Source organism: Pteronotus mesoamericanus, unplaced genomic scaffold, assembly GCF_021234165.1.
Source record: "Pteronotus mesoamericanus isolate MK-2021 breed Mesoamerican mustached bat unplaced genomic scaffold, CSHL_Meso_final contig_24, whole genome shotgun sequence".
Taxonomy (NCBI): domain Eukaryota; kingdom Metazoa; phylum Chordata; class Mammalia; order Chiroptera; family Mormoopidae; genus Pteronotus; species Pteronotus mesoamericanus.
This window is the reverse complement of record NW_026555100.1, coordinates 12,844,202-12,988,380: the sequence shown is the minus strand read 5'-3', so window position 1 is coordinate 12,988,380 and position 144,179 is coordinate 12,844,202.

Sequence of the window (144,179 nt, the reverse complement as noted above, 5' to 3'; positions counted from 1 at the left end):
TCACTGATTTGGCCCCTAGAGTAAGGGACATAAAGGAAAGAATAAACAAATGGGACTTCATCAAAATAAGAAGCTTCTGCATGGCTAAAGAAAACATCAGCAAAATGAAAAGGGAGCCAACCATATGGGAAAATACATTTGCCAATGATACCTTGGATAGGGTTTGATCTCCAAAATAAATAAAGAACTCACACAACTCCACTCCAGAAGGATAAATAATCCAACTAAAAAATGGGCAAAAGATCTGAACAGACACTTCTCCAAGGAGGACATACACAGGGCCCAGAGACATATGAAAGAATCATTAGCCTTCAGAGTAATGCAAATTAAAACCACAGTGAGATACTACTTCACACCAGTCAGAATGGCCATCATAAACAAACAAAAAAAAAAACAAGTGCTGGGGAGGTTGTGGAGAAAAGGGAACCCTAGTCCACGGTTGGTGGGAATGTAGACTGGTGCAGCCACTGTGTAAAACAGTTTGGAATTTCCTCAAAAAGCTAAAAATGGAACTGCCTTTTCACCCAGCATTTCCACTGCTGGGATTACACCCTGAGAATCTGAAAATGCCAATTCAAAATAACCTATGAACCCCAATGTTAATAACAGCACAATTTACAATTGCCAAGTGCAGGAAACAACCTAAGTGCCCATCAATAAATGAGTGGATCAAAAAATCATGTTGTATTTACACATTGGAATACTACGCAGCAGAAAGAAAGAAAGAGCTACTACCCTTCGCGACAGCATGGATGGAACTGGAGACCAATATTTTATTTTATTTTTTAATTAAATTTTAATTTATTTTTTCAAACACATTTGTCTCTGCCTACCCCTCACCACTTTCCCTTGCCTCCTTCCTCCTTCCCTCCCTCAGCTCTTCCCTTTTGGTTTTGTCCATGAGTCCTTGCTATATGTTCCTTGACTTTCCCCTTCCCTTCCTTTTCCCCGCCCCCCTCCCCTCCTTCCCTCTTGTCTCTGTTGATTTCTTTTCCTTTCAGTGTTGCTGGTCATATTTTCCTTGCATCTTTGTATTGTTGGTTAGGTTCCGCTTATAGGTGAGATCATATGGTATTTGTCTTTCGCCCTCTGGCTTATTTCACTTAGCATAATGCTCTCGAGTTCCATCCATGCTGTCGCGAAGTGTAGTAGTTCTTTTTTTCTTTCTGCTGCGTAGTATTCCATTGTGTAACTGTACCATAATTTTTGATCCAATCATCTGCTGATGGGCATTTAGGTTGCTTCCAACACTTGGCTATTGTACATTGTGCTGCTATGAACATTGGGGTGCATAGGATCTTTTGTATTGGCATTTTGGTGTTCTTAGTGTATAGTCCCAGCAGGGGAATCACTGGATCAAAAGGCAGTTCCATTTTCAGCTTTCTGAGGAAATTCCACACTGCTTTCCACAGTGGCTGCACCAGTCTGCATTCCCACCAACAATGGACTGGGGATCCCTTTTCTCCACAGCCTTGACAGCACCTGTTGTTTGTTGATCTGTTTATGATGGCCATTCTGACCGGTGTGAGGTGGTACCTCATGGTGGTTTTGATCTGCATTTCTCTGATGGCTAGTGATGCTGAGCATCCTTTCAAATGCCTCTGGGCCCTCTGTATCTCCTCCTTGGAAAAGCGTCTGCCCAGGTCCTTTGCCAGTTTTTTGATTGGATCGTTTGTCTTCTTGGAGTGGAGTCGAGTGAGTTCTTTATATATCTTGGAGTTCAAACCTCTATCTGCTGTATCATTAGCGAATATATTTTCCCATAGGGTTGGATCCCTTTTCATTTTGCTGATGTTTTCTTTAGCCGTGCAGAAGCTTCTTATTTTGATGAGGTCCCACTTGTTTATTCTTTCCATTATGTCCCTTGCTTTAGGAGACATATCAGTGAAAAAATTGCTGCATGGGATATCTGAGTTTCCTGCCAATGTTCTCCTCTAGGACTTTTGTGGTGTTGCGACTTATAGTTAAGTCTTTTATCCATCTTGAGTTTATTTTTATGTATGGTGTCAGCTGATGATCCAATTTCAATTTTTTGCATGTAACCGTCCAGCTCTGCCAACACCATTTGTTGAAGAGGCTATTATTGCTCCATTTTATGCTTCTGCCCCCTTTGTCAAATATTAGATGTCCATAGAGACCTGGGCTTATTTTTGGGCTTTCTATTCTGCTCCACTGGTCTATGGATCTGTTCTTGTGCCAGTACAAGATTGTTTTGAGTATAGTGGCTTTGTAGTAGAGTTTGATGTCCGGTACTGTGATCCCTCCTACTTTGTTTTTCTTTCTCAAAATTGCTGAGGCTATTTGGGGTCGTTTATGGTTCCATATACATTTCTGAAATGTCTGTTCTATTTCTGTGAAATATTTCATTGGTATCTTAATAGGGATTGCGTTGAATCTATAAATTGCTTTGGATAGTATGGACATTTTGAGGATATTAATTCTTCCAATCCATGAGCACGGTGTATGCTTCCATTTATTTGTGTCTTCCTTAATTTTTTTTTTCAATGTTGTATAGTTTTCTGTGTACAGGTCTTTTATGTCTTTGGTTAAATTTATGCCTAGGTACCTTATTTTTCTTCTTGCTATATCGAATGGTATTTTTTTTTCTGATTTCTTCTTCTTCTATTGTATTGCTGGTGTACAAAAATGCCTTTGATTTCTGAATGTTGACTTTGTGTCCTGCTGTTTTGCCAAATTCACTTATTAGGTTGATGAGTTTTTTGGTAGAGTCTACAGGGTTCTCTATGTACACTATCATGTCATCTGCAAATAATGATAGTTTGACTTCCTCCTTTCCTATTTGGATGCCTTTTATCTCTTTCTCTTGTCTGACTGCTGTGGCTAGGACTTCCAATATGATGTTGAAAAGAAGCAGTGAGAGCGGGCATCCTTGTCATGTTCCCGATCTTAGTGGGAAAGCTTTCAGTTTTTGCCCATTGAGTATGATATTGGCTGTAGGTTTTTCATATATGGCTTTTATTACGTTGAGGAATGCCCCATTTATTCCCATTTTGCTGAGTGTTTTGATCATAAATGGGTGCTGTACCTTATCGAATGCTCTTTCTGCATCTATCGAGATGATCATGTGATTTTTGTCTTTCCTTTTATTCATATGATGTATCGCATTTACTGATTTGCATATATTGAACCATCCCTGTATGCCTGGGATGAATCCCACTTGATCGTGGTGGATAATCTTTTTAATGTATTGCTGGATGTGGTTTGCCAATATTTTGTGGAGGATTTTAGCATCTATGTTCATCAGAGAAATTGGCCTGTAGTTTTCTTTCTTTGTAGGGTCTTTATCTGGTTTTGGGATCAGGGTGTTGCTGGCCTCATAGAAAGAGTCTGGGAGTCTTCCCTCCTCTTGGATTTTTAGGAATAGTCTGAGAAGGACAGGGATTAGCTCTTCCTTAAATGTTTTGTAAAATTCTCCTGGGAAACCGTCTGGCCCTGGGCTTTTGTGTGCCGGGAGTTTCTTGATGACTGCTTCAATTTCCCCAGCAGTTATCGGTCTGCGCAAGCTTTCTGTTTCTTCCTCCTTCAGTGTTGGAAGATTATACTTTTCTAAAAATTTGTCCATTTCATCAAGATTTTCAATATCTTGGCATATAATTGTTCATAATAGTTTCTGATGATCATTTGTATTTTTGTGGTATCAGTTGTTATTTCTCCTCTTGCATTTCTGATATTATTAATTTGGGTCCTCTCCCTTTTTTTCTTGATGAGTCTGCTTAAAGGCTTGTCAATTTTATTTATCTTTTCAAAGAACCAGCTTCTGGATTGGTTGATCCTCTGAATTGTTCTTTTCGTCTCTATGTCATTCAGTTCTGCTCTAATCTTGACTATTTCTTTCCTTCTACGTGCTCTGGGATTTATTTGTTGTTGTTTCTCCTGTTCTTGAAGTTGTAGTGTTAGGTCTTCTATTTGAGATATTTCTATCTTTTTAAGGTAAGCCTGTATTGCTATGAACTTCCCTCTCAGGACTGCCTTTGCTGTGTCCCATAGGTTTTGGACTGTTGTCTGTTCACTTTTATTTGTTTCCAGAAATTTTTGATTTCTTCTCTTATCTTGTTATTGACCCATTCATTGTTTAATAGTGTACTGTTCAGTCTCTATGAGTTTCCAAGTTTTTGAAGTTTCTCTTTGAGGTTGATTTCCAGTTTCAAGCCCTTGTGGTCTGAGAAAAAGTGTGGTATTATTTCAATTTTCCTGAATTTGCTGAGGCTTGCTTTGTGTCCTATCATGTGGTCTATCTTTGAAAAACTGTGATGAGCATTTGAAAAGAATGTGTATTTTTCTTCTTTGGGATGTAAGGTTCTGTAAATGTCAGTTAAGTCTCTTTGATTCAGTGTGTCATTCAGTGCCACAATATGTTTATTAGTGTTTTGTTTGGAAGATCTGTCCATTTTTGACAGTGGGGTGTTGAAATCCCCTACTATCAGTGTGTTGCTGTCTATATCTTTTTTGAAGTCATCCGACAATTTCCTTATAAACTTGGGGGTTCCTATATTGGGAGCATATAAGTTTACAATGTTGATGTCTTCTTGATAGATTCTTCCTTTAAGTATTATAAAGTGCCCCTCTGGGTCTCTTTTTATGGCCTTTGTTTTGAAATCTATTTTGTCTGATATAAGTATTGCACCCCCTGCTTTCTTCTCTTGCCCATTTGCTTGGAATGTTTTTTTCCATCCCTTTACTTTCAATCTGTGTAGGTCTCTTGTTCTGAGGTGGGTCTCTTGTAGGCATCATATGTGTGGGTCATGTTTTCTTATCCATTCAGCTACCCTGTGTCTTTTGATTGGGGCATTTAGTCCATTCACATTGAGAGTTATTACTGATAGAAACTTACTCACCTTTTCTCTTTGTATCTGTGTTCTTCTCTCTCTCATTCTTTTCCTTCATCTGCTTAAGCCAGTCCCCTTAGCATATCTTGGTGTGCTGGTTTTGTAGAGATGTATTCTTTTAGCCTTCTTTTGTCTGGGAAACTCCATATTTCCCCTTCTATTTTAATGGAGAGCCTCGCTGGGTAGAGCAGCCTTGGCTGTAGGCCCTTGCTTTTCATGGCTTGGAATATTTGTTGCCATTCCCTTCTGGCTTGGAGTGTTTCTGTTGAGAAGTCAGCTCCTAGGTGTATCGGGGCCCCCTTGTGTGTTACTTTCTCCTTCTCCCTTGCTGCCTTGAGGATTCTCTCTTTGTCTTTGACATTTGCCATTTTAATGATGATGTGTCTTGGAGTGGACCTCTTTGAGTCCCTCTTGAGTGGGGTCCTCTGTGCCTCTGGGATCCATCAGAGCCTTTCTCTCCTCAAATTAGGGAAATTTTCCATCATTACTTTTTCGAGGAGGTTCTCTATCCCTTGCTCCTCTTCTTCTCCTTCTGGTATCCCTATTATACGGATATTATTACGTTTCAGGTTGTCCTGCATTTCCCTAAATGCCTCTTCATTCTTTTTGAGTCGTTTTTCCTTTTCTTGTTCTTTCTGGGAGCTTCTTTCTACCTTGTTCTCCATCTCACTGATTCGATCTCGGCTTCATCCAGCCTGCTTTGGCTTCCTTCTACTGTGTTCTTCAATTCAGAAATGGTATTCTTCATATCCTCTTGTGTCTTCTTGATAGTTTCTATGTCCTTTTCCAGGTTGATATAGTTTGCTCTAAGATCCTCATAGTTTCTCTGTAGTTTCTCATAGTTCTCTTTGAGCTGGCTGAGCTCATTGAGCTTCCTTAGAACCATTGTTTTGAATTCAGTATCTGATAGTTCCCTTGCCTCTATTTCATTTAGCTCTCTCTGTGGGGAGTCCCCTTTTCCACTCATTTGGGGGGGACTTCTTTTTCTTCCCTTTTTTATGAGAGTCTGTTAAGTATTTTTGTCCTTTTCTTTCTGGGCCTGCCTCTAATGATGTCAGTTGTTGACCCTATATGACCTTGGGTTGTTTGTTTGACCCTTCCAGGAGTCTAATGCCTGTGTCTGACTCCTGCTTGGGGCAGCTCTGTGACCCCTTAGGTCAAGACTGGGCTATTTTTTGGGATCTCTCTGCCCTCTCACGCTAGCTCTTTGAGCGCGCTTATGGCGCGGCAGGGTCCCCCGCCTGCCTGGGCTCGCATGTGCTTGCCCCAGACCAGGGGGCTTATTCGCGACCTCGCATATTCATCTGGCCCCCCTGGCTGGGGAGCTCCCCGGCACTGGTCAGTTTAGGGTCTTCTATTGTGTGTTTTCCCCACTTTTGGCCCTTTGGGTGCATTGCTTGCCCTTGCCAAATGGAGACTAGGGAAATGGGAGGAAGTCAGCTCCAGGACTCTCAAGTTAATCCTGTCTCCGGTCTCTCCTCCAGGGACTCTGGGCAGCTCTGTGACCCCCTCGGTGGGGATCTACTAATTTTGTGGGCCACTCCACAATGGCGAGCGTTCGGGTCAGTTTACTCCTGCCCTTGCCACTCTGTTTACTCCCTCGCAGGCTGTTCGGTGCCAATCTGTGGGAGGCCTTGTCGGCTGGTGCAAGCGTTCGCCAGCCCGCGCGGGTCACACACACGCTCGCCAACCCTTGCTGGTCACTTGGCGCAAGTGTGCGCGCCTGCACTGGGTGTCTGGAGACCATTATGCTATGAGAAATAAGCCAGGGATTGGAAGACAAATACCATATGATCTCACCGGTAAGTGGAAACTAATCAATAAAACAAACAAGCAAGAAAAATGTAACCAGGAACATTAAAAGAAAAAAGGAACTGGCACTAGTGAGAGGGGAGGAGGGAGGTGGGTAACAGGGAAAAGAAGGGGAAGAGTCAAATCAAGAACATGTATAAAGGACCCATGGACAAAGCTAAAGTGGGGAAGGTTTGAAGGTGGGAGATGGGGGGTGGGTGTGGCAGGGGAAAGTGATGGCCGGAAAATGGAGACAAATGTACTTGAACAATAAAAAACAATTAAAAAAAGTTTTTCTCTGTGAAAGCAATTTAAACATTTCAGATAAACTTTTCATTTATATATTAAAATGTATTTTTGTATGAGAAATCATATATGTATAATTTTATACATTATTTTAAAGTAACATATCATTAGTATTTTATAATTGCTAAATATTTCCACGATATAGTATTTAAAAAATTGAATAATATTTCATCATATCAATGTCTTATGATTTATTTAGTTATCTCTCTATTAACAATTTGAGGTCTTGTATATAAATACGATTTCAGTTTTTAGACATGGGCCGAGGAGTAGAAGCAGTGAAGGTAACTACATGAAGAACGTTGTAGAAATAAGGCTGTCCAGAGAATATTTAAGAAACAATTAATAGAAATGTTTGGGCAGCAAGTAGGTATATGAAAGCTTTGTAGCAATTTCAGCAGCTGGGTTGGGGCAGATTTGAGTGAACTGTAAAGGTGTGTTAAAATGTCCGGAGCCCGGGGAGGCACTGCAGGTCTGCGTATTGCCCTGAGCCAGGATCAGAGCAGTGCTTCAGGGGAATTCTCCTGCAAGGAGAGTGTGGGAGTGCACTGGAGAGGGAGGATAGTGAGGGGGAAGAGAAAGGACAGCTGGCTATTTTAACACTGAAAGCAAGATACTGAGGGCTGGAACCCGGGTGATTATTGTAGGACGGGGAAGGAGGAGATGTTGGGGAGAGGAGATTTTGAGCATTTGCTGTAGAGTTCTTTGTTTAATGCAAATTAAATACATTTGGGGGATACTTAGCATGTATATTACCAGCCATTTTCTTTCTGAGTGCTGCTAAAACTAGTAAGTGCAATATAATGACACTGCTAAAATAAAACTGGTTTTCCTTTAATAATGCTGCAGTCTCATTATACAAAATAAGCCAATGTAGAGTGGCAATTCCAAAAGTTTAGAATGAACTGCTAAAGAGTTACTTTATTTTTTTTACATTTCAGAGGCTGTTTTTAATAGACTTAGGTTTTTTTAAAAAAAATGTATCTAGTATTTTTTTATACATAAATAATAGATCAGTGTCTGCAGTTGATATTTTTCTAGGTCTGTTTTCCTGTCTAATGACTACCTGATGATTTTAGGCATGTGGTAACTTAAATTGCTTTTAAGAGGGTTAACAACTTTAAATGTTCTTTTTCTATTTGTGTTGATAATAACGCTAAAACTATTGTTTATAGAAAAATCATTTAGAGAAGGAAGGAAGCATAATATTGTACAAAGAGGACTGGAGGGAGATTCGAGACTGTTATGTTTTAGGCTAAGCCGGCCATCATTCAGCCTTAAGCAGGGCACAAAACCTACATGCCCTTGGTTTCTATATTTCTAAAGCTACTTCTACTACCAGTTCAGAACCACAACTGTTACTATTGTTGCTACATAAGTACCATAGGACTATCACCACTGTATACCTGCTCAGTCTCTTACTACTACTGCTAGTGATGTTCATCTGCTCTTTTGCCCGGGAGCAGGGGTAGGTAGGGGAGCGTAGAAACACTCCTCTGAGGGGATTTATGTGTGTAAATTACTTTCAACCCACATGAGATAGATAAAACTATTTTTGTTTTACCAAGGTGGAGACTGGGGTACAGGGAGATTAAGTAACTAGCTCAAGATAAATGGTGATTCTCAAAGTTAAACTCAGATCTGTCCACACTGCCTCTGTGAAGCTAGAGGAGAAGTAGGTTGGACCAGATCTGCTACTGAGGCACTGAGATTTAAAACCTATGACTTCCAGGGCAGAGGAGTAGAAACCCTATTTTCTTTTTATACTGCCAGTTGGAGAAAGACAACCTTATCTTCTTTATGGTCTTTGGGCTGCAGGCAATGTTACTAGTTTTTATACTAAGTCTTTGAATCTTTTTAATCAAATTCTGCACATTTTACGTTTCTCTTCCCTAGCAAATTTAAAGATTAATGTGACAATTTTGGCCTTACAAATACTAATAAATCACCAAAATTATGATCTTATATCCTTCCTCTGGTGCTTTTTTTAACATAAGTGGTCTCTTAACTTGTGTGCCAGGCTAAACTGTTATTTCCTGAAAGTGGGCATTGTATTTGTCCTGATTCCTACTTTATTCCTCAATAAATATTTGCTGAATAAACAACTTAATGAATGACAGAACATAAACTCTCTAACAGATAATTTTATTAAGATATTTTGTTAAACCTAAATGATTTTCTGGTCAAGCTCTTGTTCCCTATGTAGAGCTGAAGTACATTGAAATTTGTTATGACTCTTTTACAGAAATGGACTTAAAATAGTGTTAGGCAAATTTACATTGCACAAAATTGAAAAGAAATTTAGCCTGTGATCTTAAAGTTTTAAATACTACAACGTATCTGTAGATGTAGCTGTGGGGACATTTTTATGAGATAAGGAAAATTATGCAGTAAAATTAAAACGTTCTTTTAAAAAGTATTTTCTGTGTGTAAGAATAAGTATGGTTTTATAACTTAGATGATATTTCAAACTACCTTTAAAAAGTAAAATAAACAACTTTTCAAAGATTAAAGAGAAAAATTTGATTGAGAAGAGATAGACAACCCTCTAAGATCTGCTTACTTTCTCTTTTTTCTTACCCTGATTTTCCAACTCTTCTTTTCTTAAACCTAATTTATTAAAATTAACTATTCAGTTATAAATCATTGATAATTTATTTTTTCCAGTTTAGAGTTTAATTTAAAGTCATTCTTGATTTAATCCATGTTACTGCTTTAATAAATATATTTTATAAATAGTGAATAATGAAGCTAAAGTGCTAATGAGATTATCTCTGAACTTAAAATGACACAAGAAATTGAGGCAATTATTTAGGTACTTAGGTCTATAGAAAACACTAAGGGTCTTTGTAGGAATAGTTTAATTTTTAAAAATCTTGATTGGAATTTTGACTTAGGTAACTTCAGATAAAATAATGATATTTTAGATACAAGAGGTAAAATATTTTAATATATGTATATTTAATAAATGAGGAATTTGAGTTTGATTTAAAACATTAAATCTTAAAGGCATCTTTTATTGTCTTAAGATCAGCTTCCTTGGCTAATAAAGTCTTAGTGAACTAAGTTTCCTTCTGCTTTAGGTTTAGTTGAGATCACGGATGTGCTGCTGTTTACACAGAGATGCTCCTGTTCCTCTGAGAGACAGTGAGCACCTGCCAAGAGGACAGAGAGCAGCCCTGCTCTCCAAGGGGAAAGAGTAACTGACTTTCCCTCTGCCCTGCTCATGTCTATTTTTGTTTGTCTTTTGCCACATAACGTTAGCTGCTTGCCTCTTTGGTGGCTAACAACACCGACATGAAAGGTAGCTTTTTGCTCACAAGAGCAGGTGCACTAAACTCTACTGTGTATTTCAGAGGGATTCACAGAAGGAGAATAGTATATTGGATTAATGTCAATGTCATTTGAACATTTAAAAATTCCTTTTTCTTTTTTTCCATTTTTAAATGATTTTTAAGTTTTAATTACAGTCGACATACATTATTATATAGTTACAGGTGTACACCCCAGTGATTAGATGTTACATAACTTACTATGTGATCTTCCCAATAAATCTCACACTCATCTGACAGCACACATATTTGTTAGAGTATCATTGACTGTATTCCCTATGCTAGGCCTTACATCCCCATGACTATTCTGTGACAACCAATTTGTACTTCTTAACCCCATTACCTTTGTCACCTATCGTTTAACCCCCCTCCCATTTGGCAACCATCAAAATGTTCTCTGTATCTATGAGTCTGTTACTGTTATACTTATTCATTTATTTTGTTTTTTAGATTCAATTGTTGATATATATATATATATATTTATTTCATTGTTCACATTTCTTCCTCTTCTTCTTTTCTTCTTCTCCTCCTCCTCCTTCTCCTCCTTCTCTCTTCTTCCTTCTTCTTCATATCTTTTAACATTTGATGTATACTGGTTTGGTGGTGATGAACTCCTTTATCTTTGTCTTGTCTGAAAAGCTCTTTACCTATCCTTTGACTCTAAATGATAGCTTTCCTGCTAGAGTAATCTTGGATGTAAGTCCTTGCTTTTTATCACTTTGAATATTGCTCGACAATTCTTTCTGGCTTGTAAAGTTTCTGTTGAGAAATCAGCTGACAGTCTTATGTGAGCTTCCTTGTAGGTAACTAATTATTTTTTTCTTGCTGCTTTTAAGATTCTCTCTTTGTCTGTAACCTTTTGCATTTTAATTATGATGTGTCTTGGTGAGGCCTCTTTGGATTTATCTTCTTTGGGATTCTCTGTACTTCTTGATTTGTGTGTCTATTTCTTTCACCAAGCTAGGGAAGCTATCTGTCATTATTTTTTCAAATAGGTTTTCAATTTACTTATCTCTCTCTTCTCCTTCTGGCACCCTCGTGATAGGAATGTTGATACTCCTGAAATTGTCCCAGAGGCTCCTTTCATAATAGTAATTTTCTGGATCCTTTTTTTTCTTTCTGTTCTGATTGGGTGTTTTTTGCTTCCTTTTATTCCAAATCACTGACTTGAATCTCAGCTCCATCTACTGTACTGCTAGATTGTTCTTCATTTCATTTGGTATATTCTTCACTTATTACTGGTTCTTTTTTATGGTTTCTATGTCCTTTTTTATGCTGTTGAAATTCCTTAAACATCCTTATAACCAGTATTTTAAAGTCTATATCTAGTAGATTACTTACCTCCATTTTGTTTAGTTCTTTTTCTGGAGTTTTGTTCTCTTCTTTTATTTGGGACATGTGTCTTTATTTCTTCATTATTGCAGCCTCTCTGTGTTTGTTTTTATGTATATCCCAGGTTTGGTAGAGTGTCCTAATGTAATAGGTGTCCTGTAGGGTCCAGTGATACAGCCTCCCCATCACCCAAGCTGGATACTTGAAGTGCACCCCCCCATGGGCTGTGTACCCCCTTCTGTTGTAGTTGAGCCTTGATTGCTGTTGACACTTCAGTGGGAGGGATTTACACCAAGCCTGTGATCTTCAAGGACTGGCTGGAACCATTGACCTCTGACCACTGTGGAGGATCAGCTGTGCAAGGGTCCACAGAACAGGAGTTACTTCATTGGAGCTCTGGTACCCACTGAGTCTTCCCTTTCAGTGTATTGCTTGAGGAGGTGGTTGGGTCCTGATGCTTCAATGTGGTCTGAAGCTCTACATTGGGTGTGTTGATTCTGGGACCTCTTGAGAGCTGCAGGCCAAGGTCAGTTGCTGCCTGCAGTCTTCCTGGGCCCATCTGGCATGACCTACAAAGTGATCTGTAGATGGCTACTTTTTGTGCTGGGCTTAGAGGTGCCCACATGAGACCAAGCTATGAACCAAAGCTGGCTGCTTCTAGTTCTAGGCCTGGTGCCCCTTAACAAGAGGTATGAGGCACACTGAAGCCAGATATTGCTTGCTTGAGAGATTTTTAGGAAAACCTGAAGCATGAGCCAAGACAGCCCATTCATATGGAAAAGCCACTGGAAAATGCTTGGGTGGGCCTGAAAGTTGGTTGGGTTAGGGCCTCAGGAAATCACTGCATTAGTGCAGACAACATTAGCCATGTTGTTAGAAACTCAGATATGGTACCTGCCTGATGGCTCTGTGTAGAGAGGGCTTTTGCCAGCACTTTGGACCAGGAGAAAGCTGTCCCCAACCTCTCGCCCTGATGTCAGACAATTCAGTTCCTCTCCATGTGTCTCTGATGCCTTTCTAGCTGCTCCCCCAGTGCTGGAGCTCAGAGGGAGTGAGTCCAAGTGAGTCTGTTCATGTGTTATTTAAGAGGAACTGCCTGGGACTCCTGAAGCCCTCCTTCTCCCTCAGCTATTTACAGCTCAAATTTATGGGGAACTTCTCTTCCTGGCACTGGAACCCTCAAATGGGTCAGTGATGTGGGGTTGGGACCCATTGCTCTTCAGGGCACACCTTTGCAGCCAATGTATCCTTCCCAAATTTTATCCACCACATGTTGGTGTGGGACCTCCAGCCTGTTCCGCATCTCCACCCTCCTACCAGTCTTAGTTTGGCTTCTTCTTTAATTCTTTATTTGTAGAACTTCTCTTGAGCCAGATTCCAGGTGATTGTAAATGATGGTTCTTCTCTAGTTTAGTTGCAATTTTGATGTGATTGTGGGGAGAGGCGAGTACCATGTTTACTTATACTGCCATCTTGACCAGAAGTCAAAAATTCTTTTTTGGAGACTAAATTGATCTTCCTGATGTATGCATAAGGACAATCAATCATGCTATCCTGGCTGGTCACTCATTTTTGTTCTCTGAATCCACACCCATCATTTGCATTTGATTGTAGACAATGAAGAATCCTGTAGATTCTTATAGGCAAATTGGTTGAAATAACATAGACAGTGTTATTTCACAAGTTTCCAAGAGTAACACTTGGAAATCAAATTTGTGAGGATGAAGGACACAGGTGGCCTTCCATCTCACTTCTTTTTAGGATAGCCAATTAAAGTATACTAGGATGGTCTCATTATGTTTTGTCTGACTTGCTTAAAAAGTCTGAATATTAATTTATCATCTTATTTCTTTAATTTAAAGTCATGGACAGGATTGATGAATAAAACATTTCATTTAACTTTTCTGTTTATATCTCATGCCAGATCTGTCATCCATTTCTTACATTATTTTCTACAAGGCCACTGTGCTGGGTCTTTGTTTGCCTCTCCAGGTCCACAATCCAACTTTATCTACTCTGCTGTGTACCCTGTGTGAGCCTGATTTCTAAAAACTGCCTCAATGTGCTCTCTTGCTTCTAGATGGATTTGACAACAGGAAGCACAAGCATGAGAGTAAAGGGTGGGAGGAGAGTAGAGGTTATATATTATTTGTGTTTCAAAGACCAAGATTTAGATGTCACTGCTTTCCTGTACTGAAGATTACAACTTCTATCAGCCAGCCACCTCCATATGGATCTATCCAGGTACTGCTAACTACTGACTGTAGACTTGATGGAGGTGAAATCTGAGAAAAATTCACTAGTAGTTGTGCCAGGTGTAGGCTTATCATGGTGTGATGATCAATCAAAGCCAATCTTAGAGGATAATTACATTTTGGGACTCCTTATTAGAATGTTGGACTGGCCTGAGGAAGAGGGTCACTTTACTATAAGGACAATTTATGCAGGAGACTATGAACTACCCTGCATTAAGGGAAGACAGAGAACCAATTCTGGCCAAAATTCCTGTTGCTCTTGGCCACCGTGATTAGTTAAAGATGGGTTCATATTAGAGTATGCCAGTATGTGGCTCTTCTGGAACTATTTCCCACCACTTCGAAAATGTTTACTTTTGCCATTAAAGTTGTGTATGCATTTCTGGGGGCTGCAATAACAAATTACCACAAATTGGGTTGCTTTCCATTATAGAAAATCATCCTTTCACAGTTCTGGAAGCTAAGAAATCCAAAACCAGTTAGTCAGCAGAGCCATGTTCCTTCTGAAGGCTTTAGGAAAGAATCCTCCCTTCTTCCTAGCTTCTGGTAGCTTCTAGAAATATTTGATATCCTTTGGCTGATAGCTATATAATTCTAGTCTGTATGACTGTCTTCATATGGCCTTCTTCTCTAGGTATCTCTGTCTTTACTTTCCTTTTCTTATAAGGACACAAATTATATTTAGGGCCCACTCTAATCTAGTATGACTTCATCTTAACTAAACTAATTATATCCTGCAAAGACCCTATTTCAAAATATGTCACATTCTGAGATTCTAGATGGATATATGGGGTCTGTCTAGAAGGTAACCGGCCATGTAATATGAAAAATAGAGACATTTACTGAAGAAGATACAAAATACAGAAACATTGTACATAGGACAATGATGCCTCAGTCCTCTTCAAAGTAGGCACCTTGGCACCTCACACAGTTCTCCCAGTCACCATCAGCTGCCCTGTTGTATTTTCCTGAATCTCTTGATGGTCTGAAATCTCCTTTCTTTCACAGATGATTTTAGTTTTGGGAAAAGCCAGAAGTTGCAGTGCACCAATTCAGGGCTATAGTGGGGCTGAATCATCTGTGTGATTTGAAGTTTCACCAAAAACCTCTGCATGAGATGTGATGCAGAAGTGGGCACATTGTTGTGATGAAGCTGCCAATCACTAGTTGCCCATAGCTGTGGCCTCTGAATCATCCAAATAGTTTCCACAGAGGAATGTTAAAGCTTAACACAAAATTTGATGCAGATTCATTGCTCTACTCACTCAGTAATTTTGAATGTGATGGCCACACAGTATACGTGCTCATTCAGTAGTGTCTACTGCCCCCACTGACTAGTACAGTGAAGTCATCATTATTCACACATGTGCATTCCAGTCCACTCTCCTTGGCTGCCAGGTTACATAGATATCACAAAAACTGTTATTTTTATATTAGCAATGGCTTGGCTTTTTCCAGGCAGGTCTTGTATATTACCTGAGGACACCATTCAACCTAGTATAGGTTACTTCTCACAGGTAATCTGACCAGTAAGAGAGATGGGGGAGTAGAGAGAGAGAGAAAGAGAAAGAGAGAGAGCTTTGATGATACTATTTGTGCATCTGAATCCTGGTCACTAGATGTATAGAATCAGTTGCATAAGCCAATACATTGCTTTTTTCCTCAGATGACAGTGAGTTAGACTTTTCTCACATATATTTTTATTCCTACAATATAATTTCTAATCAGCAAAGTTATGCCAATAAAGAGTATGTTTGGAATACAGTATTTTTAAGTTTTGCTGGAACTATGGTTTGTGCCCTGGTGAGTCATGTAAAAGTCCTGTAATGAGGAAATGAAGGGAAGATTAGTGGGCTGCACCAGTTAGGGTAGGGCCCCATAATCACCATAACACAATTGTGCTCCATGACCAGACTAATGATGCCCAAATGATTCTAATGTACAGGCAGGATTTAGAGCCTGGAAAATTAAAAAAAAAAATCATGATGAAGATTTTTAACTTTGCCCCATAAACATGGTGCTGTCAAAAGAGATGCCATGAGAGTCAGAGGACTCTGTTCCAGTCATGGTGTTAAATTTATTGTTATCTGCATATCTGATTTAATTCTCACAGCAACAGGATAATTTAACATTCCCATTTTATAGATGTCACTGCTGAAGCTCAAATTCAAAAAAGTTAAGTAACTGGATGTCACATAGCTAAAAAGTGGCAGAACTGAGACATGAACATATGCCTTTTTGACAACCAGGCCTTAGGCTATAATTACTGTGTTACAGGTTTATTAAGATGAGAAAATGAGTATCTTAAAAAGGTGAATGTACTGGTGATATGCATGATGAATTAAAGGTGGATGGCATTTATCAGTAAGACTGGCGAGTTGGTATTTTTGTCATTATGCTTCTGATCTGCAAGCAATAAATCAAATTAGTGAACTGTTTATTTGATCTGTGGCTCAGCAATCAGTCAGGAAAAGCAAAAATGATTTAGTATTGTTGGATAAGATATGCATATTGTTTCTACTGTGCATATTCTGCAATGGGGGTATAGCCTGTGTGCTAAGTAGTTTAGCTCAATATATTCTGTGTAAACTTGTGGCATGTAGGTCATTTTTATACAAAAATATGTATATATACATAATGATAGAAAATCAATCATTGTAGCATAAGATATCAACCAGCAAATTTATTATCTTCATTATTACTTCTCAAGGTTATGTAGGCAAGTATTCTCTCATATTATAGTCTTTAGTAAATTACAATTTATTTGCAGTTTACAAGTGTATTTGAGTTTCTTGCATCTTTTTTTCATCACTAATCTATACTTGGCTGTGCTAATAATACCTTTAATATCCTAAAAATAATTTTTAATATGCTAAAAATAATTAATTTCTATGTTGTGGTTATACACCTGGATTGAGCTTTTAGGAGAATACCTGATTCAGTGAGAGTGTAAAGATGAGCAACTTTTTGTTTTAACCCACTTTTTTTAGAGTATATATTAGTGTCTTCACTAATGCTGTTAGTATTGGTAATAGAATTAATTAGAAGCCCAACTGCATATTATATATATTTTAATAAAATACTTAACTTCTATATTTGCAAATATGTACTGATATAAAAAACTACATTATACTTACAGTTCTCTTGCCTAATAGTGGTGGTATTAACATGCAAAACAATAAGTAAAAATTGTCAGCAGAAAACGAACATCAAAGAAAATCACTACATCATGTTTAAATATAGAGGGTAAATGGCCCAAGAGAAAAATAGCACTTCGTAATTGCATTTCTTTACTTTTCTACAGCCAGCCAGCCAGTCCTCTCCCTTCCTTGAGACTCCACATAAAGCATTTTTATTAGAGACAGTGATATTCAGTCAACCTAATGATGCTATCAGTTTGGCCAAATACCAAAATCAATGCCCTAGCTATTTGTCCAGCATCTGTGCTGCTGAAGGCAGTGCTTTCTGTTGACTCCATAAATTAAAGATCAGGTAGCACACGAGGAAGGCTGGAGAAGCTGATTCCCACAGAAGCAATGGTAGGTGTCTTTGCCCTTTTTTTGGTTCCCTCTTGTTGTAGTAGTAAAAGATTTCTGAAGAATCATTACTCATTTCCTTTGTGCCCTTAGAGAGTCAGGTCCATTTAGAGCAATTGCTTCAATGACCAAATGTGGTCATCTGCTAATAAATAAGTGGTAAGTGCATTCTAAATACCTCTTACATTGTGTCTTGGTATCTTTTAAAGAGTATCATCCAGAAGGTCAATGCTACTTCTTTTTTATGTTAGTTTCTGTGACAATGATCTCAGTGGATGTGATCAATGCTGGACAACACATAACACAATTTTATGAACATTTGTTTATTCCCTGTTGTATTCCTGGAGCCTATTTGTGTTATTTAATTTAATCCTTGCCATAACCATTGGTGTTAATTTATATATTATTTTTGAGTTGAGGTCATTGAAACTTAGAGAGCTAAGTCACTGGGCCAAGGCAATCAAACTAGTAAGTAGAGAAGGGGTAGTCAAACTGAGGTCTTTTTGGTTTCAAACCTGTGGTTTTCCTAGGGGACTGTGATGCACTTGATATATTGGTGTTACTTTTACTTATGTGTTGATACAAATTATGTTTACACTTTTCAGTGCTTAATAGTGAACAAAGGAACATGTATGTTCTGCCTCATGAAGGTAGTTGCTTGGGTATGAGAACCTAATACTGTTTCTATAGTTTCAGAACCACTGTGAAGTTGAAGGACAAATGAGTTATTTGGAAATGGTTAGCCATTTTCTCTTACTTTTTCTATCATTTGGATTCCTGGGAATAAATCCATTAAACTTTGAGCTCCTTATTGACAAAAATTGAATTTTATTTTTTGTTGTGTTCAGAGTCTAACACAGTGACAAGAACATTGAAAGAGTTCAATCAATACTTGTAAGTGAATAAATGAAAAACTCAGGGTTACTGGGCCTCTGGGCTTAGCGTACCTACACAGATTTACTTTGACTGTGAAGACCTGGCCTGATCATTGTGAAGGTGGAAAGGAAGGGTGTTATTGCATAACAATTACCCTAAACCATGTTATAGCTGATGGACTAACTCAGGCGAAACCAGTGACTTCCAGGAGAGTTGCTTAAGAAGAATTCTGCTACAATGGAATCACTGTTAATTGTAGATACTAATTTATCATTTCTGCTTTACATCTGTGGACAGCATAGGACAATGAATAAGACTTGAGTATTGAAAAAAATCTGTAGATGCATCTCTTGTTATATCACAGTATATAAATCACCATGATAGATTTTACTGTTCTGAACAAGGAAATTAATAATGCCAGAAGAATATATTCAGTATCAAAATTTCTACCTCGGGCAAAATAGAGTCCAGAATAATCTGTTCATTGCCCTGCCTCCTTTTAGTTCTTTAAATATGTTGAATCTGCTTCTAGACCTTTTTCAGTCCCTGAGTGATTATGGCTGTTAAGTAATAATGCATCATTAGTATGCTATAGTTAACTCTCTTGATGTGCTACTTGAGAGATCCGGGGAAGGGCAGGTCCATAAGTAAACTGGTTTTAATTATTAGAGGGAAAAGTATACTAGTAACCAGGTACTTCTGTTGACATCAACATGGATTTTTCTTTTTTAAAAAATTATAATTGGCATCCTTAATTTCAGGTCTTTTATTCAGTTCAACATTTAGCAATCCCCCAGCTATTTATGTGTATTCTCCTTGGACAAATCTTATATTTAATGTCATCCTGCATCTGTTTCCCAACCTCCCCTTCTCCCTTGGTGTTTTCCTTCTATGGCACAATAAATCCAGTCTGAATTCTCTCCATCCTTGGAAACAACCTGTCCTTCAGAAGCCAGATCTCCCCTTTGTGTCATGGTGTGGAAGTGTAAAATGACGCAAAGGAAAATGCTTCTCTCTGACATTCCTGACCAAGTATTTGTACTGTCATTTGTTCATATTTTAGATTCAAACTATACCAAAAAATGTTTATAGAAGAAAGAAAAATTTCCTATCATCTACTGATTTTATCTGAACAGAGAACAAAGAGAAATGAATTGTATAAAAGAAATTAAAGAACAATTGGAATTGCTAAGACCTGGAACAACCATAAAAGTCAAGTAAAACTTTCCTCTACTGAATACTATAGTACTAAAATCAAAACATTAAAATTACTTAAATACAAGAATACTTTTATTAAGTACCATTATATTTAATTCCTCTATTCCTATATTTTTAAGAACGTTTATTATGGCACAGCCTTGACACATATTTGCAAACATCTCAGGGTAGGGAAAACAAAGCTAGAGAAAGCAGGGGAGGGGAGGAAAATTGCTTTTGCAACATGCTTTTGCAAGGAATGCGTACATACTTTCCCCATCAATATCCAAATCTATTTTACAGCATGATTCTGAGGACAGCTTGTAATGTGAAGAAAGACTCCATTTGTTACTGTCACACTGAGTATCAGATATGGCTAAATTACTTGAAGATAATTTTAGCACCTTTTCCTCAAACACCTTAGCCAAGAAAATATTAATGAAAGTGCTTAGGGAAAAAAAGGCATTGTATGAATGAGAGATATTTTTTAAAAATGAGTATATATATTAATATGGAGGCTTTATTTTGTTCTTCATGCAAATGTTAATGAACTGTTTCATATTTTATGTGATAAACTCATCCTTATTGTAGCACTTAAAGTGACATCTTTATGGAAATTTTAGAAATGCTTAATTTCAGGATGCTGAGTATAATGTATACTATGCAAGTAGAACATTGGTCATTGTAAGCATACAAAATATATGTCAGTTGAAAGAATTTTCAAACGAGAAAATACACCTCAACTCCCATTCTGGCGGGTGAGAGAGTTTGTGTTTTAGCATTTTTCCCCAATGTTGTTTTTGCTACTTCTAAGAATTCTGTACTAGCAGTTGGGCAAGAAATCAAATGTCCTTTTTTTTTCTTTTAAATAATGATTTTAATTAAAGACATTTAAAAGGAGTGTCAAAAAAGGCAAGAGGAAGTATGTGTGAGGCAGTAGGATAGAGAGGGTAGATTATAGAGAGAGAAAAAAATATCTTCAGATACTCTTCCCTAGAATAAACACAGCGTTTAGTGATTCCATAGGGATCCCACTGAGAGAAGTGCTGGGCAGTGGGAGGATGAAGGGCCCCCGGTGATTTAACAGGGCTGCCTCTCACACTGAGCAGTAGGGCTAATTGACCAAGATGTAGCTCACATTTCCCCATATAACTTTTTTTTTTAAAGGTCAGTTGGGTACCAGAAACAAGCAGAGTAGGAGGCTGCCTACTCAAGGGAAAAGATAAGTTACTGCATTTTTTGGAGAGAGTTTAAGAAAAACTGCTCTTTTTGACCTGTTCTTTTTTAAGGCATAGAGAAAATAGTTTATTGATCTTTGACACATAACACCTTCTTTTACCAATCCAGGAGACGCTAGCTCTTTCAGCAAGTTCCAGAGCTACATCCCCATTGATTTAATTATTGCAATGTGGATAGGAAAAATTCTCCCCTCACTCACTTATTATGCAGGCTTTTCAGATTTTAGTTGTTGTTTTTAATTTATAAAGGCTTTGTTGAGGTTCTGCTATGTTCCTGGATCCACAGTGGTGAACTCTTCTGGGGCTTACAGTTCATTTTCTGTCTCTAGGAAACTTTTTTATTTTGTTTTCTGCTGTGCTGCCAATTTATCCAAGTCAGTCATACTCCTCATAAACCTCTCTTCCTCCTTTTTTCCCCAGATCATGTGTTTCTTGCTTTTCTCAAGCCTGTAGTTTTTCTTTGGTGTTTCCTTTAATTTCCAGCCACATATTGCTATGTGAGTGCCCTGGAGGTTCCTCAGCTCTGGGTGCCCAACTAACTGCTCCCCTATCTCCCTGCTTAAGTCATCAGCATCTAGGACAGCACTCAGCTTTCAGTGCTAACAGAAGGCTCTGATGGGCTCCAATACCAGTAGGGTCTTTACTCCTTCCTGAAAATTCCTCTACCTGACCTTGGTCAGCTTTTCCTCCCATTCTTCTTCCAACTCAGCTATTTTAAACTTAAACTTTCCTCATTTTCTTTACCACATTTCTCTTACTCTCTGTAGCCAACCTGTTCTGATTCATAGAGAAATGAAGCTAAAAAAGAAGGGAGAATCTTCCCTTTTTCAATCCAACAAATTAATCTCCATCTTCACTCTTAAATCTTTTTTCCTCCTCCTTGGAAGACGTGTCAATCTTCATGCTCAAGGCAAACTCTACGACCTGAGATTTTGGGTTCATCCCCAAGGGGTCTGCAGCCCCCTTTGGGAAATTTCTCCATCAATTTGCTCATTGCTTTTCATCAGCTTCATTGCATGGCTCTTTTCTTTTAGGAGAGAAATATGCTTGTTTCCCCAGTCTTGAAAAGTAATCACAACTTATTAATTCCCTATTCTTTATAGACATCTTCTAGAAAGAAGCCATCTTCTGGAAAGAAATACCTGCTCTTTTCACTTCTCATCTCCTGTCATGTTCATTTTCTACTGCAACCTGTTACCTCTCTGCACATTGCATGGACTCCATTGTTAACTACACAATAGTCTATCTACACAATAGTCTACCTACACAGTCCATGGACAGTGCTCTTGCCAAGGTTAGCTTCTAGCTGAGAAATTCATAAAAGACCTTCCAGTCTTTGTTTTCCTGGAGTAATTAGCCTTGTTAACAAGTCTTTTTTTAAGGCTACTATTTTGTGGACCTACTGAAATCCCTCATTTTATATTCTTTTCTTTTTATCCCTACATTTCTGTCCACGTTTTTTAACCCTCTTTCTTCTTTGCATGTTTGTCTTCTTTTCCTCTCCATCTCTGTTGATAGTTCTATTTTTTGGAACCTTTCCTATACTGTATTCTGTTTTTTACGTTCAAATAACAGCTTTGTTGCCAATTACAATGTTCACATCTCCAATGTGCTTATTCTCTGACCCCGGGCCCATATAGTGAGTTTCTTCTAAACCCCACCATTTGCTTATCTCACAAGCATCTAACTAAGCGTGTCAAAAATGAAATCTGTTTTCTACCACAAAACTGATTTTTTTTCTGGTTCAGTTAAGGATATTACCTGTTTGCCAAAGTCTCTATTGCTTCACTCTGTCTTTTATATCTCACATCTAATTGATCAATGAGTTCTGAAGGTTCTTCTTAAAAATTCTGAAATTTTTCTTCTTTATCCTCTATGGCATTATTGAACTAAATTCTCTTTATTAGGGATTACATATTTACTTAAACAGCCTTCTATGTCAGTGGATCTCAATCTTGCCTGTAAACTATAGTCAACTGGGGAGCTTTTAAAATCCCTGATGCCCTGACCACACCCCAGACCATTACATTAGGGTCCATGAGGATGGAGTTCAGGTGTTCCAATGTGCAGGAAAGTTCATCAATCACTATAGTAAACAGCTTGTGTGCACTGAATGCTAGGGATGTATGACTCATATGCTAGTGATGTGGTCAGAGTGATGTTAGCTTCTATAAGCCTGATCATGTTATTCATTTTCTTAATACCATTTAATGGCTTCCCACCACCTTCAGCTAAAAACTAAATTCTTTAGCATACCATTAGTATACGTTTTTCTCATTAAGGCATTTATTAATTTTAATAAATATTATTTGTATATGATAAATAATTCAAAAATTATAAAAGAATATACTTTAAAAAACACTTTCTTGCAACCCCCAAATCATTACTCTGCCTCCACAGGCAACCAACACTCCCACTGCCTTTTATGAAATATTTAATGTATTTTTTTTACATTTTCAAGTGAGAGGAATAGAACATGATAACACTGCTTTGCTTCATGTTATTTTCACTTAACAATATATCTGGGAGATCCACTTTTCTCAACATATATGAAGAAATGGATTAGATTTTAAAATATACATGCATAGTGTTCTATTATGTGCATGTCAAATAATCCATTTAGTGAAAACCTGACTCAAGTTGTTTCTAATATTTTGCTATTGCAACAGTTGCAACAAACATCCTTGCACATGTCACTTTGTGCATGTGCAACAAAGATGTGTGCATTTTATATTTTGATAAGAATTGTCAAATTATCTTCCTCTAAGGCTGTGCCTATTTAGATTTCTACCAACAGTAACTGTTCCCCACACCTTCTCCAACATGCAATGTTAATCAATTTTTTGATATTTGTCATTGTGTGTTTATCTCAATATGAAGGAGAATGAATATCTTTCGGAATGTTGAACTGTCCTTTGCATTTCTTTCTCTGTGAATGGTCTACTCATTACTTTCTTTGAGCTCTTTTCTGTTTTACAATTGTCTAAAACATTAACTAAAATCCTAGAAGAAAAGATTGTTAATTTGCTTTGAGAATGTGTGGTAGATGTGGGAGGGAAAATCTCAGTGTAAATTTACAAAGCTAACAAGGACAGATGGATTGAAGGAGATATATAGGCTTACCAGGCACCCAATCACAGGAGGCATTATTCTGTTAAGAGCCTTGAATGTCACAGATGGCAGAGAGAGAAGACATGGAGCACATTCTTTCTTTATTGAAGAGCTACTCTGACCTGTCAATACCACTCTGGAATGAATTCCTCCAGGAAGAACACACAGTCAAATTTTTATCTGAATACCAAAGAGGCCATGGTTGTTTGTTGAGTTAGGCTTTCTCTGACTGATTATGTATTAGCAGAAATCAAACGAAAATTTTAAGTAAGGGGGATTTTAGATAGAGAGTGCTATTGTTTCTGTGTTCCCATATAAAGTTTAGGTCTAGGGAAATAATATCAAAGTGGTTGAATTTTTTCCCTATGAATCTATAATAAAATGCAATTATATCAGTATTCCATTGAACTAATAATATGAATAGTTATGAAAATAAACTACATGATTTGTGAGAAAAGATTTTTTAAGCTTTCAGCAACATTATATTCTCATATTAACATAATAAGGGATATTTTTAAAACAAAATGAGACTAAATATTTTATCAAATTTCAATTGTTGCCATGTATGATAATATCCCTCTCTGTGGGCTAAACCTACATGAGTCAAGGAAGCTCCAAGGATAGATTTCTGAAATTTGATCACAAATAACTTTGTTTTTGTTTTTGTTTTTTGCCAAATTGCCTAAAATAAGAATGAGAAGTCTTAGCAGTTAGCATGAAGTGGGGGCTAAAAAGTTAAATTTGATGCCTTGGCCATCTATTCTGAGAATGAGATTGTAGAATTATTTACTGAGTTTTCAGTTGAAGTCATTACTTTTTCTCTCTTTAGGCTTAACTTGTTTTCCACTCAGTTTAACACTCTTCATAAATGACTACTTTACATTTTTCATGGAAAAAAGCACAGACCAGTAAGGTCATTGCACTACTGAAATGATCAGAAGTTTTCTTCATGGAGTTTTAGCCTCCATGTTACATAGGGCATAACATTTATTTTTTATTTCTTAAGTCAATTTTTTTATCTGGAAGACAATAAAATATGTCCATTATTGGCTATATTTGTTATTTTATTCCTCTTCCCTCTACTCTTAAATGTATGCCTATCTTGGTTTAGTTCAGTTTTCCTTTCACTCTGTCTACTTTATTCATTTCGCAGGGTCATAAAATTCTCTCATGCTACACCTCAGATGTGCAGAGAAATTGTAGTCCACCAGACTCCCATAAACTGGTTAGAGGGAAATTATATTTTAGTTATATCTGCTTTAAAATGTGTTTTGTTGAGACATACCTTTTCTAGAATCCATGTTTGCCTGAGGTGCAGACCTTCAGTTGCTTTCATTTTGCTTAAAAGTGTTAATAGTCTCCAAGGTATCATGTATTGTGAGAATAAAGAAAACTACCAGTCTTCTAAAATTCTGCACCCTTTACACCATATTTTACAAGATAATGATAGGGATGTGCCTCACGAGACCTCCTGATGGAGGGGTGGGGTCATGGTCCCAAGGTAGCTTGTCCCCTGGCCCTTGCTATGTCCTGCCCATTCTGTAATCGTTGACACACTGTGGCTCACTGGTTTTCACATCTGGACTTGCTGGCACTGTAGACTCCTCATTAGGCTATGAGGTGATACATCTTTTTCCCAAACTTCTTTTTCTTTTCTGAGAACATTTGAGAACGTCCCTGGATTCTTTGTGTGGTCTGCACAAAAGGTGTTTCTTTGAGACACCCCTCTTCTAGAACCCATGTTTGCCTGAGGTGCAGACCCTCAGTTGCTTTCATTTTGCTTAAAAGCTTGGAAATATTTTCTAAGACTGATACCACACAAAAATGGGGTCTAGCCTTCCTAGATACAAAAAGTGTCGATTACTCCATCCTCTAAGACACCTCACCAGTGTGCTGCAAAGGAGTGGGTCTTTTTTTAAATTTATTTTTTTATTTTTTAAGATTGTATTTATTTATTTCTGGAGAGAGGAAAGGAGGGAGAGAAACATCAATGTGTGGTTGCATTTTGCGCTCCCCCCTGCTGGGGACCTGGCCTGCAACCCAGGCATACGCCCTACAATGGGAATCTAACGGGCAACCCTTTGGTTCAGAGGCCAGTGCTCAATCCACTGAGCCGCACCAGCTAGGGCAGGAATGGGTCTTGAAAGGACAAAAAAAGCTCCTTTTAGGCCCTTTTTAACCAGAGCGTTCTCTCTCTCCTTAAGTCTGCCAGGCATAATTAACTGTTGTTTCTCTAAGCCTCTATTCTCAGGACTGGGAAGATTACGAAAGCATCTCCTGTGCTGGTGTTTTATAACTTATACAAACAGGATGTACCAGACCCAAAGGCCAAGACCCTGAACCCAAAGGTAGCAGTGAAACAAATGGAAGCCTGTACTCACAGCCTGAAAACTCTGGATTTACAACCGATTGCCATGACTACCCAGCTACAACCCTCTCCCCTTTTTAATCCAATAAAAACTTGTAGCCCCTACCCCTCAGGGCTGGGGCATTTCTCTGCACTGAGCCCTTTCCCTCTCCTGGGAAAGTAAAAAGAAAACTCTGCTCTCTGCATTTTCTTTCCTTTGAGCGTTCTTTCACAGCCCGTGTCACCGGCCACCTTCACAGGTCTGGGTCTCAGGCTCTCACTATTTTCAGGTCTTGTAGAGTTATGTTTCCTCATCGATTTTGGGGGTAATCTATTTCTCTTTCTTAAGAATCCACCTTCTCTTTCCCCAAATACACTTCTCTCTGCCTTCGTCATCCAGGGCATCTGGTAAAACCTTCTTAATGACTCCAATATGCAATCTGATTCTTTGACATTACTATGTTTATTAGGTCTCATATATAATTTGGGCAAAATAAAATTTTTACGATAATATTTCTCCCTCATTTCAACCTTTTTCTCAGATGTCATGGACATCCCTCCTCCCCTCCCAACTCTGAGTCCTGAATTGCTCATGCCAAACGCTAGGAAATTTTCTGTTTCTTTTTGTCCTCACTCTTCAACCCTGGGCTATATCCAGTATATCAGCAAGTACTGTTAGCTTTTCCTCTAAAGCTTAAATCTAATATACCCATTTCTCTTATCTTTTGTCTCAACTATTCTAATCACCTCCTTTCCCCTGACTGGCTTCCTCACAGTATCCAGAGTAGCATAAATCAGACCATGTCTCCCCCTTGCTTAAAATCCTTCAGGCTTATCATACTTAGGAGAAAATCCTGAATTTATTACTCTGGCCTACTTAGCACTCCTTGATGTCGTCCTTGCCTCCTTTTGTGTCTTTCATCTTAGGTCACTCAATCTCTGGTCCATTATGCTTCAAGTACTGAACTTCTCTCTGTTCCTTAAACACAGTAGTTTATTCCTGACCCAGGAATTTTACACTAGGGATCCCCACCTCCAGAAAGACTGTTCCCGACTCTTGGCAGGGAAGAGTTCCCTCCACCCTATTATTTAAATACCAGCTTGAATGACATTATCTCCTAAAGGACTTCTTCAATCACCTAAACCCATCTAGCCTCATGGTCCTTGGCTATGACTTTATTTATATTCTCTACATAATATTCAATATTATCTTATGTTCTCAGTACAGGTTTGCTTGGCTTTTCTTCCATCTCCCTCCATTTCATTCAAGAGCAGACCTTGGCTCATCCCAGGTACTAAAAAAGTATGTGTGAAAAGAGTAAATCAATGACTAGGTGAATATGGGTAGTCACAAAAGAGGGTTTTGTTCAAACAGTTTCTGCTTTGGCACCTATAATGTCCTTGAGGATAGGCCCTGATGACCTTTTGGGAGGAAAGGAAAAGAAAATCTGACACAAATTAATATCTGAATATATTTTCTGCCCATTGTGTCATAACTGTATTTAAATAAATGAAGACAAATGAAACTATATGACTTTCACATTCTTAAAACCAAGTAGACATAAGTAAATCCCTGAACATCTGTATTCTCATTTTTCTCATCTTTAAAACTTGAGTAATATATCCTGCCTCACAAAGGAATTTTGAGAAACAAATGAAATTATACATGTGAAAGTGCTTTATAAAGTATTTAAATAAAAGCTAACCTTTACGACACATTCCATTTATGTCCTTGCAAGAGTGGATCTTAATAGAGAAAGAATGTAGAAGCAGAGGACTTATTTTAAAGCACAACTTCACGTTAGGTTGGCCAACTACCTGGTTTGCCTGAAGTTTCCTTGGACATGGGCCTTTTTGTGTGGACAAGTAGGATGATGTATTCACATTCGTCACTGGGCTCTGCACCAGTCAAACCATTGTAAGGATCCATCATCAATTTCATGGCCCACTAGACACTAAGGAAAAGTCTGTGAATCCAGGCTGGATTGTGTGTGGAGACATGAGTCCAGAATCTTTGACAAGTAAGAAAGGATGGAGGACAGTCACACATCAGAGTGTGTTTGTAGAGAAAACTTAGGAAATAGGGCAACATAACTAGTTTTTAAAAATATTTAAAAATATGGCATCATACATAGTTTTAAAAAACATTTCAGTTATGCAAGATGAATAAGTTCTAGAGGTCTCCTGTACAATGTAGTGCCTAGAGTTAACAGTTCAGTACAGTACATCATTTTTTGAGGGTAGATCTCATGTTAGTTTTTTGTTTTTTGTTTTTTGTTTTTGTTTTTTTTTTACTTTTGATGATAGCTCCTTTGCAAGTGAGAAAGAGAAATCTTTTTAATTTCAAAGTCCATTTTTTAAAATTTTATTTTAATTTATTTTTTCAAATACACTTGTCTCTGCCAACCCCCCACCACTTTCCCTTGCCCCCTCCCTCCTTCCCTCCCTCAGCTCTTCCCCTTTGGTTTTGTCCATGAGTCCTTGCTGTTTGTTCCTTGACTTTCCCCTTCCCTTCCTTGTCCCCGCCCCCCACTTTCCCTCTTGTCTCTGTTGATAAAAACCAAAAAGGGCAAGCAAACAAACAAAGGGGAATGCTCGTGGTGACTATGTATGTGCCAGGCCCTCTACTAGGTAATGAAAGTACAAAAATGAGGAGAATGCAGTCCCTGGCTGACCACAACTCTAAATCCACCCAGTCTCCTCAATCCGTAAGGTACAGTTCTTTCTAGTTTTCCCCGCTTCCTTCCTAATCTCCAAATGTTTAAGTGCTCCAAAACATGATTCATGCAGCCACTTGTGTGGTGTATGTAAAGTGCTAATCTAATCCTTTCACTCCTCTGTTTAATTGTTTTAATTGCTATTAAATACTATTAAAATGGGGAGCCTAAACATGACCTAAATATCTCTAGCCCTTCGATGCCTTATCTTCTTGGCTGCCACACCACCTGCCCAGGGCTGTTTTTAATCACTCAGAGGGTGATCCAGTTCCTCGTGTGCCATTAACTGCAGTCCTTCCTCAGGGCCTTTGTACAGAGGCTGCTTCCTCTGCCAGCAGTGCTCTCTCCACTGCTTTCCTCCCTTGCTGGGCCTACTGACAACTCAATGGAATGTCAACTTAAATGTCACTGCCCATAGAATGGGGAGACCCTGGGGGAGCCTTCTCTTTATACATTCTTATATTAACTTGAGCTACTCCTATATAGTGCTTATTTTGATTGTAATTTAATAATTATTTGTGTAACTATTTAGTTAAAGCCCGCAACACAACTCTAAGCATCATAAAGCATCAACAATATCTGTCTTTATCTATTGCCATATGTTCCCATATCCCTAACTCTTAGTGTAAGTTTTAACACATATCAGGCAGTAAATATTTGTTAAATGAACAAATAAGTAAATGAATGAGAGTCAAAGAATAACTTCCAGGAACTCACACTATATTAGGGAAATCTTGTAAAATATTTACATGCAGGAATGCTAATATATACTATGTTATTTTGGTTATGTCCTACTAAGCCCCAGTGAGGCAGATAATGCAGGGATTATTATCTGCATTTGACAGAGAAGGGCACTGAGACCTCAACAGGTTGAAATAGTGAGGCCAGGGTCCCATGAAAACAAGAGCTAGAATTGAGATCTGATTTCAAAACATGTGCTTTTCTTTTTTTCTTTTTGCTTTATATTGTCTCTTTTAGGTGAAAGGAAAAAACAAACAAACAAGTGAACAAAGACCCTGGGCAACTCTTTAGTCTAGATGCATGTAAGGCAGTGAGTATGCTATAAATCTTCCCATCTCCTACACCAAATCATCTGAGAGCTGCTCTTCTAGATATAGCACCTGACGAGATGTGAGTGATCTGTGTTACTGGAGAGCTAGCTGCATGAGAGGTCGTGTGTGTGGCTGTGAATGAAATCTCAGTACCCCTGGTGCTGACAGCAGGCCTCCCTCCACGCAGTGTGTGTTAACTTAGCACAACTGGCCAATTATCAAATTCACTTGCAAATCTTTTGAAGAGAAATTACTCATGTTCAACCCACACTTCAGAGAGAGAGGAACAAAATCTTCAGAACAGGCTCAATAAACCTACATAATTTTTTTTTGCATTCATCAGAAGATTTTGATTATCAATCAGATTTGGGAATTCTTTTATTCACTCCTTTGATCATTATAATTCTGATACTTAAGCTTAGATACTAACTGAGAAAGGAGAAGTGATTTGTCTAGTTAAATAATGCAGCAAAGACCTCAAGTTCAGGTGTTCTGACTCCTAACAGCTGACATATTTATTTCATTATGACACACTCTTGTTTTTGAAAGAAATACTGTAGAAAAGATCATGAAGAAATTTTAATGAAGGTAGCTGAAAAGGGGTGTTACTTAAGTGAGTTAAAATGCTCAGTCAGGGCTTACCATGTGTTAGGAAGTTACTTTATGAACCCCCCAAAGCAGTGGTCTTCAAACTCCATTGTGGATAGGACTCCATTCGGGTCCCCCACTTGGAAATTCTGATTTAGTGGGGCCTTAGGAATGGGTACCTGTAAGGAGCCCCAGAGGAGGCTTTCACATCCTTAGGGAGGGCTTTGGTGAACCTTGCTCAAAATTGCCTTATGAAGCCACATGCTAAGAGATTCTGATTTAACTTGTCTGGGATGAGACCTACATAAGAGTATTTTGGTAAAGCTTTTTATATTATTCAAATATGAAACAAGGGCTTTAGAAGACAGATTAATTGTTGGAACCACAGGTATTAGCTTTACTTCCAGATTAAGGCAGCAGAGAAATTGAAGGAATTATGATTGCCTTTCTGCTTCCAAGGCATAAATAAAATTATAAGGTATTTTACAAAGATAACATAACACTCTGTGCTGACAATATGCTAACAGTAGTGTGCTTGATGATTAACATATAATCCGCTACTTGAGAGACTTTTTAATAAAACATAATTACGGAGCCACTTTCAAGAGGTGTGAAGAAGCAAGCCAGCACATGGGATTAAACGACTAAGACTAAGAAAAAGGAACAGTTTCCAAATCAGCAAGGTATATCCGTGTGATTTCTTTCATAAGAGTTATTAATTATACTGTTTATATTTTAATTGGGGAAAAAAACCAGAGATAGTATAATACTTCCTTTAAGTATTATAAAGTGTCCCTCTGGGTCCTTTTTTATGGCTTTTGTTTTGAAATCTATTTTGTCTGATATAAGTATTGCACCCCCTGCTTTCTTCTCTTGCCCATTTGCTTGGAATATTTTTTTCCATCCCTTTACTTTCAATCTGTGTAGGTCTTTTGTTCTGAGGTGGGTCTCTTGTAGGCAGCATATGTGTGGGTCTTGTTTTCTTATCCATTCGGCTATCCTGTGTCTTTTGATTGGGGGCATTTAGTCCATTTACATTGAGAGTTATTACTGATAGAAACCTATTCACTTTTTCTCTTTGTACCTCTGGTTTTCTCTTTCTCACTCTTTTCCTTCATCTTCTTAAACCAGTCTCTTTAGCATATCTTGTAGTGCTGGTTTGGTGGAGATGTATTCTTTTAGCCTTCTTTTGTCTGGGAAACTCCTTATTTCACCTTCTATTTTAATTGAAAGCCTTGCTGGGTAGAACAGCCTTGGTTGTAGGCCCTTGCTTTTCATTACCTGGAATATTTGTTGTCATTCCCTTCTGGCTTGCAGTGTTTCTGTTGAGAAGTCAGCTCCTAGGCGTATTGGGGCCCCCTTGTGTGTTACCTTCTCCTTCTCCCTTGCTGCCTTGAGGATTCTCTCTTTGTCTTTGACATTTGCCATTTTAATGATGATGTGTCTTGGAGTGGACCTTCTTGGGTCCCTCTTGAGTGGGGCCCTCTGTGCCTCCTGGATCCATGAGACTTTTTCTGTCCTCAAATTGGGGAAATTTTCCATCATTACTTTTTCAAAGAGGTCCTCTATCCCTTGCTTCTCTTCTTCTCTTTCTGGTATCTCTATTATGTGGATATTATTGCATTTCGGTTTGTCCTGCATTTCCCTAAATGCCTCTTCATTCTTTTTGAGTCGTTTTTCCATTTCTTGTTCTTTCTGGGAGCTTCTTTCTACCTTGTCCTCCATCTCACTGATTCGATCTCAGCTTCATCCAGCCTGCTTTGGATTCCTTCTACTGTGTTCTTCAATTCAGAAATGGTATTCTTCATACCCTCTTGTGTCTTCTTGATAGTTTCTATGTCCTTTTCCAGGCTGATATAGTTTGCTGTAAGATCCTGATAGTTTCTCTCCAGTTTCTCATAGTTATCTTTGAGCTGGCTGAGCTCATTGAGTTTCCTTAGTGCCATTGTTTTGAATTCAATATCTGATAGTTCCCTTGACTCTATCTCATTTAGCTCTCTCTGTGGGGATTCTCCTTTTCCACTCATTTGGGGGGAACTTCTTTTTCTTCCCATTTTTGTGATAGCCTATTATTTTTTTTTAATTTATTTTTGCTTCTGCTTCAGTTGATCTGTCTAGATTTCCTGACTTTGTGGATTAAACTATGGTAGTAGGTGGGTCTTTTTATTTATTTATTTATTTTTCTTTACTTTTCTTTCTGGGTCTGCCTCTGATGATGTCAGTTGTTGACCCTATCTGACCTTGGGTCGTTTGTTTGAGCCTTCCGGGAATCTACTGTCTGTGTCTGACTCCTGCTTTGGGCAGCTCTGTGACTCCTTCAGCCAGGGATCCACTATTTCTGTGGATCCCTCTGCACTCTCATGCTGGGCTCCTTGAGTGTGCTCCCTGGCCTGGCAGGATCCCCCGCCCGCCTGGGTGTGCCCATGGTCCGGCCTGGGCGCCCACACTTGCCCCAGCCTGGGGCAGCTTGTTCGCCTGACCTCGCGCACTGGTCTGCCGCCTGCGCCCAACAGGTGCCCGGGCACTGTTCAGTTTAGGGTCTTCTATTGTGTGTTTTCCCCGCTTTTGGCTCTTTGGGGGCGTGGGCTGCCTGCCCAAAATGGAGACTAGGGAAATGGGAGGAAGTCAGCTCCAGGACTCTCTGGTTAATCCTGTCTCCAGTCTCTACCCCAGGGTCTCTGGGCAGCTCTGTGACCCCTTCCTCTAGGGATCCACTATTTCTGTGGGCTGTAATTGTGAGCCTTCTGGCTCTCAGGCCCGCTTCTGCCTCTTTGGGGGCGTGGCCTGCCTGCCGAATAGGGACTACAGAATGGGGAGGGACTCTGCTCCGGGGATCTCAGATAATCCTCCAGTTCTTTCCCTAACCCCTCAGTCTCCAGTCTCTCCTCAAGGGTCTCTATGCAGCTGTGTGTTCCCTTTGGCCAGGGATACTCTATTTCTTCCAGCCAGTCTGCACTTAGCCCCCAGCCCACACACGCACAAGCTGTGTGCAGAGCACACAAAAGGCAGGTTAATTGATTCTCTTATGCCTGAGCGAGGTGGTAGCTGCAGAGTGGAAGGTGAGTTATGACCGGGGCTCCGCTGGCCACTGTCTCTATTCTACCTCCAAAGTTTTCCTTGCCAATCCCTTCTCAGGCACCAGCCTACTCCCCTGCTGCCTCTACCCAGAGACCAAGGAAGGCGACTGCCACTCTTAATTTTTGCGTTGGCCCTTTAAATGTCTCTTTGCATCCCCAGCCACCTGTCTCTGGCAGAGAGCACCACTAAGCTTTTTGGGGTTGCATTTTGTCTCTGCGTTTTCCTAGTTTCAGCTGCTATAGTCTAGAGGTCCCTGTTTATGGTTCAGACCCTGTTCTTCTCGGGGGGATCCAACTGACCGTTTCAATGTCCCTCTGGTGCTGGTGCCCCTGCACGCCCAGCCCACCCTCTCGAGCCTCCATCTCACTTCTCACGCGTTAGGATGTGTGAGAGTTGAATCCACTGTCCGCAGCACCAAGGCTCCTCTCCCTCTATCATTCCATTGTTTTCCAGGTGATTACTCCACTATTTAGTCGCAATTCCAGTTTGGTCTTGGGAGGAGGTCAGCATGACTCCCATTCACTCCTTCGCCATCTTTTTTTCTTCATTCATTTCTGATATTGGTAATTTGTGTCTTCTTTTTTTCCTATTAATGAGAAAAATCTTCAAAGCTTACACACACTCATCATTTTAGGTCCTTTACTTCATATAGATCTAAACTTCTAGGTGGTATACATCATTCTCCTTCAGTCTGAAAAACATCCCTGGTCTCCGGCAAAGGCGGGGGCAGAGTGGGCTAGAGACACCTGAGGAAAGACTGGAGAAGGAGGCTTTGGGAAGAGAAACGAGGGAGTAGCAGGCAGAATCTCAGTGCTGACTCGTCCCTCATGTGGCAGCAGCCATCTTGGTCAGACAGAGCCAATGCTGAATATTAATAGAGAAAACTGAGATTCACTTCTTGTTGTTCATTTAGTTTTAGTTAGAAAGAAATACATCTTTCCCAGAGTTACAAAGTAATTCCTTCAAAGATGTAATTCCTTCTAGAATTGGTGCCTTGCACTGATGACTGAAATTATAAGCATTTTTGAATGTCAAATATGAAATAGAAACTATGAAAAATGCAAAGTGAAGAAAGATAAGGCCATGATTTTCAAGGATTTTCAGAAATCTTAGAGCAATACCCTGCACACATGGAAAAATTAACAAGAGCACAGAAACCTAGAAATCAGGAGCACTGAAAGTTTAGTCTTAGAATCCTTATTTATTAGTTTCATGATCTTGGCCACGATTTCTTACCAAAATATAAAGAACACGGTAATACTTATTTTATATACATAAAATATTTTAAGTGAAGGGAGATATGTATCTGTGGACACCTTATAAGCTGTAGTATATTTAATCTAAATGTTTTCCTAAAGCACTAGTTGACAAAACAATATATAGTTTATTCCCATCTTAGAAATTTGTAATTTATATTAGTATATTAAAATACCTGAGATGTGCAACAGTGGAAAAACTTGTTCAACTTTGTTTAACTTGTTTCCAAAATCAATTCATTCTTTTCATATATGACAATATAGGGAAGTAGGTTTCTGCAGAACAAACTGGATCAGTTTACACTTAGAAATTTATAGGACCATGGCGATCTTATAAAGAAATATAAAATGTCTACAGAAAATGAGGAAGAGAGAATCTTGTAATTAAGATTGATTAGAAAAACGTTACAGACAATGTAGGCCTTGAAAGGTATTACATAATTATTTAATAGTATAATTATTTGTTGAGTAGTTACACATATTTATTGAGTAAATACAAATGGAGGAAGGTATTGGGCATTGTGGTGGTTACAGTGTTAATATTAATAAATTTTGTATCTAAAAGGTGAAATAAGGCATAACCATAATACAAAGTGGCACTTTAAAAAATTGAAATACAATGGGAAATAGCTTGTCAGAATTTTAGGAGCAAAGTTGCATGTATAAACAGGAAATACCTATTTAGTCATTAAATTGTTCTGATAATATTTACATCAAACTTATTACTTATTTTATTAATTTTTTTAGTTTGATCTTGTCCAAAGCATTCACGAAGACATTTGGTCCATGGTTAATAAAAATCCCACCCTTCTGCAAGATTGAAGCCCCAGCCCATGTGTCTAACTCCATGTGCCATTACATAGGTACACCAGGCTACTGAGGCAAGAAGGGTTAATTGGCAGTACAGCTACAACACAATTATTGCACCAATAAAACTCTATAGAATTTTTATACATTAATCCTATAAACCAAAAGTAGAAATTAACTTTAGGGGCTATTTGAACATAGGTATAATTTCTAAGTGTGGACATTGTTAACAGAATGAAATATCAAAGATCATTTGGCTTGGACCAAGTAAGTGTGCTCATAGTCTTTTTGGACAGGGCTAAATTTCAAAGAACTTTTGGCATGGACCAAATGTGTTCACAGGTATTTTAGACAAGACCAAATATTCTTTAATCTTAAATTATGTCAGAAGCAATATATTATGGTAATTGATTATACTGCAGAAGCATGCCCTATATATAAAGCACTTCCTTTTCCTCAGTCAGTATCAGATTTCATAAATGCCATAGGAAATATACATAGGGGATCTAGTTCATACATTTTCTGTTAGTGACTATTTAGATAGTAGAATGTTAGAACATCTTTCTACATTTTATGCTTTCTACAGAGAGCATACTCTTAAGATATGAGTATAATAATCAATTAAAGCTATATAAGATAAAAAACTGTAGTATAATATCAATTGTGGGCCTAGAAAATTATCTTAAGACAACTTTGGAACATATTATTTAGAAGCTGAAACAGACATTTAGTTCTGCATTTTATACTCAATTCACTCCTACAGCCTTTCTATATCTGTTTTTATCCTTAGTATGTCTAATTTTAGGTCTACTTCACAATAGATAATATAGAGGGAAGCACTTGCTGAAATCTTAAATATGACATAAATTATCATCATCATAACATCTTATGCTACTCATTTACAGAAATCTTTTAGTGGGAGATATATGATTCTTTCCATCTTTACCCCAACAAATATCTCTCCCCTTTTTAAAAGTTATATTTTATTGATTATGCTATTACAGTTGTACTGATTTTTTCCCTTTTCCCCCCTCGACCTTGCACCCCACAATCCCTCAGGCAAGCCCCTCACCGTTGTTCCTTGTGGCAGACAGTGAAGGCTGACATCAAAAGCCCGGTTAAGTGCTTGGTAAGACCACACTTGACCACGTATATCTGCAAGGCAGAGCAAGCTGGCAGCTGGCAGCAGCCCAAACTTGGGGAGGCGGGTGGGGAGTTGAGAAGGGAGTAGATAACTGCAAACTTCAGTTGAGGACAACTGTACCTTTTGCAGAGGAAAACTTTGTCACGCAGATAGCCTGGGAATGGAACAATCCGTGCCCACAGCGTTCCCCTAAGTCTGCTAAACGCCCTTGAGTTTTATCTAACCTACCCCTATAAAATAAATGACTGTGTCATTGTCATTGCCTCTCCATCAGAGGACTATGTCCCACCTGGCCCCAAATTTTCCTTAAACTGTGTTGTGTGGTGTTGTGTCATAGTGTGTCTTTCTCAATCTCCCACCGCCCCCACTCGGGGACCACCACTCCATGCAGGTAGTGGCAGTGCAAGTCCATGGCTCATGCATATAAGTTCTTTGCCTACTCCTTTCCTATGCTGTACTTTACATCCCTATGGTTATTCTGTAACTCTTAATTTATCCTTCTTAATCCCCTCGCCTCTTCACCCATTCCCCTACACCCCCTCCCATCAAAACACTCTCCATGTCCATACTCATGATTTTGTCTCTGTTCTCCTTGTTTGCTTAGTTTGTTTTTTAGATTAAATTGTTGATAGATATGTTTTTGTGCCATTTTATTTTTGATAGTTTTGATCTTCTTTTTCTTAAATAAGTCACTTTAAGAGTTCATATGATAATGGTTTGGTGATGATGAACTCCTTTAGTTTTTTCTTGTCTGGGAAGCTCTTTATCTGCCCTTCAATTCTAAATGATACTTTTGCTGAATAGAGCAATCTTGGCTATAGTTTCCTGCTTTTCATGACTTTGAATATTTCTTGCTAATCCCTTCAGGCCTGCAAAGTTTGTTTTGAGAAACCAGCTGACAGTCTTATGGAACTCCCCTGTAGGTAACTAACTGCTTTTCTCTTGCTGTTTTTAAGATTCTCTCTTTACATTTAATGTTTGGCATTTTAATTATGATGTGTCTCGGAGTGGGTCTCTTTGCATCCATGTTGTTTTGGACTCTTGTGCTTCTTGGACTTGCATGTCTATTTCTTTCACTGACTTAGGGAAGTTTTCTTTCATTATTTTTTCAAATAGATTTCCAATTTCTTGCTCTTTCTCTTTTTCTTCTGGCACCCCTATGTTGTGAATTTTGTACTTCTTAAAGTTGTCCTAGAGGCTTCTTGCAATATCCTCATTTTTGGGGATGATTTTCTTTTTGTTCTGATTGGTTGTTTTCATTTTTTCTTATGTTCCAAATCATTGAATTGCTTCTTGGCTTCATCCACTCTACAGCTGTTTCCCTGTCAAGCATTCTTTATGTCCATGTGTATTTTTCATTTCTGACTGGATCTTATTTATGCTGCCTACATTCTCACTAAGTTCTTTGAGCATCCCTAAAACCAGTATTTCGAACTCTGCACCTGATATATTGCTTATCTCCATTTCATTTAGCTCTTTTTCTGAGTTTTGATCTGTTATTTCATTTGGGCCATGTTTCTCTGGCAGCCTCCCTTTGTTTGTTTCTATGTATTAAGTAGAACTGCTTTGACTCTGTGTCTCAGTAGTGTGGCCTAATGTAGTAGGTGTCCTGTAAGGTCCAGTTATGCAGGCTCCCCTATCACCAAAGCTGGGTACTCGAGGTGCTCCTTCCTGTGGGCTGAGTACACTGTCCTCTTGTAGTTGAGTCTTGTTTGCTGTTGGCAGATCAATGGAAGGGATTTACCCAGGCCAGTCAACTGTAAGGATTGGTTGTGACCACTGACCACCAACCTCCTCTGTACGTGGAGGATCAGCTGTACAAGGGCAGAGTGGTGGTGCTCCAATGTGGTCTGTAGCTGTCCACTGGGTGCGCTGGCCCTGGGGTTTCCCAGGTGGTACAGGCCAACATCAGCACCCAGCTGTGTTTTGCCTGGGGCTACCCTGCCTGAGCTATAAAGCAATCTGCGATGTCTGCTACTTGTTTTTGGTTTCGAGATTCCTGGACAAAGCCAAGCTGTGAATCTAGGCTGCCTCCTGCTAGTGCAGGGACTGGGAGGATTGCTTGTCTGAGAGGATTTAGGAAGTTGTGAAACATGAGCCAAAACCAGCCATTCATATGGGAAAGCAGCTTGGGTGGGCCTGTAATTTGGGTGGGATGGAGTCTCTGGGTATCTTCAAGGCAGGTCAAATAGTGTTAGCCAGGTTGATGGAGTCTCAGATATGGTACCAGCCTGCCGACTCTGTGGCTCTGAGGGGTGGGGCGCTCAGAAAAGGGACAATGGCCTCTGCTCACCCCGATGCTAGACACTTCAGTCTCTCCCAGTATGCCACGGGTGCCCTTCAAGCTGCCATCCTGGTGCTGAAGCTCAGAGGGAGAGAGTCTGAGTAGGTGAGTCTGTGTGAGGGTTCTTTAAGAGGAACTGCTTGGGGCTCTGGAAGTTTCTTCCACCAACTCAATCCCTGCTTTTTTGCAGCCAGAAGATGTAGGGAATTATCTTCCTGGCACTGGAACCCTGGGCTGGCTGGCCTGATGTAGGATTGGGACTCCTCACTCCTAAGATATCGCTCCTAAATTTTTATCCACCACACATAGATGTGGGGCCCGCCCATTCCTTCCAGTTTGCACCCCTCCTACCAGTTTGGGTGGATGTGGTTTCTTTAATTCCATAGTTGTCAGACTTCCATTCAATTCAATTTCTGATGGTCCTTAGTGACAGTTATTCTATATCTTCGTTGTAACTTTGAGGTGGTTGTGTGAAGAGGCAAGCCACATCTGCCTTTACGGCCAACTTGACCAGAAGTCAAGTTGTCTATCTCTGTTTTCCCTTTAACATTCAAGTCATCGAGGAGCACAATGTTTATATATAAAGTGTCAACCAGACTGGTATCTATAATTCTGATGTTGTTCTGTTCTGAACTTAATGATCCCCTTACTGTGAAGGTATCTTAGCTCAGGCTGGTATAATAGAATACCATAGACTGGGTAACTTATAAAACACAGCAATTTTTTTCTTTTTCTGGAGGTTGGAAGTTCAAGAAGATCTGGGTGCCAGCATGGTTGAGCTCTGGTGAAAAACTCTTTCAGGTTGCTCATGGGTGTTTTCTCATTGTATCCTAATTTGGCAGAGAGAAGGTGAGTGATATCCCTTGGAGTATCTCTTTTAAAAGCACTAATCTCATTCATTAGGGCTCCACCCTCACGAACTAATTATCTCCCCATTTCCTAAAACCGTCACATTGGGGTTTAGGATTTCAGTGAATAGGGGGCACAAAAATTCAGTCTGTAACAGAAGGTTATTGAACAAATGAATGCAGGAGCTGTGGAGTCAGAACATCTGTGTCCCAATCACAGCTAATATGAGTGATGCAGATTAACAGTTTCACCTGACTAAATTTCTGGTCATCTACCCTCCAGCTCCAAGATATGCCCCTCTTATGCACTGGTCAAAGTGAAAAGTTAAACAGGATACAATAGAATCATCATTAAATTTAAAATTAAAATAGTGATAGTAATCTGTTTTCTACATTATTATGGTATTGTTTTTGCATTGTATTTGAAAGAGAAAGAGAAAGCTCCAAAGACTTCCATTTGGGTACCGGTATTGCAATAGCTCAATGCTAGCTATTATAATAGATGAATGCAAAATCTTACAGTTTTACTGTAAGTAATATTAAGTATTTATTCTCACTCATGTCACAGTCCGGAGTATTATGTAATGTATAAATATACACTTATACAATGGCATACTATACAGCAAAAAAATTATTTTTAAAAGACAGAGTCTAAAAAAGAGTGGAGTCACAAGGAAGAAAAAGTCCAGGTCCTGGGTCATTTATGGGGAAGCCATTTGACTAGTAATGCCCTGAATTGTGACATGAGTGAGAAGAAATAGAAAAAAAGAAGGAATTCCTGCCTTTTGTGACAGCATGGGTGGACCTGGAGATTGTTATTCTAAGTGAAATAAGTCAGTTAGTGAAAGACAGATACCATATGATCTCACTTATAAAAGGAATCTAATAAACAAAATAAACTAATGAGCAAAATAGAACCAGAGGCATAGAATCATGGAAAAGACTGGCAGCTGTCAGAGGGGAGAAAGGAGACAGGGACTGGCTGAAATAAGGTAATGGGCTTAGTCAAAGAACATATACAAAGGACCCATGGGCATAGACAATGGCGTGGGGAAAGACTATAGAAGTGGGGAGTGAAGGGGGTCTGGGTGGAGGCGGGCAAAGGGGAGAAAAATTGGGACAACTGTAATAACATAAAAAAATTAAAAATAAATAAAAATAATAACTTTTATTTTTAATTACAGTTGATATACAATATTATATTATTTCAGGTGTATTACCCGGTGATTGGACATTATATAACTTACTAAGTCATCACTCCAATAAAGCTAGTATCCATCTGATAGTGTGCATAATTATTATATTATTGATTATATTCCCTATGCTACACTTTACAGCCCCATGACTATTGTGTAATTAACTCATCTGTGCTTCTTAATCCTGTGACCTTTCTCACACATCCCCTCACCTCTGGAAGCAACCAGTACTCTCTCTGTTAGACTCTTTTCTGATAGTTCACATTTGGGGAAAGAAGAAAGATGGAAGGAAGGAAGGAAGGAAGGACGAAGGAAGAGAGGGAAGAAAAAGAAAGAAAGAAAGGAGAGGGTTGTGCCAAAGGTTTTTATGTCTCAGGACTTAAAATGGAATACTTATATTTTCTTGGCCAGAACTGAGTCCCATGGCCAAATTGCCTTCAAAATAGTATAGACCAACAACATACTCAGGAATTACATGAAACTCAAACTAAAAAATTACCTAGGAAAAGTTTGGAGTTCCCTGAGGGGTTTTGGAAAGATTAACAAGCCAAGTTTCCATTTGCTGATTCCCGTAAGTTTTGACTGGCATTAATGTATTAGCACTGAGTCAGGCCATATTGAACAATACCTGAACTATTTGGGTCTGGGTTTTTCCCTTTCCAAAGTACAAAGGAATCTTCTAAAGTAGTTTTAGATCCATTTGGGAAATATAGAACAAAGATTCGGCATCTGTCCACATTTTGAGCATGTCTCTGATTGTTCAAGATTCTACAACCTATCTGTCATTTAAGGGATTCAGATCAAAGACTTTGATGAAGGCCTACTGTGGTGGCTCCTACCGCCCAAATCTGGTATATGAGAACTTACCCTTCTATTTCAGTCCCAGGGACCCTATGGCCAGTCTGACTCAAAGATGCCTATGGATCAGATAATTTCATTTTGCATGTTGCCCCTGTTGCTTGCTTATTGTAGTAATCGTGCTCATTCTGTCTCTGGCAATGAAGTGCATCTTCTTGATCTCTGATATCTTTGGATCTCCTTATTCCCAATGAAGCCAAGAAGCTATTCAAAAGTCACCATTTCGCTACAATATTTCTGGCCCACAAAGGGCCACCGCATAATTTTTTAAAAGGTACTGGAAGTGGTTTTCTTTGGCAGAGAGTGGGTGACTGGAAGGGTACAAGATAGGGATTTCTGAGGTGCTGGAATGTTTTGTTTTTTGTCCTGGGTAGTGATTATGTAGACATGTCCCATTTGTGTTCACCTAGTACTGAGTCACCAGATAAAGTTGCGGTTGGAAGGGTGAGCGAGGCTCAGGTGAGGTGGCTCTCTGCAGGTGAGGCATGTCCTAAAGTAGATGATACCTGGGAATTCATTACTGACCACAGACCTGCAGTTGAGCACTAAGGTCTTTTTAAAAAAGAACATTTGCTTGAATATAGCATGACATACACATTTCTGTATCCATCTAGCAGTATATTTTAGATTACTTTGAAAAACTTTAAAATTTCAAGTAATATGAGACTCACAGAAAGTTGCAAAAATAGTACAAACAACTTTTAGGGACTCTTGCTCACCTTCCCTAATGTTAACCTTTGATAACTCCTATATAATGATCTCCACTAGGAAATTAACATGGAAAAAAATACTATTAACTAATCTATAGACCTTTTTCAAATTTTGCCCTTTACTCATTTCCTTTCTGTGGACAGAATCTTATATAGGATCCTACATTGCACTTACTTGTCATGAATTATACTTTATTTTGTACATATACATTCATCTGTGTGAGATCCTTAAAAGCAAATAACCCGAACATAATATCCTAAATACATAGCAAAGTGTTTGGTGATATAGTTATGAGGTTAATAATTGTAGAATGAATAAACTCTGTAAGCTTTTCAGGGGCACGTCATTATTTAACCCTAATTCCTAGTACTATACCCTTAGCTGGTATTCATATTGTTTGTTTAGTAATTTGTTTAGCAATGAATGAAAATGAAACATATAAATTGGGTACTTCTCATGGCACAAAAGATACAAATTCAGCAGCAAAATATACAGTTCCTTTTTGTCATTTAAAAAATGTTACATTTGAAATGAGAAGAGACTACAGTTACAAAAGAAGATAAAGCAAAGCATTGGGAATACCTTGGGAAGATGGTTTTGAATCTCATTTTGAAATGTGTGTTTGCCATGAGTTAATAGAGAAGAGAAGGAGGTGATTTTTGCAGAGGATGGTGATGTATAAAGCCACTGAAGTATAAGACTGGCACATGGGCACAAAATATGGTAGGGCAGAAAGCAGGATATTTCTTTTTTGAAATCAATAGGCAGAGATAATTTATTAAAGACATTTATCTATGTTCTGAGTACTAAATAATTAGAGCTTTTTAGTGATAAATTTCTTTTTGAACTTGATTGGAATTTGCATGATAGAAGCTTGTTTCATTTATTCATTCATACTTTGAATGGATAAAAAGTCCCAAATCATATAAACCTAATCGCTCACTGGTAGATGAAAGTGGATTTAGAAATAATAATTCAGAGTAAAATATGGATTTTCTTCTTAATCATATTGCTACTATAACAAAATGTACAATTAATTTTAAAATCTAGAGTCTAAAGCACAATTTTCTTGGTTAATTAGTTTAAGAGAGATCTATTAATTGCATTCTTTATTTGTTAAATTTTAGCACTTTCCAGTTATTGATTATAGGATATATTCATAATGCCAGTTATTTTTGGTAGACACATTTGTCAGTTGCTTTCTTTATTTTACCAAGTGCATGGTAATGTTTTTATTTTCACATTGTGTACAGAATTTCTTACCTGGCTACGTACATACTTTTCTGATACCTCTCAAAATTTTGGATTTTTTTTCTAAATGTCTGTTTTTCCTAGAGTGTGATGGCTCTAAATGGAGTGAGATTTTATATTAAGCCTGGTGTTATCTTAGGTGAAAGGGATCAGCTCACAGAGTAGCAGGGAGCTGAGTACTTAATGTAGTTACTTTCCTTCTTCTGAGACTTTAATTCTCCTTCAAATGATTAGTTGAGACAGCAGTGGCCAAAGACTAACTGGCATAATATTCAGTGTTTTATTCTTCCCTTTGAGTTTGATAGCCAAAAGCACAGCTAATAAAAACAACCAGATAATATATTAGAACGTTTGTCACATTTAAAATATTAGATTAATATTTATTTTAATAATGAAAACAAAAAAATAATGAAAATATTTTTGGTACTAGAAACACTTTTGAAATGCATGTTTTTTGAACTGGTGATATTTATGAAGAGAATTTAGGTGCATATGCATTATTACAGTTGTCATTGCTTGCATTAAACTATTTTCAAGCATGCTTGATGTGGAAAAAATGTTTAATCACAAGCATCAGTTGTGTGGTGTGTTAACTTGACCTTCCATATTTGGTCTGCTGACACCGTAAAGCCTATGAACCAAACTCCTCATTTTCTCTTCCAAAACTGGCTCCCCCCATTCTACATTCTTTATCTCTTTGAATGGCATCATAATCTGTGCAGTTGTTCAGGTTAAACCCAGAGTGCTGGTTATTTCCTTGTTGGGACACACTAGATGACTGACATACTAACTTGTGTCCATTACAGTCATATAACACACGGCAATGTTTTGGCCAATGATGGATCACGTATATGGCTGTAGTCCCATCAGATGATAATGGAGCTAGAAAAGTCCTAACTCCGAGTGATGTTGTCATTGTTATAATGCCTTAGCGCAATTGATAGCTCACATGTTCGTAAGCAAACCTACTGTGCTGCCAATTGCGTAAGAGTATAGCACATACAATTATATACAGTATATAATACCTGGTAATGATAATAAAGTATCATGTTTCTGATTTATGTACTTACCATTCTACACTTATCATTATTTTAGAGTACTTTTTCAACTTATAAAAAAAAGTTTGATATAAATGAGTATGTGCCATATTATTCCAGCAGTAGCTCATACATCTCATGTTAACTATACCTCTTGATTGTATCATTTTCTCTCCTGCTTGATTTAATTTCATATTGTTTTTTTCATCATGGCCCTTAACTGTATAACATATTCACTGCTAATGCTGCCAGTAAGAGGCCACATTGAGTGATTAACCTGGATATTAAATTAAAAGGGATTAAGGACTATGAAGGTAGAAAATTGGTGATGGTTATTGTTTGTAGTTCAGGCATGTCCCATTCCACCATAGTTACTAAAATTCTGAAGAACAAGAACAAAGTGATGGAAGCTGTTAAAAGATCTGCTTCATTGCAGGTAACTAGACTACCAAAGATTTAAGAAAGGCTTATATGACTACATGAGATATGAAGAAACTTCTAATTATCTGGATTGAAGACCAAACACAGAAGCACCATGAGGTTAATGGCTAACACAAAAAGTTTCTTTACCATGTTGAAAGAAAGAGCTGGACCCAACTGTGATGTTGAATTTACTACTAGCTCTAGCTGGTTTAAACAATTCAAGAATCATTATTTATTACATAAGAAAGTGTGTGATGGACCTCCAAGTTCTGATGTGAAGGCAACTGAAGCATTTTTGGAAACTCTAGATTGGGTGAGGAGAAAATTACTTGCTAGAGTGAATATTCAATAGAGATGAAACCCCCCTATTCTGGAAACAGATACCTGAAAAGCCATTCATCCATAAGGAGGCCAAGTCAACACTGGTTTTCAAGGCTGTTAAAGGCATGATATCAGTCTTGCTTGGGGGCAATGTTGCAGGCTACAGATTGAAATCTTTTATGTACGGGTACAGAGAAAACCTTAGGCCCTTCAAGTGTAACAGCAAGCACATACTGCCAGTATATAAAGGGAATAAGAAGTCATGGATGGCCTAGCTCCTCTTCCAAAATGATCTGTTGAGTTGCTATGTCAGTGAAATGGAGAAGTACTATTAGGAAAATAACATACTTTTCAAGATTTTGCTTATTGTTGATCATTTTCCTGAACATCCTCCTTTTATTGGTGAGCTTAATCCCAACCTCAAAGGGATGTTTCTCCCTCCAAATATTACCTCTTTCAATGGATTCAGGAGTTACAGAAGTTTTTGAGGCCTACTATGTGAGGAGGTATTTTGTCCAGGCTATTGCTGCAACTGAGAAAGACACTGAGATCACACTGACGCAATCCTGGAAGGATTACACCATCTATGATGGCATCAAGAACCTGGCTTGGGCTTGGGGTCATGTCTCCAAGTGTATAAATAGCATGTGGAAGAAGACACTCAGAGATTTGTCCATGACCTCAAAGGCTTTGCCACGGATAAAGAGGTTGCAAGAAGCAACAAGGCTGTGGTTGAGATGGCAGACAACTTTAATATAGGTGCGGATGAGGATGTCATTGCAGAACTCATGGAGGTGGTTCCTGAGGAACTAACAAGCAAGGAGTTGTTGGAACTGAAACAGGAAGGCATAGCTGTTGAAGAGGCAAGAGAAATGGAAACAGCAGGAGAAGAAATAAAAAAAACCACCAGGAAAATTCACAGGAAAGAGGTTAGCAGTGGCTTTGGCAAACCTCAACAAGGTCCTTAGAGGTTTGAATACTTGGACCTCCAACACAGAAATATTTTATTAATAGAGAGGAATTCTCATGGTGCAGTATCTTCTTAGAAGGAAATCTAAAATGAAAAAAAGAAAGAAGCCAAGCAAACTACCATAGACATATTTTTGTAAAGAGTGACTGATACCTCCTCAAGAAGAGCCTCAGACAGATCCTTCAGGAGGTGTCCCAGAAGAAGACATTACCACCATAGGGTATGACAGCTCCTGACGGCCTTCTATGGAACAAGATGTAGAGATAGAAGACAGTGATATTGACGATATTGTCCATGTGTAGGCCTAGGTTAAAATATGTGTTCATGCCCTAGTTTTGAACAAAAATGTTTAAAAATAAAGAATGAAAAATGAAGAAAAATAAAAAACCTGATAGAATAAGAATATAAACAATTTTTGTCCAGCTACGCAATGTGTTTATATTATTGTTATTGCAAGAAAGTCAGTGTTAAGAAAATTAAAAAGTTTATAAAATAAAAATGGTATAGTAAGCTGAGGTTACTTTATTGTTGGAAAAAACATTTAAAAATAAGTTTAGTATAGCTTCAATTTACATTATTTATAATGTCTACAGTAGCACATAGTAAAGTCCTAGTCTTTCACCTCAGTCACCATTCATTCACTGACACCCTGAGCAACTGTCAGTCCTGCAAGCTTCGTTCACGGTAAGGGTCCTGTATAGGTCTATCATTTTTTATACTTTATATCATATTCTTCCTATACTTTTTCTATGTTTGAATACATTTAGATACACAAATACTTAACATTGTGTTGCAATTGCCTACAGTATTCAGTAATGTACTGCAAGGTATAGCAATAGGTGTATAGTAGGCTATACCATCATAGTTTGTGTTAAGTACACTCCATGATGTTCAAACAATGATGAACACATTTTTCAGAATGTATCCTTGTCAGTAAGTGACACATGACTGTATAGCAGTGATTTTCAACTGGTGCGCTGCAAGAATTTTTAAAACATGCGATATCTGACTGTTTAGTCAGGGGCAATGACCTCTTTTCTCTTAGATTGTCAAGTAAAAAATGACAAGAGCCAACACAACATTAGCCATCCAGTGCAAATGAATCAAAATTATATCTATTTTTGTCATATCAGCAAAAAATATATTTTTGTGGACTGCAGAATTTTAGTAATTAGTTTATGTGTGCCATAAGATGAAAAAGGTTGAAAGTTGCTGCTGTCTAGCAATGATCATTCTTCATTTTAATGCTTAAGAGTTTTCTAGAGAAGACTGTGTGTCTGTCTCTTGATGCCAGGCCTTAGATCATTGTCTGGCACAAAATAGACAATAAATGTCTGAGGAATAAGTACAGGATTAAATGAATGAGTGATTCCTTTCTGTCTCTTATATCTAATTATCCTCCAAGGTCTATTGATTTCATTTTTAGAACATAGGCAGACCTTGGAGATATTGCAGGTTTGGTTCCAGGCCACCACTATAAAGTAAATATCTCAATAAACCAAGTTGCACTTTTTTTTTTTTTTTTTGGTTTCCCAGTGCATATAAAAGTTATGTTTACACTGTACTGTAGTCTATTAAGTGTGAAATAGCTTTATGTCTAAAGAGTATATGCATACCTTAATTAAAAATACCTTACTGCTAAAAAATGTTAAGCTTAAATGCTAAAAATGAAATCTGTGCTTTCAGTGCATTATAATCTTTTTGTTGAAGGGTTTTGCTTTGATGTTGATAGCTTTTGATTGATGAAGGTAGGTTTTGAAAAATGTTGTGGTAGCTGTAGCAATTTCTTAAACTAAGACATAAGACAACAATGAAGTTTACTGCATTGATTGACTTCTCCTTTCCTGAACAAGTTCTCCGTAGCATGTGATGATTTTTGATATCATTTCACCCCCAGGAGAACTTCTTTCAAAGTTAGAGTCAATCCTCTCAAAAACTGGCCCGCTGCTATATCAACTAAGTTTATGTGATATTCTAAATCCTTTGCTGCTTACCTTGCACTTTTATGTTATCAAGACAGCTTCTCTCCTTAAACCTCATGAACCAACCTCTGTGTGTGTCAAACTTTAATTCTGCAGCTTCTTTACCTCTCTTAGCCATCATAGAATTGAAGAGAGTTAGGGCCTTGCTCTAGATTAGGTATTAGCTTAAGGGAATGTTGTGGCTGATTTTATTTCTATCTAGACTATTAAAACTTTCTCCATATCATCAATAAGGCTGTTTTACTTACCATACATCTGTTCACTAGAGTAGAATGTTTGAAAATATTTTTTATTTTTTAGTAATAGGGGTGACATAATTATAAATTTATATAGGTTTCAAGTATACAAATTTAAGGTACATAATCTGTATATTTTATTTTTAATTTCCTCCAAGAACTTTCCTAGGACTGCCAGGCTCTCTCTCTGGCTTTCTCTTGGGCTCTCAGGCTTTCTTGGACTCTTCTTCCTTGAGGATGACTGGGTGATCATGCTGTAGCTTCTGCATTTACCAATGGATAAGGGTAAATAGCTTAAATCGCCCTACTCAGGGAAATAGATAGCTGAATCGAATTAGCACTATTTGTACTCACCACACCCAAAGACAGATGAAAGACCTGGAAGACTCATGGCCCTCAACAGCAGCTAGCTGAACAATGGACTGGTTGATGTCCTGTTGACAACACATTCTTCCCTAAAGTTGATGAGAATCAAGCCTTGGATCCAGCACACATGGATAACGAGCACCACCTGAGGAGGACACATATCCTGCTGCTGTGGTTGACGCTGAAAAGGAAAATTGGATCTGCACTCCTGAAGGAGATTTGAAGTTCCTCTTCTGGAAAAGGACTGTGACCACCAAAACCGGGTCTCTTCAACCAGCAAAAATGGCCACCCCATCTTCATCCCCAAAAAGTCCACTGCCATAGTGAAACTGGAAAAGTTGGCATTTGTGCTGTCTGTCACTACCAGAGCCAATAAGTAGAAGCAAAGATTGGATCTTTATTGGCACTTCATTCACATGCTGGAATTTTGAGAAGATGGTGGGTTATGTACCCTCAAAAACCATCTTAACATCTCATCTCAAGCTAACCTTCTTATAAGCAGAAGAAAGAAAAGACCCTATAAAGACAATAATGAGAAGGTGGCTGACTACAAACCAGAGAGTCCTCACTAGAAACCAACCATGCTAGAACCTGATCTCAGACTTTCAGCCTCAAGAACCATAAGAAAATAAATTTCTGTTCTTTCAGCCGCCCCCCCACCCCCACCCAAATAACTTTTATTTTGCATTCACAACTTGGCTAACTGGTGCAAGAGACCTAGCTTTGGCTTAATCTCAGCTTTTGACATACGTTCCTCATTAAGCTTAATCATTTCTAGCTTTTGATTTAAATGAAGAGATGTGTAACTCTTCCTTTCCCTTGAACACTTAGAGCAAATTGTATGGTTATTAATTGGCCCAAGTTTAATATTTTTGTGTTTCAGTGAATAAGAAGGCCAAAGGAAAGGGAGTGAGATGAGAGATGGGGGAATGGCCAGTCAGTCAGTGGAGCATTCAGAACATAAAAAACATTTATCGATTAAGTTTGTCATCTTATGTGTACATGGTTCATGGTGCTCCCAAACAATTACCATAGTAACATCAAATATCACTGGTCAGAGATCACCATACATATATAATTATAAAAAAAGTTTTAAATATTGTGAGAATTACCAAAAGGTGACACAGAGACACCAATTGAGGAAATGGTGCTGATAAACTTGCTTGATGCAAGGTTGCCACAGATGTTTAATTTATTAAAGACACAGTATCTGTGAGGCACAATTAAACAAAGTACAATAAAACAAGATATGCCTGTACCTCTCTTATCTATGACAACTTCTTCATTCACAGGCCACAAAAATACCCTATGTCTTGATAAGCAATCACTTAGACATTTGCATAAGACTTCTTATCTTATTTGGTCTCTCACCCACCCCCTCCTTATCACATTTTTCATATTGCTATCAAAGCACTCTTCTTAAGAGACCTCTCTGAATTTGCCATTTCCTTGCCCAGATACTTTCCCTGGCCCTAATGTACGCAGGACAAGACGTGTGCCTCTCTGATATTTTTAGCATGTTATCCAAAATCCTCTAGATCCAGGTTTTTTTCTTCTCCTTCTCCTTGTTATTCTTATTTTACTCTTTCCACTCATGCACATGATATTCCACCTAAACCAGAAATTATTATTAATTTATTTATTTCTTGCTTTTAGCTCTTTCGTTTACCTGGGATATCTTCTTCACTTTTATCTCTACGTGCTACAAGACAATTTAGCCCAGATTATATATTGTTTCTTGTATGATTAAGCATTTTAAAAGACTGTCTCAGAGAAAATTAATTTCTCACCACTCTGTTATCTTATTGGACTTTGTCCACAATTCTTTTATTTTGCTTTGTATTATCATTGTCTCATTATTGAATTGTGAGTTCACAATATTGAATTGTGAACTATATGAATTGTCTCACTATTAAGACATAAACATTTTAAAGCAGGGTAATGACTTGCTCTTCTGTGACACTCGTAGAGCTCTAAACATGGTTTCGAAGAGAGCAGATACTTAGAGATGTTTGCTGACTGAATCTGCAATATATGTAACAATCCATTTTTCTTCCATATATTTTCCTAATATACTGGACAAAAAGGACAATGTCTATAATGTAGAGTATTATTTAAAATACCCAATTTCCAATTGTTTGCACTGTAAAAGGAAGTATACATTTGCAAGTTAGGTAAAATAAATAAAAAGTTAATTATATCAAATAGTCAGAAAACAGGATCATTTCACAGAGAGGTAAATTTTGATCCTGGTTTGGAAGAATATATTAAATATAACTTAGAAAAGAGGGATACATAGAAGGAACATAGGCTCTGGAGAAATCTGTATTTAAGGAGTATGTCTTAATTTTTGTTATGTAAGCTTAAGCCATGTTTAACCTTAGGTTCCATTCTTAATCTATAAAATGGAGATAATAACACTCACTCTGCTTACATTACAAGATGTTTTTTGATGTTTAAATGAGGTAGTGAATTTGATAGTATTTTGCAAACTCTAAATTTGAGTACATGTGGAACTTATTATTATTTTAAAAATTGTCATCAGTTTAAAAATTGTCATCATCTATGAGAGAATCAATAAATTAACATTTAAGAACAAGTACGGTTTTTCCATCTTTCTTTTTTTTGAAAGGGAAACCAAGTGCTTTTATTTTTATTTTTAATTACATTTTATTGACTTTGCTATTACAGTTGGCCCAATTATTCCCCCTTTATCCCCTCCATCCAATACTCCCCTTTCCCTCTGGCAACCCCTGCCCTTAATTCATGTCCATGGGTCAGTGTGTCATGCATATAAGTTCTTTGGCTACTCCATTTCCTATACTGTTCTTAACATCCATCTGTCTATTTTGTACCTACCAAATTGGACTTCTTAATTGCTGCACTTTTCCCCAGTTCTCTGCTTCCACCTCCCAACTGATAACTGTCCAAATGATCTCTGTATGATTCTGTTTCTCTTCTGCTTGTTTGCTTAGTTTGCTTTTAGATTCAATTGTTGATATTTGTGATTCTATTGCCATTTTAATGTGCATAGTTCTGAGCCCTCCCCCACACAGGGCCACAGAACAGTGACATTCTATCTGAGATTCCATCCACCTGGTTCGCACAGGTTGCCCCACCCTGGCGATTACCTCAGGCTTTGCCCCATCTAACTTACGGGTGCATTTTTCAGAATAGGCCAAACTACTTAGACAGGGAGTCAAAGCAGCTCTACTTAATATATAGAAACAAACACAGGGAAGCTGCTAAAATGATGAGACAAAGAAATATGGCCCAAATAAAAGAACAGAACAAAACTCCAGAAAAAGAACTAAATAACATGGAGATAAGCAATCTATCAGATGCAGAGTTCAAAACACTGGTCATTAGGGTGCTGAAGGAACTCATTGGGTACTTTAGCAGTAAAAAAGACCCGCACAGAAATGAGGGTTACACTAAGTGAAATAAAGAAAAATTTACGGGGAATCAACAGTGGAGTGGATGATGTCGAGAATCAAATCAATGATTTGGAGCATATGGAAGAAATAAACAGTCAGAACAGCAAGAAGAAAAAAGAATTTAAAAAATGAGGATAGGGTAAGGAGTCTCTGCTACAGTTTCAAGTATGGATTTTCTTGTAAATAAGAAATACAACATTATCTTTTGATATCCTATTCTTGATTTTATAACATTTCAAGTTGTTAATACAATTTTCTCTTTTATTTTGGAGTATAGCAGATGAAACTTCAGATAATTGGTGTGACTGTTCTGTCAACCTAAGTTTTTGATATTCATTATCATTCAATCTTATTATTGCAAAACCTACAGGATCCTTTCCTACTTTCCTATCAGTCAAGCAGAGGGCTTAAGGACTTTGAGGACTGACTAGAGAATGATAATTTTGGTAGGAAAAAAATTGATCTGAAAGAGATTTAATTGCCCCCTACAAGATTATCTAATTATGAAAAGATGAACTTACTATACTTTTCTACACCTATTTTTCACTATTATATTTTGTATTCCATTGACTGAAATATAGAAGTTACTTAAATACTTGTTGTATGCATGTATAAATGTATGAATGCAATAACTGATTGACTTGTATAGTAATGTTAAGCTAAAAATGCTAGTGTAACTCTCAAACTTAGCTGAATGTTTCCAAAATATTAAGGAGATCAGATGCTATACCATTTTTATATATAGCCATATATATATATGGAACTATGGTGTAAGGGGCAGGAAAAAACCTTAGAAAATGTTAATCACAAAACTTAGAAGACTGTCTTAACTGAGTTGGCAATTAAAAGTAGAGTTATAAAAAAGCAAAGCAGATTGATACTGATCAGGAAAGACCTGAGTACAGAGGCATATTATCATCAGGTTTATGTCCATGAGTGGTTACATCAGTCGCTCATTCTCCAGGCTTGTGTCTGAGATTATTAATGTCACGGGGACCTGTAGAGCATAGCTTTAGATCAGACATTGTGTTCAGTTCTTTATTATTATCATATTTTTCTATATATTGCCTTCATTCCTACTCTGGAGTCCTTGTAGAATTTTCTTTTATCGTTTTATATGATAAATTTGCTCAGTTGCTGAGCCAGTTATAAAACATTTACCAAGTCTTTTTCCACTAGTGGAGACATTTCTAATGCTTTATTGATCATATGGTAGAACTATTGATTTATGTTAATAATAAAGACCTAAATAATACTGTCTTACTTTTCTGAGAACTTACTATGTACTAGACACTTCTTTAAATATTTTTACATACTACTTTTAATCTTTGTAACTACTCTATGATTAGGTACTATCAGAATTCAATTTTACAGACAAGGAAAATAAGACAAAGAGAGATTAATAATCTTTCCAAAGTTCTCAGAGCTAGAAAGTGTTGAAGCTGAGCATTAATCTTGGGTAGCCTGGTTTAGCACCACTGTGCTTAATCACTATTATAACTATATTTATAACACACACTTCAAAGAATATAGATCATATGCTCTTAAGACTTAAGAAGTTTAAGATGAGGACCATAATTAAATCAACAAAAATTTCCAAATGGAGTGGACTAGAAAAGAGAATGAAATTGGTAAATTGAAGAGTTTTCTAAAATAAGAAATGTGAGAAACTACATACATTTATTTTCAAACTTATGTTAAATATCTACCATGTTTTAAGCTTTGTCCTTGGACCTGGGGTCATATTCTTAACAGTGGGTGAATTGTGTAAATGTAGTTATTTATTAAAATATATGCTATATTTTTAAAAGTGTTAATCTACATAAACAATACTCCTGAGAACTCAAGTTGTTTACACACTGTGCAGTTCTTATTAGAAGACACAGAATTTCTGGAGGGTGGCCATAAAATTATGCCACTCACATATCCTTTACAGCAGCCCACTGTGAGGAGCACCGTTGGCTAACAGTCTCCAGCATTCACTCCAAGGATGTGATTCCATTAGGCCTCTCCAAGCTGAGCACTGAGCATGGTATAGGTGCTAGAGCCCAGCCACTCCTGCTCTACTTTTGACTTTTCCAAAAGACAACCTATTCTTGGTAACTCCCTTTCAGCTTAGCTGATACTTCCTCTGAACTGCATTGCCTTCTGAAGCTTTCATGCCTAGTTTTTTCCTTTCTCCTTTAGAGATTTTAGACTTTCACGCAGGCCTGGATCTCTCCCTACTTTTTTCTGCCTCACCTCCTATCTCTTTTATCTTTCATAGCCATGTCCCTCAATGAATACCTGAGACTTCTGATCCTATCATGGCGTCTATTTCTCAATAGCAATATATGCATTACATAGTATATGTAAAAGATCATGAAATTTCTTGTAAAAAACACTTTCTACATTCATCTAGTATGTCGTCAGTTCAGCGCAGTTTCTGGGGTGTGGCAATGTTCACAGCCCTGTGAATTCACTGTGCTTGCAATATCATGAGTGAGATGGTGATTACTGTATGTAAGAAATAAAAAAGGAAGTCTATTCACAGGGAACACATTACATTTTTTTAAAACTTTAAAAATTAGAAAGCTGTGAATAAAAATGTGTGTGTATTCTGTGAGGAGAGACAGTGAGAGAATCAAGATGTTGAAAAATAAAATCATGGCATCACTTTTAAGTAGAATGTGCTTAAAAAGACTGAGAGAAATCATAATAAAGTTAGAAAATCCACTAAAAATATAAATCAGCCTTTTGGTGGTAGTTCTAGAGCAAGAACAGAGAAATATGAGGGGAAATATTTATAGAAATAAATCAAAGGACTCTTACTCTCTTTATGACAGACAAGTGACACATGCCAACACTCCCATGGAGAATAACTATAAAAGCTGGATACAAGTTTTAAAAATTAAGTAAAATAAGAACATCTGTTTGAATATATCAGAGAAGTAGCAGAATAGAAGAAATTCTATCAGATACCTATAGGAGCTCTTATATACAGTTTGGTTCATTTTGGTAAAAATAAAAGATAGTTTATTCTATTCAAATTTATACTCTTAATATTGAACCACAAATAAAATGATCATTTGCTATTAAGTGTTTGATTTGTGATGGAGTGTAACTGAGATGAAGTTGGAAACTTAATTTGCACAAGTGTCTGCCTGGGACTTATATTCAGATGAAACAAACAAACAAACAAACAATGCTGTCTATGTATACTCAGAAGAAAGGCCTTTGCTCATATTAAAAGTTATTTGGTGATGAATGATGGGACAAAATCTGAACACTGTATGTATGTATGCATGTATGTATGTATATATTTATAATAATGTTTCAAAAACATTGTTAAGATAAAATAGTGGTGCCAATTTTGGATTGTGGGTACATTTTCTAAGGTCTCAGAAATACATTCTAACAAGGATTTAAAAAAAGAATATATCCTTTTTTTCTTTTAAATAAATAGTACTTTTACTGAAACTGACTCTTTCTGTCTCCAAGCCAAAGCAATTTGAAACAGTCTGTTTGATAAGTGTCTTCAGTTCGAAGAACCCAATTTCCTGGTTTTTCTGGCTTTCGATGAAAGAAAAAAGTCTGAAAAAAAAGGATGATATATTTATAAAATAGAATAAAAGTAACAAAGAAAAGTTGGATCAATTACTGCAGAGGGTATTATCAAACTTTCTAAAGAAAAATTCTTCATAATTAGTTTTTCAACATTGATATATATACTTTGCAATTTATCTTCTTTCTCTCAAGAGCATATGCTCTATTATCAAATGTGTCATGAATTTATATATTGAAGATAATTCATTTTATTAATCTGAGCTAAATATAGTCACGTTTTCAAATTTTGCTCTCAAGATCTAATCTGCTCATACTAATAACAGGTCATGTTTTTCCCTTTTGTATCTATGCCAGGTCAGAAGTTCAGAAATGTTCAAGAATCAAGGAACTTTACTCAGTCTGTCTCTATATCTATGTATCTATCTATCTAAAATTTAGGTTTTGATATGAATAATATTAAGAAGTACCATAAGCTTTCAAAGAGAGAAAGTGATGTTTTCCACAGTGGATATTAGTTATAACTAGGTGTCTTATTTTGGAAAACACAGTGTAACCAATGTGATTATGAATATACATTTATAAAAGACAGAATTTATTTCCTAAACTAGTCTTTCTAAAAGTTTCTCAGGGCAGAGGTTATTTAATTTTATTTAATTATTTCTTAGATATTTTTTCAGTTCATTGGTGCAGCCATTTGAAATAACAGGTATGAAATGTCTACTATTTACTAGAGTTTTAGTTTTATAATATGACAGAAATTAAAATAATCATAAAATGTGTACCATAAAAATCTATCAACCTGATAGGAGGTTGGCAAGAATTCTAGTTATTAGTATGGCACTTTCTTTGAAATATAAAATTGCCCATCCTAAGAGTGCATTCTCTTCTTTTTCTTGTTTTAAAATTAAATTTATTGAGTTGACATTGGGTAATAAGATTATATAGTTTTCAAGTGTAGATTTCTACGATACATGATCTGTATACTGCATTGTGTGCCCACCACCCAAAGTCAATTCATCTTCTCTTACCATGTATTTGGTTCCCTTTACCCTTTATTACCTCCCGCCCCTTCCCTCTGGTAACCACCATAGTGTTGTTTGTGGCTATGAGTTTCAGTTTTATATGACACAAATGAGTGGTATCATATCGTTCTTAGCTTTTTCTGACTTATTTCACTTGGCATAATATTCTCAAAGTTCATCCATGTTGCTGCAAATGGCAGTATTTCATCTTTTCTCATGAATGACTAGTATTCCATAGTACATATAGTATATATGTACCACGTCTTCTTTATCCAGTCATCCATCTAAGGATGATTCCTTGGTTGTTTCCATGTCTTGGCCACCATGAATAGTGCTGCAATGAACATAAGGGTACATATATCTTTGTGAATAAATGTGTTCAAGTTTTTCAGATAGATGCCCAGAGGAGGGATTGCAGGGTCATATGATAACTCTATTCTTAATTTTTTGAGGAACCACCATACTGTTTTCCATACTGGCTATACCAGTTTACTTGCCTACCAGCAGGGAATGAGAGTTTCAAATAACCTCTCTAACACTTATTACTACTTTCTTTTTCTTTACTGATTTCTTTCTTTTTCGTAGACTTTGATTTCTATTTTAATAAGTATGTAAAAATATAGCATCTTAATTATGGCAGATAAATATGTTTTTTCCCCCTAATTTTATAAATTCCTAAAGGAAGTACTTTCTGGAATAATCAATCTTCTGAGCAGCTAAATAGAAACTCCCTAGTTCATGGAACTGTCAACTCAATTGAAACCTGGTAAAACAAAGAAATATTAAAAGTGTTGTCTTCCATCATTGTCAGGGATGTGCTGTCCATAAGAATAATCTTTAGCTGTAAGGCTATAGGCCTGGCACTCTTTTCTATGAAAATAGAAATTTGAAAATATACCAGTTCTACAGAAGTGAGTTTATTTAGATGAATAATTTTTGCAATTTAGATACAGTTATTTAATGATGCGTGGTTTGTAAAATTGAAAACACTTTAAATTCTGTAGTTACAACTTATTCACCCTGTTGAAAATAGATTCCTACTGGGATAGTTATTAAGTTATTGTCTTTTAGCTCCAAACATGCTTTTTATATGCTTTGTGATGCTGTGACTGGGGCTCTGAAAACTATTATTTCTCTTTTGGGAGAAACTATTAAATTATGCCAGTAGGGTGCACCAGAGAGAGACCAGAAGGCAGGAGGTGAGGGAAGAAACTGCTTCTTCTAGTTTGATTTTTTTTCATTGGAGTCACACAAGTAAAGGCCCTTCATATGAACAACAGCAGTTGGTCCCAATATTTATTTTTTTTCCCCCTGCCAAATCTAGAATCAGCCTATCATAACTTTCGGAAGTACCAGCAGCAGCCTGGCAGTGAGCTCATGAGGTGGCTGAGCTCCAGATCCAGACCCTCATTTCCACACTTGTCACTTCTGATAACCCGATTCCTCCTTCGTTCTCCAATCCTTAGGAGGATGGGGCTGCTTTCTGTAGTTCCCATCTATGTGTTGCCTCAGGGTTCCTTTTACTTTTATATCTTTTTAGCAACTGTTAAAAATTTTTATGCTTTTCTCTGCATAATACACATTGCATATTTGCATTAGTTGTTATATATATTATTTGTTCATATAGCTAGTAGTTTTTTTCCTGACTGTACCCTGATGGATATACCTGCCAGTATATACTGAATGAACAAGTGGACTTTATATATATATACTTTTATTGTATAAGTGTTTTGACTTCAAGTTTTCACTTAGGATGTAGAGAGCTAGAACGGTCATTGTTTCCAGATTGCAAAAATAACAAGAACTCAGAACAGTTGGAAAATTCACAAATTTTTGAACCTATCAAGAGCTGAAGTCACAAAACACCAATTAACCTATAATCTAAAGATAAACAATTGCCTCGATGAAGGGATGGGATAAAAGCTCTTTTTTAAAAAAAATCGTATTTTTTCCCATTACTTTTTAGTCCCCTTTTACCTTCCTCTCCCCTGCAATCACCACACTGTCTATTGTTCATGTTCATCAGAGTCCTTGTTCCTTTTTGCTCAATCCCTCCGTCCCCAAACCTCCCTACCTCACTAGCTGTCATCTTCTCTCCATTCTCTCCAGTCTCTCTCTGTTTTGCTTCTTCAGTTTGTTCATTAGATTCCACATATGAGTGAAATCATATGGTATTTGCCTTTCTCTGACTGGCTTATTTCACATAGTATAATGTTCTCCAGGTCCACCTATACTGTTGCAAAGAACAAAATTTTCTTCATTTTTTTATGGCCAAATAGTTTTCCATTGTGTAAATGTCCCATAGTTGTTATGTCCCGTCATCTATTGATGGACACTTGGGCTCCTTCCATACCTTGGCAGTTGTAAATAACACTGCAATGAATATAGGGGTGCTTGTGTTCTTTTGAATTAGTGTTTTGGATTCCTTCAGATATATTCCCAGAAGTGGGATAGCTGGGTCAAAAGGCAGATCCATTTTTAATTTTTTGAGGTATCTCCATATTGCTTTCCACAGTGGCTTCACCAATCTGCATTCCCAACAACAGTGCAGAAGAGTACCCCTTTCTTCACATCCTCACCAGCACTTGCTATTTGTTGATTTATTGATGATACCATTCTGACAGGTGTGAGATAATATCTCACTGTGGTTTTTATTTGCATTTCTCTGATGATTAGTGACATTGAGCATCTTTTCACATGTGTATCTGCCATAGTTATGTTTCTTTGGAGAATTGTCTGTATAGGTCCTTTGCCCATTTTTTAATTGGGCTTTTTTTTTTGGTGTTGAGTTTTGTAAGTTCTTTATAAATTTTGGATATTTACCCCTTATCAGATGTACTGATGAATATGTTCTCCCATTCTGTGGGTTGTCTTCTTATATTGTTGTTATTTACCTTTGTTGTACAAAACCTTTTTAGTTTGATTGTAGTCTCCTCCCCTTTTTTTCCTTTGGTTTCCCTTGCCTTGGGAGATATTTCCAACAAAATATTGCTACGGGCAATGTCCGAGATTTTGCTGCCTATATTTTCTTCTAGGATTTTTATTGTTTTGGGTCACATATTTAAGTCTTTAATCTGTTTTGAATTTATTCTTGTATCTGGTGTAAGAATGTGGTCTAGGAATAAACCTAACCCAGGATGTAAAAGACCTGTACTGGGAAAATATAACACACTGAAGAAAGAAATTGAAGAAGATACAGTGGAAGCACATACTATGTTCATGGGTAGGAAGAATTAACATCATTAAAATGTCCGTGCTACCCAAAACAATCTATAAATTCAATGAAATTCCTATCAAGATTTCAATGACATATTTCATAGAACTAGAACAAATATTTCAAAAATTCACATGGAACCACAAAAGGTCCTGCATAGCAATAGCAATCCTGAGAAAGAAGAACAAAGTCAGAGGAATCATAGTACCTAATATGAAACTATATTAAAAGGTCATAGTAATTAAAACAGCATGGTACTGGCATAAAAATAGACACCTAGATCAATGGAACAGAATAGAGAGTTCAGAAATAAACTTACCTTTATAAAGTCACCTTTAAACTCATCTTTATAAAATAAACCTTTATTGTCAATATTCAACAGATGAAGCAAGCACATACAATGGGCTAACGATAGTTTATTCCATTAGTGGTGTTGGGAAACATGGGACAGTTATGTGCAGAAAAAAGAGATCAAAACTCTTATCTTGGCATATCCACTAGACAATTGTTAGGGTTGAGCTAAAATGCTTAACAAGTACAGAAGGCCAAGTGTTAAGTATCACGATAATATAGTAACTCTGGAGACCATAGACATGAGGAGATTTTACACTCACTCCCAGCATGTTACTCATGTAAATCATTGGTTCCTCAAAATAGAAGATTTAGAGCAAAGTAAAGAAGTGAGAATGTGGATCTAGCTCCTGGAGCAGGCCTGAGGGAAGAGTTAACACCACTGTGGAAAAGGCTCAAAGGCCCATCTGGATCATTCTTTGCTATCTTCCCTAGAAACAAAAGTCCTAAAAAACTTCTGGGACAAAGGAAACAAACACTGTTATTGTTAGGACAGTTGTGAAAACCTTTTTCAGCTAGGAAAAATTAACATAAAAAGGCCCTCTACCAATAATAAGATGTAATTCCTCATTCTCTGCCCACAAAACCTGAGTAGGATCTTACTGTAAATTGAAGGGTGTTTTGCCCTAATTCATGGACTGTGCAAGAATGAACTGCTGTTGGGTTTGATGGGTTGTGGTGTGATGTACTGCAGGCAATTAAATGCAATTTACAATGCTTAATGAAAATCTTCTTTTAGTAAAAAAAAAAATCCCTTTATCATTGAGAGAACACGGATGCATGCTCGGCTTAGAGCTACAGTTAGTGGTTGAACAGGATTACTGAGACGCCTCACCTCTGAGACAGGAACACAGTACCTAAGACCCAGATTTAATTAAAACCGAAGAGCATGCCCTCAGCAGAATCCCACCAATTAGCCTGACAAAGAAGTAATGAATTGTAAGTAGCAGAAGCATATTGCTGGGGAAAAGGCAAGAGCATGGATGAGGATTCTCTGTGGGGATCAGAACAAAAGAAAGGCCTAAAGTTGGGGGAGCAGCTGTACATTAGGTATATTCTCTGCTGAATCATCCCTTACCCTAAACACAATCCCAAATCTGACATCACTCATAACAAGATTGAATTATCTACCCACACTAAAGACTTAGCAGAAAGACTGAGAGATGTGCTCAATTCCAGACATAGTACTTTTTATCTCAGTTTCCATTATTGCATATGTCTAGCTGTCAACAAAATAATTACAAAGTATAGAAAGAAGGAAGAAAAAACTTAGAGACAAAACAATCAATAGAACCATATTCAAATATGAAAGGATGTTAAAACAGATAGAGAATTTAAAATAAACATGATAGATATTTAAGTGCTTTAATAGAAAAAATGGGCAGTGTGTATAATCAGATTAGAAGATTAACTGAACAAAAGATATAGGAGTTATAATAAGAAAGAATTAAATAGAAATGATAAAAATGAAAAACATTAATGGAGATGAAGAAAGCCTTCAACTGGCTTATTAATAAACTCAACATGGGGAAAAAAGAATCAATGAACTCAAAACTATGTCAAAAGAAATTACTCAACTGAAATGAAAAGGGGTAACTAAGTAAAAACAATAAACCAGAACAGAACATTCAAGAACTATGTAACAAAATCAAACATATGAGTTATTAGAATTCCAGAAGGAAAACTGGGCAGAATAAACATTTCAAAAAGTAATGGTAAAGAATTTTCTAAAATTAATGACAATTATCCAACCACAGGTATAAGATTTATTTTTTCTTATTTGTAATTGCTCTAAAAGATAACTGGTTATGTAAAACAAAAATTGTGGCTATGTATTGTGTTTTCACAATGTATGTAAAAGTAAATTGTATAACAACAATAGCATAAGGTATGGGAGGAAGTAATTAGTATACTTGGTATTAGACTGCTAGAAAGTCGTTATGCTACACATGATATGTTACAATATTATTTGAAGGAAGAATCTGATCATTGAAGATGTATATTGTAAAAACTAGGCAACCACTAAAATGAAATAAGCCAAAATTGGAGATAAAAGGAAATTACAAAATGTACTCAACTCAAAAAAGAGAGAGAGAAAAAAGAAACAAAGTATACTAGGATGTTGTATTAGTTAGGGTTCTCCAGGGAAACAGAACCAATAGGAGATATCTCTATCTCCCTAGGTTTAGAGAGATTTGTTTTAAGGAATAGACTCAGAATTACGGAAGCTAGCAAGTCCACAATCTGCAGGGTAAACCAGCAGATTTGGGATCAAGGGAAGAGCCAATTTTGCATTTTAAGTGTGAAGGCTGCCTGCTAGCAGAAGTACTTCTTGCTTGAGGGAGGTTAATCGTTGTGCTATTCAGGCCTTCTACTAATTGGATGTGAGGCCCATCAACATTATAGAGGGCAATCTGTCTTAATGCAATCCCACTGATTTAAATGGGAATCTCATCTAAAAAATGCCCTCACAAAAATATCCAGAATAATATTTGACAAAATATGGGGGTGCTCTGCCCCAAACAAGTTGACTCATAAAATTAAACATTATAAGTAGCAAAGATTTCTAAGTTATAAAACAAGCAGCATGATACACTAAAGCAAAAAAAAAAAAAAAAAAAAAAGATAAATGGATTTCATAAAAATTTACAACTTGTGCTCATTAAAATAAACTAATAGTATAAGACAAGCCATAGCTTGAGAGAAAATATTCCCAAACTATATATCTAAGTAAGGAATTGTAGCTGGAACTCTCAAAATTAATAGTACAAGAACAAATATCTCAATTTTTTAAAAAAGTGAGATGAGAGTATTTATGCAGACACTTCAGTGAAGAAGATAAATAGTTGGTAAATAAGAATATATCAAAGTTAGTAATTGGATAAATAAAAATTAAAGTTATAGTAACACTGAATATTTATTAGAATGGCTTAAAAAAAATCTTCCTTTACCAGGTAACAATAAGAATGTGGAGCAATTGGAATTATAATTTGGTGGTTGGAAAGAAAAATAGGGCAGTCACTCTGGAGAAGTTTGGCCGTTTCCTATGAAATTAAATATACATTTACCTACGTTGGAGTAAAGCCATTTGTAGGTGTATACCCAAGTGAAATTAGATTGATGTTGACACAAAAAACATGTAGTTGAATATTGTAGTGATTTTATTCATAAAGGCCAAAGGTTGGAAGCAACCCCAAAGTTCCTTAACTATGGAATGTATAAACAAACTGTGGTATATTTACACATCGAAATACTAATATTCAACTGAAAACAAATGGACTACAAATGCATATAATAATGTGGATGAAGTGAAGTTATTCTTAGTGCAATAAACTTGAATAAAAGTGCTGCATAGTATATGCTTCTGTTTACATGACATTCTTGCAAAGGCAACAATAAGGGGCAAAACAAAAATTGCTAGTTTTTCGGTGCTAGGGATGGGGAGGAGTTTACTTCAAAGGGGCATAAGAGAATTCTGGGGGTAATGAAACTGTTATTTACCTTGATTGTAGTGGTGTATACATGACTGCATATGTTTGTCAAAACTGGATTTTACTGTATGTAAATTATACCTTAAAAATAAAAATAAATTTTTGTGTACTTTTTATGGTAGTGTCATTTTCAATGTGGTCCTTTTAGAATGGAGGTTATATAAAATCAAAGTATAAATTTCATGATTAAAATATGTAACTTTGTTAAGATTTTTAAAGTTCTGGAAACATATTTTTGCCTTCATTTACTCCACATACAACCACATTCACTGGAGAATCATGATGTAGGAACGTCAAGTACTTGTAAAGTTTTGGGAACAAGTTCTAGAGTTTTGATTATATAGCTGAATAAAGATTATATTATGAACTATATTTTACCTAAAAGGTTGGCCTTCAAAATAAATAATCTTTTAGGCTAAAACTTTTATCATATTGCTATTTGTTTTAAACTTATTTGAAAAATGGAAAATGTGGATGTTGAAAAAGAAATCTATTTTCTGAAAAGTATTTCCATTCATTCTGAAATAGCAGTTCAGCATTTATATTTGACAGTTTTATTTATCAATATACTGTGACATGGGGTAAAAATGATGAGGAATACAAAGACTTTTCTGTCATGAATGGGACTTGTTATTTTTTATTATTAAGTTACTCTTATTGTTATGTTCCCTTTATGAAAATGTAATGAAATGAGAGAATCTGTAATTTTTAAATGTTGTAGTAAGGCAAAGGTTACTGGTTTAACAGAGAGTGTCTTAAATGCCATTGGCCTCCTTGTTTCTTTTTGTGCAGTATCAGTACATTATTAATTAATTATTTGTTTCTTCTGTCTCACTATAATATAAGCATCATTAAGAGAGGCTCTTGTTTCTTTTTTCCATCACAATATGTTGGCACAGTGCCTAACATATTTTATTTTATTTATTTTTTAAAAATATTTTTATTTAATCTTTATTTTAAATACACAAAAAACAATTTCTGTTTTCTTTTTTAGATTAATGGAGAAAATTTATGATTACATTTTATCTTCATAAATGGATTATTAGTTACATATTCTTGAGATTACAATATACATTTTTAACTTAGCCAAAATTTAAATTACTCCAATTGACAAATAGTATAAGGCAATTCAGTGGCATATTTTCATTTTCTGTTCTTTTACATTATTGCTATATTTTTATTTTATTTTATTATTATAATATTGTATATTTTAATTTTATGTTAAAAAACTCTTGTATTATTATATTTTAAAGTCAATTATATTTTCAATTATTATAAACAAGAATAGAATACTTTTATTACTGTCATTTTTATCATTTCTGGTCCTCTTCATTTCTTTAATTCATCCAAATTTCCAAATCTGGCATTATATTTTTATTATTGTCTGAAAAACTTTTTTTATCATTTATTGTATTTCAAGTCTGGTAACAATGAATTTTCTGTTTTTGTTGATCTTTCATTATTCGAAGACATTTTTTATGAAGTATGGAATTCTGGTTGACTTTTTTCCCCCAGTACTTTAAGAATACTGCTAAATTGTTTTGTGGCTTAAATATTTTGTGACAGGAAATCTGCAGTTTCTTTGTTTCTCTATATGCAGTATATCTTTTTTCTCAGTCTTTCTTAAAGGTTAAACTTTTTGTTTTTTAACAATTTTGTTTTGATGTATCTAGGTCTTGTTTGTTCTTTTACAGTTTATTCTGTTTAAGGGTCCTTTGAACTTCTTTGATCTATGATTTGTTATCTTTTATTAATTTTTCTTAATTCTTAGCCATGGTCTCTTCAAATATGTCTGTAGCCCAGTTCTCTCTCATCCTCTGGGATACCAATAAAACATATCTTAGGCTATTTGATATTGTCCTCCTGCTCTTCAGCCTACCTTTCTTCTCTCTCTCTCTTTTTTCTCTTCCCTCCCTTCCTCCATCCCTCCCTCAGTCCCTCCCTCCGCCCCTCCTTCCCTCCCTCCCTCCCTCCCTTCCTTCCTTCCTTCCTCCCTCTTTTTGTGCTTCAGTTCAGGTAATTCTAGTTTACATATCTTCACTAATTTTGTTCTCAGCTGAGTCCACTGTGGTAATATGTACATTGAGGAGTTTCTTCATTGCTGATACTGTATATAGAAATTTCTATTTCTAGCATTATTATTTAGTCTTTTTAGTAGTTTCCATCTCTCTCTTGATATTGCCCATCTACTTATGCATGTCTCCTACCTTTTCCATTAGAGCCATTAGCATATTAATTATAGATTATTTTGAAATCTTTAACTGATAGTTTCACCATCTGGGTAATCTCTGAAACAGGTTGTGTCAACTGCATTACATCTTGTATAAAAATTTTCTGTCCTCTTGCTTTTATGTGTCTTGCAATTTTATATTGAATGCCAGTCACCAGCTATTAAAAAATAGTAAAGACTAGTGTCTATAGTATTTATACCCAGACATGCGTATGCAGCTTTGTTTTTAAGTCCGTCTCAGAAGTTGAGTCAATCTACTCAGTAGCTGTCCTGGGCTTTGGTTTAATCACAGTTGGTATGTACAGTCTATGTACCACAGACTTCAAATTCCTCCAGTGGTTGGATATTGAGTCTTCTATTTCGTATGAGTCCTGGTATGATGGATGATTCTCATTATTGTTTTTCAAACTTCACCTTTCAGCATGCATTCTCCAGAGACAGGGTCTCTATCTATACTTTTGCGCCTTTCTGTGTAATAGTGGGTACTGCTGTTTGATACTTCGTTCTAAGTTCGTGGTGGTGTCAGAATGAGGGCTGCCAGTTCTCCTCATCCACCCTCAGTGTGTGGAAATGCTGAGCACCTGGGCTTTGTGTTTGAGCCCTGCTCAAAGTTTTTCCTAATCTATCCTATGGTATTTACTGTTCTTTTATATTATTTCTATTTTAGAGTGGCTGTGATTAAAAAACTGTGATGAAGCACATGAGACATAAGGTTGGTGAGAAAAGCAGGGCTTTTGTCATCCATGGTAAAGGGTTTGTTTAATACATAGGGACGTAAGAGAAGTAGAAGCATTTAACAAGAGTCAGGTCTTTGTAATTTGATAGAGTCCCATTTGTTAATTTTTTCCTTTATATCCATTGCCATAGGAGATGTATCAGCAAAAGTGTTGCTATGAGAAAAGCTAAGATTTTACTGCCTTTGTTTTCTTCCAGTATTTCTATGGTTCTGTGGCTTACAGTTAAGTCTTTAATCCATTTTGAGTTTATTTGGTGTAAGAAGGTGGTCTAGTTTCATTTTTTTGCATGTACCTGTCCAATTTTCCCAACACCATTTATTAAAGAGACTGCCTGTACTCCATTATATACTCTTGTTTCCTGTGTCAAATATTAACTGACCATATAGGTGTGGATTTATTTCTGGGCTCTCTGTTCTGTTTTATTAATCTATATCCCTGTTTTTATGCCAGTACCAGGCTGTTTTGATTACAATGATCCTGTAGTATAGTTTGATATCAGGCATCGTGATCCTTCAACTTTATTCTTCTTTCTCAAGATTGCTGAGGCTATTCAGGATCTTTTTTTGTTCCATATAAACTAAAAAGCTTCTGCACCACAAAATAAAACATCAACAAAATGAAAAGGGATTCCACCTTATGTGAGAACATTTTTGCCAATGATACATCTAATAAGGGGTTATTTTCCAAAATATACACTACAACAACAGGAAGGCAAGCAATACAATTAAAAATGTACAAAGGACTTGAACAGACGCTTCTCAAAAGAGAACATACAGGTGGCCAATAGATATTAAAAAAATGCTCAATATCACTAATCATCAGAGAGTTGTAGATTAAAACCACAATGAGGTATCACCTCACACCTGCCAGAATGGCGACCACCAATAAATCCACAACAAGAAATTTTGGAGAGGATATGGAGAAAAGGGAACCCTAGTGCGCTCTTTGTGAAAATGCATGTTGGTGCAGCCACTGTGGAAAACAGAATGGAGTTTTCTCAAAAAACTAAAAATGCGACTGCCTTTTGACCCAGTGATCCCACTTCTGGGAAAATATCCTAAGAATCCCGAAACACCAATTTGAAAGAATATATGGACCCCTCTGCTCATTGCAGCATTATCTATAATAGCCAAGATCTGAAAATAGCCCAAGTGCCCATCAGTAGATGAGTGGTTCAAAAAACTGTGGTACATTTGCACAATGGAACACTGCATGGCCATAGAAAGAAGAAAGCTTTCCTTTTGCAATAACACTGATGGACCTGGGGGTTACTTTGCTAAGTGAAATAAGCCAGTCAGAGAAAAACATATACCATATGATCTCAGTTATATGTGGAACAAAATAAACTGATGAACAAAATAGAAACAGAGGCATGGATGCATGGAACATACTGACAGCTGTCAGAGGGTTGGGAGAAGGAGAGACTGGATGAAAGAAGGTGAAGGGATTAGCCAAAGAACCTGTAGGCATAACTCATAGACACAAACAACAGAGTGGGGATGGCCACAGGGAAGGGGCGGGGGCTGGGTGGAGGTGGGCAGAGGTGGGGTGAAATGGGGATATCTGTAGTAACATCAATAAAAATAAAGAAAAGAAAAAATAGCTAAACTAAAAAAGTCAACAGAAAAGGAAGCATTTTATTTAGAATATAAATGTAAATGTTAAGAGAGTTGGCAAAAAAAAAAGAGTCAGATCTTTGAAGGACTCGTGAATTTAAATAATATTTAAGAATCTTGCCTACTTTTGAAGCATTAATATTTTATTTTCTCATAAAATATTTTTTAAAAATATCAACCGAACAACATGTTTCAAGGAGAGAAGTATTAATTTAGTGGCATGCAACCCCTTCTGCACTTCTGAAAGCAAAAGAATCCCAGGAGAAATCTCTAGGTTTGAGAGAATTTTTAAGATTGTGGGTGGCTGTAGCCCTTAGAGAGTCATGCATGGGAAGTATTTGTGAGCCATGGCATTCGAGAGACAACATAAAGGAGGGGTGGATAAATTATTCCAACTCTCAGAGAGAATTATTTGATTATATTAAAGTAAGAATGGCTATTCCTTTAATTTGGCCTCCCGATTGTTGGCTGTATCTACATGTGGGCCTTGGTATGTGTGATTTATGTTCTCACATTCCTTGTCCTTCCTCATTCTTTGAACTAAAAGCATGCCTGGCTTAATTCAAGGCATAGAGACAAAACCTTGGAATTCCATTATCATAAGTATTGGCTTCTCTGCCATAGATATATGTTTAAATTATTGTTATAGAAAAATATCACCTGAGAACTTACTAATTTAAAAATTGTTTATTTTTTCTTAAGATTTTACATTCTGGAACTCAGGGAGGCTCTTCTTCCCTATGTGACATTGGCTGGCTGAGATCACTCAATCACCTGCATTTGCCTTGTGGCTATACTGAACAGTGTAATAAAGCTTTACTGACATGTTTGGCTGCTCACTTTTTCTTTGCTTGGGCTCTCTTTTTATCTGTTCTCTCCTCATTCAGTATCACAACACAATCGTCTTTACAGCACGATGGTTGGCTTCTCTAGAGAGACAGTGAACCTGCCAGGTCTCTTACAGGCTAGGCCTGGAAGTAGCACTGTATCACTTCTGCTCTAGTCTACTAATAAAATTAAATTACAAGGGCAACCCTGATCCCAAGGGAGGGAAAGTAGACTCTGCTCTTTGATGGGTAGAACAGTATGTGTGTCAGTGAGGGAAGGGTTTTATGACAGCCATCTTTTAAGGCTGTATGCTAGAAAGTAAAAGTGATTCTAGTGACAAAAATAAAATTGGCTTATCCCACTGGTGAGAGGGTCCTTGGAAGAACCTCAGTCATTGCTTCCCAAATTGCTTCAAGAAACATTCTAGAGTTATCCTTAATGGAATAAGGGGTGATGAAAGGAATCGACAAGCTTCAAGTGTGGCAGAAAACTAGACACTGTTATATTCAGTAGTTTTGTGTAGAATGCAATCATATTGGGACCAGTCAGCAGTCCAAGAATTCTCAGAGGCCTATTTCTAAGTAATTTATAACCTTTTGTGATGATTAGTTTTATGTGCCAACTTGGCTAGGCTAAGGGGTTGCCACATAGCTGTAAAACTTTATTTCTGGATGTGTCTGTAAGGGTGTTTCTTGAAGAGATTAGTATTTGAATTGGTAGACTAATAAGTCAGATAGCCCTCCCCAAGGTGGATGGGCATCATTCAATCCATTGTGGGCCTGAAGAGAAAAAAAAAAGACTAAATTCACTCTTTCAATTTAAACTGGGATGTCCATCTTCTGCCAGTGGACATTAATGGTCCTGGTTCTTGCGCCTTTGAAGTCAGACTGAGCCACAGCACACGCTTCACTGGTTCTCCTGCTTGCAGACAGATCATGGGAGTCCTGAGCCTCCATAATTTCGTGAGCCAATATCTACATTCTGTCTCTCTTTTTCCACCCCCCCCCCCCATATTCTATTGGTTCTGTTTCTCTGGAGAAACCTGACAAATACTCCTACTTGCCAACAACTCTTCTTTTAATAAGAATATTTGAAAGTTCTTATGCTATTGTATGGGCTTTTAAGTCTACCCTGGACATTAGATTGCAGTTTAACACTTACATTTGATTATTCTCTACTTAAGTTTTATACATCCCTTGTATATGTTGCCGCACCTGACATATTAGAAAATGTGAGATGAAACAATACCCAAATGCTGATTTATGCTATGTGGCTTGGCCTATTAACATATGTGGCAGAGTGGATCATAATCTAGGTATGTCTTATTTTATGGTTGGTTGTTTTTCCACTGTATCCAAAACAGATGCTAACTGTTTGCTCTCGGATAGATATAGACCACTGCGATAATGTTGCTAGGTAATGTGATAGATGTTTCAGGAAGAATTCTTGAAAATAGAGATGCATGTAAATTGGAGTATATGGTGATGCTGGTAGGACATGCAATTTTACATACAATAGGACTAAAATTAAAATATATGGGGAGCTTTAAGAGCAGCTTTTGAATTCAAGAAACTAAGTGTAATATCACTCATAAGATAATTATTCCTTAAACCTGTTAAATGACTTTTAGTGATTGCTTAGGCTATGACAATAAATCTCCAGATTATACTGGGAATAACATAAAAATTCTCTTGTTTCATTTAATTTCATTAGAATTTAAGACTCACATATAAATTTAATCAAATAAGTTCAAATCGTACCTTCAGTAGAAAAAATAATTGGGTAAAACGGTATGTGAGTTGGTGGGTTTTGACACTTTAAAAGAACATATAATTATGCTTGTCTGAGAATTGAGTACATGACCTAACAGATGTCCTTTGTGATTATTCATGTTTTTCCTTTGTTAAGAGTCTGTTCCACATTTAACAGTGCCTTGAGCATAATAGATGCTCATTAAATGTCTGTGATGTGATTATTTAGGAAGAAGAATATCAATTTCTTTCATACAGCATGTTCTATAAAAAAAAAATGAGGTGATCACAACTCCAGGTGCAAGATTACATAAGTCCATTGGAAAATAACCATTTCATGTCAGGGAAATTTTTTAGAATTACTTTCAAGGTAACTTCACAATAACTGTTAGAAGAAATTTTGCAAAACATTTTTTCACACTTTTTCAGTCATTTAACCAAAGGTAACCTGTTGGCTGACTGTCTTGGCATTTGGCTGAGGTTGGAAAGGTGGGATAGAGGAAGGGTGGTGAGAGAAAGGATGTTGGAAATAATTGAGAAATTATCTTAGAATTCTAGGATTCTATAATTCTAAAATATTTAAAATAAAACAAAACTATTAACTGGTGCCTCATCTGAGTGTTATCAATACCGGCTGACTATATTTTATTTGTTTGCATTTTAAAATAAAATATTTTAAATTAACGTTCAATGTGTTAAGCTTATGTTTTTAGTTACCATACTGAATTATTTTTAAAGGTTTGATGTTGGATTTAAATTTAAGAGCAATGCATGTGTCATTGTATATTACTTTTAAAATTGAGGCATAATTGAATTTGATGTGGAAAAGAGACGATGACTTTTGTTTTCTAGCTAACATCTAGTTGATTGCATATAGGTGTTTTCCAAAACAGCTTTTCTTTTCCTAAAATTGCAGGAGGTGGGGAAGTAAGGTTTGTCATATTTTATCTAGAAATACTAGAAGAAGGAAATTGGTTGATCTATGAAAAAATGTTTGTCACTAGATTGTTTTATTAAAATGCCATTTCAGAGATCAGATTTTTTATTTTAATTCCTGTTTTAACCCACATATATATGCAAGTGAAAAGAATATGGAACCTTTTCTCTTACTGTTTTCTAACATCTAAATGCAAACTGTTATTTAAGTCCATCCACGTTTCTTTTTCAGTTGCCTTAATCTTTCATGAAATTTAAATGGAAAAGTCTCATCTTGCATAGTATAGTGTGAGTTTGCAGTATTCAAAGTTAATTCATATTTCAAAAATTTCTATACATAAGCCTGTGCCTGAATTTTTCATAGAAAGTTCACTTTTAAAAAGTAAAGAGTGGACTTAATTTAACCACCAGATATGGTTAGGAAACAGATTTACATGCAGGAGACATACTATTAAAAGGACTCCGATTTTTCTATCTCATTCCTGGAAATAGCAGCATGCAATATAAGTCAGGAGGCATTGAATTTATAAACAGCATTGAGAAAGACGCAGAGAGTATGCTGGGATATTTCTTTGGACATAATCGGGCCACCCTAACCTGATGGTGTCACTGTATGGGGACCAGGACAGAAGTGGGTCTGCCCTGGCACTGTTTGTAATATGTGGGTTCTTGATTTCGTGCAGGAATGATTTCGCGGTACAAGTCCAGGTGATTTAATTTAAGAGTACATTTATTAAAACTGGCTACAGTGAAACAATGGAAGGACTTCAGATAGAAGAGGCGAGATTATAGGAACAGGGGTGAGCCTAGGGGTGGCTGCCTTGGCCCGTTAGAAAGAGTCACAGAGGCAGAGGAAATGGGCTCTATGGACTCAGAAAACAAGTTACAGAGGCAAAAGGAAGGCCCATGGAGGCAGGTTCCAAGCATTAGCCTGGGGCAAGTTGCTGCTGCTCACTGCTTCCCTTGTCGTAAGTCTCCTGGGAATATTTAGAGCTTAGGAGAAAGCAAGCGAAGAGACATGCCTGAGGAAGTAAGTGGGGAAAAGGGCAGCTGTGCTCAAGGGTCCTTTGTCTTGAGGGTTTACATCTCTTTTCCACAGACATGAATTTTGGGGGAGGTCTCAGGGGAGGGTCTAAATAGAATATCCATCAGCTTTCCAGGTGTGGCCTTTAATATGCTGATGCATCAAAGTGAGGATATAGAAGGGTCAGGGTCATTGTCTGATAAGTATGACCTTCAAAGACTGTCAGCAGAAAAGGACCAGGACTGAGGTGAATCTGCCCCCACAAAGTCTGGAAAGTGTAAACCATTTGCTCCTAAGTGTCCTTGGTTGAGGAAGATAAGATCTTGTGATTCAATAGCTGGTTATAAATTGCTTGGCTAACTATCTATCTCAGTTTCCACATTTCACTTTCCAAGGAATTTCCCTAGATTCTTACTAACCTGCCTCAAGGACAGAAAGGATATTATTACAACTAGACACCGATCAGCTCATCTCTCCTGACTTAGCTGTCCCCAAAACTGCACTCTCAAAGCATATTTTCAATGTGATTTGCAAGCTAGTCCTCTGGGAATTAATATGGTGCCCATAATTTTCCTGCTCTTTTTGACCAGGATAACTATCTATGTAATCTTAAAACAGTTGCCTATGCTGGCAGCTGGAGACCACTGGTTTCTGGTTTCTGGTTGCTAATGCCTAATGCAGTGTATGCTGATACACAGGCCGAGGGTGTGGCATGGTGCCTTTCAGTATTCAAAGCAGCAACGCTGACCAGTGCTGAGAGTTTTTTCTTTTATTGCTGAAGTCATAGGTGGTTGATACTGCTGTCACTTAGGCTTTTCAAATTCTCAATTTACTTGATTTGGACATGCTCTTTTTATCACAGGCCCCTTGCCTGAAGACTCAGGCACGAGTCTATGCAGGCTGCATGCGGGGACGGACTAAATGAAAGACTGTGTTCAATGTCTCCCCTCTCTTTGACACAGGGCAGTTTTATTTTGCATCAGCTTTTACATTTTTATCTCCTTTCCCATGGATAAACAATTTTTTTTAAAGTGAAGAACTTGGTACCTTATGAATAGTGAACACTTAAAATCCCTATCTTCAGTCTTTTGGAAATAACAAGACATCAATTTTAGTGAGAAATTAAGCATAAATTTTAATTATTGCCATACTAATGATGCATATTAAAGACAACACTTTAAAAATAATTTTACATTTTTTTTAGTATTTTACATTGGGGAAAACATTGGGTAAAATAGAAGAAAATAGCACTGCACTGTGTCAAGTGTATTAATCTTTTGGCCCAGAGTCATTTTATGTTCTGAGGTGGTAAAAAGCTTTAGTGCAATGCTTTCTCTTGAGGCATGAATAAACAGTGTCTATTGCTAAAGCAGACATAATCTCACTAGCCATGTCATACGTTTGGTAAGAGATACAAAAAGGAAGGTGTATTAGAGCTCTTCAGAGAAGCAGACCATTAATATGTACATATGTGTAAAATAAGAAATCAGTTTACATGATTACAAAGGCTGAGAACTCCCAAGATCAGCAGTTGGCAAGCTCGAGACCCAGCAGAGCCAGTGGTATGTTTCAGTCTGAGTCTGAAGGCCTGAGAACCAGGACAGCTGAGGGTGTAAGTTCCAGTCCAGGGCAGAAGACCAATTTCCCAGCTCAGTCTGTCAATATATGTATTCCATTCATATTACTTCCCTTATTTTATGCTCAACAGTAAACCTACTGGTTATAATTCATCTAACCAAGTAAATGTTTGTTGAAGTTATTGAAGTGATATTGGTTAATAAAATTACATAGATTTCAGGTGTATAATTCTATAATCCATCACCTGTAATTTTGCCTAAATGTTAGAAAGTCACTGATGAGGCCAACTTAGAACATTCTAGACTCGAGCAATTAATTACTCCATTAAAATACTTTTAAAATTGCATCTTTATTTTAGTTAGTAATAATCACTCATCTGGCTTGATTATCCTTGGAAATTTAAGAGCAAATATGTGGAAATCATAGCCTTACTTTTAGAAATGTTTCTATTAGTTTTTGCAGAAAGTACTATCTAAACTAGAAGGTTGGTTTTCCAGCTACTAAATCTGTATACTTTCTATTCCATTGTGTTGTTATACATCATCCTGACAAGTTCTGTGGAAAAAGAGAGTCTGAAGACTTCCTTTAGAGACACCAAATTATAGGATCTAAATAGAGTCAGCTTTGCTCAAGGAAGGTTTTTCTTTGTCTAAATTTTTTATTACTTTGTATCCTTTAATCTTAATACAGCCACTCTCTTCTCTTTTTCCTTCTCCATTCCTCTTCTCTGGCACATAATACATCCTCCATTTCATGGTGTGTTCATGGGACCACAACTCTAATACCTGTTTCAATATTGATTGTGACAATTCCTATTCCTAAATATCTCAGGTAAGGATAATTCCTGTCACAAATAGATTATTGGCAGGAAAAAGACCATCCAGTCCAGCTAGTAAAGTGGGTTTTGTCATAAGAATACAAGGAGAATTCACAGGAATTTTCAGATGGCAACTTCCATGAAATAGGACTCACTGGAAATGGAATTTAGGCAGATGGTCTTTTCCTCATGTTTTCTCTGTTCCTCCAATCTTTGTTCTTTAATGACCGTCTTCCTTTCTGTGCATTTAGAAGATAACATGAGCTCTGAAGCTATCAGATGAAATCACGTAAAAATACTGTTTTTAATGTAAAAAAAAATGAAGTTTTGGCACTACCATAGAATTCAACCCAATATAATACCTAAAATTAAAATCCCTGACTATGTGATCTTGAACAACTAGTGTCTTGGTTTCTGTAAATTGGCTTAATAATAGAAACTAATTTGGTTGCTTTGTAGATTACATCAACTAATATATTTCAGGTAGTTAGGACAGTTTCTGCAAACGTGTTGGCACTATGTAATGTTTCCTCTCATTACAGCTTTTACTATATTTCTCTTATGCTCTCATGGCTGACCTTGCACATGAATTTCGACTGATCAGGGCTTTCACTCCATTTTATGGTATTTTTTCTCCTGTCTGCTACTACAACTGGACTCCCCACAATATCTATTTTCTTTACTTGGAAAGCCTATGGATTTGCTGACCTGAGGTCATTAACCATCACTTTTACCACTTACCACCAAGAACTGAGGTGAAATAGAAGTGGTAACATGAGTTATACAGTACCAGTAATGGTCACCTAGATAATAGGTTACAGTTGGGCACTTTCTCTATTCAGTAAAATATATATTTCAAAAGCAATCAAGCATGATATCAAAAACAAATAAAAGACCTCAGAAACAATGGAGAACAGCTCTCAGTTGGTTGGAGCATTGGCCTGTAGACGGAAAGGCTGTGGGGTCAATTCCCAGTCAGGGCACATACCTAGGTTGCAGGTTGGATCTACGTCAGGGCGTCCTCAAGAAGGCAACCAATCAATGTTTCTCACTGACCTCAATGTTTTTCTCTCACTCTTCCTTCCTCTCTCTCTAAAGCAATGAAAAAAAAATCTCAAGTAAGGATACAAAAAAAAAAAAAAAAGAAAAAGAAAAACAATGGAGGAGAGCAAACAATGATAAGATGTCTCTAACATATAGAACAACAAAACTCTATAACTGAGGTTTGTATATCCAGTAAAAATATACCCCCAAAGTAAAGGAAAAACCAGCGTATTTACAGATAACTGAAAGATAAATTTTGTTGAGAAAATTTGTGTTCGGGACATGAATTTAAATTAATAATAAAAATTTTTACTAGATGATTTTATTCCTAAATTCTATTAAACATTTAATGGTGAAATAATATCAAAATTGCATAACTCCTTCAGAAAACAAAGGAAGAAACTTTCCTTAACACATATATTAGACTACCATAACCCTAATTTCAAAACTCTGATACCATAACTCTGATGTAAAAAAAAAAAATGGTGACAATAAACATTTGAAAAATACAGACATATAGGGGCAAACATCCCTAACAACAACAACAACAAAATAATAAATTAATTTCACTAACATATAGAAGGATAATATATCCTTCAAGTGTTCAATATGTTCAAATGGAATCTATCTCAGAAACCATGGTTAATTAATAACTAGAAAACTTTCAATGCAATTGAACACATTTGCAGGAAAAAAGGAAAATAATTTGACATTTCAATGGATGGAGAAAACTCAGTACCAATATCAATTTATGATATACATTTCAGGAATATAAGAATAGAAGAGAATATCCTAAACCTTTTAAAGACTTATGCAAAAATCACATTTATTAAATGCTAAGATAGTAAACTCCACCCCCCCAATATCAGAAATAACACAAAAATATCTTTTCTCATCTCTTATATTCAACATTGTTCTGGGGCTCCTAGTAATAAACCAGAATGGTAAGACAAGAAAAAGAAAGGAATGGCATAAATATTTAAAAGTCATTATTTATAGATAGTATGATTGTATATGTAAAAAGTCCTAAAGAATCTATGAAAGATTCTAAAGCTACTAAGTGATGCTAGGAAGATCACAGAGTACCAGGTATGTAGTGCTTTATATCCTAACAAATAAAAAATTAATAACATCTTTACAAAAGTATTAAAAAATAATAAAATTAACAAAGCTATACTCATAATGGCAAAATATTTCCCTTTTCTGTATTTAGTATCTATAATAAAAATAGTCTTATAAATCAGGAAAAATAAAAACACCCAAACAAAAAATGAGCAAATGACATGAATACACATTTAAACAGAAGAAAATGTAAATTATAAAACATATGAAGACATCTTCAATCTCTCCAGTAATCAAATTGATGGCAATTTAAACCATAGTGAAATACTGATTTTCAACTTTCAGAAGTCAACATTGAGCATGCATATTTTAATTACACATTTAAAAAAATGTTTTATGTCACATAATGTTAAAGATACAAAAAAAATTGTTGCCACCTGAAACCATTTTGAATTGAAAGTAATTTAAAAGCTTTCCTGATCTCTCTTATCTGGACTATTAATTTTGTGAAATCACATGGTATTTTTTCACTCTAGTGCTAATTTAATGAAAATGAAAATGAGCAGTAGTGTCCATTCTCCAATCTCATCACATACCAAATATGTATATATTATTTATCCTACAGATATTTTTAGAAATAATTTATATGGGGCACACATTGAGGATTGAGGCATCAAGGCACAGCTGTGGCTGTCCAGAAAATCATAGTAATGAAAACTGTCTGGCATGAGACTTCCATGGTTGGTGCCGCTCTTTTTTATAGGCAACAAATCAAGCCAAATGTAAGCCTGAGAGACAAAGTAAAGATAGTGCCTTTTAGAAAGCAGCTGCAGTTGTCAAGAATTATGTTCGCTTTCTTCCCCTGTGATGTTTTACTTAATTTTCAAAATATCTGTGAATTACAGAGATTAATATCCTATTTTACAAGTCATGGAATTGAACATTGGAGAAGAAAAATGACTTACTCAATGTTGTTTAGTGACCAAGGGGGAGACTCTCAAATCAATTCAGGTTTTAACATTCTCCTAGTAAGGAGTAAATAATTCAGTAACTCCAAAGATATATTTAGCAAGAACTAAATACAAAAATACAGTCACTGAGAATTGCAGTATCTTATAAAAAAGACAACTATATTATACATGTACATGAAATACGTATGTCAAAATTTCCCATGCCTTAATAGCTGCTAGGAATGGGCAATATTCAAGAATCAATCATCAAACTGTGTTTAGAATCTCAAGATCTTTTTCAACTTTCTGTGAAAAATTTCTTTCTACCAATTTCTTCTTGTTGAGGTTTTTGCCTAAGGGCCTGATAACTTAGGTTCATTGAGGTTCTATCAGTCTGAGAGTAGATAGTTACCTGAATAGCAAATAGAGACAAGAGTCCAATCTCCCATCCCAACCTGCCATGGGGCTTTTTAGCTGCCATATAAGTCAGATGATTAACATACAAATCCTGGAAATGCATGGGTCTTTTTCTAGTGCCTCCTGCTAGCTGATTTCTGTTGTATATGCATAATGAAAAGTTACAATATGTTGTTATAAATGTAATGATCTTGTATTCTAGATGACTAACATTGAAATGGACAAATTTATGTTCTATTTTGGATGTTGTGTTTGTAAATTAAAGAACACTGATATTACGAAATTGAAGAGCTCTAATATTATTAGTGCATTTAAATTATGGAAAAAGTAAAATGATTCCAGTTGGATAACAGTTGACCATTATATAATCACAGTTTAATTATATCATGACTTTCGTGTGGAACACTTGGCTATCAGCACAAGAAGGCAAAGGTCAACCCTTGAATAGTTTCTGCTCTTTCTCAATATATTTTTGAGTTTTATAACTAATGGATAGAACCTATGAAATATGGGAAATAAGAGCTCTGAATGACAAATTAGGAGACCTATATTATAATATATTTTGTGTCTAGCTAGTTTGATTTTAGATAGTTCACTTGATTATTTGTCTTCAGTTTTCTCAGTTACAAAAGTCTGTATAACAACCTTTACTCTCCTTACCTTTAAAATATTATCTCCAGCAAGTCTCTCTAGCCTTCAGTCACATAGAAATATTTTTGGCTCCAAGAAAATCTCAAACTTCTTCTTGCCTAACGTCTCTTCACACCTTGTTTATGTGTATGTTTAAAATGTTTTTCCATGAATTCTTTCCATTATTAGTCCCTTCTTTCATAATTTCTGATTAAGTATAATTCCCTCAAATTGATCTTGTGATAAACTCATCTATGTAGGTCTGTTTCTTCCACCCTGTCCCTAGAATTCTTTATTAGAAGACTTTGCAAGATGTTTCTCTCTCTCTCTTTCTTTCTCTCTTCTCTCTCTATGTATATGCGTGTGTGTGTGTATTTATATTTATATATATTTATTCCATTAGTAAGTTTCTCTGCCAAATAAATTAATTTCAAAAGGGACAGAATCTAGGGTCTAATGTGTGTTGGTGCACCTATTCTGCTCCATCTAGAATTTCTTTCTATGGAGCAATGGCTTCAGAGGGTCCGTTCTGGCAATGTGAATCAGAATTCAAGTTCAAGCCTGCTGGTGTGACATCTTTGCCCACCATTTGACTCTTATCCCCAGAGCTGGTACCACTTGTGCTAAAATTGCATGACCATGAATACTAATTTTTTTCTACATAGTATATTTTTACTATAATTTAGGGGTCAAAGTAAACAAAGGGTATTTGGACATTTGAATTTAAGCTATATAATTTGCTCCTTTTATTTGAACTTCAAAAGTACTATTTGGTTATTCTATTACCATTATAATAAGAAACTAAATGTACTTTATTTTTACTTGTAGTTTATTTTTATTTTTAAATTAGTTTATTTTTAATTAGTTTCCTTGTAGTTTATTTTTAATTAGGTTACTTGTTTATACATGTATTTATTTTTACTAGTTTTACTGCCAATAATAAACCCTGATTCTTATTTGCCTTCAATACAATACTTTGCCTTTGTGATCAATATCTAAACTACCACTCATCACTAGAAAGTATTTGCTGAATGAATACCTGAGTGAAAGAATATTGCAAGATTCTTTCTATCATCCAATTTTAACTTTAATTCTATTTTTTCTATGTGTTTGTGTTTTATTTACCAATCAATAGTTATAAAAAAAGAAATGAGAAATACTTCTTAATAATCACACCAGGAATACTTATCTTCTTAATTGCCTGGGTTTTACATTAATAAAACTGGAACATTTTAACCTAGCAGGTTTATTAGTATTCATTAACTCATCTATTCCCATTGAACTGTAGGATATTTTTTCATTAATTTAAGATTATAAGACCTGATATGACCTGATAATTTGCCCTCCAGTAACTAAAACACCTTGGGTAAGTTACTTTTTCCTCAAAGCTTCATTTCCATTATTTGTAACATATGGTATCAAACCTTTCACTTCATGACTATTTTGAGGATCCAATAAAAAAGCACAGGTGCAGAAACCTAACATGTAGTGTCACATTCACTATTTTAGTTTTATATTTTCTAATTTTCTTCTATTTCATAAACAATGTTTTTTAAAATCTGTTTAGACTTCCCCCATGAAATTTATTTTCATTCCTAGTAAACCATCTTTAAATATTACTTTTTTCTTATTTTCTCCATCTCTGGTATATTTAACTATGTTTATACTTTAGCAGAGACCAGATTATGTAATGTTATGTAAAACAGAGCTTTAAAATCATTTGTATGTTGTTTCTTTTTCTCTGGATAACTTCATCATCCAAATGATACTAAAATGGAATACATTGTTTCCCTCCAACATGTTTGGTGTATGTTGTTTTTGTGCATAGATTGGCGGGGGGAACTAGCAGGATGGAAATAAGTAAACAATAGAGCAAATGCTGGCTGCAGAACTACTTTGAGAGAGCTAATGAATCAGGAACAATGTACACTTTAAAATAGAATCTCCCATGTTCTCATTCCTAGTGAAGAACTTCTTGACAAGCTAACCCACTCATGACAGTCTTCATATTAATCTAACTCTACTTCATTCAATACATTTGACCTACAAAAAAAACAAAAGACTAATGAATCATAAATGAGGCTTATTCTGTATCAGCTATTTGTTTAGTATTCCTAATACTAATCCAGTTGGTTATAAAATTAATTCTACTACTCATCACAATACCACCCTGTATTTTTTAATGTGTGAAACAATTTTATACTTTTTTTAAAAAAGCATCCTTTTATTCTCCAAACTGATGAAATAAATCACGAAAGTGTTCTTTTTAACAACCTACTGCATTTCTTCATGTTTATGTAGGTAGTTATTTTTAGGATGCAAAAAAAGGTACAAACTTAAAAGATCAGTAGCTCAAGAAATAATATCTTCCATTGTGCACAAAGTAAAACCAAATAAGGGCTGAAAATGAAGGAATTGTTTACCTTTAATTCTGAAAATTTCAGTTTTTTAAATAAATATAATATCAATAGTAGATTCTATTACAAACCTGTTTTTCTCAAGTAGCTTGGAAAATAGAAGCTAATTTTCACAATTACAATGATGCTATTTTTTAGCGAAGCCATGACATTCCTGCTAATGCTAATAGAAATTGTAACTGGGGCAGCAGAACTTTGTATTTACATGTATGAGAGTTGCAAGTGAATTTTTAGACTAATTTTAGGAAAAACACATTAAATTTATTTGAGATCCACAATATGTAATCTTTATGTAAAATGATTTATCTGCTTAGAACCAATCTAATGTTCATACTCTGTAATACTTAATTTACAACTTAAAACTCGTTTTTTAAAAATGATTCTGTAGCTACCTACAAGAAACAGTAATCATTTTATTCCCTTCTGGGATGATTATTTAATTTGTTTTTATAAACGGTTGATATTTTCACCATACACACTTAACATAATGTAAGTTATTTTTATTTTTCTTTCAACATTTGTGCATGTCTAAGAAATAGGGAATTTGTAAAACTGGTTCAGATAAAAATAGTGTGCACTTATTAAAAGTAATGAGGATTTTTTTAGATATAAAGGGAGTGATGTTGAATTTACTTTAAGCTAATACTTTAAATTTATTCAGGTTAACCATATTCAGTCAACAGAAATGAAGTTATCTGGCTGCAAACTTAGTTACTCTGATGCACTGGAGGGTAAGGTCAAGTTCCACTAGTATATACTTTTAAAAACACATTTGAGTAAATAATTCCATTAAAGCACTTGCAATTATTTTTTAAAAACTGTTTTATTATGAATTGGATATGACAAAGGAAATGCTCTTAAGATATTTGGAAAGGCACGAAGGGTTATAATTTTAATTAAAGAGTAATATTTAGCATTGTACACAGACAATTTTTAGAATGGCATTGTGATTGGAAATAAATTAATGTGCTGAATGTGAGTCAGTGATTGGGTTGTCAGGATAACTCTCTAGACCGAAAAAAAAAAATCATCCAATACTGTGACATATAGAAACCCAATGATTGCTTTTTACATCCTAGAAATAATGTCTAAGGATTGGAAGTTAAATTTGTAGGTAACCAAACTATTCTCATAATTAGGACATAATTTAGAATGAAAAGGCATATCTTTAAGTTTCAGGCATATCTTCACTTTTTTATCTTAAAGTATTAGATTTCATTATTTAAATCAAGGGTAAAATAATTCACTTATATGAATAAGTGTTTTTATTTTTGATATCCAAGCGTAAATGGAGAAACAGTTTTCCTTAAGGACAAAATTCCTACAACCTATTAATCTACAAAGCAGTAAAGGACAAAGTTGAAATTTTATGTGTGTTCAAACATACATACATGTATGTATTTATGTACATGTATATAACATGTGTATATATACATATATTTAAAGTAGGATCTCCATTTTTAATGTCAAAATAGTTATTCAAAGGAATCAAGAATTACACAATGAACACTTGAATTTATTTCATTTCCCTTGGGAAATAGATTATTACTAGCTAGGGTCATTAAAACCGGTTCTATGTCTATTTCCAAAATTTTTCATAATCCCAAACAGAAACTCTATCACAACTAAGCAATAACTCCCCATGCCCACTTCCCCCTAACCCCTGGCCAACTCTATCTTCTGTTTCTATAAATTTGCATATTCTATATTTTTCATGTAAGTAAAACTATACAGTATTTGTATTTTTTGTCTGACGTATTTCACTTAGTATGATATTTTCAAGGTTTATCCATAATGTGTCACATATGAGGGCTCTATTTGTTTTAATGACATAACATTCCATTGTATGTACATATCATTAGATTTTGTTTATCCATTTATTGTTGATGGGCTCGACTTGTTTCCACCTTTTGGCTATTGTCAGTAATGCTGCAATGAACATTGACATATAAATATCTATTTAGCCCCTGCTTTCAATCCTTTTCAGTATGTACCCAGAAGTGGAATTGATGAGTTACAGGGTAATTTTATGTTTAGCTTTCTGAAGAATCGCCAAACTGTTTTCCACAGCAGTTGCACCATTTTATATTCTCATCAACTTCAAGAGCTCCTCCCAACTGGGGGAGCAGTTGAGGAAAGGATTAAGTACAAACCAAAACTTTCTTACCATTTACAAGTGGTCTTTTTCTTCATCCCTGCACACTAGGTTGCTGTAAGCCTTTGACTGTTGAACGGTCTGGCAAAGCTGGTGTTGACAGTTCCTGTTTGCTTATTCAATTTTTCTCTGGTGAAACAAGACCTGGGAGCTGCCTACTGCACCATTTTGCTGATGGTGGGCAAACTCTCAACTTCCTTCTTTAGCTTGAGACATGTTCGACTCTCTTTCTTCATCCAGGATGAATTCATTACTCTGCTTTCTCTGTTTCCTTGCTATACATATCTTTTACATATCTTCATGTTATATATTGATGCTTTAGCATGTATTGAAATTCCTTTTAAGATTACAGACTCCTTGGGGCCAAGGATTATCATTTACTCTTATTTCCTACCCTATTTGATGTTTGTTCAATTGAATTAGAATATAGTTCTCAGAAATAAAATCATATATAAATTAAAATATTTGAGGACCAATAGGAGTCATCTTAGACTAAAATAATTCTTTTTGGCTAGTTCCTGAAGTGTAATCCAAGGGGATGATAATTATTTAAAATTAGTGAAATCATGTTTTAGGTGTGATTTTAAGCATTAATTAGTAACTGCTAAGAAGAGACAGCTTGGTTGTTATGGAAAGAGAACTGAGTTTGCTGTTTGGAAACCCAGTTCTACTTTTGTCTCTGGTTGTTTGTCTTCTTGTATGTTTTGTTTTATTTGTTTGGATTTACCTCAACATTAATAAGTTGTGGTAGAAATCTCTTGGTTACATAGCATAAAAAGATATTTGAGAAAAATAAGAATTATTTCAAAAATTCTATGAAAACATAAACAACCTATACATCTTATAGATTTCTAAAGATCACAGGCAAACTTGTACTTAAAAAGCACCTATGTAGTGTGTCAGACATACATAGAAAAATCGTCTTTTCAATGATCAGGGATCTTTTTTTAAAGTTAGTAGATTTTATTTTCACTTACTGTTCATTTCTGCCAAATTTCTCTTTATCACAGAAATACTCAATAATTATTTCTATCACTTGCTGTGATATTAGCCCTGGAAGTAGAGGTTCCAGGAAACTAGAAATCAGTCGATTGACTCCTCTAGGTCCTGTAGATTTCCCACAGTGGTGCTAAAGACAGACTTCAAAACTGATGTGACAAACCAGCAAACAAGCAAACACACTGTGGCCTGTGCCTTTTTTGTAGAATCCCCGGTAGCCATGAAGAAAATCTGTAATATTTTTTCTCACCAAAAGATTCTGTTGGTTACCATAACTTCCACATACCTTACTCAGTGTATAAGATATGCTTTATTATAAAAATATGACAATTAATATGTCACTATCTTGGGGTAGAATTCCCTCATTTGCTAATTGGGAGGCTAGTTATGTCATTTACATGCTCCAATTTATATTCAATGTACATAATTATCGTTTTAGCTTGTTACTTTTCTGTATTATTTTTTGTTATATCTCAAATTTCACAGAGACTTTCAATGAGAAAGTTTATACAAAATTACTCTGTTATCTATACTAATAGACTGATAAATCTATTATTTATTTTAAGAGGTTCAAAGTACAGCAAACACAAGAAACTCAATTTGAAGCAGACATAGCCACCTCTAGATTCACTGTAAAGCAGTAGTGAACTTGAGTCAGGGATACATGTATGTCTTATTTGGTCTTCATAATGTTTAAACATTTGGAGATTTTGCATACATTTTGATGATTTCTACATCAAAAAAGAAGAGGGCAACTTTGAGCTTATATTCTCATGTGGCAAAAAATCACTGGAGCTAAGGAGCAACTGCTTTTTGGTGTAACTCTCACTAATTCCCCACAGTTTGCCTCATTCTCTTCTGAGGTTCACTCATAGGCACTCCAGCATGTGTCCAGTCCTCCAGAATTCTAGGCTTGCAAACCTTATTTTAAGGGCAAGAACTCAATTGGAGTAATACAACAGGCATCTTGTAGGATTTCATTTCCTTCTTTTATGTGAAATAGAAAAAAAGATATTTTAAAACTACCTTTTTATTATTTATGCTGGTGCTTAAAAAAATTGTATAGTGTTATATGCCTATTGAATGAATAACAAAATACAGAAATATTTTCTGTTGCCACTGCGTGTGTGTGTCTGTATGTGGGTGCACAGTCCTGCTTTAAAGGTTGAAAGATAAAAACAAATAAAATCCTAATGTGATAGGAACATATCAGTCTAAATCCAATGATGAAATTTTTAAGGCAGGAATTCAGTATTTGCTCACAAATTCCTGTTACTAAGATACAGAGAACTATATTGCAGAAGATACTTCATTTGAGAAAGATGATGAGTCTTATTGTATAACTGAAATTAATTTCTTTTTGTTCAATTTATCTTCTTAAAGTGGTTATAAATTTGCTTACAGCTATCAAGATCCTGGTGGTTGCTGGCTTTCAACAGATAAGCTGTTTTTGAAATAGTTATTTTCCAATAATGTTATTGAAGTTGAGCATATTTTAGTTCTCCTACTCTCTTAATATTCTTTTAAATTAAAGATGTGTTTTTTCCTTTTAAAAATTTATATTGAATAGGCCATGAATATGGAATCTGAATCTTAACTCTTTGATACTTTTGAAGTGTTCCCTAGAGCAATCAGAAATATCATGCAAAATTTGTCAAAGGTAATCAGCTATTAATGAACTTATATACATTTGAGACATGCATGTTCATATTGATATTTCAGGACAATATTTGATAATAAATAGAATTCACATATTAATTTCTTATTTTTATATATTTATATAGTCTAAATATTAAAAATTATTCATAGCTTAAGTACACATAAGATTATTCTCCCAAGCATAAGTGCAGAGTACAAAATATTTTCTAAGAAATATGTATTGGACCTACAATTTTTTTTCTTTTTTAGAAGGCAGACTCCATAAGCACAGGAGCTATACCTTTCTTCTTTATCAATTTTTCCCTAAAGCCTAAGACATAGTATTTGCTTAATAAGTACTTATAAATATTTCTTAATGTGCCTGGAGATGAATAAGTATATTGCATGTTTCATAAACTGAAAATGCTTCTGTAATGCTTTCTTTTTATTTTCTCTATAATTAAAAATCATTTATTACATGAACATTATATGTTTGTTGTTCAAAAATTAGATAATACATATGCACAAAAATCAAATAAACCATTAACTCACGAATGTGTGTTAATGTTTTGGTGACTAAATCTGTAATAACAAAATCATGTATAGGGACTCGGAAATATTTTTTATACCATGTAATTAATATCAATCATGTCAGTTAATATTCATCTACATAGATAGTAAATTTGAGGTTCATAGAATTCCTTTTATTCCTGTTTTATCAGATATTTAAACAACCCTTATTGTACAAAGAATATATTATTTAATTTTAAGAAAATAATACAAATGACCAATTCTGGCTATGGTACAATAGCTTGTATAAGACCAATATCTCTGCTGAGAACAACTGGAAAGGGGATACAAAATGAAGGTGAATAAGAGAGGACACCGTTGGTGTGATGGCATCAGAGAACTGATGAGACAGCTGTGTTTTGAGTGGTCAGATCAAAGAGAAAAGGATGTACACTGAGATTAAGATTGCCTCATTAAACAAACAAAAATATTGGATGCCCCACTACATTAGAGCTTCAGATAAATAATGAACAATTCTTAAGGTAAGCATGTCCCAAATGTTGCAGGAATTTTGAGTTTTACCTGGCAATCCCAAATGAGGCAAAGCTAACGTTCTGAATGTGATCATTCTCTCAGGGCATTTGTCAATTCATAGCAAAACACAGAAGGCTGAGATTATGGACAGAGGCAAGAAGCTAAGAAGCAGAAAAGCCAGAAGAGCATTAGATAATATCACAGGGCCTAGAGAATGAAATATTCATATTTAGAATTGCTAAAGGATCCAAGATACAAAAGCCAAGATTTTGGAGAAAAGGCAGGTGCAGAGAGAACTCAACGTTTTTCTTTCTACATATTTGCTGATTTAGAAAAGCAGAGAAAGAGACTATAAAGTCAAACAGAGAGAGAATGAAAAGCAGAACATAATTTAATGCACTCTCAGGGAGCTTAGAAGACAAATATTGAAAGACAGGAATGCCAAGTCCTTTAGACTCATCTGGGAACCTCGGAGAGTTACACAGAATTGGAGCGAATCAGGCTGCTGCTGAGAGTAAAACATACCCACCCTCACTTCAGTTCAGTCCCTGATAACATTGGAAGGACTTTCTCTTCGGCTTCTCGGAGGGTGGGATAAACCTTCTATGGGGAAACGCGGCATTCCTCCAAATATCTACATTATTTCAAGTGAAACATTTAAATTTGGTAAAAATTCACCAGACATACCCCTCCCCCCCAAAAAATAAAGGCACCAAGAGAAAACAAAACAGAGAATGGAAATAGATCAGCAAAATATCTAGATATTAAAGTTTTTAGATTCAAATTTTAAAGTAACTGTAACTAATATATTCAATAGAATAAATAACATGATTGATAGTTTTATCAGAGAACTGAATTCCAAAAAAGGAACAAAATGAAAATTCTGGAGCAGAAAAAAGCAATAATTACACATAAACATTCAATAGATAAATTTATTGAGCTGGGGCATAGATCAGTAGAATGCATATTGAAAAGGAAGAAAGGGCATATACTCAAATATTAAGAATAAACCTAGTAAGTAATGTAAAAACACTCTACAAAAATAAGAAATACCTTTGGCTTAATTTAAAGATAGTCCAAATAAATGGAGATACGGGCCATGTTTTTGGAACAAATAACCTAATATTGTGAAGGTGATTCTCCTCAAAGTGTACTATAAATTTAATGAGATTCTACTTAAAACCCCTGACAGTTACTGCTGTGTGTGTATGGAAGTTGATAGGCTGATTCTCTAATTTATATAGAAATGCAAATAGCAAATAATAATCAAAACAGTCCTGAAGAAGAAGAACAAATATAGAGAATTTACACTACTACATATCAAGAATTATAATACAGCTCTGTAATTAACATAGTGTAATAGTTGAAGCACTAGAACAGAATAAAACTCGCAGAAACAATATCTATCTGCATTTATATCTATATCTGTATCTATTGCTATATCTATCATCTATCTATCTATCTATCTATCTTTCTATCTATCTATCATCTATCTACCTACTCACCCTTGAGTTTTAAAAAGATGTCACAGAAATGCAATGGGAGAGAATAGTTTTTTCAATAGGTGCTTCCGGGTCAGGTGGATTGTCCTATAGAAAAGTAAATATATCTCAGTCTCCATCTCACACCAATTTCAGATGGGTTGAGATCTTAATATAAAAGGGATTGCAAAAAGCTTTCAGAAGAATACATGGAAAATAACTTCAGTGTAGGCAAAGACTTCCTAAATAAGACATAAAAAAGCAGAATATATGCCTGTATTTGATCCAGCAATTGTACTCCTAAGTTTATATCTAAAAAAATGAATACATGTTACTAATCAATATCTACTGTTCATAGCAGCACTATTTATAATAACCTGAAACTGGAAAAAAAAACACATATGTTTATCAGCAGTAGAGTAGGTGAATGTATTTTATCATAATCACATAACTGAATATTATAGAGAAGGAAATTTCATGAAATATTTGTGAAACAATACAGAAAAGTGTCTTTTGTATGATTCCATATATGAGATTTAAACTAAGAGATAGGTATAGAAGCAGTGACCATGGTTAACATTTGCGTGGAGAAATGATTGGGAAAAAGTATGCAATTGGGGATTCTGGTTAGTGGAAATCATCTGTTTCTAACCTGTTTATGTTTAAATGAACCATGCAAATAAGAATATACAAGGGGATATATGGCAAGTATTCTTTTGTAATGGCTATATAGGTTTGGATAATTGAAAAGACTCACAAGACTCTATTGAGCTCACTCAGGGAAGGCAAAAATACAATAGGGTAGGAGGGGATAAGTGTATGCCAGTATTAGGGCTCCACAAGACTCTGGGTGCAGTTTCCCAGGTTCATTTCTTAGTCACAAGTGATGCATTTTGCCTTCAGATTATGAAACTCCGAGATGTGTGTGAATAACCTTGGATGCAGGAATGCTTAGGCCAAGTCAGGGTGTTTAAGCAGTTACACCAGATGTAAGTCATCAATAAACAAGCTGGTCCTTGTATTTACTGGGGAGTTTCAAATTTAAATTGTCCTCATAAATCATTAGCCCACACATTCTTGGACAAGAATCAGTACCACAATTCCAGGTGTCCCTGGAGGTAACCACAAAGCTTTCCCAGTCCAGCAGTGAGATTAATTTTGTCTTATATCTCTGAAAACTAAAACCCAGGTCAAGAAAGCACTTTTCAAAAACAACATGGCGGGTCCTCAAAAAAAATTAAACATTGAATTACTACATGATCCAGAAATTGCACTTCTGAGTGTACATCCTAAGGAATTTAAAACAAGGATTTGAACAGATATTTATGAACCAGTGTTCACAGCAAAATAATTTACAATAACTAAAAGGTGGGAGCAACCTGTGTCCATTGACAGATTAATGAGTCAGCAAAGAGAGATATATATACATACAAGGAAAATTTCTTCAAGTCTTTAAAATAATATAATCATGATACAGGATACAACATGGATGAACTCCTTACAGACATTATCTTTAGTGAAACAAGCCAGACACAAAGGACAAAAATGTATGACTCCACTTCCATGAGGTTCATAGATGCACAGAGACAGAAAGCGGAGGGGTGGTTACCCAGGGATGGGGAAGGGAGCACGGGGAGTTTTTGTTTAATGGGTAGAGTTTTAGCTGGGAATGATAAGCTCTCGAAGTGAATAGTGGTGATGGCCTTACAATAGTATGAATAATTTAATGGTACTGAACTGTATGCTTAAAAATGGTTAAAATGATCAATTTTGTTATATATATTTTACCCAAAAAAAGGAAATAGCACTTTGCCAGTCATCCTAGAAGCCCTTTTATGTGTTGTGACCCAATTGTAAATGCTTGTCCTCCCTCCAAATTAACCCTAATCCTGACATTTACAATAATCAATAACTTAACATTTCTTGATGCTTTATCAATAAAGTATGCATTCCCCAGATTCTACTTTAGTCTTGACTGTTTTTTAAGAATCAATATCTATTCTTTTTCAATCTATAATTCTTTATTTTCCTTATGATGCGTTTGGTGAAGAACTGAGGGCATTTGACCTATAGAATTTCATCATCTGATTTTTTTCTGTTTGAGTAATTATGACTCAATTTATCAAGTTTTTCTGCTAGGAACTTGATAGAGACAGAACTGTATTATTAGCAATATTATGATAAAAATCACCACAAATTGGCAAATAACTTTTTCATTAAGAGAAACTGTTAATGAACTATAAATTACTGATAAGGGAATTATAGTTTAGGGCCTTACCTAAGTGTGGTGATTCTTGTCACTAGATACATGCTTCCAGGGTCCCTATAAGTTATGCCTATAAACTGTTTACAAGATATATCGTTTCCTGTGGGGCATGAGGCTTTTAAGCCAGGCTACCCCTTCCACTTGACCAAAATGAGTTTTCCCTTCCAAATCTTCCTGTCACTTTGGAGGCTCTGTGGACTGCTGTATGGGTTGCTGTGAGGAAACCTACTGTCATTGTGGGGAATGTTTGTTATTGCCCTCCTGACACTCTGTGTCTCCTGTGCCATATCTTTTTAAGGGAACCTGATGTCAAGTATGTATGGCCCATGGTTACCTTGTAAGAGGACATTAAATGGGACTTTAAAAGTTTCCTGGTCTGCATTACACCCATTCTCCTATACTGTTACAAAGTCGATTGAAAATGCCTATGTTTGAAATTGAAAAAAATTAGAGCCCTAATATTATTTTATGTTTTCAATTTTTATGCCATATTTATTTACTTTTGTTTTCACTATATATATATAATTGCTGTTATCCAAATGTGAGATTAATAGGGGGCTTTTTAGATTAATATATCTTCAGATAATGTTATATCATTCAAAATATAGTGACATATTGATCATGTCCCTATAATAAGAAAATATATATGTAGAGAGTATTTATATGGATATGAACAAAGGTGACTCCTATTATTTCTAAAAAGTACTTTTAGGAAAAAATCTCTTATTCTTGGTAGATATAATAATATACTTAAAAATATTTCTTTGAATAATTAGAAAGGATTTATTTTTTTCTCCAGAAAAAAATAAATTTATTTAAAGATAATGACATTATTTACCAAACAGAACAGCTATAAGCCTTTTATAAAGTAAATAGGAATATGTCTTTTCTACATTAATATGTCTCAGTGGAAACTTTCTCGCTAACTTCTGCAGTTTTGACATACACTATAAATGCGAAATGGTTTCACTCAGAAAGTACATTTTTATCTGTGATAAAATATAAAGTACAGGAAATGACAGAAGATTAATTATAATTACTTTGTTTCAGATTTGTGACAATAGAGAAATGTCTAGATATTAAATTCAATTAAAAATCTTAGAGTTTAGTTTGTGTTCCCTAATGTATTAACATAGTAAGAGTTTTACTTAACTCTTCCCTTCAGTGTTTTTCTTGATATAAAAAGATTTTGGATTTTGTTAGGACTTTAGACAAGTGCCATATTCTTGGGCCTACTAGAGAATAAACTTGTTAGCTTAGCATAGGAGGGTGGGCAGATATAAGAAAATTACAGCATTTTATATTAGTTCACCAAACCTATCCAGTTTCTTTTTATCATCTAGATTGGCTTGGGGGGTAGTGAGAGAAAGAAACATTTATAAAAGGACAGAAAATATAGTAAGCAGCAACTGTTACTTTACAAATGGTATTGTGAAAGTAGTTTAACTGCATTGATTACCCAGGTGTAGAAGTGGCCAGGCTGTGAACCACAAACAAAAGTGGAGCATATTAAAGAACTTGGTTTTCAGGTTTGGGCTGCATCGATGTTGGACAAAGGTCTTATTAAATTCTTGAAAGGTTAGAAGAATTTTTTCATCAGAAAAGAGTTTGCATCTTGTAATGTTTTGAGCTGTGCTTTCAGTGTGAATTTTTAGGCCGTGATATTGCATACAGTCCTCGGTACTGAGGAAATTATAAAGATAAACTGTTTTACATAATGGCTTTACCAATTTATATTCCCACTAACAGTGTACTGTATTGAATACTGAAAAATTGCTAAGAGAGTAGATTTCAGGTGCTCTCATACATGCACACACTCTCTCTCACACACAAAGTAACTGTGAGAAGATATGTCAATTAGCTTCACTGAAGTGATTATTTCACTATATATTCATATAACATTATGTTGTATCCCATAAGTATATATAATTTTTACTTTAAAAATTAAATAAAAAATCACATTAAAGATGAATTGGACATAAACTTTACCACTGAGAGGTTTACTATTTAAGGAGACACAAATGAACAAATGTCTTTCAGATCACAGCTGAAGAATTGATTAATAGTGGTTAATAAAGTCTTCTGAGAGATTTCATTTGGGCTTATCGATGAGGGGTTAGGTAAATAATGCACTCTGATTCTATGTGTTAATTTTGGACATTCCTGAAAAACTCATACAGCTGTGTATAGGGATCTTAGTAAACAAAGAAACTCTTTCAGGTATTAGTTATTCATTTTTTAACAAATGTATCACTGACCACCAAATGTGTGTCAGGCACCATTGACGTACTGGAGATATGTCTGGGAGCATGAAAAACACTGTCTTCTAAAGAAACTTATATTCCAGTGGGAGAGACAAACAATCAACCAAAACTACAATGCATCATAAGGGTGCCAGAAGGAGAAGAGAAAGAGCAAGAAATTGGAAATCTATTTGAAAAAATAATGAAAGAAAACTTCCCTAAATTGGTGAAGGAAATAGACATACAAGTCCAGGAAGCATAGAATCCTAAACAAGGATGCAAAGAGGCCCACTCCAAGACACATAATTAAAATGCCAAAGGTTAAAGACAAAGAGAGAATCCTAAAAGCAGCAAGAGAAAAGCAGTTAGTTACCTATAGGGGAGTTCCCATAAGACTATCAGCTGATTTCTCAAAAGAAACTTTGCGATTTAGAAGGGACTGGCAAGAAATATTCAAAGTTGTGAAAAGCAGGGACCTACAGCCAAGGTTGCTCTACCCAGCAAAGCTATCATTTAGAATTGAAGGACAGATAAAGAGCTTCCCAAAAAAGGAAAACAAAAACAAAACAAAACAAAACTAAACTAAAGGAGTTCATCTTCACCAAACGATTATTATATGAAATGTTAAAGGGACTTATTTAAGAAAAGGTTGCCAGATGGGAGGGTGCTGTAGGGGATTGGGTGAAGAGGTGAGGGGATTAAGAAGTACAAATTGGTAGTTACAGAATATCCATGGGATGTAAAGTACAGTATAGGAAGTGGAGTAGCCAAAGAAATTACTGCATAACCCATGGACATGAGCAATGGTGTGGAGATTGCCTGAGGGAGTGGGGGGTGCTGGATGGAAGGAGAAAGGGTAAAAAATCAGGACAACTGGAAGAGCATAATAAATAAAATATAATAAAAAACAAAATGCCTCATAGTACAATTTTAGATTCTGATAAATACTGAGTAAGAGAAGGCAGAGTAAAGAATTGCAGTCTACTTAATCTAGGATGACCAGGCAACCCTTCTGAAGAGAAAGCATTTTTGAATCTGAAACCTGAATGCTCAGAAGTGAGAATGTGGGGAAATTTATTCTACACAGTGCAAACTACACATTGAAGGTTGTATTTATGCTGCATTACTTTATACTTCTGTGCTGGTAGATTTGAACTTTTAACTTTAGAATCAATTAACCTTAAAACTTTAGTTAATTTTTTTTCAAAAAAGTTTTCTCCTAAATCTTTTTTCTGGACTGGCAGCTCTTATACAAACAAAGGTAATTTTCTCTTGTACTAATTGCTCTGTCTCTTAATCACTGAATAATTACCTCTATTTGAAACAGAATTTTTCAATGTTCCTGTAGAAGAAGTCAGTAGGAGTGCTCTCTGAATTATAGGTGCTGTTTTTTAGTGCACAATGTGCAGCAGAAGAAATTAAATGTCTTTCTTTTATCCAAATACGAGTATTTTGACAATTTTACATTTTATCATTCATTTTAACTAATCCCATTACATTATATTAAATAATTACATTAAAATAATTTACCTTAATTTGGAGCATGGGAATCTAACATTATATTTAAAATTAATAGTAACTATGATTTTTACAAGTTTAAAAACCAGCTATCTGGGAAATACAAAATCTGACCTACTGTGTAAAAAATTGAAAAATAAAATAGGGAACTCTATGACAGTATTTTTTTTTAGAGGGGGGAATTAGAGGTCAAAAGTTTTTAAAAACAATTTATTGTTTATATTTAATTTTAGTTTTTTAATCATGAGGTAAACATATAAATGTTCTGGATTAACAGAGACCTCACCTGTAAATAGTATGTAATACTTAAAGTATAAGGATTACTGTTCTTAAAGAATATTAAGTGAAATCAAGTATAAGCAAAACACATTGCTATAGCCATAATTATAAAATTATAAAATGATGAAAATCTGTGAGTCAAAAAGTGGGTAGAATCGTATAAAACATGCTTATAATAATGGCTTTATCTGCCATTCCCCATCTTGCCAGTCCTAGAAGACTTCTTAATGCAATAACATTAGGCAAGATCAAGACTGAAATGTTAATAGGCTGATTTGTGAGGGCTTTTTAAAACTACCTCTAAATCCTTTGTGTTTTTCTAAGAGATGAGCCAACAATACTACCTGGGAAACTTGTTTATTTAAGATGGTAGGTTCAATAGTCCTTTAAACAGCTACCCTGTTATATTCCCAGGAACCTTGTTCATATTTGTGATTAATTTATAGAAATCTATTTTGATTGAAGGGAGATGCTAGATGACATTTGCTAGAGGGACAATTGAGATTTAGAACCAAGTTTCCTCAAGTAAAGAAAACAGTATGGCAGCCTGAATCTGGCTCAGATCATGGCCTGGAATGTTCTTTGGAAATTAACCAGTAAGTTGTGCTTTAACTATACCTTGGCTACCTTGTGACCATATGATTTAATATCCTCCTGACCATGCAGTAGCTCATTTCTATTTTTGGAAAGGAGAGGTTTCTCGTATAAAAGAACACATGTTGTCATTAAGGCTCTGCCTGTTAGAAATGTTCTTGGCAGCAAGCAATAGAAAAATCTGACAAGAAAAGGCTTATTGGTCCCTTGCAATGAGTAGTGTAGGGTTATAGAGTTCAATACTGAGTGGCTTATTGATGTGTTTAGGTATCCAGGATCTTTCTATCTTTCTGCTTCTCCATTCTAGACAGAAAAACATTCTAATTGGTATTCAGAGGCTTGTAGAGGTTCACAGTACTATACTTAAGATTTCTGAGAATGATATAAGAAGATAGAAGGAGGAAATCCTGGGAAAACATTTGTCTTCCTGTTAATCAAGTTCAAGAGAGCTTGTTACTTTGGTATCTGAGGTATTGCTTGAAATGTGGCATATTTGTGCTCATAGGAAGGCAAATCCTGGGGCTTTCTATTTCATCTGTGCCTTTTATTTGATTTTAGAATGTGTTTTTTAATATATATATATATATTTTGCAAAACTTAAAAAGTGGATAGGAAATAATTCCAGGGGGGTGACTTCAACATGTGTAATGCAGGAGGTTGAGCCTGGGGATCTTGACTGTTCATTTGGATAAACCAAAAAAATCCACAAGGATGACTGGATGGAGCAGACATAGCCTTTATTTCTCACATCATAGGGAGCACCGACGGTGGTAGATCAGCACGATGGTGCACCTCCCTGAATCGGAGCCTTGTTTAAGGAGTCCCAAAGAAAGGAGGCACATGTCCTACCTGTGACTCTAAACTGCATTACCTCAGTGTGTTCGAGCAGACAGAAAAGGTCAAGAAGTCACAAGACCGAAGCTACTCCCAAAAGGGGATATGGAGGGAATTACATTCCATTTCCAAAACAATACACATTCCTTCCAGAAATGTCGCTAAGGTTTTTTCCTTTGCTGACTTTTTTTCTTCCTTCCCTGCCCCCACCCTCTATATACACACTTACTCCAAAAATTGAAAATAGAAAGCAAAAACCCTCAACTGTTGTAAATCATGCAATTAAAGTTAATTACAAATAAGTATGAACTTTGGATCACTGCATAGACTGTTAAATTTGATTTCTTATTATCTGTTGTTAAACTGTGAGACAGAAAAAAATAGCATTTTGTTCCTTAGTTTTTCACCACTAATTTTCTTTCATGTCAAAGATATTGACTTTTTTGTATGTAATGGTTATGTTCGTAGAGAATTAAATGGAACCACTTTAATATTATTTCAAAAGAGATAGAGAGCCAAGCATGCTGCTCTTAATATTAGCTGACATTCATTGAAGAGTTATCATATTCCACATATTACAGTAAGCACATTACATGTGCTTTCATATGATCCTTGTAACAATTCTCAGAAGTATGCATTATCATTAACATTGCTTACAGAGGAGAAAACAGGCTTTGGGAGACAACATAATGTTCCTTAATTATGAAACAGCCAAGATACGGACCTCGATTTGAAACCAAGCATCTGGCCGCAGAGCTCTGCTTCCTGATATGGATGGTTAGCTTCATAATTGTAGATTGTTTTCTCCAACTGCTAATAACAGCGTCCCATCTCCAGCAATTTGTGAAACTGTTACCGAACAAAAGGACCCGTGGGTGGAGGGTGCCCAGATGCTATTATCGAAACGACAACACCCTCCTCACCTGGGACCCCTCAATTGTGGGTCCTTTGCCCGCTGCCCTTGGAATTATAGGTCTGAATGGCAGAGTTTGGTGAGAGGGAAAAGGAACTATTTATTCAAAAGTTATACAGGTTTGATTAATGGCTAAATGTCACCCTTAAACCTCAAAATCCCTTCAAAACAATCACCAGCACACACACCGTCCTGCCTTCCCCGCTTTGCCCAGTTAGGCCAGTCAGGCCAGTCAGGGGTACCGTCCTTCAGAAGAAAAAGAACAGAAGTCCGGGGCTCGGCTAGGCAGGCCTCTCGCGGGTCTCAGCACCATCTACTGCGTCCCCGCGATCTCCAGCTCTTAATCCATAACCATGTGGCACCTTCTCATGGCCCACTAGCAAGAGTCCTTTCTCCCCTCTTTCTTCCTATGTGGTCTTCACACTGTTCCCCAGAGTCTGTGTCCCTGTCTCTCCTCTTTCTCTCCCAGTTACATTGTATATTAAGTCTTTTAAACCTTCCTGATTAGCTTTGGTGATATGCAAAATAATCCTCTTTGCAAATATGTAAAGAAGCTATCCTGTTATTGACATGCAAAATGACTTTTCAATGGCCCTGCTCAAGGCTCCCATCCCCCATGGCGGCCCGCGCTGGGGTGGGGAGAATATATTTTTCTTGGACACCCCAATCACTGGACCCCGTTACAAAATACCCTTTGTGGGGGGGCCCTGGCTGTGTCCTGTTACAGAACAGGGCTGCTTCATTCCATCTCTTCGCAAGTCTCCAAGCTAGAGAGATTCTTAAGCTCTCTCTTTCATAGCATTTTATTTTCTCTTCATCAGCTTATTCATTATTTAAAATTTTTATTAGCTTCATTCATACAATACTTAGTAGTCTTAGTTCTTGTATTTTATAGGCAGAATGATGGATCAGAAGAGCTACGCCTAGATTAAAAAAATATTTTCATGAGTTTTCTCTCTCTCTCTCTGCCATGGACATCCATTGGAATTAAGTTACCAGAGTTTTCTTCTTTTACAAATATAACCAGAACAAAGATAAAGAGAGCTTTAAGTACTGTCCCAATGTAACTATTATTTGCATGTTAGTTGTCCTAAGCAGTACAGGCTGCTATAACAAATTATCATAAATTGAGTGGGTAAATCAACAAATATTTATTTATCATGGTGGGGCAAATTTTAATTGGAGGACCTTGAAACTTGGTCATTTATGGTAAAGGCACATCAACACACCCTTGCTTCTATAAGAGTTTTGGTGTTCAAGGTCCAGTTATGTCCTGATCCTTTGGTTACATGTGTGCAGGTTGGGGGGCCGGCAGGGAGGCATGCAGCCTGCTTTGACTTTGTTTCTGGTGCAGCTGGAGGTCAAAGCTCTCTCTCTGTGCATGTTGCTACTGCAATGATTTGCAGTTTTGGTCTGTTGTCTCCTAAAAGCAATTAAGAGTCTTGTTCAATAGAATAGGACCATTTTGAGCAGGTTCTGAGGTATACACCCACCTTGTGTGGTCTTCCTTAGCCACATAATGCTGTAAACTCTGTGTCTGTAAACTGAAGACTGTGACTGTGCTCTCTGCTGTTACACTAACTTGGCTCAATCACCATTTTTTGCTGAGGTAATAGGAGGATTCTTGAAAATTCTCTCATTTCTCCTTGGTAGAAAGATTCAGTTCCTTTCTGGAATTCAAGCTGAAAACATATTTACATTGTGCAGCATCATAGCACTTTCAGAAGGGCAGGGACTGCTACTTAATTAATTCAAGCCCAGTGTTTCTATGTGACACTGTTGCACACCCATTCCCTGCCCCTTCACCTTACCTATTAAGCAGCTCAGGGGAAGCCCTATTTCATCATTGTTATGCTGAATACGGTGCGAGCCTTGCAAGCAAATCCAGCAGAGCTCTTCCTGTTACATTCAGATTGACCAGGATGCATTTCCAGAAATGTCCTTGTGTTTATTGCTTTAGTTAGTAATTGGAATGTGCCCTCTAGTTATGGTCATATGATCCCTTTAACAATCATTTCAGGGGGTGTCTGTTGAGGGTGGATGGCTGGAAATTTACAGGAATTATGAATGGCATATTCTACTCCTTAGTCTTCTGTTCTTTTGTTATTAATTGGTGGTTACTGACTTTCTACTGTTTGGAGAAACTCATGCTGCCTGTAGGTCTTGTTTTATTTAGGAGAAAGTAAGCACATTCTCCTAAAGACCACAGTGTAATAGAACCCCTGATGTCTCTGGGTTCTATTGCCCATTGACCATAAGGACTGTGGCTCTTAATGCCAGAATTTGGTAAAAAGGAAGGGAATTACTTAGTTAAAAGTTACACAGGTTTAGTGCAATGGCAGAATTTTGTCATGAAGCCCCATTCCCTTTGAATGCCCACGTACTCATTCAGTCCTGCCCCTGACTTTCCCAGTCAGGCCAATTTCAGAGCTTGCCAGTCAGAAGTGCTGCCTTTCGGGGAAAAAAACTAAAACCAAAAAAACCCCAGAAGTCCACAGTTTACTTCTCCCGGTTCCGCCAAGTAACGTGTGCTTGGCTGGGCAGGCCTCCCGCAGTTCCCAGAACCATCAGCAGTGTCGTTGTGATCTCTAGTTCTTAATCCAAAACCGCCTGGCATCTCCTCAGGGCCTGCTGGCGGGAGTTCTTCCACCCGCTTTTGACCTGCATGCTCCTGCCGCACATGGCCTGCCTTTTAGTTTAAATCTCGGCCTGGATCCTTCTCTGTAACCCCATTTCTGACCCTGTCACAATCGGCTACACCTGCTAGTACCCCCATATTTTCTACCTTTGTTGGCTGCCATAGTTAGTCTGGGCAGGCCCATGGCGTGCAGCAAACTGTTTCCAAGCTCTTGCACAAGACCCGGGGAGCCACCTACTGGTTACATCAATGGTCCAAGTAAACGCCCATCTCCCTGGCCCAGGCAAATTATTCAGCATTACTATGAAGCTAACCTGCTGTTATTGACATGCAAAGTAACTCCCAATGGCCCTGCTCCACCTCTCCCATCCCCCAGCCAGGTCTATAGGGGATATCCTATATTCCTGGACACCTCAAGTTCTGGACCCCATTGCGCACTTGTTACAACAGTTCAATTTTGATGAGCTGCTGGCCATATAAATTATTTCAGGTTGTTTCCTGTGATAGGCACATATAGTGAATTAATCAAATAGAAAGGAAATAAGTATTCTGCAATATTTTTCATGAATATATAAGATAAAACAGAGAGAAGCTATCTGTTGAATATGAAGTAAATCAGTAAATTAAAACCCTACATTGGTAAATCCTTGATAACGTGAAATTCCATTATTTGCAAATATACCACAAAGATTTTAAAATATTTAACACTTAACTATGTTTGTATCATATTTTTTTTTCCTCAAAAAATCATAGTTATCTGTGGGCTCTTCTCAATTCCATTCTTCTCCTTCTTACCCAATGGTTATGAATCCATCCACATGAACACGTTTTCATGCATGGTGTGTTTTATCCTTTTGCAATCTAGGGTAGTGACATCATACTCCATGCATTCTTTACAGGTTTTCTTCCTCCCTCCCTCCCTTTTTAGCTCAACATTATGCTTTTGAAATCAACCTATCTTCATACATGTAGTTCTAGTCCAAGCATTTTGATTGCTGTATAGTTTTCAATTGTATCATTATCATTATATAACAATTTATTCTCTAATTACAGACATGTAGGTTTTTAGTCATCTTATATCTTCCTTTTAAGAATGAGTATAATTAACATAAATAAGATTAGACAATTGTAGACACCTGTGTAACCATCACCCAGCTCAGATATAGAACATTTCTAATGCCCTAGAAGGTCCCCTAATTGTGTTTCTGATCAGCACTTCCCCACCCTTTACCTTCTACTCTCCCAGAGCAAACACTTTCTGATTTCTCTCTCTATATGTATTTTTTAATTTTAGGAGGTCATATATATGAATTATCCAGTGTATATGTTCTGATGTCTGGCTTCTTTTGCTGTAAATAGTTTTGAGATTGACCTGTGTTATCATGTGGTATGAATCTACTGTTAAACCAAAACCTTCACAGCTGAAAACTTTTCTGAAAGAGCAGGTTTATTGAGCCATGGTAGCCAGAAAAAGGACCAGGCCCTGGGGTATGCAGTTTAAGCCACGAGCAGCAGGACTGGATGGAGGAGATACTGTGTCTGCTGTCCTAGAGTTGATGGGCTCATATTTTATACATTAAGTTTGGGGAAGAAAGCTGTCAGGATTTATATCGGCTATAGATAAAAAGCAGGTGGGGCAAAGGTGAAGAAGGGATCGTCTGGGATAGATGCATAATCTGTTAGGAATAAATGTTTGCTTTTTAGAGCACATGTAATCAGTTATTTGGCTATTATCTTTAGATAATTGTGAAAATAGTTACCTGCAAGTTAACTCAAAGTTTCCACATACATTCACAAATATGAGAAGTCTTTTGTTGGTTTTGGCCTAGAGTTGTTTACTGACCAAAGCCTCTTCTTTTTTCCTTCCACCCTACTGCTTGCTGTAATTTAATTTGGGACAACTCAGAATTTTTTTCTTTTCACTACCACACTTTCTTTATATCCATTCTCCTGTTGATGGACATTTGGGTTGGTGCCAGTTTGGAACTATTATGCCCTTTTTTATTTGATTATTAACATACTTGTTGTTGATTTGTAAGAATTACTGACTAAAACTGCTTTTCAGACATGTATATGAGGGGAATATTTTTTCTACTATGTAATTTCTATATATTTTCAAATGTGGTTCCTTGATATGGAGATTTTTTATGAAGTCCAATTTATGTATATATTTTTTCTGATTAATGATTTTTGAGTTTGTTCCAAAAAGTTTTTTTTTTTTTACATCAGAGTGCTTTATTGTTCTTATAAAGTCTGTAGAATTATAGTAAGTTGCAGTGTTTTATTCTTGATATATGTAGTTTCTTTTCCTTTTTTTAAACTTTATAAATCTAGCTAGTGGTTTATAAATTTTATAATTTTATCAAAACACTGCCATTGATTCAAATAACATTTACTCATTATTTGTCTATTTTGTTGATTAAATAATTCATTCCCACTTTTATTATTTTCTTTATCCTTCTCTACTTTCTTAGAATTGGAGCTCAGATAATACATTTTTATCTTTTTGGCCTTGTCTAAGTTTTTAAAATATAAGTAATTTACAGCTGTGAATTTCCCTCTAAGAACTTCTTTAGCTGCATTCTACAAATTTTGTTTAACAGCGCACTGATAGACAACAGTCCAGAGTGTCTAAATGACATTTTAGTTTAACAGTGCACTGATGGAGAGAACATGTTAGAGTGACATAAAGTAATCTACTTGAAAATAATTGTATATATTACCTAACTCCTAGTGTAGGACTGGTCGTAACAAACTACTAAGCAAGTTTTACAATTTTAATGTTTTGGCTTTCTTTAATTCATCCTAATTATAGCTTTGTGTGTTACTCCTATTTAATTAACCTTTACTGTATGGATTTATTCTGTATCTTCCTTTTGGATCTTATAAAACAGAAGTTTAAGACCACAAGTTGTAAGAAAGTTCGCATATTTCAAACTCCAACAGAGGGGGCTCCAAAAGATTTGTATTTCTGTGCTGAACTTGAATGGTCTTACACCCGATTCAGCTTTAACAATAGAAGTTTCCTTGGGCAGTATTTGTCCATTGTGGTGTGACTTATGTGACTCTAGTGTATAACAGCTGTCATTAAAGCTAATCTTACTCAGTTATATAGGTACAATACGTTTTGTTGTTAAAGAAATGAATGAAGTATGCTTGTGCATTGACTGTTGAATTCACTTTTGTGACATTTTTGTAAATAGAGTAGTTTTGCAAGTGTCTGTATTAATTACACATATTAAAAATTAGATGATGTGCCAACCAGAAGCACAAAAGTTCCTACACAAAACTCTGTATGCCATTGGAGCTTTTGTAAAGTAAGAGTAGTTTACAATCATGGGCTTATAGAATACCAAACTGAAATCTTTCCCCAGTCTGCCATAGACTTAAGCTTTTTCATTTGTTTCTATTATCCATGATATTCAGTGGCCTTGTGCAAATACGGTATGTTGCTTAGGCATATCTTTTGTCCTATGCAGAACATTTCATTTTGACTTTTATGAAAATGCAGTTCATGTAATTTATATAAGCTTTTTAAATGTAGAAACTTTTTACTTCCACAATTTTGGGGACACTAGTAAAAGGCTTCGATACCTTGAAAAAAAATAAGATAAAATATTTTTAAAATTTCTGTAAGTATTCTTGTATCCATGAGTTATTTAGAACATTTGTGGTTTAATTTCCAAATATTTGGGAACACCTGAGTATCATATTGTTATTGATATCTGATTTAATACACTTGTGAACAGGGCATGTACATTTCTTAATGTTTGCATTGAATATGTTTCTCTGACTTCATCTTTTCAACATATTAATGTCTAAATTCAAAATTTCCTTGTTTTATTTTTTTAACTCATTTTTGGGAGGTTTATTTATTTATTTTTATTATATTTTTTCATTATCATCTATCCCCGTTGCACCCTCTTCCACCTCCATCCACCCCTCCCCCACAATCACCCCACTGTTTTCCATTTCTATGAGGTCTTTTTCTTTTTTCTCTATCCTTCCACCCCCACCCAGCACCCCCAACTCTGAGCTGTCAGTCTGCTATCTGTCTATGATTCTGTCTTTGTTTTGTTTGTCAGTCCAGTCTGTTCATTATATTACATGTTAGTGAAATCATATGGTATTTGTCCTTCTCTGCCTGGCTTATTTCTCTTAGCAAAATGTTCTACAGGTCCATCCATGTTGTGAGAAAGGGTAAAATTGTCATCTTTTTTTATGGCTGGGTAGTATTCCATTGTGTAAGTGTACCATAATTGTTTTATCCACCTATCTACTAATGAATAATTGGGCTGCTTCCAAATCTTAGGAAATCATCACCAAAATAAAAAGACAACCCACTGAATGGGAGAACATATTCGCTGATACATCTGATAAGGGGTTAATATCCAAAATTCATAAAGAACTTATAAAACTCAACATCAAACAAACAATCTAATTAAAAAGTGGGCAAAGACCAGAACAGACATTTCTCAAAAGAGGACATACAGATGGCCAATAAATATATAAAAAGATGCTCAACATCAATAATCATCAGAGAAATTGCAAATCAAAACCACAGTGAGATATGACCTCACACTGGTCAGAATCGCTGTCATGAATAAATCAACGAACAAGTTGGTGAGGATGTGGAGAAAGGGGAACCCTTTTGTACTGTTGATTGGAATGCAGATTGGTGCAGCCACTGTGGAAAGCATAGACTTACCTCAAAAAATTAGAAATGGAACTGCCTTATCACCCAGTGATTCCACTTCTGGAAATTTATCCTAAGAAACCTGAAACACTAATTTGGAAGAATATAGGCACCCTTACAGTTCATTACAGCATTATTTAAAATGTTTCCTTGTTTTAAAATGCACTTTTGAATCTAGTCTGATACTCTTACACATTTAATGGGTTTTTATTTCATTTACATTTATTTTAACAATGTGTCAGCTTCAAGTGTCTCAACTTGGTATTGATTGTATATTTACCCTATTTGTTCTTTATTCTGTTACTTTATTCCATATTTTTCCTGGATGATTTAAATATTAATATATTTTGTTTTTTGTATTGACTTTCTAGTGATACCTCTGTGTTTTATTTTTAGCAGTTTCTTGTATCTTTAAGTTAAAGCAGTCTACCATTGAATAATAATAAACTATTACATAAAGAGTTTAGAACCTTATAATAGTATAATTTTATTAACTCTCCTTCCCTATTCCTTCTTAGAGAATTGGGTTTCTATCTTGTATTATTTATCTTCAGACTGAAGTGTTTGTTGTTTTTTTTTTTAAACATTTCTTTAGAACAGGTTTACTCAACATGGATTCTCTCAGTTTTTTTTTTTGGAGATGTTCTTTATTTTACCTTAATCTTTGAACAATATTTTTAATGGATATAAATTTTTAGATTGATATTTTTTTCTCCTACCCTGCTAAAATTTTATTTCCATTGTCTTGTCTAATTCCCTCCATTATTTTGGATAAAAAAATTTGTCATTCATATTATTTTTCCCTCGTAGATAGTGTGCCATTTTCTTCTGGGCGCTTTTAACTTCTACCTTTTATCTTTCATTTTTGGCACCTTCATTATGACGTGCTTAAGTGTGATTTTATTTTTGTTTGCTCTGACTGAGCTTTGCTGAGATTGTTGGATTTGAGAGTTGATATCATTTATGAAGTTATGAAGTTGATTGATGTCATCTCTTTATTTCTACTGCACATTCTATTTCTTATGGTATTTTAATTTAAAATATGTTGCTGAATTCTTTGATTTAATACTACAGATCTCAGATCTGTATTTAATACAACAAAAGGTAGATTAGAGACTGAAATGAACTTTACTTACCTCCAGGAAGAAATGTATTTTTTCCATAGTCAGACAGCTAAACTGAGATCTAATAAAAAAGAACTGTAGTTTAGCACATCTTAGTTTGATTTATTTCAACATTGGCTTCAGTGTTTTGAGAGTAGGATCAGGACTCTTCCATTCAGAAGCTTGAGGTTCTAAGCACTACTGAGATTCCAGAGATCTTTTGGTGCTCCCCAGAGAAGCTGCTGATTTATGGAACTGTGGGATATCTCTCTTTGTGTTGTAACCCAGCTGCCAGGCTTTTCATTTTCTGGGGCCTATATTTGCTCTTCTTTGGCTTTCCCTGCTTTCTGGACTACAGGGGTCTGCCATCTTAGCACTGATGCCACCCCTCTACACCGAGCATGTATGAATGACCTACGGACATGGTCAACAGTGAGGGGGCTGTGGGACCAAGGTCGGGGAGCTGGGCAGAGGAGGGCAAAGGGGGAAACTGGGACAACTGTAGTAGAACAACAATAAAATTTTATTAAAAGATCAAAAATGAAAACATCTCCAGGTAATTCTTATGCTTACTAAAATTTGTTTTAGATTAAGAACCTAAACTATGAAGGTGATAATTTTAGACAGATTGTTTGTATGCTTATACTTTTCTGTTCATGGTTTGTTTTCTTTTTCAAAAGGTATGGATTTGATGTGATCAAAGGGTATTATAAAAGTTTATTTTGAAGATAGTATTGTAGACAGGAAAACAATAAACAGGTGAAAATTATAGTTTTCTCTAACAGTAAGTTAAATTGATAATCTCAACAACACAAAAGCAGTAGAACAGACAGAAGAGGATGCTATCAGCAAAGTTAAAAATGAGATATTAATAGTACTTGGTGGCTAATTTGATGTTTGCCTTCATGCTGAGAAGAAAAAATGAAGAAAGGAAAGCAAATTTCCCCAAGCTACTACTTTGGTGCAGTTCAGGTTAGACTATACATAATTGAGTAGGGGTTTGGGAAATAAGTGTTGCGACAAGACTAAAATGCAAATCAACGTTTGTTGTCGAATAGTAAATGAATCTACTAGATTTGATTTCACTTCGTACATATTTGGGTGGGGGAGTACATAGATTTGAAATGCTAAATCTATGTTTTCATTGTGTGTGTATGTCTGTTTATATGCACATATTTATTTTTACCCCTGATTAGTATCCAAATTATTAGTCATTTAATATTTTCTTAACTTCAGAGTTGGAACTCATACTGTAAGTGTAGATTAACTGAAAAAAACACCTACTATAACTAGAATTATATATAGCATCAGTGATCATTTCACTCTAGTTAAATTTTTCGGAAGAAATAAATATCTCTTAGCTTAAGTTGAATCATTATGAACACTACCTTACATTGATAGAGTCCTAATCATAAAGTCTGCCTTTGCTTTCTTCAGTTAGGTAACTAGAAGAATAGAAAGAAAACTTGTGAGTGAAATTGAAGCTCTTCATCTGACATATTAAAGGGTTATGTGTTATTGTATGAATTAACTAAATTTCAATGCACAGTTCGTTTCTGCTTTTTTATGCAAATTTCTGAATACCTTACAAATTTAAGAAGAAACTTCATCCTACATTACCCCCAGCCCCCGATTAACAGATAAATATATTTTGTAATTCTAGACCAGGCTGGTCATCCACTACTGTGCTTTGATCTACATTCTGCACCTCAGGAAGCAAATCTAAACAGAGAGCTGCTCTTGCTTCCAAATGAGATGTGTGTCCCAAATGTTTATGCCAGATTTACATTCCCTATAAAAGAAGCCAAAAGGGAAAAGAGAAAAAGGAGAAATAAGAGAACAGCTTCCATATGCATAAGCTACTAGAGAAAATACTTCAGAACCACTAGCCTGGTGCAGGTAATTCAATCTAGGTGTTTATAAGGCTAATTAATGTTGGCATCTGTAGCTTGGGGAATGTGGGAAAGCTTGCTACTCTAAAATGCAAATGCAGATTGTTTCATAGGAAACCTTTGCAGTGACATGGAATTGTCCCCCCAGTTAAATTATTGTGTCACTCTGTACATTTATGGTCACATAAAATCTGTTTTAATGTTAATGGCATCTATGAAGAGCTGTGTGGAGATAGAAATTGACAACAGAGTAAACTGATGAGTCTTAACACTCACACAGACACACAAAATCATCAGGACATATTGTATTAACACTGAGGATGTTTTATGAACCACTATTTTATAAATCTCTAAGATTACTTGATTATTTTTGTGATAATATGTTGTTTATTTAAATCTTCAACATTGTGTCAAAATCTATGCTTTTTTAAAAATTCTTTCTCCAGCCTCTTATCAAAACCATCTCCATGTTTTGTGAGTTTGATATGTAAATCAAACTTCCTATTTTTGGCTAACATTATTTTTTAGTGAGGCTACTCCAGTAAATCCCTACACATCCAATCCCTACTACCTTCTATCAGTTCTCCATACTGTAGAATATTCTCCTTATAGCGAAATCAGAGGATGTCACCCATCTGGTTCTGACCCTTTAATAGATTCCCATTGTTCTTGGGATGAAGATAAAAAAATATTCTATTTTCTTACAAGGAACTTCTGAATTTCTTCTGACTGTGGCTCTTGCATATTACACCAAACTTACCTTCACTGTTCTTTATCAGGCCAGGTCAGTTTTGCTTGATGGAACTTAATGCTCTTTCTGTCCCATGATCTATATGCACGCCATATAACCTGGAGTCCTGCAGAGTTTTCTCTCTGGTCTCAACCCACTCCCCTCCCCCAAAATATTCATGCACACATACCGACACACTCACCTAGTTCAACGCTATTTACACATGTTTTATACATCAGGTAAAATGCCCCTATTACAGGTTATCTTCACCAAAATTTTATTTGTAAGTCATATCCTAATATCCTTGGTTTTATAGTACCCTATCTTCTGAGTCATATTATAGTTTTTAGTTCTACATTTCCTTCTGATTCTTTGATATTGTTTATTCTTATTTGATTTTGTCTACTCTTCCATTAGATAATATATTTTATGAATATGGGAAGTATGCTTGCTCCTCTCAATATTTTATTAGCAGCATGTAACATAGGGTTTGGCAATAACGAATAGTTGGCTGATGAATAGATGAATAATTAATTTTGAAAATAAATTACTTTTCAGTGATGTAAATAAGACTTTTCTTAATAAAACAAAATGCATACTAATTGAAATTACTGATAAATATGTCCATATAAACACAGATACTATAATGTCTTACATTCTAGTTCTTAGTATGTCTTTACCTACCTTATTGTTTGTAAGTAATGAAGTAATTATTTGTATACTTCATTCCAAAATGAGATGAAATAACTACACTTCATTTTTACAAAGTTTCTTATATGTATCATAGCACACTAGATTTATTCAACTTTTTATAAGAAAAGTGAGGGAACGAATTTTGTTATTTTTTTGACATAACCCTAATACATATGGGAGTAAAAGTTCTGCCGTAGGATAAAGAAGAAAATTTAATTATGGAAACAGGAAAAAAAAAGAAGCTAAATCAGAAATAGTGGTCTGTGCTGCATGCCCTAAGAATTAGGTGCCAGCAGCACATAGGGAAACCCAGAACTAGTGTAAAGCAACCACCACATTTTACAGATGAAATTTTGGAGTAGAAGTGTTACGTGATAAGTTTGCAGAGTGATCAAGTGCAGACACTAACTTCCAAGTTTAATATTTTTTCCAATATACCAATGTAACAACCTGAAAAATATTGGTAACAACATTAGAATAACAAAGATAACCCATTTGTGAATTTCTTTATCGGAACAAAGTAATGAATCCCTGAGGGAACACCAGCTTCACCTCTCATCCTCGAAAGACCCTGGTTTAGTGGGCAAACTAACAGTATTATCTAAGAAGAATTAATAATAAATAAAACAGGGAAATAATAATTAAAAAGTTAATAATGAAGACAATATAGCATGTAATTTTTAATGTGATTTTTAAATAAGCCATTATATATTTGTTGGACTTTACCTTTTTCTCCAAAATTGGAGTTAATTAATGTACATAAACTAGCATTTGTTTTAAGAAAAAAAAAACTGAGGTGCTCTTGCCACAGTATAAATGAGGATGGTTGAGTTCGAAGTTAGCAGAACCCTTCATGCTTTACTCTCAAATAAAGATTAAGCAAGAAGATGACACACATTTTTCTCACTAAGACTTCTAGAATTATCACTAGGCAAAAAGTTGTGTGCATGAGATGTCAGGGGAATGACAGGTCACTCCTTAGGTAGGAGCCTTGTTTCTGCATTATATTGTTCCAAGAATGATGCTCTTGTATGTGATTCAAAGCTGTAACTCCAGATGTATGTTAGATATAAAATCTTTTCAGTTGTTCACATACACTGTTATTATGCCAAAGACGCAGTCAGTTTTGTTTAACATTCATTAAGGAAAATGTCTCTTGTAAGCACACTTGTAAACAAGACTGATAAAAACAAAATCTTTCTCTATGGTATGTTAAGTTTTACATATTTTCAGCCATTAACATCTTTACCTTGTTGCACCAAAAATCAATGCCCAAAGTTATAACTAGAATGGAACATAGATTGTGCATGATTTATTGCAAATCTATTTTTGTGCTTGGAAAACACTTATCAGAAGTGAACATCTTCAAAGTGATATGCAGGAGATGAGCTATCACTTTGTGAGTAAGAATACTTGGTTAATGTAGTACTTAAGTAGATTACAATAAGAGAAAGCCTTTAAAAACAGCAGAGTAAAATAATTGGTCACTGCAGAATTTATCTAGGTGTACCTGCCTAAGTTAGCTTTAGTTATTGTATTCCTCTAGTCAAATGTAGGTTTATATAATTAACTTCATTAAGATAATGTTTTGAACTTTTAATCATCTATGTAACCATGTACTAAGACAATTAAATATTTCTGGTGATCTGACATCTTGAATTGGCTTTTTCTTTACTAAGGCCTTATTTGAATTAAATCTGTCCAGAGAGATTGTTCCCCTATGGATTATTTCACTAGAAAAAATTTTTTTTTTCCTAACAGGATATCTGATACACTTGTATTACCATTAAGTATAAGATAGTGGAGATAGTGGCATCCTGGCTTCTACACCAGGAAATAACCACAATACAAGTATTGTTGAAAATCTAGAAATATGCATATATGGATAAGCAATAGGTAGTTTGACTATATGCGTGTATATGTAATGTGGCAGATGATGAGAACCATTAAAAATATCTAATTAAATTTAAGGCAAAGATTCCTTTAATGCTTTTTAAAATAAACTTTAATAATGCTAAGTGACAATGTTCTAATTTGAGTTGAGAAATCATTCTTTATATTTTGGTTACAGGATACACCATTTTCACTTCTTTCTAATTTACTCTCACCTTTGAGTAAAATATTTGGGACTGTGTTGAAAGTTATAATTTCCTTAACATTTTTAAGTTTAGCTGTTGGCATAAAATATATTTAGACTGGGATAAAGATTCGGGCATTACAATAGCTGGGATGAAATGAAAAGTTTCCTGATTCTAAAACTCCTGTTGTCTGAAGACATTTTGAAATTCCATCTTGATTGCCTAATAAGGGAAAGGTTTTTTCTATTATATGTCACCAATATCTTACTATATGTCCTAAATGTTTCATTGTGGGGCAAATGTGAGCCATTCTCCTTAGAGTTCCTAGCTTAAGAAAGAACATTAGGAAGCAAAGAGAAACAGCGTATAAAAACAAATGTGTAAATTCCATAAGCAAAGCCTCAACTAGATTAACAAAGCCAAATATAAAATGAAATACAGAAAAGGCTGCGAGGGCACCTGTCAATATAGATTTAGTACTTGGTCCCAGCTGCTTAGTGGTCTGTACTTCACAGACTGAATAAATCACTCCTTTACATTCTCTTCTGTGAGCTCTTATGCTAGGGACATCCGTGGATTACTTAAAACAACCTCTAAAGTACATACCAGGGGCATGTAAAGACTTAGTTCATGCTTTTCAGGTTAATAATGTTTATATAAAATTGAACCTTTGAGAAAGCAAGAGAAACTTTCCAAAATACCTATGGATTAATTTAGCATCCTTCATGGGTTTACAAAATTAGTGGTAACTGTTATTGAATATTCACTACCAGTCACTGCTCAAAGTGTCCCGTAAATACCTACCACAGGATTACATTGTAATGAATGTCCTCGTTTTTTTCAGTTTATAATGAAAAAACTGTGTAGATGACAGAATCCTCTGGTGGACCTGCCTATACCCACCCCATGGTATAAACACCCTGCAGATTGTCTGTGACTGTGCATATAATGAATTTCACTCTTGTGATTAGGTTACATCAAACGGCACAGCCGGCTTTAAGAAAGGGAGATTATCTAAATTCCTTTAACTATTGTGTGAAGCATTTATGAAAAAGTTTCTGTTCTTACAATTACTTTGTAAGCATTTAGATTCCTTACCTCCGTTGACTGAGAACCAACTTATGTGTTAGGCATCACCACGTACACAGCAGAATGGACACAAAAGACTGCTCAGGGCAGAGCCATAGTATTGCGCTGTAGCCTTTAATGCAAACAAATAATCTAATGTGTTGAACCTCTCCAGGAAGCCCACATCATTTTACCAATATCTCAACTTTTTCTTCAAGAACTTAGCTGTCCTTCCTTTTCTAGAAATTTAATAATTATAGTGGAGATAACTTTAATGATTAAGTCCTCCAGCGTGATTGCTGCTTTATATATTTTTGGTTAGAGAGAAATGTCTCTCAAGAGGCAAGTAGATTGATAGTGTTGCCTTAGATTATAAGTGAAATTACTTGGAAAGAATTGATTGTGGATATTGTTAGGATGGCCAGTGCTGTGGGCTGTGAAAAAATTCACAAAGAGAAGAAAACATGGAGAGCAAAGTTTTATTTATTTTCCAAGAGAGGAAAGGTACTGGGTGTGAAGAGATACACCAGCAGCAAAATGCTGGGGCTATAGGTTTTTATTGGGTGATAAAAGGGTGGGGGGGTGCTGGGTAGTCATGGCAATTAAGTTGTAAAACAGGAGATTTCAGGCCAAATGTGCAGGCTTTAGTTAGTCTTGTTGTTATCTTTGGGTTCAGGGTCTGGGCGTTTGTGTCTAGTATATCCTATTCGTGTAAATTTTTAAAACACTGGCATGGGGGATACTTCTTGTAATCTCTCCAGTCCTGAGAATATAGACTCAGAGAAACAAGTTAATTATGCCTGACAGGCTCAAGGAAAGAGATAGCTAGTTCTGATAAAGAGGGCCTGAAAGGGCCTTTTTTTTTGCTCCTTTCAAATGTTGCACATCGATTTGAGAAATCTAAGGAAAACAAAATATTTGTATGTTTATGAATGTTCTTTGCCAAAAATGAAATAAAATAAAAGTAGATGAGAATAATTAACAACTTTGAAATTTTTACTCTGCAGAAAGGAAAAGTAGTCTGGCTTCTAACTGAGGAGATTCATGAACATAATGGCAATATTAAAATGATGGATTCTTAACTTTTTATGTCTTCCTTGGAAAAGGACATAAAGAAGAGTAATCTGTATAATTAAAATATAGTAAAAGCAAGGCCAGCTGTCTATTATTAAAAATAATTTAAAGAATACTTGGAATATTTAAGCATATACAAATTTAAAAGACAGGGTAATCATAGGAGGAAAAGCACAATGAATTGATTTAATCAAATGGCCTCCGAAAGATTGTGCAGAACTAAAGAGATAGTACAATCTTGAAATAAAGGGTATGTCACTGATTCTATAAAAGGTAGGAAATAAATTATCCTATTTTCTGCTAGCAAAGTGGTGATTGAATAAAATCTATGAAAAAATGGAGTATTTAAAAATATAGTGAAAAACTTTTTAAACATTGTAGGAAATTATTTAAATATATATTCATTTTGTAACTTAATTATGTAACATTAGGTTTTTAACTTTATACTCAATTAGGAGGACATAATTTGGCTCAGGGTGCAGTTGATAAATTAATTTAATCAAATTAGAATGGTATTATTGTAAGGGCTGTAACTTAATGACTATTTGAATCACTCCTTCAAATTTTTTCATCACTAAGTCTTAGCTAAGTTATTTAAAATATTTAAATATTTTTATGTGTGGCTCAGTGGTTTATCATCAGCCTGCAAACCAAAAGGTCAAAGTCTCAATTCCCAGTCAGGGCACATGCCTGGGTTGTGGGCCAGGTCCCCAGTAGGGGGCATGTGAGAGGCACCCGATGGATATATCTCTTACATATTGATGTTTCTCTCCCTCTCTTTTTCCCTCCAGTCCCCACTCTCAAAAAGTAAACAAATAATATCGTTAAATGGTAAAATAAAATAGAATATTTTAATTTCTTATGTTTATTTAATAATTGTTTTCATCATTAAAAGTTTACTAGTGCAAAATAGAACGAGCATTTTCTTTGATTATAGCTATCTCATACTTAGCTCTTAAAGAGTGACTCACCATATATCTGAATTTGGTTAGTGTTTGAGCAGAGTAAAATATATTTATTCAAATATTTCAACAAGTACTGCCTGTGAAAAGCAAATCTGTTAATGTTTTTTAAGTTCCAGTTTCCCAGCATCTGGAATCTTCCTTAGGCTTGGGGATGATGCCTCCCCCCAAAAGTTCTATATAGATTCTTGGTCCTCTCTACTTTCCTTCCTCCCTCCCTCCCTCCCACCCTTCCTTCCTTCCTCTGTTTTTAATAGTATGCACATTTAAAGCTTCTAACTAGAATAAAGAAGAACAATTCCTGAACTTTTCAGATGGTGGGAAAGATGTTCTATGAGACAAAAACAGCTTCATCCCTAATTTTCATAATTAAAGCAAATGAATTCATTCTTCCTCCTACTTCGCATATTTCTAGAAGACACCATTAGTTTTCCATTAATGTATATCCTTTCTTGGTCAGAGAACTTGAGGTACTTCTCTCTAACATGATTTCTGAAAGGGTTGTAAAAAACTGTAAGAAAAATATTTTTGAGAGACTCTCCTGTGTATTGATAGGACATGTTAATAAAAACTGTTCCAGTCAGGCTTTTCAGTGACTATACTCTTCTAAATTTTGAACTACAACATGGACTTATAAATGCTCAAGGTGTAGAGTTCATATAGCACTTTTAAAAAACCAACCAAAATTCCCTCTAATATTTTTTCTCATAATACAGTATTATAATTGTGAGTTGTCCCATTTTATTAACATAAAATTTACATGTAATAGAACTTATTCTTTTTAGTTACTCTTTGAGTTTGGCATGTGCGTATAGCCAAGAAATCACCGGCACAATCAAGACACAGAACAGATTCATCCCTTTCCCAAATTCCTCCATGTCCCTTTGTAGGGAGTCCCTTCCCCCATTTCCAGTCCCTGTCAATCACTGTGAACTGCTATGTGGTTCTGTAGTTTTGCCATTTTCCAGAATGTCATATAAATGCAATTGTAGAGCATGTGGCATTTTGAGTCTTCTCTCATTAAATAAAAATTTTTTGAAGCCAGTCTATTTTATTGCCTGTATTGGTACTTTATTCCTTTTTATTTCAGTACAGTGTTCCATTTTGTGTATTTCCAGTTTGTTTACGTATTCCTAGATTGATGGACATCTGGATTGTTTCCAGTCTTTTGTGATTATGAATAAGGCCACTATAAATATTTGTGTAAAGGTTTATGTATGACCAATGTTTTTCATTTTACTGACGTGAATATTCAGGATTGATGGTGTTGAGTCATTGAGTAAGTGTATGCTTAACTTTACAAGAAAATTCCAAAATGTCTTCTAAAATTGCTGTACTATATTTTTTGTATTTCCAGCAGCAATGCATAGCAATTGTTTGCTTCCTTGTCAGCTTTTGGTATTATCAGTTAATTCTTTTTCTTAATGTGATTCTAATGGTTATGTAAGATATCTTTTTGTGTTTTTCACTTGTGTTTCCCTAATGACTAACAATATTGGTCATGCAACTTAAGTTTAAAGCCTAAATGCAAATATTTTGAACATGTCATTGATTTTCAATTTAGCTATTAATTTCTCTCTGTACTTTCCCTTCTATCTCTTCTCATTCAAGAATATGAGTTGTATGCTTTATTACTTCAAGAAATGTATTTGGGCTGAAAGTAGAAGGCACTTTGAAAACTTACTGGCTCTCTTGCCCCAAACTTAAGCCTCTTGAGAAGAATAGGTTTTGAGGAAGAAAAGTGTTTCTTACACTTTACAGGATTTCCCCAGGATAGAGAAAAGGGAGTTATGTGGTATCCTGAACAGTGAAAACTACCACATCCACAGAAGACATATAAAGATGCTTGGCTTGAAAGCGGATTGTTTCTGGGATGTATCTAGAGAGGTGTTTTCATAAGCACCAACTTTCTCAATCTCGTTAAAGACCTCAGTTTCCCCAGAGTGGCATAAAGCTTCTGAGCTGCTAGACCTGAAGACACTAACATTATCTTGGACCAGTATTTTTAGCTGTACTCCAGTAACATTTGTGTGTGGATGACTAAGGAAAACAAAAAAAGGCTCCTTCTCAACGACTTGATATTTTATGAGATTCCAGAATCTTGCCAAGACCTGGTGGGTATGGGTATGGGTATGGGTGTGCTCCATGAAAAAAATCTGGTTGAATTTTCCAACGAGAGTATGAGCCACTCATGCATGGATTTTTTAAATATTATGTTTGGTGCTGGTTTATTTAGCATCATCTTAACTATGCATTTCATTCTCTGTGCCAGCTTTGAAACTGTCAGATACGTTTCTAAGAAAAAGTGAGGATCAGAAGCTTAAAGTACATATATGCCCCATTTAACAATGTGGATACAATTCTGAGGAAGGTGTCATTAGGAGATTTAGTCTTTGTGCAGGCATCATAGAGTGCACTTTACACAAACCTAGATGGTATAGCCTACTACACAACTAGACTGTATGGTAGAGCCTTTTGCTCTTAGGTTACAAGCCTATACAGCATGTTACTGTACAAAGCAACACAAGATTAAAGCAAGCACAGGAGACAATGATGTAATTAAGAGATCTGCATGCCATGAAGTGAGTCCTCACCAGAAACTGAACCCTGCCAGGCCTTGATCTTGAACTTTCCTGCCTCCAGATTTGTGAGAAAAGAAAATTCTTTTGTTTAAGCCACCCAGTCTATGGTAGTTTTGTTATGACAGCCTGAGCTGACTGACACAACCCCCATAAATCAAGTGTTACTCCTTTCATACAATCTTTATGTAGTAATTTTAGCAGTAATTCCTCCCAAAGAATACAATGAAATAACTCTAGCCAGTCAACGTTTAATTATAGTTTCTGAAAAGTCTAATGTTCATGTCTTCTTAATTATGTTTTTCCACTTGACCTTCACTTTGTTTTTTTTCTTTTGTATGTTAGAAGGGCTAAGGGTGATGAGCCCTCCAGGTGCTGCCCCCTCCATCCTCTGTAGACAAAGTCCTACAGGAGGGAGATTGAGACATTGGGTAACATTTTTATTGGGAAGGGAATTGACAGATTCTGAGGTAATATAAATGATAAATAATGTCATGTTATACCTAAATAATTCACTCTTTAAAACACAAATCTTAGTTCAGAAAATCTATTGGAAAAATGATAGTAAAAAATGATAGTAACTGATAGTATTTGATATAGAGTCAAATGTGTGAAGAGCTGGAAAGAAAATAATGCTTATTTAATTTAAATAGAATTGAAACAAATCCAAAATCCTTCTACAAGGCTATAAATAAACCTTTAAAATATTGCTCTTATTTTTATGTTAGTAATTAGTCACCAATTTATAATGCATTTTGATATTTTTATGACATTTTAATAGTACAGTAACTGTTCTGTATCATTTAAAACACAATTGAACAATTATTTAATTTACTTTATACTTTTAAACATTTTTTAAAAAGATAATAGCAAATGATGGAAGTATTAACAAACTCACAACAATATGCCTTAGGAAAGTTAAAAGCATGGTATCTTGGAGAGAAAAATTTAAAGAGGAATGTCCTAATGCTTTTATCTTATTTGAGATATGCCTATTGCAAAAGTCATACAGATTATTTTAATAATGGTTTTAGATTAATTTGCCTCCAAACACCTTCAATTGTTAATCTGCTATTCCTCAAACAGTTATACATTGTAAAATATTTTATTTTTAAATAACATTTAGAAATGTTAACTGATAATACTACTTATCTGCTTGAGCAGAATCTTCAGACTAAAACAATACCAGATTGATGGTAAAAGAAAAATTAAGACAATTGACTATTTTTTATTTTTAGGATAAAACATTTAAAACTGTCAAAAGCTAAACATTATTTATTAAAAGAAAATGTTATGTGACAAACTATTAAAAGGTATCTTTGATGGTGTTTAGCTCCTTTAACTATTTGTATATGTTGGAACAAATGTATGCTCATGAATTTTAATGTTGCAAATGCATTTCTGCAAGAGACAGATATTGAAAGGTAGTAGTTATCAGAAAAACAGGCTTTGGGTTAGAGCTGAGATCAAATTTTGTCATAACACTCACTAGCTTGAGTCTAAAGGTAATTCCTTTAATTTCTCCATGCCTCATTATATTGTACTTAAATGACACAATGTTGTGTGAATTATATTGGCTGATGCATTAAAGCATTTAGCACAATATTTTACAAATAGTAAGCATTAAGTAAGTTAGTTATTAGAATAGTTATTTTCATTAGACAATTATGTTTTTCAGGAGAGAAGAAAATTATCTCTCCAAACAAAAACAACAAAAACATTGACGGGCAGAAATGAGATTTGATATAGTGCTTTAAAATTTTCCCTCAAAAGAGGTAGGGTCCTGTGGAAAGTGGAGGTGCAAAAATTTGTGGAGGTGGAAGGAGCCTCCGGGCAGACCTGCCCCCTTCCTCTGACCTCTCCCATGTATCCCACCTTCTTTTCTATGCCATTACCATTGACATCTTCTTAAATCAATATATAAGAGCAGAAATATGGGAGTTTGAACACATGCCTGGTATATTTAAACTTTTCAACTTAACATGGACATGACCACTTCTGCCCTCTTCTAAAGACAAATTAAAAAGCTTAAGTCACAAGCTGTTAGCTTATTTTCCAAAAGCCACAGGAGATATTTCATTTTAAGAACTTCACAGGGGAGAGAGAATAAGGAAATATTCATATTTTCATGACATGTATTTATAACCTCTTTACTAAAGATAATTGAGACATTTAAGTATTTGTAGGTATGATATATTCACTATATTTTAGTTTACAGGAATTTATTATCATTTGTTCTCTGGCATTTTTCACCCAAGATTCAATGTTTTTGACTAGTGAGTTTAAAAAACTTTAGGTAGGTATCAGTAAAATGAAAACTTATTTGCAATATTAGCTACAGACTTGGTGCATTTGATAGTCCTTGCAACCATATTTTTTATTACTCTGAATAAACAGCCTGGTCTGTTATCTCTTCTGCAGTAGCTGTATGACCCATGCTGCAAAGAATCTGCTTCAGTAGGTTAGTTTTTCCTCTATTTAGAAATGCATTTACACAAAAAGAAAAACTGGTGTCATAATAATGAATTTGCTATTTACCCAACATTTCTAATACTAGATTTCTCAGAGCATCACGTGATTTTCTTCATGAAATGCATAATTTTATCTTCCTTGAGATAAATGTGTATACTTACATTTTAGGTGCCTAATTTCTTCATATACATCAGAATTGGGTGGCTTACTTAACCTTTCCAAATTGTAGATTTTCTACTTGTAATAAAGGACAAATAACAGTACCTATCATGCAGGGTTTTTACAAGGATTCAATGATATAAGGCATAGCATTTTTTTAAACTTTGCACAATATATAATATATAGCAAACTCAGTAAGTGCACACTTGATTAATTATTTCTGCCATTATTTTAATGTTAAGCACCGATATCTAGATGGCACTGACACAGTGTTCAAGTGGCTAGGTCCTTAGGACCCTTGTCTGTCAATTCCAACATTTGGATCATCTTAGAGTTTAGTATGTTCTGTCGACCACTTTTTCCTTGAATGTGAATGGCATTTTCCTTTCTTTCATCTCCAGCAGTTTTTTTTATTGTATATCAGACATTGCGTGGTCCATTGTAAGGAGTCTAGATTAAGTTGTTTCAAAAATAGTATTGAGTTATATTCTAGCAGATAATTAGTTTATTGACAGGTCTTTCGGTCTTGTTAGACTTAGTTTTATTTTTTCTTTTAAAGTGGGCCTGTTTTGGTTTTGAGTTCATCCCTTCCCCTAATACTCAGAGTTCCAATATAGTTACATTGGACAGATTTGTCAATGTAATTGTTGTCTATGTGCAAAGATAGTTTCCTAGTATTTCCTATTCTGTTATCTTCACAGACTCCTCACTATTTTATTGCTTTTTGAATTAAGAGGTTTATCTACCAAACACCATGCTTAGAAACCACTGAAATAAATGAGTAAAATCAGTGTTTTCTTTGTTTTCTTTTCAAAACATTGTTGTCCCATTATCTCCTGAATTATTCCAAATTCACATTGATTGAGATATGTCTTTCCAAACAGTTGAGATATGTCTTTCCAAACAGTGCTTTGATGTCTAAAATAAATGAATTCAATTACTTTATTGATTACAAAGAGCTTTCTAATCCTGCAGAGTTTGAAGAATTCATATATATGCAAATCTCAAGGGTGATTCTAAAAAGACACTCCAAAAAAGTGGACATACATTATCTCATTTCCTTAGCAAATTATCTTAATAATTTTAAAGTTGTAATTTCATTCAGAATAGGTTTTAATGTAAGAAGAATGTTAAATATGACATGTAAGAGTGGTACTTGTTTCTCACTAAAACGTGTGGTGCCTGATATGCTTATTTTTCTTTTTCCTGTTTTAAAATTTCAGCTTTATTGAAGTATAATTGACATAAAAAATTGTTCCTCATGGTGATCTGATATGCAAATACATTATGAAAGGATTCCTCCCATCTAGTTAATTAACACATGCATCACCTCTCATATTTACTTTTTGTCAGTGGGAATATTTAAGTTCTACTTCATTAGCAAATTTCATTATGCAATACAATGTTATCAATTATAGTCACCATGTTATACATTAGATCCTCAGACCTTATTCATCTTGTAACTGAAAATTTGTACCCCTTTACCAACCTCTCCCCATACCCTTATTTTCTTATTTTTGATACCTTCCCATAACCATTGGTCACATTTTATGGCATTTTAAATAGGCAGTGCTGCCTGACGTTGATGTTTGCTTATATATTTTGAATAAAGATGATTATTTTATGTGCATAGGTAAGTTTTTTAATAGTCATTTATTCCTTACCTGTGATATACTGTAAATTAAACAAAAATTTAGACATAAACATATAACATTTGTTTGACATCCTTATTATTATTTTTAAATTGGATAGTAATTCCCAAAATTCATGTGGCTTTTCTTTCATATTACCAAATTTTGTTATCTTCTAATCTTGGGTATGGTAATTGCCTTTGGATCAGTAAAACTATTCTATTGTTAACATTTGGAATCAGTCTAAAATAATTGATAGGCTCTAATATTTATTTCAGGAAATATATCCCAATACAAAATACTATTATAAAATGATTTTTTAAAAAAATGCTGTTTCTTCTGTTGAGTTACTACTATTAAAAACTAATACTGATCATGATTTTCTAGCATAGTCAAGGCTGAGTTTTCCGGTACTTAAATGTAGATATATTTTTTTACCTGGACTCACAAATAGAAAGAAATGTTAGTAAAAGAAACTTATAGCAGAGAAAAAAATTGGAATATCTAAAAAAATTACATATAGCACATGTGAGCATATTCACACATAATCTACTTTTGGATGTTAGTGTAAATGTACTGTTTCTGTTTTTTTTTAAATTTAGGAATTCTTTCAAAATTATTTAGTTTTGTCTGCTATTACTATGAAGTTGTATGTGTCTGTCATTATTATTGATTATATTATCTCACGCATTTATTTAATAATAAGAAAGTGATATTTTGATAGAGCAAAGGATATTAAAGTTATCTACCTTGTCTATACTCTTTGCCAGTTAGACAACTTTGTGTATAGGACTTAATCTCAAAGTTATTCTATTTGCTAGGATAATATTGGGCATGGTTAAGAGAGCTAAATCCATGAAACTGTGGTTGAGACTTATATAACACTAAGTTCATAGAATTTCAGAACTAAGTCATGTGAAATTCAATCCCTTTAGTTTAAAGAAAAATACACTGAGGTTAGAGAGCTGAAGAGAATTGTTCACTTATGTTCGAGTTTAGACAGTTATCAAGGCTTAAGCTGATTCTCAAAGAAGAATAGTATTTAAAGACATTGGCAAAAAAAATATTTAGACATGGAAATCTGTGAGCAAATGGCAATGAGTATAATGTTTGTATTGCCATATATTAGTATAGACAATACAGATAGCTATAGGTAAACATTATAGGTAGAAAGAGACTTGGAATGCAAGCCAGAGGATTTATATAATTATAGAACATAAACAAACAATATAAATTGCTGTAGTGTGGACAAATATCATTTTATCCCCACTTCTCTTTGCGGTCTAGATACAATTACCTTCATACCCTCCCCCACCCCTTAATTGTCATGGGGAAGCCTAGAGTTCACATGAAGATTTCTTAAGCTAAATTTCATTTAATTATCCTTGACTCTGTACTCTGGATTCCCTTTGAATTAGTTGAGTTATGGGTTGTCAAGCCATCTCAGTGTGCTGTCTCCATGTATTGTTTATACAATATCCATAGACCGACAAACACACATGCACATACCCAAGCACACCAGGAGCCTCAGTTCCTGGCATCCCAAGTGTCTTTCTCCAAGCAATCCATTTTGTTATTTTATTTATTTATTTTTTTTTGCTGTTTCTTCAAAAGTAAAAATTTCTCATGTACATCAACTTAGATAGTATTTTATTATGATTTTCTCAAAAAGAATCAGGCTTACCACATAATTCTGCATCTTGTGATTTTCCCTCCATAATGTACAGGGAAGTATTTTATTGTCTGTATACCCCATGCCACTTTATTTAAAAATAGTTTGTGTATTAATTTATCTTAAGTATATAGCTCAAATTTATTTAATGGGATTATATTGTTGCACAAGAACTTTTCTGTGTGCTTGTACATATGAATCAAGTATATCTTGTGTCTTTTTTCTTCACAAAATTTGTTATTGCATCTTTAGGATCAATTTTTAGCGTGTTCAAAAAGATGCATACATTTTGACAGGCATTGTCACTAATTTTTAAAAAATTTGTCCTATTTTTGACTCCATCAAATATATTAGTACAAGATTACATACTTCCTTGATAAAATAAATTACCATCTAATCTCTTCATTGAAAAATATTACTCAATTGTTTGGCCATCTGTATTATTTTTCTAGACAATATCTCTTGTTCATATCCTTTGCTTGTTTTTTACTTTGGTTATGTATTTCTAGTTCACTTGTATAAGCCTTTTGTAAATTAGGCATGTACAATAAACTGCATTTCTGCCATATCTTTAAAAAATAATTTCCCGATGTAACTCTTTTATTTAGATCTTTGATTTGTTTTGAGTTAATTTTTTAATGTAATGTGGTCCTTATTTATTTTTAACATTAATTTCTCATGAGCTGACAGTTACAATGGATATTTTCCTATTATTTGTTTTCTGTTTTTTCTGTTATATTCAGTTAATCTTGAATTTCTGTGATTTATGCTATATGAATTTATTGATTAAATATACTTGTGTATTTATGACAGTTAAGCATATTCTGGATTAAATGCTTTATTGCTATAAAGTAAATCTCTTTGTGTCTTAAAATTTTACATATTAGAGTTTTATAATATTATAACTTTGTCTAAAATCTCTGTATTTGTCTGGCAAATCTCTTTCCCTTCTGTTTTTCTCAGTCATCTGTTTTATACATATCTCTCTTAGCAAATAATTTCTTTTTTCCTTTATTTTTTCTTTTTGTTTTTGTGAATATTTGGGAATATTTTTTAACTAGGTAAAATCATTTAATAATTATTTATTGTTGCAATAGTAATTCAGCATTCACCAGATAAATACAATGAAAGGGAAATAGATATAGAAATAGATATATAGATATAACAGATATAGATATTATATATATGGAGATGTCACAGTTTACTCACATGATTAGGAGGCCCAAGAAGTCCCACAATGAGCTTTCTGCCAGTTTGAGAACCAGGAAAGCTGACAGTCTGAATCTGAAACCCTGAGAACCAGGGAGCAGATGGTGTGAGTCTGTCTCTGAGTCCAAAAGCCTGAGAACCAGAAGGGCCAATGTGTGAAGAGAGGTCTCAGTTCAATCAGGAGCAAATTTACCCTCCTCTCCTTTTATTCCATTCAGGCCCTGGGAGATTGGATGATGCCCATGTAAATTGGTGAGGGTGATCTTTTTTAGTCAGTTGACTGATTCATATGCTGATTTCTCCTGGAAACACCCTCACAGACACACCCAGAAATAATGTTTTACCAGCTATCTGGGCATCCCTTAGCCCAAGCAAGTTGACACAGAAAATTAACCATCACTTCGAATATTAATTCTGTCACCCTATATTTATTCTTTTAAACATTACTTTTTTCCTTATTTTTTAATTTTGATTATGGTTTTGATTCCTTGATTTATGTATTTATCCCCTGGTAGTATGGAATGGTCTGTTTTAATTATTTTAATTGTTTATCTTTTTAACTTTATTAAAATTAATTTTATAATCACACACACCAGTTGATGAGCATCTTTAATTGGTATTTATTTGTAACTTTTAAAAATGAAAAAGCTAAAACACTAATATTTCCTATTACTTTCTTTTCTTTCTCAACTTTACATTTCTGTTGGCTATTTTCTTCCTTATTAAAAATTATTTGTTTAGTATACTTGTGACTTTAAATCATATATACTTAAGTTTGTTTCTTGGTATATCAACCGTTTCATCCTTAGCTCTTGAAACTGTGGGTGTCCTGTTCCATATCCATTTGACACATTCCATTCCCTGTCCTCTTCGGCTTTCCCAACAGATACCTGTTTTGTACAAGTGTATATAGGCCCTTCCTTGCTCCTCACAGCAGTATGGCCCTGAGAATGCTGTGTCTGCACTCAGGTATTGAATCTTCTTAGTTTATATATGGCAATGAGCAAATGACTTTCCTTTTGATGACAACTATTAGTATGATTAGTATAGGGTGACAGATGAATCACCCCAATCTCATTGAAAGAAAGGGTTAATATTTTATGGTTGTGGGAAAGACTTGTTCTGACTCTCTACTGTCAAATGTGGTGGTAGTGGTGGGGGAAGCACTGGGAGGTATAAGACTTAATGGCTCCTCAAAGACTACGTACAATTATAAACAGAAATAAGCTTAGCATTAAGTCAATGCTGAAGATTGTATGATGGACAAAAGTATCCTGGGTCTTTGATAACATTATTGAGAAGCAGGTTATACAATGTTTGGAGGTTTCACTAACTCTAGAATCCAGGCATGTGAGATAATATTTTCATTGCGTAAACCAATTTATATAAGAATTTGTGAAAGTCAAATCAGGTGTATTAAAGTAAAATTATATTTATTCACATTCTTCTTCACCTTTACTTCTCAATTTATATTGCATTTTAAATTTTACATTATTAACATTTTAAACTTCATCTCTATTATTATGTTTCTCACTTCTCAGAGTTGTTTAGCCATTATTTTTCTTGCATATGGATTTGATACTTACTCTTCAAGTTTCTGCTAAATAAAAAAGATCCTCTTCTTTTTCTGGCTGATGGAAGTTGCTAAAGTAGTGTTTTGTTTTTTTTTAATAGGAGGAAATGCTCATAGTTACTATTATTACCACAATATTTGAATAAAATATTTGTTGGAAATTTGCTTTTCCTTAGCACTATAGTTATCTCTTCATGTCATCTGCAAGACCCTTGGATTTCAGGTGGTTCCTCAAACACAGTGATGCCCCTCAAGGAGAGGCCACTCAGCTTGACTTATTATTCTCTTTCCTCTATTCTAGTGGGAGCTTCTACTTTCTACAGAAAAAGAAAATGTGCTTAACAGGTTGTTTTGGTGCCTCTTTTAAGAGCTGACAGGGAAGGAAGTTTATCAGGAACTCTCAGCATACTTCTCTTTCCACCTCCTGCTCATCTCAGTTATTTTCTCATTTGTTTTCTATGTGGCTATATTTCTATTTACTGTTGGAGATAATGAGCTCTGGGCATTTATGGTCCTTCTGTTTTTTATCTCTTGCTTTCCTTAAGCAGTGAATTCCCAATATGTCAAATATCCTCATTTTATTATTACTATTTTTTACAGTGGAGCTTCTGTTTTCCTAGGGCTACTTTGTCTATGATGTTTAAAGGAAGAAATCATTGGCCAATTGTTCAGGGTTTGTTTATTCTATTTTTTAGTACCTTTGTGAAGACTGTATATGGTGATGTGTAGAGCTGTGTGAGATAGAGTGCTGCTGGCCACACAAAATCTCAGAAAACTATTTTATTCATTAATTTATTGCCAATTACTTTTTACTTTTGATGTTGGTGTTCATTTCATAATCATGTCAGCTGTTTGACTTAGAAGAGTGTTATTAGGACAGGGCTCCACTCTTGCCAGCTCAAATAACAACATCCAGATTTTGTAGAGACCAGAATGTTTTGTTGAGATGACTATACTAATCTGTGGAAAGGAAAAAGTATGTAAAATGTGCAATCATGCTAAAGGATATGCAGTTACTTTTAGGAGAAATGTTTTGTTCATTTTCTATAAGAAATTTGTGAGAATTCTCAGCTGAAATGGCTGAGGAAATAGTAATAATTAGCTGTTCTGTATCTTATTTCTTTTTATATTGTTTTAGAAAGGAGAAACCTTAAATATATCATGCATTCTTTTTTCCATGCTGGCTTTTTAGGATTATTTACTTCTTTCCTCTTATTCTTTTATCATTTTAAAGTATATTTCATTGACTATGTTATTACAGTTGTCCCATTTTTTTTCTCTTCTTTGTTCTGCTCCACCCAGTACCCCCATTCCCTCCAGCATTCCCCTCTCTTAGTTTATGTCCATGAGTCCGACATATAAGTTCTTTGGTTTCTCCACTTCCTATACTATTCTTCACCTCCCTCTGTCTATTTTGTACCTACCCATTATGCTACTTACTCCCTCTGCCTCTTCCCCCTTCTCCTTCCTCCCCCCCGCCCCCCGCCGGCACTGATAACCTTCCATGTGATCTCCATGTCTGTGATTCTATTCCTGTTCTAGTTGTGTTCTTTGTTTTTGTTTCTGTTTTTCAAGTTCAGTTGTTGATAGTTGTAAGTTTGTTATCATTTTACATTTCATAGTTTTGATCTTTTCCTTAGATAAGTCCCTTTAACTTTTCATATAATAAGGGCTTGGTGATGATGAATTCCTTTTACTTTACCTTATTTGGGAAGCACTTTACCTGCCCCTCCATTCTAAATGATTACTTTGCTGAAAATAGTAATCTTGAATGTGTGTCCTTGCTTTTCATGACTTTGAATACCTCTTTCTACTTCTTTGAATATTTCTTGCCTGCAAGGTTTCTTTTGAGGAATTGGCTGATAGTCTTATAGGAACGTCTTTGTAGGTAACTCTTTCCTTTCCTCTTGCTGCTTTTAAATCCTTTTCTTATCTTTAATCTTTGGCAATTTAATTATGATGTATTTTGCTGTGTTCTTCTTTGGGTCCAACTTGTTTGGGATTCTCTGAGCTTCCTGGGCTTGTATGTCTATTTTTTTCATCTGTTTGAGGAGGTTTTCTTACCTTATTTTTTCAAATAAGTTTTCAATTTCTTGTCTTTCCTCTTCCCCTTCTGGCACCCCTATGATATGGATGTTGGAACACTTAAAGTTGTCCCAGAGGTTCCTAAGCCTCTCTTCATTTTTATGAATTCTTGTTCATTCTGTTCAGGTTGAATGTTATTTCTTCCTATTGTTCCAAATCATTGATTTGAGTCCCAGTTTCCTTCCCTTCACTGTTGGTTCTCTGTATATTTTTATTTATTTCACTTTGTATAGCCTTTACCTCTTCCTTTACTTTCTGTCTGTACTCAATAATTTATGTGAGAATCCTTATCACCATTGTTTTGAACTCCATATATGATAGGTTGGCTATCTCCTTGTTGCTTAGTTCTTTTTCTGGAGTTTTAATCTGTTCTTTCTTTTGGGCCATATTTCTTTGACTTGGTGCACCTGTTACATTGTAAAGGGTGGAGCCTTAGGTATTTGCCAGTGCAGGGCAACCCACTTCACTTTTTTGTGACGCTGTATGTGGAGGAGGGGTCAGAGAGGGAACAATTCCCATTGTTTGGCTCTGGCCACACTTTCAGTCACTTCCTCCACTTCCCACAAGTGAACTGCACCCTAGATGCTGCCCTGGTGCTGGCTCCTGGGTGTGTAGGCTTATGTATGTTCTAGGATCCTGTGGGCCCCTCCAATGAACTCTCCTGTGAGACTGGCATTTTCTCCCACCACCAAAACCCTCACAAGTTTTTATAGCCAGGGGTTTTGAGGCTTTATTTTCCCATTACTGGAACCCAGGGATGTGTGGTCTTTCTTGCCCCCCCAGTTTAACTGCATGCAAATGTGGGACAGCCTAGTCTGCCAGTTGCTGCTTTGCTGTGCATCCTCTCTGCCCTGGGTGCCCATCTCCACCCCTCCTACCAGTCTGGATGAAAGTGTCTTCCTCTCTTCTTTAACTTCTTGGTTGTTGGACTTCCATACACTTCAATTTCCTGGAAGTTCTGTATTTTTTTTTAAATTGGTTGTTATCCTTCTTCTGGCTGTGTGAGGTAGTAAAGCATATCTACCTACGCCTCCATCTTGGCGCAAAGCCTATTTTTTTATCATTAATGTCACAGTAAATTTGACATAAAATAATGAAGCACCATAGTATAAAGTAGCTACATTGTTTAAATAATCATAGACATAACAACTAAATTTTGAGTGCTTAATATTTATCAGATACTGTGTTTAGTGATTTGCCTACATCGTATCCTTTAGACCACAAAACTATATAATTTGCAAGTATTAATGTTTATATTACTATTATGCAGAGCAAAGATTAAAAGGTTGGACCTTATCTAAGGTAAACAAATATTAATAGGAGAGTCATCATTTAACTTTAAGATTGTATCGTTTACACCCCCTCTAAAAAAAGAAAAAAAAAACCCTGGGGAGTACTTTATGGGAAATATGCAAAAATAGCTATTGTCACCAAAAAAATTAAAATTCTTTTTCAAAGCTAGCACTTCTTAGGTCTGAGTAAAGTGTTTGCCTCAGCTAGAGAGTGGGTCAGAAAATCCAAAGGTCCATCTGGGAAACTTGGAGAGGCCTATGGGGCTTTAGGAAGAGGGTTGAATATGGGTTAGACTGAAACGATTTTTTTTTTCCATCACCAAGACCAAATGCAAGCTTTTCTTGGGACTGGCCTAGGAGAAGGGGCAAGTTTGTGACACTAATGAAATTTTGTAAAATATAGGGCCAGATGGACATCAGCTTGTGCAGTGGATTTCTGAGAAACTTCGGAGATTGTATGAAAAACTGAGCACATCCTAAAAACTCATAAGCAAGCTCCCAAAAGAATGAAGCATCTGTGTTTGTTGGGTGCTGCTGGTGGGTTACACAGCCTAGGTTTTCGCCTCACCCTTCATTCTATACCTACAACACTTAAATTTTGTGTTAATCATTCTTTTAAGTTCACTAAACTTTTAAATATAATTTTATAGAATTTTTCTATAAATCAGATATTTACAAATTACTGATTTGTGAGTGCTATGGAGGAAATATGCCACATATTATTAATCCACTAAACCAATTACCTGGACAAATTCATGCTAATGAATGGCTTCAACCATGTGTTCTGTAAATATTAGTAAAAAAGTAATTAATTTTTGGCTCTGAAAAAGCCCTCAATCCCCACTTGAAATACAGAGTTAACCAATTTATTTTAATATATTTGGCACATGCTGGCTGTCCGCATTGCTATGCTTCCAGGGAAGCTTAAGCCTTACATTTAGACAATGCATTAAGTCTGTTTCAAACTTCTGTAAATTTGATGTTTTAACATCTTCCCTACATGCATATGCTGGACACTCCTGGTCCTAGACAACTTAATAATTTAACTGAGTCACTCTGCCTTGGCCTCTTGCCTCCCTTGTAGCCCTCCTGATCCTTTGGGAGATATCCTCTTCCCAGAGGTGTACTCTTCAAATATAAACCACTCAATCCAAAGCCCACACAATACCCACTTCCTTTATTGGGCTCTTAATGGGCCACTATCCACCTGTTCTAATCACCCAAGGACCAGGTGCCAGGAAATTAAGGACAGCTGCTTTGTAACAGAGCCCACTGGAATTATTCAAGCAAGGCAATTCTAAACCTGCTTAACCTGCCTTGCCATTCCTCCCCAAGAAAACTACAGTAACATTTCATGTTCAAATCTGCCCCCCCTTCCTCTTCTGATGGACTTGGGTGCTTCCTTGTGTGTCTGTACACTCCCACCCCTACCCTAGTGTCCCTCTTTTTGGGAACTCTAACAAACTGTTTTTTCAGTGGATGTATTTTCTAATCTGTTGTCCTTAGGATACATCAAGTGTTCTATTAATACACTATATTTTAAAATAGACATGCAGTAGCTTTTTCCTCTAGACTCTCAGACAGTTTTTGACTTACCTCTGCGTTCTCTGTTTCATCAGCATTAATTATAAGTTTACATGAAGTTATAAAGAATAATACAGAAATCCTTATACCCATTATTCTGTTTTCTTCAATGGCAGGTAATATTTTGCAATACTACGGATCACAAACAGCATTTGATATTGATGCAATCCTCTGGTCTTGTCTTTGTTTTGTAAAACATACTTTTTGATCATTATCATAGATAAAAGCAGATATCCCAATATGAATATCATTGATTATGAGGATTAAAGGGTCAGTACATGAATTGAACCACCATGTAGAAGAACTAAAGTTTTCAAAACTGTATTCAGACATGGTTGAACTTCATGAATTGACATTGATCGGGGACCAATTCCAGTTTTGGACATTTGTCCACACCATCTCAATTCTTGAATCTTCAGGGAAGTGTTTCTATATCTTGATTGCATATCTGATTGAATCTAAGCTTGTTGCTTCCATGGCATCTTACTTTCCCAATTGCCTGTAACTCCAGGGGGAGAAGGAGAAGAAAACTGATATTCAGTGAAAATAGAAGAAATCTCCGGTTAGAGCTCTTACCCAACCAGTAGTTAGACTTCTGTGCTAAAAATAAATTCCCCCTTTCTTAGGGGCTTTCTTTTCGGTACTGTACTCTAACGGTTCTTTCTTTCTTTCTTTCTTTCTTTTTTTTGCTTTTGGGATATTTACTAACCCTATAGTTTACTCATAGTATAGTTGACGTATTTCGTCTCATAGATTTAGGAAAACAGAAACCATCTTCACGTTTAATTGTTTTCCCTTTTGCTTGATTAACAGTATAAGTAAAATTGCAAATCTAAAATGCTGGGAATTCCTATGTTCAGTTTTGAAAAATTATTTATTGAAATGAGTTCTTTGCTTTATATGACACCCACACCTGACAATTAACACTAGCAATACTTTATTTCCAAAAACTATGATAATTGTCCTTTTTCTGTACTGAATGACAAATGAAAAGCTATATAAAATTTTTTTCCCTTGTGGATTTCTGAGTATCTGCTTCTAAATGTACCAAAAACATAAACTGAATATATCTAATTTTCGTGACCTGAAAATAAATGTACATATTTTGGTAGTCTAATGTACTTATAGTTCTACTCAAAAGCTAGATCAAAGATTTCATTTTTTTAATATTACCTTTGAACAGAACTGGTTATTAGCATTGTTTCCTGTAAGGGAAAAAGTATCTTTGAGAGAAATAAGTCCAGATAGTAGCTTACATTATTCATCCTTCAAAGTAAATAAATATCTTGGGAAATATTTTCTTCTTGAAAAGCTTTAAAATTGGAAAGATCCAGGTTTTAGATGGTTAATTCCTCTGAGTCCAAACCATAGTACCACTGCACTTTCCTAGGTATATTTGTGTTTTAACCTCCTTTGGGGATTAATAGAAACATCTGCAGAATTTCAACATCCAAAGCCACACCTACTTGTCACTTGCCTTATGGAAATTACTCCCAACTCAAAAACACTCCACAGCAAATCAGAGTAGCGTATGTTTAATGTATCACCTCATAGCACTTCAACTGAATTATTTTCTTAGATACATTAAATTTGTGCAAAAGTTTTGTATTACATTTATGCTGCAAATTTTTATAGTTTAGTTCTGATTTATACACCCTCTTTGTACTGATAAACTTATTTTTAATTATATGCTTAGAGTAATAAGTGTGTTCTATTCATTTTTATATAAATTTAAGAAAATAAACCAAAATATCTACTGACCACTCAGAGATATTCTAGCTGCTACATTAGACTTCTGTATGATGGGCATATCTTTGAAGTTAATGAACTCCTGCATGTTAGTAGTTAATTGAATATTTTTCATGGTTAGAATACTTTGTGTAGCACTGAAAATACCATTAAGCTACTTGGTGTTTTAAATGGAGTCATCTTAATGGATATCTTTCAAAATATTAAAACAATGTCCCTGCTTTCATAAAAGCCAGAGTGGGGGAGCACAATTGAATTGAGTTGTTTGAGTCATTTTAAAAGTCATTAAACATGGATCATTTTAGCAGACAGAAGAGCTTGAACTGATGCAAAGTAAATCCCTGTTACCTGAAGACAAGATGTGTGGTAAGTATAAGAGAAATCCTTTGTCTTAGATAAAAAGGAAGCTCTATCTACTGTCGAAAGTATGCTCTCCATTTATTTCCTTTCAAAAAGGTCTAAATGGATTTAAATAGCCCAAAGTATTGACTACTTTTAGAGAACACTGTGGAGATCATGCTGATCTAATTAGCAAATTGCATGCTTTTTATATGCCATTTTCCTTTTTATTAGCCAATTGGAAATAATATATTATCAAAGGGAAACTCACTTTTCTTTTTTTATGCAGTACTTTCCCCCATGTTCCCTAGCTCTGCTGCCACAGTTCTATAATAATCCCTTTGAATATGGACAAGTACCTTAATTCTTTGCTCTATTCACTTTCCTGGGTAAGTGGCTAGCATCCCCCGCTACTAGGTAGTAAATGACTACTCCAAGAAACTGAATGCCATCCTAGAGCATTAAACCTCAAACAGTGCACTTTCAGAGAACTGACCAAGAGGTTTTTTTGCACACTGACTGGCTCCTTTAGGCAAGCTTATAAAAAGACAACGAATGAAAGTGTTCATACAGCGCTTTGTGAAGGATTGGGATTCTTTTATGCAACATCGAATGATAACACACCCAGAGTGTTTCGGGTAATTTTACTTAAACAGGAAATTTTAAACAGTTATGTATAATTGTTTCATTTGGGACACTGCTTTGCACCATTGAGAGGCATGTGTGTAATGAGCCCTGTGGATCCACTACAAGTCATGCTGCTCAGACTCAGGTGCTCCTGGTGGCCACTGTTGTTTTTAATTTCCAAACAAGTCCATTTCAAAATTTTCATACTGACTATACTAAAATTCTTCTTACTCTCGTCCTAAGTCACATTTATCAGAAAATGAGCTCACTGCCCACACTACTGATCTTTTTATAGATCCTCATACATTCTTCTTACTTTTTAAAAAAATCTCTTTAAGAAAGTGTCGTGCCCTGGCCAGGTGGTTCAGTTGGTTGGAGAGTTGTCCCACGGACCAAAAGGTTGCAGGGTTGGATCCCTGGTCAGGGTGCAGATGGAAGGCAACTGATTGGTGTTTCTCTCTCTCTCTTTCCCCTTTCCTTTTTCTCTAAAAGTAATAAAACATATCCTCGGGTGAGCATAAAAATAAATGAATGAATGAATGAATAAATAAATAAATAAATACAAAGTGCCCTGCCTTCTTTTAAAGAATGAACACCCCCCCCCCCCCTTTTGGCCATGTCCCCTCTGGTCTTTGTTAGGCTGTTACTCCATCCAATATACACTTTAAAGAATACCTCATTTATAGATTTTTCTCTTCTGCTTATAATATTCTTTCCAAACCATCCTCGAAAAACACTTATTCATTCTGACTATCCTCCTCACTGAGTTGTCAGAGGATGGCCTTCGTTAAGTCACCAGTAAACAGACAAATGACCATAATCTCTGGAAGTTCACTATCAGGTTTTGGACACAGGCACAATCTTAATAGTGACATAACCTGATCCTTAAATGTCATCCTTTTCAGTGAGATGACATAAGATTAGGGCAATTTTTCAGTCCTGAATCTTATTAGCCAAGAGTTGTTGAATAGACAGATAAATGAATGAATGAGAAATAAATAGAACTTAGTTTCCTAAGATTTGGTTTTGTGTCATGACCACAAAGAAACTTTCAGCAAGTGTTCCCAGCCAGGGGAAGCTAGATAAAAGGAGTTATTTTTGTTTGTCACATTTTGGAATGTAGCTTGCTTAAAATGAGGTAGCAGAGAAATTGGGTGGATTTACTTCTCTATCATTGCAAAAGTTCCCGGGTATCACAGTGGTGGACCCCTAACAGGCCTATCTCAGTACAAGGTGCCACTCACAGAAGTAGTTGATATCCTATATCTAGGAGGCTATATTTCACATCAGCTTTGCCTCAGATACTATTTTTAAACCAACTTTGCCTCAAATACCAAGTCATCCTATGAATTCTGTCCTCTACTTCTGGTTATTGTAGGCTTGTAGAGCTACATCGGTAGGACGGAGAACTTTAAGGCTCACTTATTTTGGTAGATTGATTTTAAAAATGTCTCCAAAACTTCACCTCTTCCTCCCTCTCGACTCTTTCTGATGTGACTACAGATTCTCTCATAAAGATGTCGGATCCCATGACTCCCACCTTGACCTGATTGACTTCTTTGTCCAATATAATTTGGTGGAAGAGATAATGTTCTAGCTCTGAAATAGCCTCAGGAGTCCTTGCACTTTTTTGCTAATTTTCTTAAAACCATGCCACTGTCATGTGAAAATTCTCAGCAGGCCAGGGTCATTCTAGATGAGATTATAGATTATGGATTTGGTCAATGATTCTTCCCTTCAATGAATCTTTATGCTGCTCAGTTTTATCATTTCTAAAATTGTACTTTATAGCCTTACAGGATATCTTTGATTAAAAAATAAAAAAAAAAGTATAAGCACCAGCCATCTAGTAGGCATTCAACAATAATTTTCATTATGCTACATTGTTTTCTATTCCTCTCTGAACATTTCACTGTTCCTAGTCCATTACTGAGGTCTGCTCAACTCAACAAATGAATGTCATTGACTGGCTCTGGGCTGAGTTCTGAGATTCCAAAGATAAATAAATAAAGCATGAAACTTGTGCTCAAGAGTCTTATAACTTTTAATGCAAACTATTAATTAGGTCCCTAGACAGGCTACTTCACTAGGAGTCTCTGTCTCCTTTCATTGCCAACTCTCCAGTCTTATAAATTGTCATGAAATTGTTTGATCAAAAAACAGAACTGGCCCAATTACTCCCCTATTTAACAAAAATAACAGAGTACAATACTTATCCTGGTTTGTTTTATGTTTCTAAAGATTAGTCTCCAAATTTCTTATAGAACAAAGTCTTTCAGTCTTTTAAATTATTCTGTATCATCTCTAAATCTTGGTTCCTTATCAGTAAAACAGATGTAAAACCTTCAAACATTTGATAATTAAATGTGATAAAGGTTTAAATCACTTAGAATGTCTTATGTAAGTGCTCAATAAAAGGTAGTTATTTTTCTTGATTCAATTCTAATGTTATTCTTACCATCTCAAGATTTTTAATTCAATTGCACAGGTAATGTTCCTTTTGCCAGGTAAGCTAATATTCACAGGTTCAGAAATTAGAATGTGGATACATGGTGAGGGTCGTTTCTCAGCTTAGTACAGAGAGTTTAAAAGTTCTCAAGCCTACCAAGAAACTCAAATCTAGGAACTATTTCATGCCTAATTTTACCAAAAGAATAAGAGTTTAGGTATATGCTTTCTGAGCATTTCTAGGAAAAAAAGAAAATCATTATATAAATGAGGAGACCAATGAGTGGTATTAAGAATTCACACTTTCCTTTGCTTTTTACATTGGTCAAGCACTTGTTCCTAAACCTAGAATGAGTACAGATGCAAATCTCTTCTCTGTTACTTAGAATTTTGCAATTCGGGAGACCTATGCTGTTAGCTGTCTGGGCTCATGAGGGTTTTAGGATAAGATTACTTGTTTTATATGACATTGTTGAGAAATATTGTTAAGAATGGTGAAATAATTTCAGAATTATATAATATTTTAAACTGCTTCCATCTTAATTCTTGCTGAATGTATGAATGCTATTTTAATGTAACATGGACTTGATAGAGCTCAGCAATATAAATTATAAACAAATTTACAACTTCTTGCCAAAGTAAAACAAATTTACATGAAAAGGGGTTTCATAAATAAAATCTTTTATGATGTAAGTTCAATAATGTGAGTCTTATATTTAAAAGGCTCCCCATGGAACTCAGAATCAAAGGCAAAGTCCTAATAATAGCCTACAAATGCTTATGTGACTGTGCCTGGCTGTTCCTAGCCACACCAGCCTCCTTGTTCTTCCTCGAACATACCAGCCATGCTCCTGCCTTGGGATATTTGTTCTTGCACTTTATACCAGAACACTTTTCTCAAATAGTCTCATGGCTCACTGGTTCCTCCCCACTAAATCTTTTGTCAAAAGTCATTTTCTTAGTGGGGTCTTTCCAGACCAGACCATACTCTTTAAATTTTTACCCCACTCCTATATTATTTATTTTTTGTTTACTTATTTATTTATATATATACTTATATACATCTTTATTATTTGTTTATTTAAATTAAGTAAAGGTTTATACTGTAAAATACCCAAATCTTAAATTGTCCCACGAAGGTAAAGAATAGCTCCAGCACCTGGAAGTCCCCTTGTTCTTCTTCCCAATCAATTGAACCTCTTCTCTGACCCATCGACAACCACAGTTCTCATTTCCATCATCATAGATTACATTTCCCTGTTCTTAAACTTCATAAAATAGGACCTACAGAATGTACTCTTTGTGTCTGGATTTTTTAACCAATATAATTGTTCCAAAATTCATCCATGCAGTCATGCATCTATAGTTAGTTCCTATTATTGCTGAGAAGTATTACATTGCATCATTATACTGCAGCTTAACTACCTGTTTTCCTGTTGATGCAGTTATGTATTGTTTCCAGTTTGGGGCTATTTTTAATAAAGCTGCTAAAAACATTTTTGTGTGGTTATTTGGTTCACATAGGTTTTCATTTCTTTTTTTTACAAATACCTGCATTAGTTACAGTTCTCCAGAGAAACAGAAGTGTATATATTGTGTGTGTGTGCACAATAGAGAGAGAGAGAGATACTTTTCAGTTTTAAGGTCCAGTTCCTCATGAGAAATTGCACTTTTTCTCCTTGGATTTTATAAAATTACCCTAAAACTTATAATAAACTCTCTTTTATGGGAGCTAGGTCTAGGGGAACACTACCAAAGTAATCTTTGGTTGTCATTTATATATATTTTATATGTCTTTTTAAAAATTGGGTTTAAAATATAATTTGAAGAGAGTGAAAAATTCTGATGAGGAAAGAACTAGATATAGTGAGGTTGACAACCATCATTCTGGCAGCTTGTGGTAATTTGTTAATATTCTGTTTTTTAAATCAAATAGCTGACTGATTTGAAATTATTAGGGAAGCCTGGTTAAGTTTTATCTACATCATTGTAGTCTTTTCAGAGTTTATTTTATATATATATAAATTCAATATGTAACCTTTGTGGTTCATACATCTATTTTTGTCCCTAATGGAATCTTGTAACAAGATGCTTTAAGGAGCTCTGAGACTTCTGGCTACTCAAATAGCTTTAGGTTTAAATTAGCTTAGGAATTGATTTCCTCTTCAAGCAATGTTTTACTAAATGCGAAAGTATAGATTGTATCACTTTTTCAAGAATCTGCAAATTGATAGATCTAAATTTTGCCTTTGAACACTGTTTCAGCTTACACTGTGTATACACAAAAAGTTCCACGACACTTAATTTAGCGGCAAAGAAGCTTACCTAGATCTCTAAGGGAATTTCTTCTCCAGCTGCAGGCAAATAGCGAAAACTGCCTCTGACTCTGGTGGCTGCTTTCCACCCTCGTCACCTGGAATAGGCAAGGATTTGGTAAAAGAGGAAGGATTGTCTTACAACCCGGAAGAGAATCCTGAGATAAAATTTAGAAAAAAAAAAAAACTGAATGAGGTGTATTTATGTCTTTGAATCATGGTGAGTCTGTTCATTGTTCACTTATGATTTCATAAGTGATAATACCTCAAGCTAGCACTGACTGAGCAGAAAACTTATTCTAACTCTACTTCCTTTCTTGTTCTATACACTCTTTCTAGATAATTTTATATTCTCCCATAGCATCAATAGCGTCTGTCATCATGACTCTTGAACTAATTTGTTTTGGATTAAAAAAATGAATATATTTAGTTGTATGTGTGTGTGTGTACACTTTGGAAGCTGTTAATGTTTAAAAAATTCCACATACTGGTATAAAAATATGTAGAAAATAACTGTTAACTTTCTTTCTAAAAAATTTATAAAAAATTGATTGATAAAGTGTTTCAATGGATGTTCCCAAAAGGAATAATTATTCAATCCAGTTTTCATGATTGAATTTAGATTAAACTGGGTATTATTTTTTAAAAATCTTTTGTTTTTTTCCCCTTAAAATTCTTTTTCCTCCATATTTTAGTCCTTTTCTTGGAAGAGGGGCTGGTTACTGGGAGTTTGGGTGGTAGGGCAGTCTGGTTTTGGGATTCCAATTCTTTTATTCATTCCAAGCTTGAGCAAAAAATCCACTCTCTCATTCTTTCTCTCCAGAATGAGAACGGCCGATGGGAGGCGACATGCATTTTTCACTGAGCCTCAGACACCAGTATGCTTCATACCTAATAGAAGGAAAGGTTCCACCCTCTTGGCAATTTATCAGATGGCCAGTTAGGCTGAAATTAGGAATGTTTCTGTCTATTTTCTCCCTAGGAAGCCTAGACCCTAGCACAGGGAATCATAGTAGAACATTACCAGAGAGTTTGAAATGAAAGAAAACATGGGACTGGTCCTTATTTGAACTCCAGTCCACTTCCTCCCAGGAAAGAATCTAAATTCTGCCCAGGTTTCTTTTTCATCCTCCACCAGAAACAAAAATATGAGCTCTCTGAGGAGTCAGAAGACAAAGTTACCATATTTAATAACTTTCAATTTTTTCAACAGATAATTTTATCCTTAAAACAAGTCCCAGAGAAATTTAACATTTAAAAAATGCAGATTTCAGTTCTTCACAGACCACACAAATCTTCCATACAAATTAGTCCATTTTTTTAAAGCTTTATTTTGAAGTAATTTTAAACTTACAGAAAAGCTGCAAACATTGCCCTGAGTTTCTATTTACTGCTCACCATCATCCACTAATGTTAACTCCTCATATAACATAATGTTGTCAAACAAGGACGTTAATGCTCTGTATTTGAATTTTATCAGTTTTTCTACTATTCTTTTCTTCTTCTGTTCAAGAAGCTTATCTAGGGTACTATGTTATTGATATATTTAGTTTGAATTTCAGTGTTTTTTTTCTATTACCAAAGTTTAGTTTCGTAGAGTAGCTTTAGGTTCACAGAAAAACTGTGTAGAAACTACAGAGAATTCCTCTATACCCTCTGTTCCCACACAGTCACAACCTCACCCATTATCAAGGTCCCACATCAGAATGGCACAGTTGCTACAATCCATGAACTTACATTGACACACCATTATCACCCAAAGTTTATAGTTTCCATTAGGGTTCGTTCTTGATGATGTACATTTATGGGTTTTGACAAATGTATAATGTCACATTTCATACAGAATAATTTTGCTACCCTAAAAATACTCTATATTCTAACAATTCATCCCTCCTTCCCCCTTAATTCAGGGCAACCATTAATCTTTTCACCATATTCATATTTTTGTCTTTTCCATGATGTAATAGTGTTGGAATCACATATTATATAACTTTTTCAGATTTCTTACTTCCCCTTAATAATATGCATTTAAGTTTCTTCTATTTTTTTTTATAGTTTGGTAGCTCATTTGTTTGAGTGATGTGCCATAGTTTATTAATTTATTCACCCACTTTGTTACTTCCATGTTTGGCAATTATAAATACATCTGCAATACACATCTACCTAATTGTCTTTGTGTAGACATAAGTTTTCAATTTATTTGAATAAATACAAAAGATTATGTCTTCTGGATCATAGGATAGGTGCTCAGTTTTCCAAGAAATTATCAAAAAGGGCTATACCATTGTGCATTGCCACCAGCAATGATGAGAGCTCCTGTTGCTCCACATTTGTTGCCAGCATGTGTTGTTGCTGGTGTTCTGGAGTTTGGCCATTCTGATGAATGTGTAGTAGTGTATTTAGTTTTTATTTCTTCTTAATAGCCTCCAATTTTCAATAGTTTTTCAATCTTTCCTTTCCTTTCTTTTCATGTTTTTAAACTCTTGAAGACTTATCAGTTATTTTGTAATTCCTCAATATGGATTTGTCTGCTGTTTTCTCTTGATAGAATGATGTGAAGCCACCTATTTTGACAAGAATGGCATAAAACAATTTACATCTTTTTCACTGTATTGTACCAGAATTCAGGAGGTTGATACGATAGACTTATTATTTGGGATATTGATATTAAACTTGCTTTATTCATTATGATGGTGTCTGCTGATTTATATATTAATAAGTTAATCTTTATAGTAAAGAAATATATTTTAGAGGAAATAATTTGAGGCTACTCAAAGCATTGTTTTATTTTCTAAAGTTTAATCTTTGTAGTAAAGAAGTACATCTCAGAGGAGAAACTCTCAGGCTATTCAAGCCATATTTTTCTTCAAACTTCCACCTAATTTTAGCATCTACAGGTGCATTTATATATAACAATCCAATATTATCAGTATTTATTTTGTTGATCAAATTGCTCAAGCTTTAAACTCTTTTAGTTTGGCTGCTGTGTTCCTTCTACATCCTAATCTCCATTTTTTAAAAATCACACAATTATTTTTGGCAACACAACTTGTTCTTGGCTCATTTACTTTAATAATCTACCTTAAAATTAGATAGATTGTACTCAGAGATAACAACTATTTTTTTTTTCGTCCTGAGCAATTGTATGAATCAGGGGATTCTTTAATTTTTACCTTATTCCTTTTATTTTTCCTGAGGAATATGTGGGCATAGAAAAAAATTGAGAATTGGGAATTCAGTTTTGGATATTGCACATGCTTAACTTTAGCTTACTATTGAACAGTCAAGCAGAGAAGTTAAGCAGGGAGTACATTATTAATCAAATTCTCAAGGAGATGTTAGGGCTGCAGATAAAACTTGGAGTTATCAAAATATAAATAGTACTAATTGTAGGACTAGATGGCATCACTTTGGGAGAGAATATTATTAGACAAATGAAAAGAATTGTGGATTAGGCACATAGCTATTCAATACTTAGGAACTGGGGAGAGGGAAAGGAGGAGACAGCAAAGATGATGAGGAGGAGTTACAAATGAAAAGGAAATAAAATAAAGAGTTTGATGTACCAGAGCCAAAGGATGAAAGGTTTTCAAAAGGGAATGATTAGCCTACTTTGTCAAATGCAGTTAAATGTCCAGCAAAATGTGCTCAAGAATAGAGCACTGAATTTAGCAAGATGATATTCATGTAACTAAGATAATATGTGGCAGAGCTGATTCTTTTTCCTCTTTCCCCTATTACTCTGATGTTCTGCTTCTTGCAAAAATAACACATTATTATATTTTCAATTTTAGCTCATTTTCTCTCTCATTCAAAAGTTTCAAGTGGGCTTGGGGACCTGTAGGAAGGAAACCCACATTCATAGCTCTTGGGGTGATAGATTTGGTCCTTGTGGAAAGTACCATCTCCTTTTGATAAATGCGTGTCTTCTGAATGCTTGCAAAACATAGGTCATTTCTCGAACATCTACATAAACTATGTCCAAATTTCCTACATTGGACAGCGTTTTTTCATAGATTTTGCTTTATGTCTGATGTATGACAAGGAGGGAGGTGGCCCAAAAACCTGGAGTTATCTTCTGGAGAGCAGACCCTTTGTCGTACAGGCTTCCTCTTCTAGGTGTGTTCTAGGAAACCATCTGTATCAGTGTACCAGCTGCCATTGTTGTGAGAGGCTGCATTCAGCTTCAGTGAATTTTTTTGAAAACTCTTAATGTGTTTGCCCATTTTCTGGTGATTTAGGAGCACACCCGCCCACACCGCACTGAGTGTTCAGTAGCTTTAGATAAAAAAAATAGCATGACCTCTGTGCCCCGCCCTGCCTATTTACCCAATCTCACCCCCTGCGACTTTTGTTTTATTTCCCCAGATGAAAAAAATCCTCAAAGGGGAACATTTTTGCCAATGTTGAACAGGTGAAAAAAAAAAAAAAAAAACAAAGCAGGAGAAGCACCAAGAGGCATCCAAATTGATGAGTTCAAAAACTATTTTGAGCAGTGGAAAAAATGTCTCAATAGGTGTATTGCATCAAATGGAGAGGACTTTGAAGGTGACGGTAGTTTAAATATGTAAGAATAAATACACATTTTTTTATAAATAAATTCCAATTTTTGGGGGGCCCCCATTGTATTTCCTAATTTTATTGAAGACTCAGTTTGCTTTTCTGTTTATTTTCTTTAGCTTTTTCTAAAAGTAGTTTTTCAAAGAAAAGATAGTGTCAGAGTTTTTATAATGTAGCCTAGGGAGTGATAAAGGAAGCAAAAGAAAATTATACATAAAATTTTATCATGTTCATCCTCTATTGGGGTGTCCAACCTTTTGGCGTCTCCGGGCCACAATTGGAAGAGGAAGAGTTGTCTTGGGCCCCACATTAAATACACAAACACTAACAAAAACTGATGAACAAAAAAAAAAGGTTTTAAGTAAATTTACAATTTTGTGTTGGGCCATATTCATAGCTATCCTTGACTACATTGGGCCCGTGGGCTGCAGGTTGGATACCCCAGCATCTACCTGATCTTTTTTAAGAGTTTTATATTTCTTGCCTTGCCCCCTCTCTCCTTCCCTCCCTCAGCTCTTCCCCTTTGGTTTTGTCCATGAGTCCTTGCTATATGTTCCTTGACTTTCCCCTTCCCTTCCTTTTCCCTGCCCCCCCCT